Here is a 144179-nt window from a genome sequence, read left to right as displayed (position 1 = left end):
ATTCCTGTAAAGGTCTTAATTCTGATATGGCTAGATGAGTCCTCTGCCCAATGGATAATATCGTTTTTACAATATACAGAACACCACAAAGTAAAGCAAAGTATTTTTGCTGTTTTAGAGATCAAGGGGGAGGGGTGGATTCAGTATTTACTGAAAGTCTGAGATTTGAAAAGTGTGAATGAAGATTTCAGAGTCAGAGGTGAGTCACAAATAAGTAAAAGCAAATCAACCAGAGGAATAGACATATAGACACCAGTGAGATGTGTTTGATTTCAGTCATGTTGAACCACCTAAGCAAGTCCTAGGTGGGAAGTCAAAGCCTCAAAATCACCTAAGTAATCAGTATTCCTATTTAGTGGCACGCAGAGAGATTGTAATGCTGCCTGATTTTCATCCTGATTAAGCTCAACAAAGCAATCACTGTATCAGCTGATATACCGTCTTATTGACTAGAAATAGTTCTCCTTCAGAAACATTATAGAGTGACATCTGTCTTGAGGATACTCATTAGTATAGAATAGTGCTATGAACAAATTGAAAGTAGATTCTAACCAATATATGGGCATACAAATGCTTGAGAGACTTACTGTCTGCCAGGAATTTCACATATAAACAGTTCAAGAGCTTCAAGTATTGCATAGCTCACTCTTTTAGAATGAAAACACATAGAACAATCATTACAATATTTTCAAATGAGATTACAACATTTTTAAATGAGACCAATTCAGCTTCAGTTTTCCATTTATGTCCCTGGGAAATGGCAGGCTGAGGAAATGCACAAAGTAGATCTCCTATTCTAGACCCCATGCAAACTGGAATTCCAGCAACTCCCATTCCAAGCAGTCCCTATAAAGTTGGTTTGACACCACTCTTGGAACCATTGTGATTATGGGAAAGTATTGTTTTGAGGATCACAATGTCTGATAACTTCTGAGTTAAATCTTGCACCATTGCAAATATCTTCAGGAAGAAGAGGCAATATCTTAGGGTATGTCTACACTGCCACCCTAGTTCGAACGAGGGTGGCTAATGTAGGTATTCGAACGTGCAAATGAAGCCTGGGATTTAAATATGCCCGTAGTTCAAACTACCTGCCCGTGGTTACACACGGCACGGACTAGGTAGTTCGAATTAAAGCTCCTAATTCGAACTACCATTATTCCTCCTGCAAGTTCGAATGCCTACATTAGCCACCCTAGTTCAAACTAGGGGCCTAGTGTAGACATACCCTTAGACTTTAGTGAAAATAAATGAGATCATTTCAAGTGCAGTATCTACTCTATCCCCTTCAACCATATAGCTGCAACAACAAGTCATCCTAAAATGGATGGAACAGGAGATCCTTTACAAGCTACTTAAACATTGAATTTGCTACCTAAGCAACATAAAGACATTATATAGAAGAGAGGAAGCACTAGCCAGTTTAGTGACCTGGATTCAGCAAATAATTGCACTGCTGAACAGAGAAATGTGATGTGTTCAAATGAAAACCACTGCATCAGATCTGCCAGGTATATCGTGGGAGAAAGTTGGCACAAATCTTTTCCAGACAGAATGTGCATCCCATCATCTAGTAAACCTCTTCTTTGAGATTTACTAGTAGCAAGGCTGTTTTCTGTGGTTATGGAGGAGTTTAAATTCAAATTTCTTCACCACGGGATGTTAGTGCAGGTCCTCTCCAAAAATGGTCCACTATTTTAGTCATGAGAAATTTGCAGATAACTAGATTTGCAAATTCCCCTGTAACACATCAGTCCATAGATAATACAAATGTAATGATGGAACATGATGTTAAAACAATGATGCTGATGAAATCCTTCAGATTCCTGTTGACAAATGAAAATGTTTAGCTCTTACATTGCATAGCATATTTACAGCATGCACATCTCTTGCATATGGATTCAGTCCCTCTCAACTGCTGAGGCGGGGGGAGGGAGGAGGAGAACTGTAATCCACTGTGCCAACCTTAGCTTCAGTGTCCTGTTCTTCCAATCTTCTCAAGAGAAGGAAGACCAGTAAAATCTGAACATACAAAAATTTACAACTGGTACTACAAAGACACTTTGCATATTGGAGCTCCAAAAAGAAATCTGTGTAGTGGAAGATACCTCAAAATAAGATAACACAGATTAATACATATACAGTTTGCACAAAGAGGTCTTTTATTGGAGCAAGTGTCATGTTGGTATGATTGATCAGTGGAATGCTGGATCCCTACCAAGAGTCTGAAAGTGCAAAGGATATTTTACTTGTTAACTTGAAGTAATCTAGTGTGTCTTTCAGGGATGTCCTCAACAAGGATATGCAGAATGAGAGACATTCACTAGCATTCCTGAAGAGCGGCATAATAAATTCAATAGAATCCTGAAATAGGTTATTTAGTAGTGGTATTTTACTCTGGCTGAATAATTCTCTTACACATAGCTGAAGGTTTGGGCAGTAGAGCTCTAACAAAAAAAAACCTGGGTCTTTCTATGATTTTTTATAAATGGGCTGAAATTGCAGGAAATAAAATATGTACTTCCTTACCATTTCCCTGATATCTTGGGCCTCTATACATAACAACTACATCACATTTGATTCACCGTATATATTGCATTCACACAGCACAAGGCTTAATATTATTAAAACTTCAATTGTTTTACAAAATTGAGTAGAAAATAGAATGACATAGTAATCGCTCCAAATTCAGCATTAGTTCTATTGCAAGATGCAATATAGATTGTTTTGGTATACTGTACCTTCAGAAGGAGTGATTAAAATTATACCATACTTGTCAGATAAGTGAATAAAGTGTGCTTGGTGGTGTGTTACCCTTGTGTATCTGTTGCATTTCTTTACTTCAATTAAGTGCCAATTAATTAATCCCTTTGCTACCTGTGAGGCAGCACATGATACAATGCCATTCACTTATAAGAGAACAATTATGGTTGTAGGCACAATCCAGAGCAAAAGGCGGAGCATAAACTGCATCAACCCAGGGGAGACATTGTGACTCAGAAAGACAACTGTGAACACCATTCCTTCCCTGCTTCCTCCTCATTCCTCAGAGGTAATGATTTATTTCACCTAAGGGTATAAACTCTATTCCCTTCTCCCACTTTCATACTCTGTCCCCAAGCCAGTATGATACAGTAAAACTGCTAGAATAATAATTTAAAATACTTGGTAAGAGAAACACAGATTAAAACAGACATAGAACAAGCAGACTAATCAATTTAACAAAAAATACAGAAGAATTTTAATGGATTGTTTTGGAACGCTGGGATCAGAAGTTAAGTATTGTATAATGTTAAATGATATTAGTGATATAGACCATGCACTAATGCATACATATAAGGCATCATCTTCCTTTACTGGCTATTTAAGAACCATTCTCTCTTTTTTCCTTGTGTTATCAGTCCTGCTGAAGTTCCTAATGAGGAGACATAGAGTTGATGTCAAGTATTTATTTGTCATTCAGTCACAGCTCATACCTAGGATTAGCAGGACCCAAAACACTATTATCAAGAACCATGGACATTTGTTTTCCTCCATCAGAAAAGAAAAACAACACTCCTTTTGGTAAGGCTCAGATGTGGAAACGTTCCATATCAATCTGATGATTCAAATCCCATTAATAGCCATTCACCTTATCAGCCTCAGAGGTCAATGCACTAGAACACACTCATCTGCTATGCCATCTTCGGCATTTCAAACTATTTCCATGGTATAAGTATATATCGCCTTTCTCTGCTTCCTTCACTTGACTTGCCACTTGTTAGAGAATAAGGTTATCCAAAACACTGTCACAAGCAGTTTCTGCAAAGCACAAACTCTGAAATCTTCCAGCTTCATTTGCTGCAAAAAATAAATGTAATTGGCTGAATCTAGATACTGCTAATGACCATCAACACCTTAATAAAAAAAGCTTATAGCATGAATTTTCTAATCTGAGCTGTTTGTGTTAAGTGAAAAGCACAGTATGAATGAGACCCAAGGGAGCATCATCTTCATTTTATTTATTTTTCCACTTTAAAACACTATTATTTTGTGTGGTTTTGTCCTTCGATGGACACAATTCTAAAAGTAAACTGTTTCCTACTCAGTAACTGTATCTGCTGTACCAAAAAATGTCTTCCACAAACACGCAAAAATCAGAAATAGTAGCCTTCTTAAGTAGTGCTGAAATTTAGAAACCTATCATAATGCACAGTTATAAAAATGCAGATACACATATTAAAAAAAGTTAGGTGTAGTACAGAGAAGTGTTACTTCATTTATATCAGTTTTGAATATGGTGACCATTTCAGCTAATGGTCTTCCTCTGTCTTTATACAGGATTGTACAATATGGACAACGACTCGTGGGGTTGCCAAGTAGGCAGGTCATCTCCCTATTGAAAACAGATCCTGTCCTATCAGCACCCTCACTCAAAAGATTTTCTGTCCTCCAATTCAGCACAGGGATTTTGAGGCTTGGGCCTTTAAACAGTCAGGCTATGTCTACACTACCAGTTTTCTTGGCAAAAAATATGCTAATGAGGGACTCATTTGCATGAGTCGTGATCTGATTTGCAAATTTTCTGCCAATCTTTTTTTTTTTTTTGCTAGGGTTTTTGCACAAACACAAGCATTGTGGATGTTTTCTTTTTGCACAAAACCCTCTTTTCCCACAAGATCCTAATGCCCCAAAAGAGGAGGTTTACCGATCTTGCAGAAAAAGGAGTTTTTGCGCAAAAAGAAAATGTCCACACTGCTTATTTTTCTGCAAAAACCCTAGCGAAAAGACGGATTGGCAGAAAATATGCAAATAAGATCATGACTCATGTAAATGAGTCCGTCATTAGCATATCTTTTGCTGTGAAAACTCATAGTATAGACTTATCCTCAGAGTCTATTTCAGCTGCCTCCTCACCTAGATAAAGGCTCCTGATGTTGTAATAACCTCAGTGAGGCTATGTCTACACTACAGAGTTTTTCCAGGATACCAGAGGTATCCAAGAATATGTCTGATTTTTCAGATCAGTTTCCAAAAAAGCAGGCATGCTCCTTCGGAAGCCCTGTATTCCTCATTTTAGGAGAAATAAGGGCTCTTTTGAAAGAGGAGGTGTCACATGAAAGTTATATGTGGGTCCTGCAGCTTAGCAGGCCTAGAATGGAAGTTTCCATCCCTGCTGTACCCAGCTTAGCATAGTGTGGGATGCTGCAAGCCCAAACAGCTACAGCACTCTATCAGCTCTAATCCATGCCTTTAGCTGGGAAACTAGAACGTAAGAACATAAGAATGGCCATACTGGGTCAGACCAAAGGTCCATCCAGCCCAGTACCCTGTCTGCTGACAGTGGCCAATGCCAGGTGTCCCAGAGGGAGTGATTCAAACTACTGAGCAGTAAACAAGTTTGACCTCAGTTTGACATAAGAGTGATAAGAATGGTATTGAGCCAGGTACGTGCACACCTGGCAAACAACTGTAGTATAACTAGTGTAGGAAGTCCCATGCCCATTGAGTCTCAACAGGGACCTAGACCTCAAAGGGTGTCCTGAATCTCCCTAGCTGGAGCCACATCCACTGTGGCCGGGTGCGAGGTAACCATAATGGGACTCCTCGCAGACCTGAAAGGGTGTAAGCATTTCCTAGTGCCTGTTATTCTTTTATGTATTGCTTTGCCTGTGCAGATTTGTATTACTTTGCAGTAGCTGTGTAACCATCTGGCAGTATTAAGCCTGTAATAGTAGTGATGTAGTGAGATTAATAAAACCAACTATCTATCCATAATCGACTCTGTCTTGAAGTGAATCCACAACCCTGAATTCTGGGTTGGGTCCTGGACCTGTGAGTTGCCTCTTCCGAAAAAAGAATGGGAAAAAGGTATGCAAATTGTGGTTGGTAATTTGCGTACCTTTTTCTGAAAATAATCTGCAGTATAGATATAGCCTAAGAGGGCTCAGGCCTACCATCTCAACCAAGCTTCAGTACAGGGCTCGATGGTGGGCAGCTACACTCTTACTCCCCAGAGTACATCCTAACTCCAGTCTTCTTTAGCTTCACAGAATAAATAGCTTTAACCAAGTGTCAGACCTGCACACACAGTCACTAATCTCTCCTTTGTAGGTTTTCATAAATCTGGGTAACAAGGGGTCAGGCAAGGGTCACATTATCCCTTAGGTCTCATTCATACTGTGCTTTTCACTTAAAAAAAAAGCTTATAGCATGAATTTTCTAACCTTCCTGCTCATAATAGCTGTCTGATCCCTTCTGCTGCCATCCTTTGAGCTGTTCAGTTCCTCTTTCTAAAGCCTTGCCTCCATCTTACACTGGCTTTGCAGGTACACCGGGGCAGAGTTGCCTGGGCCCAGAGCTTTTCCTTAACCCTTTGCTCTCATTGTGGGGTTCATACATCCCAGCATAAGGACCTAGCACAATGGAGACACAATATGGATGATAGTAAGCTCTAGGTCCCAGTATGGTATAAAATATCAAGGATCTCCTTACTTGTGCAAGGTCTGGACAGGGATGCAGTCCTTAAGGTCAGAGTAGTACAGGCACTGCTTCCCCACTTCTCTCAAAAGGATGTACAGGACCCCAAACAAGGCTGAGGAGAGGTAAAGAATAGGTGGAGCCATAACTCTGCCTTCACTATACACTGGCCAGCCTCAATGGACATCTGCTCAGGGAAGAGGAAACTAACCTGCTGACAGCATATGCTGCTGCTGAGCACTGATGGCATTTCACATTCTTGAGCTAGAATGCCAAACATGAAGAACCCCCATGCAGGACTGTACCAAAATTAAGCCGTAAATTATAATCACATTGTAAAGAAAATAAACAAGCTCTTTTGCCTTGTATATTTGGGCAAGTCATTTCATGTATCCGTGCCTCAATTTTCTTCCTTTATAAAATGAGACTAATACTATTATTATTAATAATAATTACTACTACTACATATTATTGTCCCTTCCCAAACATAGAAATGGAGTAAGTGATCATTTGGAGGAGTAAGCTCCTGTGTTGCAAGAGGAAAGACTTTTCATCAGCAGCTCACATACCACCAGTACAACCATTTTGAGAAACTCAATAGTTCATAATGCCTGTACAGTTAGTAGTCTGCTAAATGGCTGGCCTAATACACATGACCTGTTCTGGGTAGGCTGATCCCTAAGCAAAGGTGAATGGGGCACATTTATACCCATTGCTTACTACTCCTTCCCCACACACATCTCTGAAATCACTTTGGCTGTGTCTAGACTGGCAAGTTTTTCCGCAAAATCATCTGCTTTTGCGGAAAAACTTGCCAGCTGTCTACACTGGCCACTTGAATTTCCGGAAAAGCACTGACGATCTAATGTAAGATCGTCAGTGCTTTTCCGGAAATACTATGCTGCTCCTGTTCGTGCAAAAGTCTTTTTCCAAAAGACTTTTGCGCAAAAGGGCCAGTGTAGACAGCATAGTAGTGTTTTCTGCAAAAAAGCCCCAATCGCGAAAATGGCGATCGGCGCTTTTTTGCGGAAAAGTGCGTCTAGATTGGCCACAGACGCTTTTCCGCAAAAAGTGCTTTTGTGGAAAAGCATCCTGCCAATTTAGACGTGCTTTTCCGAAAATGCTTTTAACGAAAAACTTTTCCGTTAAAAGCATTTTCGGAAAATCATGCCAGTGTAGACGTAGCCTTTATGTTTCTGTTCAAATGCCTGAAGTGTACACCTTCAGGGTATGTCTACACTAGCCCCCTAGTTCGAACTAGGGAGGCTAATGTAGGCATTCAAAGTTGCAAATCAAGCCCAGGATTTAAATATCCTGCGCTTGATTTGCATCTTCTCGGCCGGTCACATTTTTGAAATTTACAAGTCTGGATTAACTGCCCGTGTCTACACGTGGCAGGGTCGCAGTAGTTCGAACTACCTGTTAAACCTCATTTCAGGAGGAACGACAGGTAGTTCGAACTAGGGCTTTAATTCTACTACCGGGTCTCTTCCGCGTGTAGATGCGGGCAGTTAGTCCGGACTTGTAAATTTCAAAAATGGCGACCGGCCGGGAAGATGCAAATCAAGCGCGGGATATTTAAATCCCAGGCTTGATTTGCAACTTTGAATGCGTACATTAGCCTCCCTAGTTCGAACTAGGGGGCTAGTGTAGACATACCCACAGTTCCTAAACAGAGCTGGTCAGGAAGTTACTGTTTATTATTAATATCATTATTGTCTTTGTTCCTGCAAGCCCTAGTCATGAGCCTGGGCCCCACTGTGAAAGGTGTTGTACAGAGTTTACAATCTAAGTTTAAGACCAGATATAACAGCTGGATACAGACCAACACAGGAGTACAAGGTAACAAGGTGAGGCCATTCATTAACATGATTGGCAATGGTCTCGTGTTGTCCTTTGCACTGATTTCGCTCTGTAAGAATGGTATACTCATTCAACTTATAAAGAAAAAACATGAAGGTTGGCAGGCTTGCATTTCTGGTAACTAGATTCTTAATCTGGACCCATTTTCATATATGTACTCAACATATATCCTAAAAGGATCAACTTTATTTGACTAGTAGAGTTTCAAACATATTTGCTGTCTAAATGTCAAATAAAATAATGGTTTCAAATAATATCTTTTTATATGCAAGTGAAAAGTTAAACTCACAATTTCCTGATTTTAATTTTTTTAACCAGTGTCTGCTATCATTCAGTGAGAAATCTGCTGGTAGGCATATTTTTGGCTTCCACTTCTAAATCACATATTGTTTGTATTTACGTATTTTAAAAAAAGAATATTATAAATATTCTGAAGCTTCATTTGGTCTTTGTCTTATTCTTTTCCATTTCCTTCAAAAGTGAGAATCCACAGCAGGGGGGCTCTTATTTTTGTCCCCCTGAAATGCTTTACATATCTTATTTTTGCATAATGAAGAACCATGAAATTCAAATAAATTCAACCTTTTTTATCTGAAATTTCCTCTGCAGTATTCTATGCCTATGTTTTTCAGATTCTGTTCTTTCTTGCTAAGAGGGAACAGAAAAGTGTAAATGAAATTCACACCTTTTAATTGGAGTGATTAATAGTTTTCTGGGTTATTTTACAGAACAAGGTCTTGTGCTTCATAAGGAGCAACTATGATCTATGCTAGACATTTATACAGGACTGTACAAAGTGCACAGCTGTGATCTCTCCTAAACATTTTTGCTGGTATAGTAATGTTGGTTAGGCATGCAATATTTTTATTTTGATTCTGGCAAAAGTAATAGGGCTTGTCTATGTGAACACTTCAGACTGGTCTGAATCAGCAGTGCAAGTAGGGCAGACCAGTATGCGATACCAGCAAGATATTTCTAGCCAGTCTGGTGTACCGTAATGACCCAGGAGGAGCAGAGCAGCCCCATGTTCTGCTCCTCCTATGTCTTTCCAGTGCAGGTGTATTGCCCCAAGCCCTTCCACACAAGTCTTCATCTGTACAGCAGCCCTGTTGGAGGACAGGGTTTTCCTGGGAACTACAGTGAAGAAAAGAGCAGAATATCAGCAGTAGCTCTGACATGGTGGTACCTGCCCCCTACACATACACACCAAGCCTTGTCCTCTGGCAGGGCTGTTGTACAGAACCCCAGAAGCTGCAGCTGCATGGACGTACTGAGGCAGTAGAGACACACCAGAGGAACTGCCAATATGGGGTTGTCCAGCAGGCCTACATTCCGATTCTTTTGCCCCTGTTGTTTCAAAGACTCTGGTGCAGCAGGAAGAGGACAGAGCCCCCACTGCTCTCACTGCTCTCAGGGAGGTGAATAATGAAAAAGGGGCAGGGAGAGCACAGGAGCCTCAGGCCAGGGGATGGGTGAGGAGGAGTCACGTGAGGAAATCATGTAACTCTAGGGAGGCCAATAGCCTCCACAGGGCTCTTGTCAAGGTGGGGAGGCCTGGTTCTGTGCTCCTGAAAGTGGCAGGGTATCAGGTGGAAGAAGTGGGGCCAGAGCAACCAGACCTCCATGTCACCAACGGCATGGTGCAAACCCCCAACTCTCAGAACTATCTGGAGTGTGCAGTGCAGAACTCTGGCAGCAATTTAAAGGGAGCAGCTGAGAGACCCTTAGGCCCCTTTGAATTACTGGGCAACATGTTAACTGCTCCCTTTGCCCCCCCCCATTGGCGGGCCTGCTGGTCTCCCCATTAGCAGGTTACCCCTTCCCCCCATACTATAAGAAATTGATTCTACTTGTCCCTCTCACTTATACATAAATTTAGATCAACATAGCTATGTTACTGAGGGGGATGATGTAGGTAATCCATCTCCCTGAGCACCATAACTAAGCCAATCTAATCCCTTGTGTAGATGGAGGTGGATTGCCTACAGTTAAGGAAAAACTCCTTCTGTTGCTGTAGGAAATGTCTATGCTATGGTGTAACGGTGGTATGGCTACAAGTTCACAACACTTTGAGATGCACATCTATCCTATACAAAATGCCAAGTTCTAACTGACTATGCAAACCCTTCTGTCACACACTAAAATTTCCACTTTGATTTACTCCACTTTGAAATAGGAGTAGATCAAGTACAGTAGGGATCTTTTAGTGCACAGCAACAGAGTTCACACATAGTGAATGGCAAGTTAGTGTGGCACTTGCCCAAACTAAGTGCTTGTACGCACAACCCCTTTAGTACATATGTGGTTATGCCACCAAAAATTTGGTAATGTTATAGCTTATTTTGTTCTGGGAATCAGGTTAATATGTATCAGCAAGACAGAACTCTTTTGTTGCTAAATACTATGTCTATACAATTTATTGGTATAGCTAAACAAGATTTACTAGAGCATAGAGCTTTGATACAAATAAGTCTGAGAATATTTTAAATCTCCACTTCCATACAAATGAATATCTAAGTTAGTGGGGCCTTCTCTGAATGCAGAAAAGTTGTGGATTCTAAATGATCAACTTTCTTTCACTGAGTTTAGAAGAATGGGGAAGGAATTTAAGATTTCAGGAAACTGTAAAACAGAGAAAAGGAAATGAAAAGAAACCTTCCACACTCAAAGAACTTGTGCAGAGAGAGCAAGTGTGCCGCACTAGTTCCTGCAGATGGAGAAACTGACTAACAAAAGAATTTGGTGTGAAACTCTTCAAAGTAGAGATGAATTAGGCTGCCACCAAGTAATCCCTGTTTTGTTTGCGTAACTTCTCATGGTTAAGTGTGATGTCCTCTGATTCTTATATGATATTATTATAGCATTTTTCTAAGCAAGTAATAATAGAGTATTTCCTGCATTCTTTAAAACAGACCTATGCATGACCAAATGTACTAGGTGCTACAAACTGCCTCTGTAGCTAAGAGATCATAAAAATATAAGACCAACAAAGAAAGACAGAAAGACAGAATACTCACCCCAGTTTCACAAGTAGAGAACTGATATACAGAGGAATGAAGTGTCCTATCCAGGAATATACATGTTGTCTGTGTCATAGCTGAGAATTGTACCCATGTCTCACAGTTCAATGCCTTAAACACAAAGCCAACTTCCTCTAACTACTTCTTAAATTATTGTTCTTTATACAACCAGATGTAAGGTGAAGTCCAACAATAAAAGACTATTCTTCAATCAGACATAAAAATTACTTAAATCAAAATAATTTCTACAAAAGAATCAGTCTGTGTGGACCCTTCACTCATGAATTTCCATAGAACCCTGCTACAGCATTTTTACAAAGTCACCCTTCAAGATAAAACAGTATATCAAAATGTTGTATCGCCTGAGTGTGACCTTTCTACATCACAGTGGATACTACTATCAATTACTTGAATTGCTTTACTAGATTTCAAATAAAATTCATTCTGTACTGGGAAACTTTTATGTTCAATATAAACTGCAATCATTTTTTCCTTGCAAGTGCATGTAGAACAGGGCATGCAAAGAAGTGAAGTGTTTGAGGTAAAATAAGTTTAGGAAATCTGAATGCAATCAATGGAAGTTTTTAAATTTAACCTAACAATCTAGAGAAATCACTTTTTGAATGGTAAAGCATCACAAAATTGCATTGCAAACTGGAAAATCAGGAAGGAAAGGCAACAAAAAGGATTTTATTCCATTTAATATAGTATGTATCACAGGTTATGTTCCCCCTTGCTTCTGCCCCAATTGTTCTTTTTATTCATATTGTACTGGTTCAGCTTAAATGCTTAGCATATTTACCCTGCATTATCTCAGGGTTGCTGTATATGTGCTGTGTTTCCATCCAAGGTCAATTTTGGTTTTTTTTGTTATATACATAAAAATAAATAAAATGATGAAATAATATATTATTATACTTGGTTTTCAGAAGTCAAGTAATAGTCATCTCTCAAGATCTGGTTACCTGTATAAATACAAGGGGATTTTTTCCTACCAATTTTGTCATCTCCTATTACATTTTTAAATGTAATTTATTCATGAGCAAAAGTAAATAAAACCGTAAGTTTCTTGTTGGGGTCATGTTGTTAATATGAACAATATTGTTCCTGACCTTACATAGCATATTTTAAGGCGACATTTCGTAATTGGTTGAAATATAAATAAACCAGTGAATCATGAATGTTTCCTGAATCTTTTGAAATAATACTATTAGTTGGTTTTTATTTAGTACAGGCTCCAAATTTCAGCTGGCAAATACACACACCTGGACCTTTGGGAACTTCCATGCTTGAGTTTTCCTTCCTGATCTTTCTCTACACAAATTAAAGTGAGGTATTTTGATGAAGCCAAAACTATCTTCAAACATGCTCTGTCATGAAAGCTGAGTTTAATGTTAATGTTTTTTACTTATTTACAACAGCAGATTAAGTGCAAATCCAGAGCCCTGTTTCAGAGAGGCCCTCTCATTGCTGTAATTCCATCATGTATCATACACTCATGATGCAAACAGAATATCCATCTGGGCCCTTTATAGGCTTAATTTATCCCTGCTTATTTATCCTAATTAAGTGCACCATATGATTGGAATTCTTGTGGTATCTCTACTGCTCTGGAACGTAGAGAGATCACTAACCCTATGTATTAAATCCAGCAATTAAATTATATCACTCATCAAATCTTCACTAATGATATAAATGTGTTGGACTAACCAATTATGTTCTGGCACACATTAAAATAAGAGAAAAAAGAAATAAGAAAGCATTAAAGATGTGAACACAGAAGGCAGCACCTAATAAGTGTCCCAAAGCAATGGTGTCTGAATATATAGTATACTAAGAATTCCTCAGGTGTAAGCAGGTGTAAGCAGAGTCATAGTAGCTGGTGCTACTATGCAGCTTGCAGTCAAAACAGACTGCTAAAGCAAAATCTTTTTATTTTAGAGTAATTCCACTGAAATTGTCACCTTTTTTGTTTTTACTTCAGTGAAGTTACTTTGAATAACTGAAATAACAGAAATAAGGATCTACTGAACCCTCATTCCCCACTTTTCTCACACATGCAAACAAATGCAAACACAAAAAGAGAGACAGAGAGCTCTGCTTTTGTGCAATGTATCTGTTTCATGGGTATCTGAAATGAACCCTTAGAACCAAACTATTGAAAATATAGTGCGACCACAGGTAACATTTTTGGAAGAGCCTATGTAACTCAGAAGCCTATGCCCCATATTTAAAATTGACAGGGCACCTGTGTTATTTCCTAGAAGCCTCTTCTTTCGAAAAACAAACAAACAAAAAACCCCTCCTCCATGTCTACACACACCTTTTTTTGAAAGAGCTCTTTCAGAAAAAGGTTTCTTCCTTATAGCAAGAGGATTACCAACACCTGAAAAAAACCCCTCTGTTCTTTTGATTTACTTTCAGAAGAATGTGATTGCAGTGTGGAGATAATGCAGGTTTTGTTGGAAAAACAGCCATTTTTCCGACAAAACTCTGTAGTGTAGACCAGTGTTTCTCAAACTGTGCTCTGTGGAGCCCCAGGGCTCTGTAAGACATCTCCAGGGGCTCTGTGAGTTTGACAAACTGGAAACATCAATAGGTATAACACATACAATCAGTGGACCGCTGGGGCTCCGCATAAATTCTTACTCATGTAAAGGGCTCCGGAGCCCAAAAAGTTTGAGAACCACTGGTGTACACATACCCTGAGGGCCTATTTTAAAGGTTTTTAGGTGCCTCTACATGCACTACATACATATAAGTTCCTAAAGTGATTTTATAGAGCATCTAGATACCTAACTCCCACTGAAATCAACATAAAAGTATTTAGATACCTAAAGACACAGATGAGCGCTCAGTGTGAATTTCAAAAGCACCTAAGCAAGTGAAGTTCTTGGGTGCAATTCATCAGGGGACTTAATGCCTAATTGCCACATTAGGTGCCCATGTCAAAAATTTAAATCCTTAAAACTCCTGCTCAGCAATAGGCTCCTAAACTCTGTAGGTGCCTACATTTCTGGCATGTGTCCTGACACCACTAAAGAGAAAACTATGGTGACTGATCTCCTATATGTTCTATAGATGTGTCATTAGAGCACACATCTAGATTGTAGGAAACCTGGTTCAAACCTCCTCCTCTCCTTAGCTTTTCTCAAAAAAGAGTTGACTTGACTTAGGCACCAGGGTTCATGTGAATACCAAATGAATGGTAGTACCTCTCTCTAGCCTGGATTTACATGTCTACTTTAGCATGAGTGGTAGGAGTTAGGCCATGCCCCTTTCCACAGTATTTCCTTCTGGCTAGCATAGGTAGCTCCCCACACAGCTTGCTGACTTCTTTGAATCCCTTTCTAAGGTGCAAAATGCAGGACAATGTAGCACTTTAAAGACTAACAAGATGGTTTATTAGATGATGAGCTTTCGTGGGCCAGACCCACTTCCTCAGATCAAATAGTGGAAGAAAGTAGTCACAACCATATATACCAAAGGATACAATTTAAAAAAATGAACAAATATGAAAAGGACAAATCACATTGCAGAACAGAAGGGGGATGCGGGGGGGGGGGGGGAAGGGGGAGGAAGGAAGGTAAGTGTCTGTGAATTGCTGATATTAAAGGTAGGGAGAGTGGGATGTTTGTGAGTTAATGGTATTACAGGTGATAATTGGGGAAACTGTCTTGGTAATGGGTGAGAAAGTTCAAAGACTTGTTAAGTCCTTGTTGGTAAGTGTCGAATTTTAACATGAATGACAGTTCAGAGGATTCCCTTTCAAGTGCAGATGTAAAAGGTCTTTGTAGCAGAATGCAGGTGGCTAAGTCATTTAGAGAGTGTCCTTTCTGGTTAAAGTGGCAAGAAACTGTTTTCTCTTTGTGATCTTGTCTGATATCTGTTTTGTGGGCATTAATCCTTTGGCGAAGTGTCTGAGATGTTTGTCCAATGTACATAGCAGACGGACACTTTCGGCACATGATAGCGTAGATTATATTTCTGGATGCGCAGGAATATGTGTTCTTGATCTTATAACTCACTTGGTTAGGTCCAATAATGGTATCAGCAGAATGAATATGTGGACAAAGCTGGCAACGGGGTTTGTTGCAAGGGAAGGTACCAGGGTTGGTATTAGTGTGGTATGTCCTGTGGTGGTTGGTAAGAATCATCTTGAGGTTAGGTGGTTGTCTATAGGAGACTATGGGTCTGTCTCCCAGAGCCTCTTTGAGTATGGTATCCTGTTCCAATATAGGCTGTAGTTTATTGATAATGTGTTGGACAGGTTTAAGTTGGGGGTTGTAGGTGATGACAAGTGGTGTTCTATTGTTGGTTTTCTTGGGTCTGTCTAGAAGTAGATGGTTTCTAGGTATTCGTCTGGCTCTTTCAAATTGCTTTTTTGTTTCTCTGGGTGGGTAGTTGAGATTTATAAATGCTTGGTAGAGATCCTGAAGCTTCTGGTCTCTGTCAGTGGGGTTAGAGCAGATGCGGTTGTATCGAAGGGCTTGGCTATAGACGATGGATCGTGTGGTGTGTTCTGGATGGGAGCTGGATGCATGTAGGTAACTGTATGAGTCAGTGGGTTTTCTGTAGAGAGTGGTGTCTAATTTTCCATTGTTGATTTGTACGGTGGTGTCCAGGAAGTGGATCTCTCGTGTAGAATGGTCCAGGCTGAGGTTGATGGTGGGGTGTAGGTTGTTGAAATCTCTGTGGAATATCTCCAGTGTTTCTTGGCCATGTGTCCAGATCATAAAGATGTCATCGATGTACCGTAGGTAGAGGAGGGGTGAAAGGGGACGGGAGTTGAGGAAACGTTGTTCTAGGTCAGCCATAAAGATGTTAGCATACTGTGGGGCCATGCGTGTACCCATAGCTGTGCCGCTGATCTGGAGGTATAAGTTGTTCTCAAACCGGAAATAATTGTGGGTGAGAACAAAGTTACATAGGTCTGCTATCAGGTTGGCAGTAGTGTCCTCTGGGATAGTGTTTCTAATTGCTTGTAATCCGTCTTCATGTGGGATGTTGGTATATAGAGCTTCTACATCCATGGTGGCAAGGATGGTATTATTGGGGAGGTTATCGATGTTTTGTAGTTTCCTTAGGAAGTCAGTAGTGTCTCGGAGATAGCTGGGGGTATTGGTTACGAAGGGTTTGAGAAGAGTGTCTACATAGCTGGATAGACCAGTAGTGAGCGTGCCAATACCAGAGATGATGGGACGTCCGGGGTGCCCAGGTTTATGGATCTTGGGAAGTAGATAGAACAATCCTGGTCGGGGGTCAGAAGGTGATTCTGTGAGGATTTGTTCCCGAGTAGCTGTGGGGAGGCTTTTAAGGAGACAGTGTAGTTTCTTTTGGTAGTCCAAGGTGGGATCAGAGGGGAGAGGTTTGTAAAATGTGGTGTTCGAGAGTTGTCTGGTTGCCTCCTGGTTATAGTCGGCCTTATTCATAATGACCACAGCACCCCCTTTGTCAGCTGGTTTGATTACAATGTCCAGGTTGTTTTTGAGACTCTGGATGGCATGGTGTTCAGCGCGGCTAAGATTGTGTGTCGCTTGTTGTCGTTTGCGAATAATGTCAGTCTGTGCGTTGTTGCGGAAGCTGTGTATATAGAAATCCAGATTGTAATTCCGACCGTCAGGGGGAGTCCATATAGAATTATTTTTCCTTTGGTGTTGGTAGGGGGGATCTGGTAGGTCAGATTGATGTTCAGTGGTGGTTTGGAAATATTCTCGGAGACGGAGGCGGCGAAAAAAAGCCTCAAGGTCACCACAAAATTGTATCCAGTTTGTGGGGGACGTGGGGCAGAAAGAGAGACCCCGGGACAAGACAGACTCTTCTGCTGGATTGAGTTTGTAGCTGGAGAGGTTAACAATATTATCCGGTGGGTTGAGGCAGTTGCTGTTGTAGCCAGTGGTATGGAGCAGGTTAGAAAATTTATTGTCTTTTCTTTGTTGTAGGGAATAGAAGTGTGTATAGTAGATTTCTTGTCTGGTGGAACAAAAGTCTTGCAAGGTGTCAGTCGGTGTGGATGTTTGTCTTGAGATGAGACGATCTAAGTTAGAAATGTCATTCTTGATGGTTTTCTGTTTCTTGTATAAAATACTTATCAGGTGGTTTCTAAGGTGCCTAACTCTCCTATTCATTATGTAGAGAGCCTAAGGTTCTGCCTTCACTGGGAAGGTTTGGTCACAAAAGTGCTTTCGACATGCAAAATTGTCAAAAGTGAAAACCATTTTTTCTGCCTCCCATTGTCAACATTTCATAGCCATTTCATAGCACCGAGTCAACAGATAGAGCAAAGCATTGTGGGTAAGCATCCACAGTACAGTATTGTGAGAAGGCATAGCTGATTCCTGCACGTCTAGGCTACATCTACACTGCACCCATTTAGCACAACAAATATGCAAATGAGGCAAAGCGTGAAATATAGCTGTGCCTCATTTGCATAATTAATGATGCTCCATTTTTGCACAAGAGGTTTTTGTGCAAAAACCTCCTCTTGTGCAATCATTGTATAAATGGCTCCTTTTTGCACAAAAACCTCTTGCACAAAAATGAAGCCTCATTAATTATGTAAATGAGGTACAGAGATATTCCACGCTTTGCCTCATTTGCATATGTTTTTGCACACGAGATTATAGTGTAGACATAGCCCGAGGGTTTCTCTCATAGCTCTGTGTGAGCTCTCCATGCTAAGGAATGTCAAAGCAGCACAGTAGTCTCTCAAGCCCTTCCCCTGTAGCAACAGTCTGCCTGCCACCGTGGGTGTGTCTAAACTACACCCCTCTGCCGACAGAGGGATGTAGATTAGGCACATTGCTATTGCAAATGAAGTGGGGATTTAAATATCCCGCGCTTCATTTGAATAGAAATGGCCGCCGCTTTTTGCAGATGCAGCACTTTGCCGGCAAAAAGAGGCAGTCTAGATGGGGATCAGTCGACAAGGAAAGCCTTTTTTGACCAATCCTTTACGGATCCTTTACAGGATTGGTCAGAAAAGGCTTTCCTTGTCGATTGATCCCCATCTAGACTGCCACTTTTTGCCGGCAAAGTGCCGCATCTGCAAAAAGTGGCGGCCATTTGTATTCAAATGAAGTGTGGGATATTTAAATCCCCACTTCATTTGCAATAGCAATGTGCCTAATCTACATCCCTCTGTCGGCAGAGGGGTGTAGTTTAGACACACCCTGGGTTCCTAGTAGAGGGAAGAACAGAAGCATTCCAATGATTTGTTCTTCGTTTGTTCCCTAAATGGAACAGTTCACTCCGCTGTCAGATACTTCCTGAAGCTTTGAAAGGGGAGGGGTGCGTGCCTGCAAGGTAGCAGAGATCACAAAACACTGAGCAGTCATCAGGGCAGGCATTGTGAGATGCTGGTGAAAGCCAATTCTCTCAACAAAACATGCAGCATACTCCACATTGGCCCTTTGTTAACAGTATAGGGATGGATGGGAGATTTTTGTCACCAGAACTGGGTGTTTTTCCTGACAAAAGACATATTCCAGGGTGAACACTCTCACTGTTTTGTCACCAAAAGCCAGTTTTTGGTGACAAAATATGCCAGTGTAGACAAGGCCTAAGGTTCTATATTCTGCATGGAGGAAGGGTTCCTAATTGCTGCAAAACTCAGCCTAACTCCCCCTAGTGAATCTCACCCTTAATTCCCATTAGATGTGGCCTCCTTAACCCACTGAATTTCAAAGAGACTTTTGTCAATGCTACCCTATCACCAAAGAATTTGCATATGTTACCAACTAGTTATAAAATGTTGGAGTCTCCTTGTCTGGAAGCAAGGCTCGCCCAATATCATTGCGCTGCCAGCAGCAGATTCTGTTCCTTTCATTACAAAGAATGTTAGTAATTACCTATGTTGCAAAGCATAATAAGAATACGCATATTTTAATATTCAGGGTATTCATACAGCAACAGTTAGAAAGTTATCATATATTATGTAGAAGCAGTAATCTATATATAGTTAATCAGCTCCATTACAAACCCAATTTTAGCTCTACAGTTATTAATTTTGGCTTGGGAAACTGGCCTACAAATTGACACAGTTTTTCTAAAGACAGGGGAAAATGTTTCTTCAAAATCTGAAAAGGATTCCTTATATCATTGTTAAATTACAAGTTATTAAAATTTCTCTGATTTCAAATTTTAACCTTTGCCTAATGATTCTTTTCTCCCTTCAGCCGTATACCAACTTTTGCTACACCTCCAAAATGTCCACATAGATAAATCTTTTTGAAAATGAATACATTTGCTCTTTCTGAAGAAAGCAGATTGCAATTAAAGAAAGTTATGACTTTTATAAGGAGGAATTTTGAACTTAGACTTGTTGCCATTATTGTTGGGGGGAATTTTTTGTCATTGAATTGGTGACTTGAGAAGTCACCGAATGAGTCACTGTTACATTTCATTCCCTCCTTCCCCCGCCCCTTGCACCAAGAAAGAAGTAATGTCTTCTCAATCCATGTCAGCTAAGCTCTACTGGCCAATGAATTTTGGGAAAGGTACATAGACAAAGCACCACTAATTCTTTGCCATTTTCTACCTTTCCATGTTCCTGCACTTTTCACGCTCCAACAGATGGTGATCTACTCCACCCTGTGCCCTGACATCACCATTAGAGTTAGGCTTTATTAACGTGTTTTTGTGTCCCTCCTTGACCAGTAAAATCACATTATTTCACAATATTTGACACATAAGTAGATTTAATATTAGGTCTTGCAAGAAACTGGTTTCAAGGGCAGAAGCAGTAAAATAGTTGTGAAATTGCTCATATTAGAAAACCAGATACTAGTTTCTGTAAATTAAGCCAAGGGAGAAAAATTGCGATAATTTCTGCCATTAACCACTTTTAAAATTAAAGGGAAGTTCCAGTCACTGGTTAAATTACCCTATATTCTCCACCAAAATAACCCTTAATGGGTCCATTTCTCAGATGGCATAATGAGGAATCAGTAATTCACTTGCCAAAAATTACACTGGAAGCCTGAAGTGAACCTTTCACTTTTAGGAGATACTCAATGTTTCTCATGCATATTAGTTTCAATCTCTGGATTTCTGTACAACTGTCAAAGGGGGATAATAGTGCTTGTGCATTTCTGTACAGTGTTTTTAACGCCAGAGGTTTAAAAAGCATTGGATAAGTGAAAATTATAGTTGTTAGTTTTTCTGAAGAAGAAAAAAAAAAGGCTAACGAAAGCACTGAGAAGTTCAGCAAATAAACTGAACCACACCACAGACTAGTGCAGGGATAGAAAATAAATAGATTGCAGGCCAAATCTAGACCACACTTTTGAACAGACCCCAAAATGTCTTTATATATTTATTCTTATCATGAGTGTTATTTTTTATTATTTTCTCTGAATTCTGGACCTTCACTCAACTGTAACAAATTTAATTGACTAAATCTGGCCTAGTGGTATATCACTGGCTTTGAGACTAACAGACCCAACTGTTATCCTTGGATCTGACGCTTGATTTTTTCCCCCCACTTGGTACAGTTAACTGTGCTGTACTGTCATAGTTAAATTAGCCCAGTTTAGCAGGTGTCACTGACCCCTTCCATTGTATTTACTTATCATTTTAAGAATTGTGACCAGTATTATCTATAAACTGAGCTCTTCTGTGGCCATTCAGGAAAAATTTCAGTACCACACAGCTTAATAGCAAAGGGCCTACAACTAGGTTTGTGTTTCTACTGGTGGTGAGCATTCACACATGCCTCGATGAACATAAAATTATTCTGCACATCGATGGAAAAGATTAGAGGGAACATTGACTATGTCCCTGATCTCACAATTCCAGCTGGCTTGTGCTTGGCATGGAACTCAAGGGCACAGAGGGAAGGGGCTAGGGCACTGCAGGAAGGGGCTACCATTACATTCATCATTTATTGAAACAGCCAACAGCATGGTTCATTCTTTAATGTAACTAAAGGCAGCTACAGATCTCCTTCAATTTCACAAATGTGTAGTGCCTCTCTAGGAGCCTGTCAGCCCTTCAGGGCTCAGCAAATGTTACTTTTTGTCAGTGACACCTGAGCCAACTGTTGAGCCCAAAACTGACCAGATGGTAGAACTGTCCTGACTTTAACAGGGCTGATCTCTCAACCTGGAGCAGCCCCTCACTCTTCCAGAGGAGAAAGGCAGCCAGCAATGAGATTTTCTGACAACTCTCTAAACATCTTCAGCTGGCCAACTTCTCCCCACTACCCACTTCCTAAGTCATAAGCACTATGGGCTAGCCATGTGGGCTCCACAATAGAAAAATATAAACAACCCTTTGAGCCAGAATATTAGAAAGAAATTACAGAATATCTTTAAAAAAAGAAAGCTCCCTGAATTCAAAAGAAATACAAATATTTATCAGCTGCAGGGCCTTTATCATTTATCAGTGAAACTAGAAAAGTGTTTGTTCTCATTTAGCCTAGTAAGAACAGTATTGTGTTGCCAATAGCAGAATTTTCACTAAAGCACAAGCACCTGTCTTTAGGGGGTGGAGAGTAAAGGGAGCAATTACTCTGAAGCTTGGAAATTCAAAGGGGTTTGGAGCTCTGGGCCAATACTGTTGCTACTACGGCAGCAGCAGCAACAGCTGGAGCCCAAGACCAGTGTTCCCTCGAAGCTGCAGGGCAGCACAGCTTCACTGGTGATTAATAAGTCCCCCCCAGTCAGAGGCTCAGGGCTCCCAGTATGGAGCTGACTAACTGGGCAGGGCTGATTAATCACCTACGAAGCTGTGCTGCTACCCAGCTTAGAGGGAACACTGCCCAAAACCCCTTTTTGAATTGCTACCGGAACACCGCTCCAAGGAGCTCTGAGGACAGGGGAGGGGACGGGGGATGAGAATGTGGTATGGACAGCACTAAAGGGCTGGCTGCCCTTGGCTCTGCCCTTTCCAACTTTGGCACCACCCTTTCTGGGGGCACAGGGCCAGGGCCCCCCATACCTTGCCCTGGGACCCATGGAGCTGTCAGTCCTGCTGGCTATTCTGCTTCTCTGGAGATATCACTGAATTTGGATCCCTACTCTTGGGTAGTGTGAGATAGCAAAGAACTCTTCTAGTTCTCAACAATTGTGGCTTTCTAATGAAAAGCCAGGGCAGTCTCACTCGAATTACCTGAACCCTGGGACAACCAATTCCAGTACCTCGATGAGTGAGAAGCAGAGCGGTTCGCAAAGTAATAATAATAATAAATACCCAAAGAATGCTTATGTGCTAAAATGAGATAATGAGGGGGAAAACCTGTCATTTCCAATGTTACACCCCCAACCCTCTCACAGTAGTGCTTAGGTGAAGTGGGTGAGTGAGTAGGAGTAAGATCTCCAGAGAAGCAGAATTGCAGACGAGTTACCATGGTATCTCTAAAGACACCCATTGACAGGATTCTTGCTCTTGGAGACTAAAAAGCTCCAGAGAAAACACCACTGATGCATGAATTCACCAGTTATGAGGAAGTTACATAAACCCATGAGAATCCTGGAGATTCCCTGAGCCCTCATCCATAATAGTAATGAAAGACTTGGGGAAAGTACTAAACGAGTGGTGACCAGACACAGACAGGACCGTGTGAGCCGCATGATAAGGAAAATATAAAATTGGTTTTCTAAGGCATAACTGACTAGCTGGGGACTCCACTGGCACAAAGAAATCACTGGATGGCATAGTGAACGATTTCTATCCTGGAGCCCACTGTCAAGGACATTGCCAGAACACCATTGCACTTTAACAATCCCCTGGGGTGATGGTCAACTGGCTTAGTTTAGAGCAGGGCTATTCAACTTTGGAAGTTCCGGGAGCCACAATAATACTCACAGCACATGCCTAGGGCTGCAAGTGTGGTTGCATATACATGCAAATATATATGCAAATAGCTTCTTTCACACTGACAGACATGAATACAAAGCACTTCCCACAATGCCCCTGTGATCCCAGCACCTCCTCTCTGGGGGCCAAAAACACTGACACCCTGTACCTATCTGTTTCCAACAAATCCATCTGCTTGCGTCTTTCAGTGCACACCCTGCCTGGGAGATGCCTCGCTGTTGTGGAGCATGTTTCCAGTGGAGGTCATGGTCAAAGGATCCCTCCCGCGGGCCGCATGTTGAGCCCCACATAAATCCAAAGTGCACTGCAGGTGAAAACAAACAGGTTGCAGCCCCCATGTGGCCTGCAGGCTGCTTATTGAGTATCCCTGGTTTAGAGCATGTCTGAAGCTGCTCTAAACTACACTGGACAACAAGGTTCTCTCTAAGCTATGTGGCAGCACAGCCCCACCCAGTCAGACAGCTTCATGCACGGAGCCCGGAGCCCCTGACTAGGTGGAGCTGATTAAGCAACTGCAGGACTGTGCTGCTGTGCAGCTTAGAGGGGACCTTGCTGGTCACATTGTGGACCTTATTTCTGTATCAAGAGAGCTACAAGTAGCTTTTTTTGTGGTAACCGCTCCTCAGCTATATGGAATACATACTGGATAAAAGGGTTCAGCTTAAAAAAATGTAGCTAAAACACAAATGCCACTTATGTTTGTCTCATTCAATTGAATAGAATGTTAAAATATAAGTTTCAGACCTAGTTCACACCTTAATGTTCACTTATTGTAAGTCAGCCCAATTTAAATCAATAGGAACTGGTTACACTTGATTCTTCTCAGCGCCCTTTGAGGCCCGTGGGAAAAGGAGCAGGTTGATAGTCCTAATGCTATTGAATTAGGCCTGAACAAATATAACCTCTTTCTATTTTATGTTTTATGCTGCCATAACAACTGAAAACTTTGAAATGCTTCTGATGGGGAAAAAAATGGAATGAGGAACATCAAGTTGTTGTGAGAGGCAAGGGCATTAAGGCTCAGAATTCCTAACAGCAATCTTTCTTTAAAGGAATTTTGCTTACTTTAAAAATTAAAACAAATTCTTCCTTTCCAGATAATATAGGGTACGCATTTTCTACAAACTCAAAGTAAGACTGGGTAATTCAGAAGTAAATAAGAATAGTAAGTCAATCATCCTTTTTATGCATTTGGTTCTGTCTATTTCTTTTCGAAAAGAGCCATCTGAGCTTTCCAGAATAAGCAAAGACAGATGTTGTATAAAAGGGGGACCAATAAGGGTGTGTAGATTTTAATGGATAGGACAAGTGACTGATCTTTAGGAGTAAATTTTGGTTACAGAGGGCCTATAAATAGGTCTATTATAAACTCTATATAATCACTTTTTAAGACTTTTCACCTAATGTTCTGTCTGTCTGTCTTCCTTGAAAGCAGTTCTTAGCACCTGAGTACCGAGCAGCAAGCTTCCCTTCTTTCCACTTCTCTTCATATGGATCATCCTCTGGGATGCTCCTGAGGAATTCTGTCACTACATGTTCTGCAGCCTGGTGCCTCACAATGCTTTGCTGTTGTAGCTGTCAGCCTGAGCCTCTCATAAACAACTAAACAGCATGCAGATCATGCCCTGAGTGCCAGTGGATAGTTACAACCTGCCAGCAACACTTCAGTCACACTTAGGTTTCAACCAGTCTTGATTACTACTTGCAGGGTAATCCCAACAGACTTCCAGTTCCAGATTTCCCCAAAACACATATGTTATGCACTGTCCAGCTCTTTTCTGGACTGTTCAAATAGTAGAAGTTCATTGCCCCTTTACAGGGTCAAAGTGCACCAGTTTTCTACTTTAATTAGTGTTACCACATAGTTCAGTTTAAATGCAATGCTGGGTTGGTTTTAATTTAAGAATAAAACTAGTTTATTTAACCTCAAAGAGAGAAATTTTAAGTACAAGGACAAAGTATTAAAATCAGAAATGGCTGCAAGAGAAATGAAAACACTACAGACCATTTTAACTACCTAGACTTAGTTCAAAGTAAAATCCTCACCACATTTTCCCAGCAACATTGCTGACCTAATTCTTAGGTCAGGATGCTCACCTGCACACCAAAAAATGTCAAAGGCTGGTTATTTTTTCATTTTAGGTAAAAAAGAGAGATAAGAAGAGAGAATAAATAAGAAGGTTTTGCCCCTTTTTTTATATTCCAGTCACCCTTTCAAATACGTTTGGTAAATTTCTTTTCATCCACTCTGAGGATGAAAACATACAGTGAAAGAGATTCCATCTTGTTGTTTGCTAAAATGTAGATTGATTTGTTCCTGCCCCAATCTAGTGCAAAAGAATGGTCACTTGACCAGTGAATACAATACACTTTGGCTGTGTCTAGACTGGCATGATTTTGCAGAAATACTTTTAACTGAAAAGTTTTTCAGTTAAAAGTATTTCCGCAAAAGAGCATCTAGATTGGTACGGATGCTTTTGCGCAAAAGTGCTTTTGCACAAAAGCATCCATGCCCAGTATAGACGCGCTTTTGCGCAAGAAAGCCCCAATGGCCATTTTAGCCATCGAGCTTTCTTGCGCAAAAAATTAAGGTGCCTGTCTACACTGGTCCTCTTGCGCAAGTATTCTTGTGCAAGAGGGCTTATCCCTGAGTGGGAGCGTCAAGGTATTTGCGCAAGAAGCACTGAATTCTTACATTAGAACGTCAGTGCTCTTGTGCAAATTCAAGCGGCCAGTGTAGACAGCTAGCAAGTTTTTGCGCAAAAGCAGCCGCTTTTGTGGAAAATCTTGCCAGTCTAGACTCACCCTTTGATGACAGCTGACTATAGAATTAACTTTGCCTTTGTCTTTAAGAAACAGGTTTATTCCCTTGTTAGACTTATATTTACTAAACATTTCAGTCATAATTTAGTTTATGTTTGTAACTCTACATATAATGTTGCCACATACATTTTATCTGATATTGACCAGTGAGTTATCGTTTTTCAAATGATAACTCACAAGGCATATTGTGTACAAAGATTATTACAATAGTGTGTACAGCATGAATATAGGGTGCATTTGATCATACCCACGCTAAATGGAAAATCATATGGATGAACCAGGATAAAGGAAATTGGCTCCTCCAGGTTTGCTCTAATCATGTGAATTACCTGAGAATTTGAGATTTTTATCTGTGTGGCAGCTTTTGCTTTGGGGGTGCTGAAAGATTTTATCATATATCTGAGGAGGGTTTAAAATGAAAAGGCAAGGTACACAGGAACAATAGCATTAATCAGACCATGATCCCTTTCAAACAAATGAATGATCAAGAACTGAGTTTAATCCTTGAAACCTGCAATGTTCATAAATGTTTACAGCAAAGAGATTGAATGGAAGTAGTCTAACACTTTTTCAATCAATGCAATAAAAGATGGGAAAGGGTATATTCTATTTCAGTACTTCCATTTTCATTGTGTGTAAATGGACATAACTCCACTGAGAATCTGTATTGGTCTCCCTTATCAGTGTGCCTAATCATGCAGAAACCGAAGGGAGTGTCTTTCCATGGGATCAATCGGATCAAGGAGCAGTAAAGAAGATTATTATCCCCTGTTTAGAATGCTTTGGAATCTTTCTATGGGTAAATTTACTGGCATGAAGCTTGATTCTTTAAGGTAATCAATAACCAAGGGAACCCCCCTCCGCCATTAATGAATATCTCACAGTCTCACAAGATTAAACACATATTGTCTCATTGTTTCCTTACACTGCCTCATTTTTCTGTTTGTTTCCATCTGCCATTTTTCCTTACACTCCCTCATTTGTCTGTCTGTCTACCTTTTGTCTTATACTTAGATTGTAAGCTTTTTGTGACAGGGATTAACATTTTGTTCTGTGTTTGTACAGCACCAAGCACAACGGGGTCCTGATCCCTGATTAGGGCTCCTAAGCACTACAGTAATAAAAATAATGATTAAAGTAAAATTTTCCAAGTGACTTGGGAGCCTAATTCACATTTTCAGAATAATCCTTCAATTCAAAATTCTGAATACTAAGTATGTTTTTCAGATGCAGGCACCATTTGGGGGGGGGGGGCCCTCAGGGACAGTTGCCCCTGGACAGAGATGATGTGTATGTGGAGGGGGAGGATGGATCGAGTGGGTTCACCCGCCCAGGATGGGTTTGGCTTGTACTGAGTATGCTCAGTAACACTGCTGAAGCTTCTGTCTTCAGTCCACCTCCCTCACGCTCTCATTCTCCCCTCTGCCATCATGCCATGCACAGGTCTGCTCCCCACACCAAAATCTGAAATGGCACCCCTGTCTTTAGACCAGAAGTGCCACCACCTTCTGCAGAACTACCACAGCAGCAGCTCTTTGGGTTTATTGCCCTGCTTGTTGCTTTAGGTTGGAATAAAGGGGGTATCTGAAGAAAGGAAGGAGTATAACTTGAGAAGTGAAACTTCCAAATTCTACTTCACACCTACAAAACTTAAAAATTCTCTAAAATATTCTGAAAACAAAATCAGACTGACATGTCAGCTGCCTGTTTCAGACAGGTAGACAAACATCTATCATTTGGTGATACTTAACATTTGTATTTATGGTTTAATTTCAGTGGAATTCCTTGTGCATGCAATGATCCAGGCTAGTAGATTACAATGCAGAACTGGGGTCTAGATATGCTCATTCTTCAATATTTGGTGCTGATGTTACAATTGGAACCACTTATGTGGTGCCTCTCAGCAGTGGTGCAATGGCTCACATAAGCAGATCTGATTGCAGGGTCAAGACCTTCCTCTATCAGCTTATCACCTGTTATCTTTTTGTGGGTAGGTGTATTTTTGAGGGGGGCTGGGTGGATTGTGCTGTGTTAAGGAAATATGTATTGAAGAAAAATACTTAAATTAAACTTATAGGCCCCAAATAATGAAATTGGTAATTGGTATTAAAGTCAAATGTCCAATTTTATGTTAATTTCAAAACAAAACTAATATTAAATTAACACATAAAATCAGGGCTAATATACTTCTAACAGAAAATAGAAATTGAAGAGTGGGCAAAAGAAAAAGTAAAGGTACATGAATATTTAGAAATATTATAGGCTTGATTTGCGGTAGCACCAGACCCCTGCACTCATGGCCAAATTTTTACAGAAGAGCTAAGCATGTTGCATGCATATTGCATGCTGAATTGCTTTGAAAATCACAATCAAAGCTGCTGGGTTCTGAGTGCAGTAGACTTCCAATAATCTGGAACCTATGGGACTTAGGAGGTGCCGGATTATCAGATGTGCCGGACTATCAGGAAGTACTATAAACTGGTTAAATATATACACTGTATACATTATATACTGTATATAAAGTGTTCTTAACCCTTTTTATTGTATATACTGTATATAATGTACTGTAATGTTTTAGTTTTTTTAAGCCTTTTTTACCCTTTTTGCTCAGTTCAGCTACTGCCGTTGTCACCTTGTGACTCATTTTTTGCCGAAGCTCACTCACTAGGCTCTTGCCATTTTGATGCTGGACTATTGGATGCCGGACTATTGGAATTTTACTGTAGTTTTGAAAATCTGCCACTTAAGAGTATAAATGGGTACTGAGCTCTTTTGAAAAATCCAGTCCCAACTGTGAGTGTTAACTGCTTGAAAATCTGGTCCTGAGCTCTTCAGAAAATCTGCCTGTCGATTTACATAAAATGATCACACTTTAAAAATTTTTTATTGATTTGAGGAATCTTACTAGGTTGAACAGTAGGCCCCTCTTAATGATAAGAAAAACAGTATCTCTAAAATGTTTACAGTCTTTTAAAGTTGAAGAAACTTAAATCCAGATGCTGGAAGTGCTTGTATTATCATATGAGGGATTGAATTAGCCTGTAATAATGCTAGTTAATGGAGAAGTTGGAGAGAGTCCAGAGAAGAGCAACAAGAATGATTAAAGGTCTAGAGAACATGACCTATGAAGGAAGGCTGAAAGAATTGGGTTTGTTTAGTTTAGAAAACAGAAGACTGAGGGGAGACATGATAGTCATTTTCAGGTATCTAAAAGGGTGTCATAAGGAGGAGGGAGAAAACTTGTTCATCTTGGCCTCTGAGGATAGAACAAGAAGCAATGGGCTTAAACTGCAGCAAGGGATGTTTAGGTTGGACATTAGGAAAAAGTTCCTAACTGTCAGGGTAGATAAACACTGGAATAAATTGCTCAGGGAGGTTGTAGAATCCCCATCTCTGGAGATATTTAAGAGTAGGTTAGATAAATGTCTATCAGGGATGGTCTAGACAGTATTTGGTCCTGCCATGGGGCCAGGGGACTGGACTCGATGACCTCTCGAGGTCCCTTCCAGTCCTAATATTCTATGATTCTATAATAATAAATAATAATAATAATAATATATGGAGATATACCTAGCTCATAGAACTGGAAGGGACCTTTAGAGGTCATCAAGTTCAGTCCCCTCTCCTCGCGGTATGACCAAGTACCATCCCTTTGTTATAAATTATAACAAAGGAAAAATATGGTAAGCTTTATGTCTCTCACTATTTGGAAATTATTGTCTATTTGCAGGCACAATTCTATCTTGCCTAAAACCAGAACAAACTATATTCTTTCTACCAACTGTTTCAATAGGGGACAAAGCTCTTCTCCAAAAACTCTTGTGACTTTGGGCATATTGACTTTATGGGACCATTCATGTGCATGAAGTTATGCATGTGCTAACTTACCTTACTGAATTGGGACATGATCAGATGTGAATAATGGTCCTAACAATGACTCATCAGTAATACTACGTCTACACTGAAGCCTTTGTCAGCCAATCTGTTTTGCGGAAGAGGTTTTTGTACAAAAAACTGCAGTGTAGACGGGGCCATTTTGCACAAAAAAAACCTTTTGTGCAAGAACCCTTATTCCTCAAAAAAAGCAGATTTACAGGATCTTGCGCAAAAGGTTTTTTTTTTGCCCCGTCTACACTGCGCGGGGGGGGGGAGGGGGTTTGTATAAAAATTTATTTTGCAAAACAGATCGGAAGAGACTATGCAACTGAGAGTGAGAGAAATGTTAATCAGTGCTTCATTTGCATTGTCTCTGCTGACAAAGGCTGCAGTGTAGGTGTAGCCTAAGTCTGGAGGAATAATCCTAGTGAGAAGTAAAACAGAGGGACTTAACAGGCAAAATCAGTCAAGGACCTGAAAAATCATGTTTTTAATTACTTGTAATAACCAAAAATAGAAAGGCAAGACCACAAAATAACAGCTGTTTCTTTTGTTTTGTTTTTTTAATTAAATCTAAAAGAGAAAATTCTTCACTAGCTTCATAGGAAAGTAGGTTCTTGGGTCTAACTCTGTAGAGATTCAGTTGCACAAAAAGGGAGTCAGGGCAAGTTGCATTGGCTATGTCCCTTCTCAATAAAACAAAATGACAGGAAATGAGTCACAAGATAAAACATTCAGAAGATCAGATCTTTTTCCGAAAGACTTTTGCGCAAAAGGGCCAGTGCAACAGCACAGTAGTGTTTTCTGCAAAAAAGCCCCGATCGCGAAAATGGCGATCGGGGCTTTTTTGCGGAAAAGCGCGTCTAGATTGGCCATGGACGCTTTTCCACAAAAAGTGCTTTTGCGGAAAAGCATCCTGCCAATCTAGACATGCTTTTCCAAAAATGCTTTTAACGGAAAAGCTTTCTGTTAAAAGCATTTTCGGAAAATCATGCCAGTGTAGACATAGCCATCATGTACAGAATTCCATTGCCATGAATGGCAATTCTTCTCATGAGTCCATTCCAACAGCTACTGAAGTCAGTGAAAATCTTTCAATCAACTTCAATGGACATTAGTTTGGGCCTGGAGGAGAGACTTACAGGACTGCACTCTTGGTATTATTGTTACTATTAGCAATGCAACCTCACAAGATAAATGCTGTCTGACAGGCTCCCATGCTGCCATTCTCACAAATGAAATCACTTCAGCAGTATAGACACCTACTACATAAAACCAAGGCATTGTTGTTTTAATCAAAAACTTTCATTGCAAATGTTACCGACAGTGTTAGGAGATATGCTTCTTATCGCGTATGCTCTTGAAATAATGTGTTAGGCAACATGAGAGCAGATTTCTTAGAAAATAGGTCTGACTGCCTCTGAAAGGTGTTTAGGAAAGCAGATTTTCCTTGGGGGGGGGGGAGAGAGGAGAAATGCTTTCTTACCAAGATTCATAACACCAATAGAATTTTCATAAATTAGTAAACATGACAGGTCTTATGTAGCGAATTGTTTTCATCAAAAGAAAAAGGGAAACTTTTAGTCAAAGAATCTCAAGCATCACTTTCCTCTTTTTAGTAATTTCTTCTCACTAAACATATCCTCAGTAAAAAAGGATCTTCAAAGATCATCTTTAAAATCTGATTTTTCCATTTAAAAGTCTGAAGAAACAGGGTTTTTCTATTTTATATAAAAGTATGCTCATTCAAGTAATGTTGCTTGTTGCTGAAAAAGTGCCTTTTCCCAACTATTCCAAAATAACCCCCTGAAAATTCTCAAACCAAAACCAAACAGAACAAATTAAGCAACAGATTCCAAGCTAGTAAAGTCAGATTCCTTATTCCTTTGTCAATATCTCTACAGGTCTCATTGTTAATAATTTTACTTTATTATTAGTTCCATGTATATTTCCTTGAAGAGTTCGTAACATGATGAAAATCCTATTTCTTGATCCACAATCAAATCTCACCATGGCCAGTTTCTACATCTTCATAACTGCAAAAATATTACATCTCCTTCCAGGTTGACTTTAATACAAGGAAGGTTACTAAGCTAACCCAATTAAATTGAACAGATCTGCAAATTTAGAAGATTGTTGCTGCTGTGAATGAGAGCTAGAATCAAGAATGATGGATTGCAGTTCATACTACTGATAATCCCATCTAAGATGGGAAAGGATCCCATTCTGGATTAGCTTGAATTGGCCTACATAAAGGTTTTATGATGCAAATTGTAGATATTGGACATAGTAACAATGTACAGTATATATTACATTCTCCTATCTAGTAGTCACTGGAAGGCTTTTTTGACTATGATGTGCCATCCTCATTAATAAGCTCTGTGTTGTACATCTTCGTCTGATAGGAAGCTGCCATACCTTGTCACCAATTATAGATTCTGAGAAGACCCATCTCATTACAGTACTTATATTGCTTGTTACTGAAGGTGATGCTTGGTGTGGCTCTTCCTCCTCTTGCCATCAGGAAAATCACCCTTAGAATGAAGAGATGTCAGTCATGAGCCACAAAGAAAAAGCAAAATAGAATGAATAATAAACCATTGTCTAGAATATTAATCATGAACTTGCTGATGCAGAGGAGACTGAGGCATATAAAATGAAACAATGGAAGGGATATTTGTGAACTTTCAAAACCCTCCACTACAACAGAAAACCTTCTACTGCAACAGAGCTGGACAAACAGTTTGATTGCAGATCACATATTTGAATGCAAGTGTTGGTGTGAACACTTGTATCATTTGATGGGAAGAAACAGAACTACTATATCATCTGAACTATTTCCCAGATCCCCTCCCACATACACACATTCTTAGCTGGATATACACCTTTCGCCTAGAGATGGTGCACCAACAGCAAACATGTCAGTTAATACGTAATGGGTTTGAATGCATTCAAATTACTAATATTTTGTTACAAAATGGGACTTTGCTTCAATTATATTCAAAGTTTACTATGTACTCATTTAATCAAAAAAATTGACATAAGTAATACAGAGGTTTGATTTGTACAGTAAATACTGTGGCAGGGTCAGTCCCACTTCTGGGTCCCAGACTCCTGTTCTGCCCACTATCTTACAGTTTAGTGGCTGCGGTACAAGTTCCACTTGCCTTTTCTTGACATTTGTCCTTCAGTCCTTTGGCAAAACAAAGGGGCATTGGGGGCTAAAGTTTATGGCCACCTGGGAGGAAGGGAGCCTCCAAACACTCCCTATCAGAGCATTTCACCTCCCCCTGCAGCCTTTAGCAGTGCTGATGTTGTTCTGCTCAGCACCGCTGAGTCTCCTTATCAGTTGTTCGCTCATTTCTCTCCACCTCTAAACTTCTCCACTCTCCAAACTCCTTCTCCACTCTCTCCTACCCTCCCCAACAGGGAAGGTTTTTAAAGAGGTCTTGTGCCACCTGAAATCAACTCACCTGGCTCTTAATTGATTTACAGCATCCCTATCTCAGCTGCCCCTGATTAGCCAGAGCCCCTGCTGGGTTTTTTTTGTTTTTTGGGGTGGCGGGTGTTTTTTAGATCTGCCTCTCTCTCCTTCCATCATGCTGCCCTGTCACAATACATATGCAGTAAATTAATTATTCTTTAAACATTAGTGTTTTGTTTATTTAATCTCTTTATAATTATAGCTGTTGCTGTTCATCTTGGCTATGTGTACACTGCACAATTATTTCCGAATAAGCTATTCCGGAAGAAATACTCAGAAATAGCTTATTTGGAAATAGTGTGTCTACACTACAGGGAAGCCTAGAAATGAGTCCAATACAGGCTCCCCTAATGTGGATGCGCTACCTCGATTTAGAGCCTCGGCAAGCACTGGGGAGTAATTACTTTGAAGGGCCTGGGGGATGAGCGATTTTGAAATAGCAGTAGTGGAGCATCCACACTACTGCTATTCTGAAATAGCTATTTCAGAAAAGGCATTATTCCTTGTGAAATAATGTTTACAAATGCTGAAATAATTTGCCCATTATTTCCAAATTATTTCAAAATAACGGGCTTGCTGTGTAGACATCGCATAGTTATTTTGGAATAATGTCTGTTATCTTGAAATAACGCTGCTATGTAAATGTACTCCTATAGGCCTTAAATTTACAATCTGACATGCATGCACAGACTCCCAGGGTACATCTAGACTACTGAGTTTTGTCGACAAAGCTTCTGTCGATAAAAAGCGTCTACACTACATTCAGTTCTGTCAACAAAGCAGCTTGCTTTGTCAACAGAACTGAATGTAGTGTAGACGTTCTTTGTCGACAGAAGCTTTGTTGACAGTATCTGTCGACAAAACTGTATAGCAGTAGTGTGGACGCAAGGACAGTTTACATTCAATAACGCCTTCTGTCGACAGAGTTCTGTCAACAGAAGGCATTATGCCTCGTAAAATGAGGTTTACCAGCGTCGACAAAACTGCTGAGTTCTGTCGACGTTATGTCGACAGAACTCAGTGGTAGTGTAGACGCAGGTATAGTTTTGTCGACAAAAGTCCACTTTTGTCGAGAAAACTCTTTAGTCTAGACACACCCCCATTGATTTAAGTGGGTCTCTGCTGTTCACAAGGCTCAAGCTGTAAGACTGGGTCTGGAGTTTGGAAAGTTTACGAAAAGTATAAACTAAAAAAGTGCATTTCTATAGTTTCAGAAAAACTAAGACTGTAGAAATGAAAGGACTGTTAACATGATACAGAGAGACATTAAACAGCTTTTTTTAAGATGATGTGGTAAAATATTTAAACTCTTGGAAATGAAATTTAATGTTAGCTTCAGTAAGTCCTGATGGCAGAGTGTGGGGCATAATTAAAAATCCCAGTATATGGAAAGAATGTTTCTCCTACTGCCTTCCTTTCACCCTTCTGAAAGTTAGAGAATCCACTCTTAAAGAAAGAAAAGAACATGTTGCAATTTTTCTACACTTTAAATATTACAACAGATGAGAACTTGAAAGACACATCATCATAGATTCAAACAAACAAGACTTGAAAAAACTTTGAATTTCACGTAATTCAATATTTGTATATACAGTTCTGAAAACTGGAAAAGGAAAAAACAAAGTATCTTCCAAAAGATAAAACAAAAAATAACATCATTAGGGAATAAACATACCAAATAGCACTCTTAACCTGTCTATACATCTTGCAGTTTCTAAACCATCATGGTGCAAGAAAGAAAAATAAAGAAAAGCAAACGCATCTCCTTGAAACGAAGAAAATTCCATTGTGTGACAAATTTCAAACGTGGTCTTTCACCATAATATGTAAAGCCTATTGAATCTAATAAAATGTCAGCTTTCCTTTGTGATTCAAAATCTTCACAATTAAACCAAATTTTCATCTTCAGTTTATATGATAAATAAACAAGCTTCACAGTGTAAGCAGCGGAAGAAAGCACAAGCAATCATTATAAACTCAGTTAAAAGCTGGGAAGCTACCACTCAGAAAGGTGAATTGAATATCTTCAGGCATTCAAGTTAAAAGAAACAACAGACCTGTTCAACACATTCAAGGCCAGTCAACAAATTAGTGTGACAGAGCAAGAATTAAAACTGAAGAAATCCTTGTGTTCACTCTACTGCACAGTCTTGGTCATGGTATGGTCCCTTTGTACCAGGATGAGTGAAATCTCCAGGTGCTATTGGGCTGCACAGTGGCTCCTACCAACCTACTCTTCATTGGGGGTTGGGCAGGTACCAGATATTCTGTTTTGCAGGAAATTCTGTGATTTCTAATTTTCTTTCTTTCTGAAAATGTAATTTAAACAAAAGAAAATTCCAAAAAAAATGTCATTTTAGATAGATCAAAATTTTTGCTTCTATAAAATCAAAACCACTAGTCCTGATTTTGACCTTTTTAAAATGAAAAAAAGTTTTGTATCAATATCAAAATAATTTCATTTTAAAAAGTCAGTTTGAAATAAAGAATCAAAAGGTTCCATTCCCAAAATAGCACAATGGTTGAAATGTTTTGTTTCTGTTTTGTTAAACAAAATGCCATCAAAATTGACACCTAAAATTTATTTCTGTTTCAGCAATAACAGTGGGCTTTTTGGTCAGGAAACAGTTTGGTCAATGAAAAATTTTCAACTAGTTATATCACTAATTTTGGCTCAACTCCAGCATGGTAATTAATCAGTGGAACAATTAACCAAGCGACATGACAGAGTCTCCATCACTGAGAATTTTTAAAATTAAGACTGGAAGTTTTTCTAAAAGATCTGTTCTAGGAATTATTTGGGGGGGAGGAGGAGGAGTCCTGGGGGAGGTGTTATACAGGCGGTCTGATTGGATGATCACAATGGTCCCTTCTGGCCTTAGAATTTATGACTAAGGGGGCATGGCAAAGGAACTTCAATAATCACAGGCTCAAAGACTGGCCTCCCTTTGGGACATAGCTATTTTGGCATAATTTACAACAGCCATGAGATTGCTTTAAATTACTCAGGTGGCTAAATCCCAAACTGGTCCCAAAGTTCCACCAAAGCCACTTTTGCCTTTCCCATTCAACTCTGCTGCACTGAGTATACTTTGGCTGCAATTTAGCCTAAGCCAAATACTTTTCACCAGTACAACCTGTTCTGTCCTGATATACTTTGTTCCTGATATTACTGTCCCACTGATAATTCTAATTCCACCAAGTTTCTGGGATGCCTATAATATCAATATGAGACACTCTAGTTCACCCATCTTATTATTTAGGCGTCTATTATTTGTATATCAGCACTTTAAAAACGTGTCACTATTTAGCTATCTGTCATTACCTGATGTGACTGAATGAGACGCTTTTTCATTTGACTGTTTATCATCTGATCTTACCCATATTTTCTATCCTCTGGTCATTGCTAATCTATCTGTCCATGTTTCTAATGATTGAATCCTCCATTATAAACACCTGTCTTTTCCTAATAATTGGAATCCTCCCCTCCCACTCTCATCATCTGGAAGGAGGGTCCCAATTATGTGATTATTTCCCTCTGCTTCATTTGGATATTCTCCTTCCCTGAGCCTTTCACGCTCCTCAACAGCACATAGGCTGTCTTACTGGAGGTGGAACCATTCTACTTTCTCTTGGAAAGTGTCACCTATTCACGTCTCTGCCTCCCTTATATCTTCCAATTCAGCCACTCTGGTCTCCAAAATCTGTAGGCGGCCTCTGAGGGTCATATGTATGCCACCTGTCCATAGGGCAGATAGTAGTGCATGCTACATTGAGTGAAATAAACTGAATAACCCCCACTTGACTGCTGGGCTTCTGCCTGCATTCTCTTTTTATTCCTAGAGCTAATTAGTTTTTTGATTGTTTTTGTTTTGTTTTGGTGGTTTTGGTTTTAGTTTACTTTAAAGACGTTTAAAAAATGCCAAGTGTATCTAACCCCCTTCAAAACTCCCCCTCCAAATTATCTTTGACAATCTTTTGTGGCTTTGGTCATAATTGTTTGACTCTGCTTGTCTGCCACAAACATGGACAGATTCCAGAATGTGCCCACAGTTGGATTGCTTTAGTTTTAGTCAGTTGCCACTACGCCTGTAGAGAAAAGCAAAACAGAACCATAACCTGCATCTTCAGTAACTGCTGCATGCTCCTATCTACTGGGTCTGGAGCTTTTCCTTTGTCATAACAATGCCCATTTCCTGCCAGAAACTGTTCCAGTTTCCACAAATTATAGCCCTATAAGACATTACACTAGATAAAAAGAGGAGTGCTTTTTTTATAAGCTTCCACATTTCAGACCTTGGGCCCCACTAATCTCAGAGATACGGCCCTGGTCCAACAAACACTTAAGCATGTGTTCAGCTTTAAACATATGAGCCTAAGTGCTTTGCTGGATCAGGGCCCAAGTGCATTATGTGCACTTACAAACATGCACAGATATGCAAAACCCTCTATTAACTCCATGCCCAGGAATGCAGACCCTAGGTAAACTGTTACATTATAAACATCTCCAGAGAGAGACCATCTTCAAGCTTTGTCTTGTATACTGAGCATTTCACTGCTGTTTTACAAATAATAAGTAATAATCATTGTCACCATCATCCCAGGTAGTTGTGGTTGTTGGAGCTTGGAGCTGAGCTTTTCCGGCGACTATTCCTGTTTATCATCCTTGATTACTTGAACACATTTCAAGGGAAACCTTAAATTGTATAAAACACTCCAAATCTGGGCATATAACAGATAATGATTGCAGTCCCAGGTTATATTGCTTGACAATTTTAGGAGTTCTGAAACTAGACGAAAGAAACAAAGCTCATTTAGAAGAAGCAGAAAGTACTATGGATAATGAAAAAAAAAATGCTGGAGAAGTTCTCTCCATTACTGCCTCTTGTACAATGACTCTAAAAGAATGATTTACTCATTGCAGAATCTAAGAGCAATCTGGCTAGATTACTAAGGGTCTGTTTGCATTTCTGTTATTAAACCATGCTGTGAGGTGTATAACTTCAAGTGAAATGTTTCCTCCAGGTTAAATTGGCAAACCATGCCTCATCCTTGATGTTTTCCCCCTGAAATCTTAGACAGAATCAGCTGAGCCATTTTTGCTAAGAGATAAGCAAGATCATCTTTGTTTCCAGACTTCTTTTTAATTATTGTAATGTTTTTCTTGTTATGCTATTTAAAATCCTAAGGTCTATGAGCACATCATCAAATTTTAAATAAAAGATAAGCAATTCCAGATGGCAAGATGGCCAAATAACAATATGATCATGGATTAAAATTCCACCACGTCAATAACAATTAAAAGCATTCACTAAAAAAAAACCCCACAAGTTAAAATGAAACATACCCTTCCTAGAAAGGGTGGTACTGATGTATTTTGACACAGAAAGGGGAAACCAAGGTGAGGTTTTGGTCCATTGCTGATGCCTTGATATTACTGTATCTATTAAAGTGAGGTTTGCCCATCACTGTAATACACGCCCAATGTATTCCTCCATGATTGGCTCCACTTCATGAACTAATGTATGCCCCTGTTCGCTCCTCAAGTTTATCATTCCCACATGACAGCATGGAGATGTATTCTGGGGCCTTATATAGCATGTTCCTAAGGCCTTTGTGTAAATTGTTGAGTGGAAATCATGGGACACATCACTGACTACCACCTTATCTAGGGATTTCACAGTGGTGAACAGCATGATTTTCTATGACTTTAGGCTTCTCAGCAGTCTACCTGGCAGGGAGTTCAAGAACCCTGGCTCCCACGGTCACCAGCTACCTAGCAAGCCATCAGATTTGTTCCATAGGCTTTTAAAGTTCCATATGTGAGAGAATCATGAGTTTCAAATCCAAGTCCCCCAAACTGTCCTTAGACACAAACCATCATCAAGAACAGGAGTGGGGAACTTTTGGGGGTCAGAAGCTACTGGCAGCATAAAAATCAATGGGGGCTTCACACAAGAGAGAAGCAAAAAAAAACCCTCACTGATGTGGCTCCCAACTGAGGGGAAAGACACTCCTCACATTCCCCTTGCACCAGACCAGAGCCTGGGGAGGGTCAGCCTAGTAGATTTTGTGTGCTCAAGCCCCATGGAGGGTAGTGGGAGGGGGGGTTGGAGCACTAGTGATGAGGAGGAGATGATGAGGAGAGGGCCTTGAGCCTCGGGGGCCCAATAGAGGTAAGCCAGGGGCTGCATCCAGCCCCTAGGCCTGAGGTTCCCTTCCCCTGATTTAGATGCTCAGGGTATGTCTACACTAGCCCCTTAGATCAAACTAGGGAAGCTAATGTGGACATTCAAAGTTGCAAATCAAGCCGGGGATTTAAATATCCTACACTTGATTTGCATCTTCCCGGACAGTTGCCATTTTTGAAATTTACAAGTCCGGACTAACTGCCCGCGTCTACAACATCAGGGACCCAGTAGTTCGAATTAAAGCCCTAGTTCGAACTACCTGTTAAACCTCAATCCAGGAGGAATAACAGGTAGTTCAAACTAGGGCTTTAATTCGAACAACCGGGTCCCTGACACATGTAGATGCAGGCAGTTAGTCCGGACTTATAAATTTCAAAAAATGGCGACCGGCCGGGAAGATGCAAATCAAGTGTGGGATATTTAAATCCCGGGCTTGATTTGCAACTTTGAATGCCTACATTAGCCTCCAGGGGCAGATGACCGTTTTGCGGGGCCCCAGGCAGCATAACTCCGCGGGGCCCCCCTTTGCCACGGCGCATGCGCGGGGCTTTTTTAAGCACAGGGCCCAGGGCGGCCGCCCCGTTCGCCCTGCCCTAGTTCAAACTAGGGGGTTAGTGTAGACATGCCCTCAGTGATACTACTGTGGAGTGTAAGCTGATAGGTGCAGAGCTTGTAGTGAGCTAAGATCTATTTGGATGATATATATGGCCTCTCTGATTGTCTCTGAATCACTGTTTAAACTGGAAGACACAGAAGTTTTCTAAGGAAATCATTGAATCTCTGAGTGTCTGCTGTACTGAACCCTATCTTCCTGCTTGACTCCTTGAACCATACCTTGTTCCTGATTCCCACCTCATAGTCATATTCCAGATCCCTGTTACCGTGTTCAACTCCTGATTCTAACACTGACTCTGATCCTTGGCTTGACTCCTAAGCTCTGTTTCCTGGTTCCTGACTCTTGCTCTGACCACTAGGACTCATCACCACTACTATGACCTGTAGGTTCCAGTCCCCAACACCATCTTTAATTCTGGAAACATGGAAACTTTCCTGTAAGAGGAATACTTTGGTGTATTCCAAAAAGAAATATTGAGAAATTTCAGTTCCCTGAAAAAAATTGAAGTTTTACTTTTTTTTCTAAAATCTCAAAAAAATTCACAGAGCTGAAATTCACTATCTCTTTCAGCTCCAATTACAAAACAAAAAAGGATGGTTCCAGGTCCTCATTTTAAATTCACTGGGTTTGGTGAAGATAAAGACCTATGTTAAAATAAGGTTCTTTCATACAATCACAAAATCAGGTTTTCCCCAATGTTGAGAAGGAACAAAACAAAATGGTATAACTCCCTTAGAAGAGAATGGGCGTTCTTCTTCTTGTAGTATAACTCGGGACACTCAGGCAATTTAAAATTGCTTTAAGGTCTATTCAATTTTTCCCTCTTTTGTCCTGATCAGAACAAAACCTTTGTTTTGGTATTTTCTAAAGAAAAAATGTATTAAGAGATAAAAATTATGATGTTGATTGGGAAAAAGCAGCTATTTTAAGTTGAGGACAGGACAGGACACGACAATTACAGAGAGGCAAACAAAGAACAGAGGAATAATGATGCAAATAGCGAGGGCTTGAGCAGGATCCCCTGGCAACTTACAAGCCACAGCTTCATTTAAGATGCGCTTTTTGCTTGACTACAATTTCTGATGAACGAGTCAATGATGAATCTACGGTGTATGTGCATAATTGTGTGTGGTTACAGAATTAGCAGATTTAGTCAGTGTCGACACTAAATTTGGTTCATCAGGAAAAAGAATCCAAGAGATGCATTACATTTGATGTTTTAATGAATGTATATAGACTTCTTGCAAGTAGGGAAGTCTCTTGGGGACTGCTACTTGAGAAGCTCATTGCTGAGGAATATTTGCTAGACTGTGAGACAGAACCATACATTGGGGGAGGTGGTGGGGTTCTGCCGGTGCCTCTGAGGAGGAAAAGCCATTGAAGGGTATAGGAAATAAATCACTAGACATGTCTTTTCCTGTCCCATCAGAAGAATGGAATAATTACTTTTTAATTCCACAGAGGCCCATGTATCTTTTCAGAACACTTTGAATCACAGGGTTAGGCAAATCAAGTTAGAAAGGCTGAAATATGTTCTCTGTTTGAAAGAGAACTAAAGAATTCTATAAGCCTGCATACAGCAAACTCATCTAGTGTCACCACTATCACTTAGGGAAATTAATGCAATAGATCAGTGCTTTTTAAAATGTCTTTTCTACTGTTTCCAAGCTATGCAGTTTGCAGAATCCAAGTTTGCAGAATCAGAGTATCCAACTTTCTGCTAGGCATGCGTCTTTGTAGTTCCAAAATCAACAAATAGATAGCAAACAAAAGTTAGACAGACCTTGAACGAAGATGATAGCTGTTGGAACTGAGTGCAGGTACTCTAAGAAATTGTTGAGGGCAGATGCAAGCAGAATGACACAGGGTTCACTTGAGGGGAGTGAAGCCATTGTTTGGGCTAGAGACTCTCTCCCTCCCACTCTTTTATATAGACACACACACACGCACACATACACGCACAAACACAGACACACAGACACACACACACCTGCAAAAAAGTATAGTGAAGGCAGAAAGTAGACTCTAATAGCAAATATGTGCATACACCAGAAAGCAAGAGTGCTTTTTAAATGAAAAACAGTGAGGCTGAAACTGGTGTCTTGACATTTGAAAGGCTTTCTTTTCTTTTTCTTCAAACCACTGTTAGTAGGTTTGTACCACCTGTCATTGCTTCCTGAGATATCTCTACTGCTACATAATTTAATCATTCCAGCTGAAGTGTCAAGCAGCTAAATGTATTATTAGTTAAAAGTGGATAGTAGTTTACTTGGAAATAAAAGATTTGGGTCTCATTTTTAACTATTAACCACAGATAAAAAATAGAGTAAAGTGGTTGTACTGTTTTAAATAATCACATTTCCTTACCTGCTATTCTAGGCCTGTTCAGAGAGATTCCTGAAGCATCCATTACATCTTTACAGAAATGTAGCTGAAGAATGAAGAACAGATTCTTGGATACAGGTAAATAGAACAACACATAAATGTGGGACGTTAGAAATTTCTTATGTTCAGACTTAATTTTAAGCAGAGGTCTGTGGGGCTTAAATGATGCTTACTCAGACTAAAAGAAAGCTTCCAAACTTAAATTTCGGATAGTATTTTTAGGCAGGAGTAGCAAAAGACACAAAAACCAACTGCACAGGACTTGTAATGAATACAAATAATTATAGTACAAATAATAGATATGAGTGGGTTGAGTGAATCCTTTGCTTCTGTGGAACGAAAGGTGTTTACAGAATAGTGCTTTAAAACTTTCCTTAAATCACACAAAGGGAATATGTTCAAAGTGGGGTATAATGATTCAGTGATTCATAACAATGGGACTCGCGTGGCTAAATCACCATGCACAACTTTGAAAATGCACCCCTACAACCTTACTTGCTTGATCTCCTCTAGGACTGTGTTTGCCTTAATCCAGCTGTTTTCAATATAGTGCAGAAGATTAAAAACTATTCTAAGCCACAGTATGACTCCTGTTGTGCATATGAAATCACATCAGCCTATCCACTGATGCTAGTATTTAATTAAAAAGAAAAGAAAATATATTTAGAAAAAAGAAATACCTACACGCTGGGAAATCCTATGAATTACTCAATCAGTGGCAATGCCTCTAGCTTCTGTGAGTAGCATCAACTCCTGCCAAAAGAAATGATGGGAAAATGAGACAGAGGACTCAAACTTATAGGCTTTAATCAGGCAAAATTCCTATTATATGCATTGGGAATTTTGTCTGAACAGGACAAGCAGAAATGAGAGTTTTCCTCTCAAAATTTCAGAGCACATTCTGCTTCTTTCTCTGCCTTGTTCAGCCAACAGTGAAACGACTTAAAAGGAACTCATTTTACCATCCAATAAATGATTGGTACTTGTTTCACCCACCCTAAGGATTTGTCTACCCATCAAAGTTATATAGGTATAAGGGAGGGTGTTAAAGTGCTATAGCATATGCTAGTACATAGCGTCTCAGGTGGATAATCTTATTTCTGTATAAAAGTACCTTTTCCCAGGTTATCTTATGTCGCCTTAAAAGGAGGTTTATTTAAAACAGAAAAGAGCACTGTTAACCCAGAATAGGAATGTCCACACAGGAAAATATACAGGTATTACTACAGCAGCTTAACTGTACTAGTATAACTTCCTGTGTAGCCAAGTCTTACATCTGTTCCACTGTTTAGGAAGCCAGAGGGATATATCCATCAATCCCCATAGTCCATAGATGCCCTGTGTAAAATTTCCAAAAGCACCTAAGCTTTGACTTGCTATGGGAATTAAGTTTCTAAGGCTATGTCTACACTGGGAAGAGTTGGTGACAAAAGTCCTGTCGACATGCAAAAGTCAGCAAAAGTGAAAACCGGACAAACTGGTTTTTCTGCCTCCCATTGCCAACATTTCATGGCCACATTGCTAGCTGCCCTGTTCACAGATAGAGCAAATCAATGTGGGTAACCATCCCACAATGCAGTGTTGTAAGAAGGCAGAACTTCCTTGGGATTCCCTTATAGCTCTGTGAGCTTTCAGTGCTGAAGAATGTCAAAGTAGCACAATAGTCTCTCCAGACTTGCCCGTGCAGCAGCAGAACAGAAGCATTCAAATGATTTGGTTTTTTGTTTGTTCCCCTTACTCAGCTGTCTGATACTTCCTGCACCTTTGAAAGGGGAGAAGGTGCATGCATACAGGACAGCAGAGATCACAAAACACGGAGCACAGCCATCAGGACAGGCTCAGTGGCATATTTGCGGAAGTCAGTTCTCTTGACAAAACAAACAGCAGAGTCCACACAGGCTCTTTGTTGATAATAAAGGGAGGAGGAAAGATAGAAGTCTCTCCTTGGGGTAGATGTTTTTTGTCACTAAGCCTGGGTGTTTTTCCAGACAAAAGTTACATTGTAGTGTAAATGCTCTCACTGCTTTGTTGCCAAAAGGCAGTTTTGAGAGACAAAATACACCAGTGTAGACAAAGCCTAAGTCTTCAAAATGTTGATCTCATAGGGTATGTCTACACTACCCCGCTAGTTCGAACTAGCGGGGTAATGTAGGCATACCGCACTTGCAAATGAAGCCCGGGATTTGAATTTCCTGGGCTTCATTTGCATAAGCGGGGCGCCGCCATTTTTAAAACCCTGCTCGTTCGAACCCCATGCAGCGCGGCTACACGGGGCACGAACTAGGTAGTTCGAACTAGGCTTCCTAGTTCGAACTACCGTTACTCCTCGCGGGGTTTTAAAAATGGCGGCGCCCCGTTTATGCAAATGAAGCCTGGGAAATTCAAATCCCGGGCTTCATTTGCAAGTGCGGTATGCCTACATTACCCTCCTAGTTCAAACTAGGAGGGTAGTATAGATCACCTTGACCTAAGTTAAAGAGCTCTTTCGGAAAAAGGCTTCTTCCTCGTAAAAAGAGGTTTACCACTGTCGGAAAAAACCCTCTGTTCTTTCAATTTTTTTTGAAAGAGCGCAATAGCAGTGTGGGTGTAAGTGAAGGGTTTTTTTGAAAACCGGTCATTTTTCTGAAAAAACTCTGTAGTGTAGACATAGCCTAAGAGTGAAAGAGAGATTTTTCAAGCTAAAGCAGGTAAGAGCAAGAGACCCATAATCTGAGGTGGATGAGAGCAGAAAGGGGATAGGGTGTAGCTAGCACCATAATTGTGACAGTATAAACCAACTATAAAGTATTGACTGGTTTTAGATTATATTAACTTTGCGTATGATTTTAAAGAAAGAGAGAGAGTGTAAACAGTAACCAGTTTTATTGACCCCTACCACATAGAGTTTTAGCCTATTGTAACCATGATCAATATTATATGTTTATGGACAGGAATAGTCAGTCCCTTGGGAGCTTTTAAGGGATTATACCTTTATTACGCCTTCCCAGGAGCAAACCTATGGGTGAAAAGCACATTATCTATCCCCAAGTCATCCAGTCATACATAGATCTTCCAGTGTGGCCAAATGCTGTTGAGCACTAGAAGCTTGAAGGCACTCACCAGGAGCAGAATCAGTATCAAACTCTGCTGGTCTGGAATGCACAGATGCTGGATGTATCAATGCTGGAGGAGCTACAGCTATTCTGGCTTTAAGTGATTTCCATCATATGCAGGGTTTTTAGTGTGGTTCAACAGCTCTTAGCACCCCCACTGTAAAAATAGTTCCAGCCACCATTCTGGAATGTGGAGGTAAATGTTCAGTGAATAAAATATGGTTCATAATATTTTGTTTATATTCCTCATAGTGGGGTTGGTGGTTTTGTTATAAAACTAATTAGCATACATGTGGAAGTAGTTTATGGAAGGGGCTTAATCCCAAACAAATGTGAAAATAAGCCTGTATTGTTTTTGAAGACTGATTTACAATAATTATCTTCTACTTTAAAAAAAACTCACAAGCTTTTTTTTTTATTGTCATTTTTTCTTTGTGGAGAAATTGAGAACAAAGCATCGTCATACAGCTTTAGTATTTAAATTCTTGTATTTCTAACAAAGGGTGTCTTCTCCAAATTAAGACAAGTTTTTAAGGCAACAAGTTAGAGTTTATGTGCCTAAATTAGACAATTAATATCTAAGCATCTAAACTACTGGTCATATTCTCAAATGTGATCATACTCTGAAAAGCAGATTTCTTTTTTTAGGAGGCTAAATATGGATTTGGGTGACTAAATTTCATAATTATTGATTTTGGAGAGTTTTACTAATTTGTTACAGATGTCTGTAAGCACTTGGAACTAAAATAAAGTGCAGCTTTACACAAAAGCACAGTTGTATTGTACTGTTTGTGTCGGCCACTTATTAGTTCTATGGCCATTTCTCCACTGATTTATTTCTTGCCACCGCTTCATCTGAGTAATAGTTACCAAAAGCTTTGGGGTTAAGAACCATAGTAACACTGGGCCCAGCCCATGGAGTGGTTTGATGAGCCCTTGGAATTTGATTCAACTCAACATTCCATGGGAAGCCAGTGTTGAGAAAAGAATACAAGTTTGATGCAAGGTTTGAATACAAGGTAAACTTTGCTGCTGTGTTTGATGGTAGACCGAGTCTCCTAAGTGCGGAAGGCTTCATGTTGAGGTAAATCACATTGTTGTAGTCTAGCCCAGAAGTGACAAAAGTGTGAAAAACTGAGATCAGGCTCAGATAAATCAAATCTATGCTAAATAACCTATATACATGGAGCCCCTCATTCATTCTGATTCTTTTTTTTTCCGTGGTTTATGCATCCCTTATGCACGAACTCTCTATAGTATTTCGGGAGCTCAGGTAATGCACCATAGCTTGAATGGCATAGAGGAGTTCTATAAAAAAAATCAAGTTACATGCATCTAATTCTTTGTTAATGAATTAGACTCCAGCATTGTTATGAGAGATTAGCTTCAGAGTTGATGAATAAGTTTCCCTTTGAGAGTTCTATAAACTGAATTAAGGCTAAAATAAGTCATTTGTCTTTATTCAGATACCTTAGGGGAGCTCCCTACTATATGAAAACATCAGATTTCTGTAAGACAAACTTTACAATTTGAGTGAGGAACAGCTCAGACAGAATGTTCGTGACAGCTGTCCAGAATCTTTGATTTCACTGCACTAGACGGAGTCTGCATTCCATCCAGAGTTGGTGTTAGGTATGTGCTAAAACTACAGACAAAAAAGACACCCTGCACAAGAAGCACCCCCTTTCTTTTTGGAAAGGGGATTGATTGTGCAGAGTCTACTTCCCACTGATTAACATTACTCATAGTCTAAAATATTAAAACCTAGTCTTCTGTTTTATTTCCAGCTTAGCATGCAATATGAAAAAGGAATAAAAAAGGGCTTGGTTATTAGAGTATATGCTTGCACTGTTTGTAGTCTATTACTAAGCAAGGTCGTAGGGAAACAATTTAACCCACAAAAATGGAATGCTTTCCCCACCCATACTTTACTAATCCTGAAGAATGAGCCAGAATTCTTAAGCTTGCCCATTTCTAGCCATAACTTGCTCAATGAGTCTTACTTTTCATTTCATTTAAAGTACTATGGTGATCAAATATTTTATACAGAATGTAAAAATAGTTAGAAAAGTCAGAGGTGAGCTTCCTCTTTTAAACCAAACACCAAAATAATCCCATACTTTTTTTCTTTTGTTGTATATTAATGTATTTTATATAGCCCATAAAATATCACAACTGAGGTCTGTAACTCCTTACATGGAAAAGAAAAAATATAGCATAATATCTCAAGGCCCTTCCTCTAGCCAAACTTCCACTGATTTCTATTTGGTGTGTTGCACTTCAGGTATCTGTGTTTTACACCACAACACAAACGAAAATGACCAGAGAGTCAACAAAGAATTAAACCAACATTTTCCTTCTCAAAGAACAGCATATTTTTAAAATTCATGCACAGTTGCATTTGCTCCAGGAAAAATTGGGGGTTTTATATGATGCCCTTTTCTACTTCACTTAGCACAGTATGTTTCATTACATAGCCTCTTGCTTTACTTCAGAAAATATAGATCAAACACAAGAACTATTTTCCACTTGGATCTATGGACCATATTATGCGTTATTGACATGCCTGCGTTTAAGAATAGTTCCTACCAATTGTGCAGTTTTTCCATGACAAAAAATGTAGTGCTAATGCATGTGAGATTTTTTAAACTGATTTAGGCACTGCTTCAGCACAGCATATTAAGCATTTGTTTAAATTTAAGCACACAGGTTATCCTATCCCTGTTCAGCGAAGCACTTAAGCCTGTGCTTAGCATATGTGTAAGTCCTATTTACTTCAAATGTATTTAAGAACATGTTGAAGTACTGTAGCACTTGTTGAATCATAGAGTTAGAATTAGAGCTGGTCAGAAAACAGATTTTCCCTCCTGTGAGGAATTTTGAAAAATCTCTCTCTCTCTGTAATCAGGATGAAAAGCCAAAACTTAAAATAAAAATTCTGAAAAAAATTAATTTCAGATCAAAATGTTTAATTTATTTGAAACCCTTATTTTACTTTATATAAAGAATACTCTTCAAAATAAAGTCATTTTAAAACAAAAATCTATTTTTAAAGAAAGTTTTGAAGTTCTTCGAAAAGAATTGGAAAACACATTTTCATTAAAATTGATACTATTTCCCCTCCCCCCTCTCAAAAAAAAAAACTTTAATCAAATGGCCTTCTGTGATGGAAAACTGCTTTCATGAAACTGTTCTAACCAATTCTGACCTTCTCAGGACCAAATTCATAGTACAGAGCTGCCGCTGCCCAAATTCAAGTTACTACCCACTAACAGGATTTATATTAGGAATGTAAAGGATTAACCAGTTAACCATTTAACCGGTAAGCATGCCCCTTACTGGGTACTGCTTACATGGGTAAACAGTTAACTGATTGTAGGCTGCTGCAACCTGGCCAAGCCCTCTCTCCACCCCTGCCCATTGTGTGGTGCCGTGCAGCAGGCTTGGCCTGGCTTGCCAGAAGCATTCCCCCCCTCCCCCCCCACACACACAGGCAGGGGCTGTGGTTAATCACCTAAGTCAGATTTTACATCCCTAATTTATATACTAGATTGCAGTAAATTCATAAGTACTATTAAATTGCTATCATATAAATAAATTGGTTGTTATAAAAATCTCAAAATCCTACATATCAGTAGATCAAAACAACATCTGTGGGGCCATAAGAATCTAGTTAATAAATAATCTACATTTAATCTCTAAATGTTATGTGTCGGACTGCATAAATGACCTTTGTGGTCTGAAACATTGCTGTTATGTCATTAGATGTCTAAGTACTGAAGGTGTCTCCATTCCTTGTAAAAATGTTGCATACGACATGTGCCCATGATACTTAAATACTTTTGCATATTGGTTTTCAATTGTATACTGCTTTAATATTGCAACAAAATCTCTGTGTTTCATTCAAAGTTTGCATCAACTAAACATAACTGTTATCAATAAGTGCCTGTCTTGATCTTTTTTTTTCAGGATGGAACATATCAAATGAGCCAGTTAAGATAATTGCCAATCTTAAAATGAAACAAATATTTGCCATGTCTTGTTTCCTCTCTCAGTAATAAGAAGTTATTTAAAATAATCAACAAGTGTCTCCTTTACAACATTTTCATGCTATTTCTGTGTTTGCAACCTCTTAACATCACTTCATGGAATCAGACCATTGGACATTATTTTTAAAACTGCTTTCATTAAACTTTAAGCCCTCATGGATTTCAATGAAAAGTGCAGTGTTTTTATTGAGGAAACTTTTGATTCCAGAATAAGCCATAAGCTAGTAATACAGCATCAAATATATTTAATGTTTCTATGAAAAAATCTTGATAATTTACAAGCGCATGCATTTCCAAATTACCTCTCTTTCATTTTGACACATATATAGTCAAATGTAACAACAAACATCAAACTGTGTTTATAGAGCACCTATATACCAAACATCAAACTGTGTTTATAGAGCACCAAATACGCTTCCCATCCGCTACAAAACATGTTATATAGGTTCAAAACTCTTTCTGGGGCTTGCTTTAAATTAGGTTAACACAAACAAGTTCTAGCCCCTCCCCTCATGACTCTCCCTCCAGTGTTGGTTAACAAGAGGCATCTGCCATGGTGAGTCAGCATGGTTCATTTAGCACGTCCCTGCAGGGTTCCAACACCTGTTAACAGGATGGGTTGACAGAAGAGCCCAGCCACCTTATCACATGATGATACAGAGTTTGGTCTGTAACAAAAAAAAAAAAAAGTGCTAATGATTTAGTGATTTTTTCAAGGTATAGGTGAACTCTACTGATAAATGATGGTCCTGCCACCACACAGCTATCTAATATAGCATTTACACATACCAATATTGATTAATTATTCATTTACTTCTAAACATTCTTATTAGCTACTTGCTTGAAGGGACTATTTGTTCCCTACCCCCATTAATATAAGTGACCTAATTGAAAGCCACGCTTGTTACCCAGTGTTTTCTAGGTTTCTCAGGGATCCTCCCTTCCCCCACACTAACTCAAATATCACAATGCCAAATGTTCCTTAGACATTTCCCTTGGGAATCTGAAAGGCTAATTAGGGTGAGTTTCACCATAAAGAATACAGTTGTTAAAACAGCTTTTGTACACACTAGAGTAATGATCATTCTTTACACATCCTGTGATTTGTTGCTGCAATTTGCAGTCATATATCTCTTAGGAACTAATTCATGTGTTGTTATTTATTGCACGTATGATTATTAATGATATCTTAACAACTGTTAGAAGTAACTTATTTCACCTCAATAAGTCAAATGCTCCAACTCTGCATTTACAGATCTGAAGAGATTAGTTTCTCCAGACAAGCCATTTTGTCTTGTTTCCCCATCCTACAAAGGTAAGAACATAACATAAGAACAATATAAAAATGTCCATACTAGGTCAGACCAAGGTCCATCTACCCCAGTATCCTGTCTGCCAACAGTGGCCAATACCAAATGCCCCAGAGGGAGGGATCTCAACTGGTAATTCTCACGTGATCCATCCTCTGTCACTCATCTCCAGACAAACAGAGGCTAGGGACACCAGTCCTACCCTTCCTGGCTAATAGCCATTGATGTAAGATAAGGGAGTAATGTCTGAACTATTAACATTGATAGATATCTTTACATATATTACTGCCAAAGACTATTTCACTAATATTGTTTCTAAATAATGAAAATAATATTTTGCTATTCTATAGTATTGTCTGATTATTTAAATGAGGTTCACAAAAGTTAATAAATTATGATGCCCCAACAACTTGTGATGTAAGTAAATGTTCTTATCCCAGTTTTACATAGGAGCAACTGAAGCACACAAAGATTAAGCAATTTTCCCAATATCTTCCAAGAGGTCAGTCAAGAATCTGTTAATTTATCATACTCAAGAATGAAAAAGTAGTTTTAGTTTATCTAAAGAAAATAAGGAAACACAAAAGTAAACTCTCCATTAGAGAGCACAGTGTTTAATCCAATAAAAAAGAGACAATTTTGAGACAATAAAATGGTTTTAAACTCTGCACATGGTAGTTATTAGAAATTTAAAGGAAAAGGATGCAAAAGAGAAAAGCATTACAAACTTCACGCTACATATGCCACAAAACCCAGGTCCATTTTTTCCTGTCCTTGTGTTCTAAGAAAAGAAAGCATCACTAAATTCCTTAGTATCTGGAGGTACATCTACACAGCAACATTATTTAGTCCATGTCTACACAGCAGACAGTCATTTCCAAAAAATGTCAAAATACTGTCAAGCTGGAGGATTTCTTACTCCAACTCCTGTAACCCTCATTGTACAAGGAGTAAGAGCTCTCTATTTCAAAATAAGTGCTGTGTAGATGCTCCTTATTTCGAAATAAGCAATGCAATTGATGTAGCTCAATTTGCATAGCTTATTTCGAGTTAAACCTAAATAAGTGCTGTGTAAACACACCCTGACAGAATTGCTGAATTTATGTTAAATCCGACTGTGAAAAAAATGAAACCAAGAAGTGAAAAATTCTAACAACAAAACAAAAACAATGAGCCAGATTCCGGTGTCACCTTTCTGAAGTACGTAGTACCTTGATGTTAACTGAAGTGAGAGAAGAATCAGTTCGACCATCTAGATTTTGGGTAGTAATTATTCTTCTCTCCCTAAAACATAACAAAGGCTGCTTTTAAACTACTAAGGGGAAGATTGAACACAAATAACACTACTTTTGCAAGTCTCCAAAAATAGGCTTAGTTTTGCAAAACCTCAAGTGCCTCAAGGTTTATATATCCTGAGTAAGCAGAAATTGAGGCAACAGTGCAGTCACTAGCAAATTCTTGTTTAGTTGTATGTTTCTTTTATAGCATAATAAAGAGACAAAGTTAGTGAGATAATATCTTTAATGGGACCAACTTCAGTTGGTGAGTCAAGCTTTCAAATTTTCACAAAGCTCTTCTTCATAGAATATAATAACCATAATAGGAATTAGGACATCAGGTATGTATTTTACCATATCATTAAATTCCATAATCTCATTACATTTTGTAGAGTCTTTTCTTTGTTTTTGAATACTGTGAACTTTCTAATTAAAAATAACAAGTCCCATGTCCAAAAGCAGAATAGATCTTGAAAATATATTTGTCTGTTTTATATGATATAAAAATATTACTTTAGTAAAAAGCTGCAATATAAACAATGTTGATTAGTACTCTACTTTTACTGTAGCTTCATCCCAGTGTTCAAATACATTATGTTGGTTTGAGTACAGTGTTTGGGAAACCTGATTTTAGCTTCCCAACGGGGCTTGAATACCTAACGTCGCAAAATAACTTAAAACCAACTATTTGCTTATTTCATTTTCACTATAATTGTTAGTAGTCGGTTACATCAGATTAAATTAAAAGAAACTGGATTTACACCAATGTAAAGGAGACCTAAGTGTGAGACATTACACAACTGCTAGCATCTGTGAATACTTTCTGAGTTTAAAAAAAAAAACCTAAGAATTAGCAATGAGGTTATTTAGAGCCCTTTTGTTGCTTTGTGTAATTATGTGTTTGGAGGAAATTAATGGGAAGGGCAAATTCACTCCAATATGTGTTTACATGCTTAGGCATACTGGAAGTGTCAGAAATATATGTCCATGTATGTGTTCATATGACATTTTTGTGCCAGAGTTACTTACTCAAACCTTACTCCTGTTGTAAAAAGTTTTATGAGCAGTTTCACAATATGGTCCAACCAATTATATGGTGTAAAGAGTGAATTATGAAAAGAAAATACTCGAAGCAAGTTATAGCAAGCAATTTGTAAACAATCTATCAACATATTTTTTTGCATAACATGTTGAACAATTTTCAGTAACAAATAAATTAGTAAAATGCAAGATCTCTTCATGGATATATCTCAAATAGAAAAAGCAATGAAATTTGTCAGGTCATTTGCTATCAGTTGTGCACTCCGTTCTAATGCTTACTGGCTTGGCTCTTCATTGTATTTGAGAAATACAAAGGAAAAACTTAAAAAACAACAAATAGTATGGTAACACTTTAAAGACTAACAAAACATGTAGATGGCATCATGAGCTTTTGTGGGCACTGCTCCCCTCCCCCCCAAAAAATCTTAACACTACATAGCTTCAGAAATTAGAAAAACCAAAAAGAGGATAAATTTCTGTTTGGTACAGCTTTAAATAGATCACTTTTGACATCGGGTAGTGTCACGCTACATGTAAGCTCACCTTGTTACTAATTACTAATGTTACCAAATCATCTTTGACAAGTGCTCATACCTTGACAATTTACTTTGAGTTATGTAGTAAAACACCATGTGCCATCATAGACAGAAGACAAGATTGAGTTCAACTCTCATTTAAACTCTCATATTATTTAAAATTTTTATTTAAAAAAGGGAGTGTGTTATAGGGTTAAGATGCCGTTAAAATATATTGTTCCAAAATGATTGCATGGTGGCTTGGAGCTGAGAAACAACAAAATAGACTGCAGTGATGGGAATGTGCCTTGAGGACTGGCTGTCCCAGTATGACTGAGCAGACAAGACTTGAAGGAAAGCAATTAATCTGCATATCTAAAGGAGCATGGTAACAACATCAGATGAAACAAGTGAATATCTGGACTGAAAAGACTGCAGGAGTTAGCAAGCAGATGTCAAAAAGTATACAACAAGATGTCAAGAAAAGCATAACAAGCACTGGTTGCAAAGATTAGGGTGCTACATATCTGCATAATGAGTGCACCAAGCCATGGCTTGCAGACCTATGAGCTGTTCTGCAAACAAGTAGACCAGAAATCAACCAAACAAAAAATTCCATGAATAAATTCTGTAGGTGTACTTGGTCAGAATATAAACAGAAGAGCATGACAAATAGAGCAATAGCTAGAACTTGTCTCTGGAATAACTCCATCATGACTATTTTACTGGTTGTCAATAAGTTTCCTGTTATGTCAGGAAACTATACTAGGAACCTGAAAATTATCATTACAATGTCCTTTAGAAACTCTTTTTTTCCTACAAACACAAATAGGAAAGAAGATTGTAGTGGGATTGAGTGGGAATACATGATGGGCAAGAGCAATTGCGAGCAGAAGACAATGCAGGGAAGAGCATTTACCCGAGCTATTATTCTAAAATAGAACAAAAGCTCAGCCTGGCATTGTACATTCCTACTGGGAATTCCAGATTCATCATGATGCCATTAGAGGCATTTAGCCCACAGTGTAGGCACAAAAGTTAATGTCTGAAATCACTAGGGTTAGTATTAGTGAGGGACAGTGCTTACCAGTGATAAGACTAAGTGCTTTTATATCCTGAAAATGAGCCTATGGTCAACATACTATAAGATGCAGTGATCACTGACTTCTCTGGTATTTAGTATGACTGTGTAAGGGAATGGCTGCTTCCCTCAAAGGAGAAGTCTATTACATCAATCGCACCTCAATTACATGACTGCTATGATTTTATTTTCTTCATCCTGCACTTCAAAATGTCTGCATATCTGCTGTCTACACAGTTGGACATTGTATGATTTAAAGTTCGCAAAGAACCTTTACCAGAAGGCACACACTGTTCCCTCAGTGATAGAAATCCCCCCTCATCCCCCTTCTGTTCTGAAATTTGATTTGTCCTTTTCATATGTGTTCATTTTTTTGATTGTATCCTTTGGTATATATGGTTGTGACAATTTTCTTCCACTATTTGATCTGAGGAAGTGGGTCTGGCCCACGAAAGCTCATCACCTAATAAACCATCTTGTTAGTCTTTAAAGTGCTACATAGTCCTGTTTTTTGTTCCCTCGGTGACTTTATTTTTGTTCTTTGTTTTAATTATTTACCTTAATCTAAAAAATTTGCCCAGTCCAGTGTTGTACTTTGTATAGGGAGAATATAATACATTACTATTTTTACAGCTTTGGGAATGTTTATTCAGATCATCCAGACCCACTGAGTTCTTATCTTTCCACTTCTACATGTTTCTCTTCCTTTCTTCCATCTCTTTCCTTCAGATTCCTCAAATTTACCCATCGAATACTACTTTTCTCCCATTTTCCTCATTTCCCATTTTAAAGTTCTTTCCACCTCCCTCACTTCTCAAAGTTTCTTGCACTTTCAGCAATTTCCATTAGCTTTGCTGAAATGGTGGGGCCTTGCAAGTAGTCTCTCCTGAATTTCTGCCAGCTGTTATTTTCCACTCTCAGGAGTCCCCAGCAGTTCTGTCCTGGGCCAGAAGGATATGATCTAAGCCAGGCCGGAGACAAAATTTGAAGATACCAGTTCAATAGCTGTTTTATTTTATTTTTTCCAAATACCTGAACAGATTTCAAAAGTACACGAGAAGGGCTGGCTTGATGTTTGGGCCAATATTTTATTACTTCATCATGATCAATCACCCATCTCTTTTGATGGTTCAGAACTGATTTTCTCTTTTCCCGGAAAAGCTGGTCATTCAGTAGGCATATCACATTGGTGTCTTTCTTATTTGATTTAGAAACAGTCAGGATGTTCATTTGTCATCACTCTATAATTAGGGTGGTTACCAGACATATTTCCTCAGTTCTTTTAATGTGATTTCTCAGATTGTGTGTCACATTTCCTAACCAGGCCCAACTCTTCCACACCAACTTTTTTTACAAAAAGCCATATCACATCTGAAAGCCTTCCTTTCTCACTTCCAAATTTGTATCAGAAATATGACAATGTTGTCTTCCCTGTGATTTTCTCTCCCCCCACTGAACTTCGAGTTCATGCACAACACCAGGCTGACTTACCTACATTTTCATAGAAGAGATTTAACAATGACAGTGTTATTATGTTGCAATCCTAGAGGGACCATTTCCAGGGGGAAAGGATCATTCATTCTCTCAGGAGGCAGAATAGTCAAGAGAAGAGAGCATATGGCTGGAATACAGGAATTCCTGAGCTGGAATCCCACCGGAGACATAATAATGGAAATAAAATGAACAAGCATATATTGTGTGCACTGAACCCAATCTAATCATGATAGCTCTAGGAGAAAATAATTATTATCTTTCCTCCAATCATGGATATTCATGAACTTCATATTATTTGAAATATATGCTGTACTTACAGATCTAAAACTGAAAATGGGAATAGAAGGCATTTTCAGCTAATCTAGATTTTGCAAGATGAGGTCTTTAAAAGGTGTAAAATATTCATTTCCCTCCTTCCCCTCATGTGTTGGATTGCAGTGGTGGCTAGCCCAAGGGCATGGTATGCTAGGGTTTGGAAGAAAAAGAGTGTGTGTATCCTGCCCTTCCCTGTGTGCTAATGGTAGAGCTGAACACCATCTCAAGCTTAGAAAAGTAGCCTGATGTGGCTAGCTCTCAGTTTCAGATTTTCCATTTAATTTGTGGTGACTCATCTTTGTTTGTTTATGGCCACTGATGTGTGCTTGGCTAATAGAAAACTGATGCCTCATCTCCAAGCAAAAAACATATGCTTCATTTCAAATTGCCATGTAATGGTCAGCTGCAGCATACAATTTTTGTTTAAATAGTGTACTTGGCACTGCAAACACCACATGGAAACACTGATTCCCAGTCATCCATATAATGTAGTGCAACAACCTACAAGTCAACTATAAAAATATAGTCTTCAGAGTCAGCTGTACCAATTCTTTTGTTTAGGTGTTTGTGTAAAACACATAAGAATATGTGATTTAAAAAATATAAATAATGATAGTCTCTACTTAAGAAAAGTATTGCTGTTTAAGGCGGTGATGCATTAATATTGGTACAGGTATATAGTGAAGTTTTTCTAGCCTTTGCAAAAACTATGGTTCTAATCCTGCAAACCATTTACTAACACAATTAGCATAGATGTGAAACTAACTGATTTGTTATTTTTCAATTTGGCCATTGACCTGATTTTAAAAAATGGATTTTGGGTCAAATGTAATTTTTGATTAAACCCAAAAAGATATATGCTCTTTAGTTTGAGGATTTACTTTTAGAGGCAGTTGAAGTAAAATTTAAAATGCCATTTTAAATGGAAAAGTTGCAATGTTTCAGCTAAAAAATATTAAACTAATGTAAGATCTCTATTTCTTTTACAAAATGTTAAAGGGTTTTGACTTTTTTTTGGAATTTGCATTTGTTTTCGCAACTGAAACAACTTGGTGACCTTTGACATGAATTTACAAAAATGTTTTGGTTGAACTGAATTTGCACTTTTCAGCAAAAAAGAAGTTTAGTCTGAAAAAATGTTACTCAGCTCAATGAGTAGTGCTCTCTCCTGTGAGTATCTCCATTGACATAATCAGACTCAATTCAGAGGTAATTCTAAGGAGGTTTAAGACAGCCTAAATAAAATCTATGACAGAGTGTGTGAATAGAATGTATATGTGATATCAGTTTGACTCTAGTCTTAGGACATAATTGTGACTTGAACTATGTACACAAACCAGGGTGTAAAAAGGGGATTAAGAAGAATCCATCCTGAGAATGCTATTTTGGGCTCAGGAAGCCAAAGGAAAAAGCAGATCTTGTTCCTGCTGTTCCCTCACACTGAACAGAAGATTCAGGAGGGGCAAAGAGTGGGCAGAGACTTGTATATGACCCATCAGTGACTCAGCCAGAGCAACTGAGCAGCCACAAGAGTGTTCTCAGTTTTCTGCTCATATTGGTTAGCAACAAATGACTACAACCTCCCAAGCAAGAGCAGAGTGTGCCTCAGAAGAGTCTCTCCAAGAGTGCTTCTGCTGGGGTTTGAATACCACCTTAATTAGATTCACTGAGACTTACCCTGCATACCCAAGTGTAGCTTCCATTCCTCCCCCACAAGGACTCTTCTACACAGAGAAGGTACCAAGGAGGTGTAAACTCTCATGGCAAGGGGCCAGAAGAAGCGGTGTAACCAAAAAAAAAAAAAAAACCCACAAACAACTGGAGCTTGTAAGAAAGTGTAAATTACAGTAGTCTGTAACTTTAACACTCACTTTCTTTTGGCTCCTCAATGGTTAAGTTACACAAACTAAAATCCCTTATACATCAGTAAAGGGAGACTTTAAATGAATGTATAGGAATGCAAATGCTATAACTTTACACATCATCTCTGCAATGGATCCAGTGGCTTCAATGGCATCTTTCATAAGTAAAGGTTTGCATCACGGGGCCCTCTCTATGTGTTGTTCTAGCCAATTCTGATTTTCCTGGTCAATTAAACATTGTGAGGGAAATGCAAGTCAGTCTCTCGTGTGTAAGAAATGTGCTCCTCCTAATTTTCTTTCCTTGCAAGATCACACCAGTAGAAGATTGTAAGTATAACATCCTTCCAAACAATACAAGCAAATTAATAAAATATGAAAATAAACTTCTAAAAGAGACACAAAAGAACAAAATCAAAACAACTTTTATTAAAAAATGACATAAGTGTACAGGATTAATACAGGCTGACAAGGGGCAAGCCATGGCCAGTTAGTGACGTAATGCTTGGAATCAAAGAAAATGAAGGTCTAAGACAGAATTATACCCAAGAAAGATGGTTACAAAACTGAAGGGCTCTGAAACCAATTGAAAAGTCTGGAACTCCCTCTCTCTAGCCAGGGAATAGCTTGAGGTCTCCAAAGATCTAAAATAAATTCCAAAAAGTTATAAAAACAAGAGAATGGAAACCACATGGAATATAATGGAGTCTCAAAGCACTAAAGAACTCCCATCCAATATAGATAGATAACACAGATGTATATAGGTTACATTCAGCTTGGATGAATTTTAAACATTTCTATACAGAAAGATTTTTTTAAATGATTGAGGAAAAATGATGACATTTGGGATACCTATGACAAGAATTCATTTTTCCTCCCCATGACTGAAATTATCTTTGAATAAGGTACAATTCTTTTTTTAGCTCTCTCTTTCTTCTGTTCTTTTCTGTTCATGTGTTATATGAAGTGCATTGGTTTGTACCTGACAAGGGAAAGCATTGAACATTTTGCTGCTGCTGCTGCTGTTTTGGGAAAAGAGAGTGGAGAACAAGATTGGTTATTGTTTTGCCATTTCACAACTCGTTTATGAAACATTCACAGCAGTAATTAGTAACTACACCTGCATGGCATAGCATAGTATTATAGGTCTTGCAAGTTTTCCAAATTTTAATGAGCAGAATTCTTTAGCTATTACAAAAAGGGAGCAGGATTCAAGAGATGTTCCTACAATGGATTAGACTGTACTCTGAGTGTCCCATTACTTTTGCTTTCCTCTTTTTTAAAGCAAATTGACGGATACTTATAAAAGGTGCTAAATTGATAGTGTAACACTGACATGTGGAACCACACCTGAAACCCTGTATAGCTTAGTACATGAGCCTTTACAGCTTCAGCTAAAAGTCAGCTGGCACTCAGCTAAGGCTGTACATCAAACACATTATCTCTCTGTAAGTGCAACTACATGGGACAGTACCAGACACCCAGCAGGGGTGTGGGTTACATAAGCACTAGAGTTGAAGTCATGTATATACCCAGAAAACACATTTTAGAAGGACCCCACGCAATGCAGTGATCCTCAAAAGGCCCAATCAACATGCCTCAACCCTTATTCAGCAGTGTCACCTGTGAGGATAAGAGAGCAGTTCCCGTATTACCCAGGCCTCTTGCTGTGGCTCGCCAACAAGGATGTCACATTTGATGGTTGTGACTTTTTGATATTTACACTTGTCCACTAAGGAACAGAGTGACCCCTCAACACATTTCAACCGAATGGCATCTACGTTCAGTAACTATCAGCATAAACTGAATTTGAAGTGGCAACCTACAAATGAAAGGCCAATCCATGCATACTAAATCTAAATCTGCTCTATGCCTCTGTTTAAAATTTGTGTATATAAATTTAATGTTTGTAAAACAGGAAGTGGTGGTACATATACTACTATGGGAGCTTCTTTTAAGCAGCTGACTCATTTTACAGCAAGGCACATATACGGCCTTTCTGATTTTCAAAGCTTTCATTGCCCTGTCATTTCAGGCACGAGTGCTTATTCATTAGATATTGTATCTTTGTATTTTGGTCATTAGTATAATGGGTCATCGATCATGTCATGTTGTCTGTAACCTAGTTATAGTTCTGGCAGAAGAAAGTGTCTAAAATCATGGTTTCAGATTAGAAGCCTTTAAAAACTCATTAGCTTTTGACAATTATACTAATATCCAAAGCACTAAAAACTTTGGAGCTCATTTCTGCAAAAGATCAGACCGTGAAAATATTCAGAAGAAGTTTTGTCTTTTCATTTCCCCAGAAACAAAAAATGGAAAATTCCCCAGATGTGAAAATCTATTTCTGATCAGAAGAAGGCCACATTGCAATCATTTTTAACTTAGTTTATGTCATAGAATGGAAAAACATTACAACAAAATATGAAGACCTTGCTCTCCTTTGGGCACACTCCCTCTTCTATGCCACATGTATCTGGATCTTTATCATTCTCCATATCAAACTCAGAAGATAGGAGACCAGGGTGTTCAGACACCATTCTCAGCTGCTCTGTGCAGACAGGGTAAAAGTATCTGTGAATAATGGTTTTATAAACAACAAGTTTTGTAAATAAGTAGTATTCTGGTTGAGCTTTTCACTGCTGAGTTCATCAGCCAAATCTTTAGCTGGTTGGAAGTGAGAGACACTAAAGTCAGAGACGCTACATCACTTAGACCAGCTGAGCATCTGGTTCATAGATTTGATTTCTTCAAGCAACCATCACACTATTCATCACATTTGGCAGTTACTGTGCAGGAGAAGCCCTGTACTAGAATGACAGGCATGTGACAGTTCAAGATTGAGTGGCACTGCCAGTAATGCTGTACTCTGTGCAGTGCAATACTGCCTGCACATACGAGCTCCTGCTCTAGGTGAAATCTGTGACAAAACTTCCATTAACCTAACTGGAATCACGTTTTAGCTAACTATTCCTTGCTGCTCCTAGATTCGTTATTAAAATTGTTTAAAAAATGCCACGTTAAGAATGAAGATTAATCTGTGCCCTCCCCTTCATGTGCTGAGAAAATAAATTCTATTCAGTAATCATCACCACCCTAGGAAAAAATAGGAGATTAACAAAATTAGATTAACAAGATTAGAAAGGCAAAGGCACAAAATGAGATCAAACTAGCTACAGGCATAAAGGGAAACAAGAAGACCTTTTATAAATACATTAAAAGCAAGAGGAAGACCAAGGACAGGGTAGGCCCACTGGTTAGTGAGGAGGGAGAAGCAGTAACAGGAAACTTGGAAATGGCAGAGATGCTTAATGACTCCTTTGTTTTGGTCTTCACCGAGAAGTCTGGAGGTGTGCCTAACGTAGTGAATACAAGCAGAGAGAGGGTAAGTTTAGAAGATAGGATACACAAAGAACAAGTTAAAAATCACTTAGGAAAGTTAGATGTCAGCAAGTCACCAGGTCCTGATGAAATGCATCCCAGGATACTCAAGGAGCTGATAGAGGAGGTATCTGAGCCTTTAGCTATGATCTTTGAAAAATCATGGCAGACGGGAGATTCCAGAAGACTGGAAAAGGGCAAATATTGTGCCCATCTATAAAAAGGGGAATAAGAACAACCCAGGAAACTACAGACCGGTCAGTTTAACGTCTGTCCCAGGGAAGATAATGGAGCAGGTAATTAAGGAAATCATATGCAAACACTTGGAAGGTAATAAAGTGATAGGGAATAGCCAGCATGGGTTTGTGAAGAACAAGTCATGCCAAACTAATCTGATAGCTTTCTTTGATAGGATAACAAGCCTTGTGGATAAGGGAGAAGCGGTGGATGTCATATACCTAGACTTTAGTAAGGCATTTGATATGGTCTCACATGATATTCTTATTGATAAACTAGGCAAATATAACTTAGATAGGGCCACGATAAGGTGGGTGCATAATTGGCTGGATAACCGTAGTCAGAGAGTTGTTGTTAATGGTGCTAAATCCTGCTGGAAAGGGATAACAAGTGGAGTTCCGCAAGGGTCTGTTTTGGGACCCGTACTGTTCAATATCTTCATCAATTATGTAGATATTGGGATAGAGAGTATGCTTATTAAGTTTGCAGATGATACCAAACTGGGTGGGGTTGCAACTTCTTTGGAGGATAGGGACATAATTCAAAATGACCGTAGCAAGTTAGAGAAATGGTCAGAGGTAAACAGGATGAGGTTTAATAAAGAGAAATGCAAAGTGCTCCACTTAGGAAGGAACAATCAGTTCCATACATACAAGATGGGAAGCGACTGTCTAGGAAGGAGCATGGCGAAAAGGGATCTAGGGGTCATAGTGGACCACAAGTTGAATATGAGTCAACAGTGTGATGCTGTTGCAAAAAAAGCAAACATGATTCTAGGTTGTATCAACAGGTGTGTTGTAAGCAAAACTTGTGAAGTCATTCTGCCACTCTACTCTGCACTAGTTAGGCCTCAGCTGGAGTACTGTGTCCAGTTCTGGGCGCCACATTTCAAGAAAGATGTGGAGAAATTGGAAAGGGTACAGAGAAGAGTGACAAGAATGATTAAAGGTTTAGAGAACATGACCTATGAAGCCAGGCTTCATGAACTGGGCTTGTTTAGTTTGGAAAAAAGAAGATTAAGGGGGGACATGATAGTGGTTTTCAAATATCTAAAAGGGTGTCACAAGGAGGAAGGAGAAAATTTGTTCCTCTTGGTTACTGAGGACAGGACAAGGAGTAATGGACTTAAAGTACAGCAGGGGAGGTTTAGATTGGACATTAGGAAAAAATTCCTAACTGTCAGGGTGGTCAAATATTGGAATAAATTGCCAAGGGAGGTGGTGGAATCTCCCTCTCTGGAGATATTTAAGAACAGGTTAGATAGACATCTGTCAGGGATGGTGTAGACGGAGCTTGGTCCTGCCTTGAGGGCGGGGGGCTGGACTCGATGACCTCTCGAGGTCCCTTCCAGTCCTATGATTCTATGAAAATCCCATTAAAAAAAAGCAAAAACCATCACCATGACTCACCCTTCAACCATCACATTATTCATTCTGTTTCCATGTTATAGCCCTTCCCATCACCGTATTGCTTGTCTATTTAGTGTTGGGGTTCTCTAGAGCAGGATATTTTGTATTTACAGGTATAACACAATGGGGTCCCAATCCTGGTTAAAGTCTCTAGGTGCTACAGATAATAAAACATTAATAATACAAAATAATAAAACAAATAATAAAATTAATACTAAGGTCTTGCATAATCTTATGTGATGGCATGTTCTGTGTTGGAACACCAAAAACCTCCAGTGCTAAAACCAGGAATTTCTACAGCTTGAAATTATATACAGTATAGCAAACTGTTGCAGTCAGGGCTATTAAAAATCCAAATCTAGTGTGGACTGAGCACAAATGTGGACACATCCCCCTCGCACCTTCTCCTTCACACAAAACATTTGGTATAAAGGGATGAATCTAACAAGAATTAGTAACTGCCAGAGGTAGAGGGGAAATCACTTTTATTATAGAATTTACTAACATTTCATGCATGTTTTCTTTAGAAGCAATCAATAAATATATGTGTTGAATTATTTTAAAAGAATTTTTTTTCTAATTGCCAATTCTATAAACACCAGTGTGGCATCCACACATCAGGCTGTGTTTGCACTACCACTTAAATAGACTCATAGAATTGTAGGACTAGATCAGACCTCAAGAGGTCATGCAGTTCATTCTGCCCTGAGGAGTCAGCATTAAATGATTACTTATTAATAAAATTGTGGAATCAGAACATTATTGGTGATTTTGCAGATGTTGTATCAGGAAGAATGAAAGAACCACACTTTATCCTTAGACAGCAATATTAGCTCTGAGGAACTGATGAACATAAAGTAAGTATTCAACTTAGAAGATGCTAATAGCAGAAATGGGGCAAAGGGGTAGACATTTTTTATAGTCACTTTTCCTGCTTGAAGCATAATTCACTAAAGCTCTTCCTTCCATCACTTCTCGGAAATTCCTTCTAAATGGTTTGAGTGTTCTTAGTTGAGAGAAATCCAAGTATAACATCATGAATCCTTTATATTGCTAGCTTCTACTGTGCCTTCACCGTGCCACTGGCTGTGGTAGCATCTTAGGTGCCAACATCTTTAGTTGGCACTTCAACTATCTGAATGTTCAAAAGAGCCTAGTTATTGCCAAAACGAAGATTCTGGCGAGACACCCTGGTTTACAGAAGGCAAGTAATCAGACATCTCTGAACACTAAGACACTTTACAGTGTCTCATTTGGGCATCCAAACCTGGGGCACTCAAAAATCTCCAGTTACTTTTGAACAACTAGGCCAAAAAATGTATGGGACAGCACTGTAGGTGCTATTTCCCCCTCAAGTATTTTGTATATTGGCCAAGACTGAAGTGGTTAAAATCAATAACACTTGATTAAAAGTCTCATGGGCAGGCAGAAGGCCAGAAGAAAGAAGTCCAAAAGCCCAGAAACTGCATTCTTACTTGAAGTAAAACATACTATATCGCTCAGGCAACAAGTCAGGGGGAAAGAACAGTTAGCTGTCACTGACAGTGAAAATGCAATTACATTAGAAATGTCCGTTATCCGTGATTTTAGCAAATCCACTTCTTTCATTTTATCCATTAGTTCTATGAAATCTCCCATTTCATGTCATTTGTTGTGGGCTCAATAAAGCTTTTCGGGTGGTGCTGCCTCAGCATGAATTCTATTCCTTGCTGAGGGACCACCAATTATTTGAAGGGAAACAAAACCAGAAGAATAAATATTACATGCTGATGGATGCTTGTCAGGAAAACTAAGGGTACTTTCAACAGGCCTTGTCAGATACAATGCATTCAGCAAATCTACGTTTTTGATGGCAAAGTGGATAGAATGCTCCAGCTGCTCCCCTGGCAAACCTCAAGTTTTGTCTCTGAAATGTAAATTATAGATGACAGTGGTGGAATGGAAATGGATTGCATCTTTAAAGATAAATGTCATGGAAAAAAAAACACTGAAAAAAAAGAAGAGGGAAAAAAAGGTTCTGATTGTGCAACAGAAGTTCTTTAACTTATTGTGATATTTATTGTTCTCCAGCCTCAAACTTCGTAAAGTGCCCTTTTTCCCTCTTTTTTCACTCTCTTTTCAAAGCACTTCCATCTAGAGCTGTGCAAGTTTTTCTGAAGCTCACAGAGAGTGCTGGGTTGCAACTATAATAAAAAGCTTGCCAAGACTTGGAAGTCTGAACTGGCAATGGTTTCTGTTGTATCAGCATTTATGTATTATGGCGATGTTATCATACCATGAAATAAAAAAGAAACATGGGAGCAGTCATGGCAAATGCTCAAGAAATGGTTGACACAGTATCAATAGGTATATTTGGATTATTGGCCAGGGCATAGTTTTCATATAAGCCATTCAATTCACATTTAAGTCCATCATAGGAGATTATACTTTTTAATTTAGACCAGTAAGATCTAAAATGTTGGCATTTTTCCTGCATCTGATAGTAGTGAAGAACATTAAGGAATTTTTTTTTGAAAAACTCCAGTACCTTGGGATGGTTTGACTTCACAAGAATGCAGCCCCAGAACTGGCTCTGGAGTTAGGATCTATTTTCATTTCTGCAACATATTTTATTGCAAAACTGGGATTTTTGCAAAAATATATAGAATTGCACATAAACTTTGCTAACTGTGTGGTGCTCAAGTGAAGTGTTGCAGATTTACTGAGGAGGTGAGGTTGGGGGGTGTGTTTTTTCTGGGTTTTGGGCCTTGGAGAAATGAGGGAGATGGTAGAATGCCATACAGAGTAACTCAGTAAGTTGTCACTATATCATGCAGTAGGAATTTAAAAATATGTTAAAATGGATAAGGTAGCAAATTTACAGCCAGAAATGCATGAATGTATGAGCTATGGTAGAAGAACTAGGGGCAGTTAGAATCTGGGTGACTGTCCTATATTAAGATTTCCATAGGTGAGTGGATAATTCATAAACAACGTATTTATGTTAAAGAGAAGCTTAGTCTGTAAATAGTCCCATTTGGAATCAGTGGACTCCACTGTTCCAAGCTCATACCAGCTCAGCTCAGGAGGAAAGGCAAAGATGTTTTGAAGTCAACTTCCTTTCTCTTCCTACCCTGAGGGAAGCAGAGAAATTGAAGACGCCTAAGCACTGCTCGAAAGTATGCAGGTTTATAAAATGGCTTACTAATGGCATGTCTACACTACAGAAATCATTGAACTCCAGAGTGTCAATCTTCTAGCATGCGATTTTGCAGGGCTAATGTAGACCTCCACATTGGAGTAACGGTAGTTCGGAATAGGAAGCCTAATCCGAACTACCTACTCCGTGCCGCGTGTAGCCGCGGGCACGGAGTCCGAACTAGCGGGGCTTTAAAAATGGCGGCGCCCGGCAAGATGCAAATGAAGCCCGGGAAATTCAAATCCCGGGCTTCATTTGCAACTTCGGTTGCCTACATTAACCACCCTAGTTCGAACTAGGGTGGAAATGTAGACATACCCTTATTACTTTTGGAAATCTCACTAGATCCCTATCTACATCTTTAAGTGCCTAAATACTTTTAAAAATCTTTCACAAAAAGATTCAAGAGCAGTAGCAACTTGCCTTAGTAATGCAACACATCAGAAAAGAGAAGACATTTAAGAGAGGCCAGTTACTCATAGGATAAAAGAGACAAAATACTGACACATAGCTCTCATGAACAACTGAGAAGAACATTAACACTCGTTGCAGAGATATATGTTGCTGTTACCACAAAACATTGATAATTTTTTGAACCAAATAGATCCAAGACCACAGGTCACTACCTTCCTTTCCCTTTTCAATCCACCTCAAGTAGAGGCAGGCAAGTTCTCACTGTTCATCAACATCAAGAGGCAAGTGACTTGTCATGTATAGCTTAGGGGGGGAAACAGCAAATGAAATAGTGAATGTTTTGAAGAAGCAGTTTGACAAAACCAAGTATCTCACCCTTTGCTTCTGGGATTCAAGCTTTGTTAATGCAGTATAATGCTGTGAATTGCTCATCATTAAATAAGGGAGTTTCCTCTGAAGATAAAATACTATCTGAGCCCTCTCCTGAGGCAATGTACCTACTGTAGGTGATACTGTTCTGGTTTGATGCAATATAGTCATGACCTACTATAGAAATGGGCAAAAGAGGAGGAGTTCACACTGAAAACCTCCAAAGTTCAGATGCCTATTTTAAATTCCTTATAACAGTCTGAGCTGCATTGTAAACTGGAAACTTCTTATCAGTCTATCTCAACATATTTCCAGTGGCCCTGGTTTTGAGAAGTCTTTTATTTAGTCAGTATATAGCACTTTACTCTTCACTGAAAATGCCCTATATCCAGCCTTTCATGATTAAATTGGAGTGTGTTAGCATAGGGCCCTCCTTTTATCTCAGCTATTATAGTATCACACAGAAGGAAAGGTGGAGCTTAATTCAGAAAGAAAAGGTGGACTAGGAATTAGGATGGTCACATAAGGTTCTATTTCCTGCTCCACAGCAGATTTTCTGTATAACTTTGGGCATGTCACTTAACCTCAGTATGCTCCAGTGTCTGAAAAATGGGGACAATTCTAATTCTCCTCTTTTCCTCATGGGGTAATTCTGATGGGATGGGTGCCATATAAACAAAAAAAACTCAACATCTTATAGCAGGTGCATACTCCATTAGCAGAAAGCAAAGTAAATCGGGTATTGTTAAATGAGCAGGTCCAGATACATTTGCAAAAAATCCAAGAATTTTACAAGAGCTGGCCAAGAAGCTTGCTGGAGTGTCAATGTTGATTTTGAATAACTATTGGGATATTGAGGAAGTTCCAGAAGACTGAAAGAAAGATAAATGTTGTGCCAATATTAAAAAAAAAGGGTAAATGGGATGACCCAGGTAATTATAGGCCTGACAGTCTAATATCAAATCCAGGAAGATAATAGAGCAGCTGATGTGGGATTCTATTAATAAAGAATTCAAAAAGAATAATATAATTAATGCCAATCAACAAGGGCTTTATGGAAAATAGATCCTGTCAAACTAACTTTATATCTTTTTTATGAGATTACAAGTTTGGTTGTAAAAAGATAATAGCACTGATGTAATAGACTACTGTAACGCCTTTGACTTGGTTACTACATGACATTTTGATTAAAAGATTAGAAAATAATAAATGAACATGAAACACATTAAATGGATTAAAAGCTGTCTAACTGATAGGTGTCAAAATGTAATTGTAAATGGGGAATCATTACTAAATTGATGTATTTCTAGTGGGATCCCCAGGGACTGGTTCTTGGGCCGTATGTTATTTAACATTTTTATTAATGACCTGGAAGAAAACATGGATGGCTAGTTTTATACAGGAGGTCAGACTAGATGATCACAGTGATCCCTTTTGGCCTTGGACTCTGTTAATATATGAATCTGGCTTAAGTCTGAGGCTGGCCAGAGACCAGTTTAATCCCCAACACATTATAGTAACCACTAGGCTACCCCAATTTGTGCTTAGCTCTTTATAAGTCTAGGGGATCATTCTGGCAACTAACAGTTAACAGAAGATAGCAACGTTCTAGCCAGTCCCTTTTTCCTGACCAGAGTGTCTACTCTGACTAGTAGAGGACCTGGCTCAGAACTGCTATCCCAGCTCTGTGCCAGAAAGCATCCTCATCTGGGGGGAGAATCTGCAGGAAGGTAATTCAGGGGGGTGAAAGTCAAAGTAGCACTACCAGCATCGCAGACATGAACCATCATTAGAGAGCCAGATGATTTTTTTTTGCTGAGAGTGTCTGAAAGTGTAGCACATCAAGCAAAGCATTGCTCCTTACATTGAAAAGTAGGTTTAAAATGCAGATATTCATTTTGTGGAAGTGACAGCTGATCCTACTACATTTTAGTAGGAAAAATCAAGAAGAAGACTTATGGCAATATTGTCTTCCCCATCCAAAATGCAAGGAAATGGATGTTGCAAGGAGAAATCACTGACCCCTTCCCTGAAGCCTATTCATACAAATAGCCTTGTCACCATTCTGGCTACGTCTACACTACGAGTTTTGCTGGAATAGGCAATGCAAATGAAGTGTGGATTAGCATTTTCTCATTCTTCATTTGCATAATGTCTTTAGATCCGTTTTTGCGCGAAGGGGTTTTACGCAAAAACAAGCAGTGTGGACATTTCCTTTTGTGCAAAACCCCCTTTTTGTGAAAGAATCTTATGCTTCAAAAAAGGAGGTATTCTGATCTTGAGCAAAAAGGATTTTTTGCTCAAAAAGGAAACACTGCTTGTTTTTGTGCAAAAACCCCTAGCACAAAAACGGATCGGAAAAGATTATGCAAATGAAGCACAAGAAAATGCTAATCCGTGCTTCATTTTCATTGCCTTTTCCATCAAAACTCACAGTGTAGACATCTGTGTCCACTGTGTCAGCCTTGAGGCTGTAATAGTAGCCACAGACAATTTCAAAACCTCTCGGTTTTGGACAGTTACGAGTCCTCTCAACCTGATCTCAAGCCCTCCTCTATTCAAATGTTGAAGAGGCTATTCTAGTACAGTCCTCTGAGGTTTTCAGGAGGTATAGAATACCCCTCTTAACTTCTTTGGCCTGTTTCATTGTGCAATACAACCCTGGCACATCAGCTCACATATAAGAGGAGAAGGATTTGTACCTGAACATTTAAAATAATATGAACCACATGAATAACTGCCCCTGCATTAGAGAGATGAAAGAGTTTTGTATGGGAATAATATATATATATATATATATCCCAGATGAACATCACACCTGCCACAGAAAAATATTATTTAGCTGATCCAACAAAGCAGTTTGAAGACTCCTTTAAACAGAAATAAAATGCAGCAAGGTTTGAAATTTGCAAAGGTGTCTGTTACCTTTTTAAACTTCATCAATAAGCCAGACACTCTGATGTTCCACTAGCCCTGATGTTTATAATAGAAGTTATACTGCCATTGTGAAAGTGCCAACTCTGATTCCTACAGCAAAACTCTTGAAAATGATAAGCTACTCTCGCAGCAAGTGTAATGGAGTCTTGGAGCTCTAAGTCTAAGTGCCTGAGGTAGTGAAACACCAGATTCTGATTTTAAAAGGAAAGTCTTTTGTTGATTATATTTCCATCATGTGGCTTGTTCTTCAAATGAATTCCATAAAGTTCAAATGCAAACATCTGGTTTTTCCTCTCTTTTTTTAATTAGTGCTGGTAGTTTAAAATGCAGAGTTCAGACACATAGAAGAGGGAATATAGATGGAGTACCCTGCATTTACGACAGCCTGCAAATTCACCATGGAGGAAAGAGAAATCAGTGGTGATGGAGAGAGTGTATTTTCTCATTTATTCCGAAGTAACATGAAAACAACAAAGTTAACTTTTTAGAACATTAAAATAGATCTGAAGTACTCTGTCCAACAGAAACTTCATGGCAATCAAGAAAATACAGTATGTGCACTGAGAATGTGTGACATGATTGGTAATGTCAATAATTTCACATGACTTATTAAACAAAACTAGCTGAAATATAGAGACTTTTTCAGAGCAGTAGGAGAATGAAGAGATGAATGCAGAAAATTGTGCAGCACATCATCTTGTCTTATTACTGTTAACGCCAGCAGTCATAATCAAGAGTTTATTGTATAGGGCAATCTGGATGATTAGAAATTGGATTCAAGTTCATCAAAAACATCCTGACATGAAACTCATCTTTTTTTCACAAGTAACATCTGGGGCCAAATTCATCCCCCCGGAAGCCCCATTTAATTCAATGGGGTTACACCAGAGAGAGATTAGAAAAACTAATATAGGGTTGAATTTATCATCATATTTAATACCATTTTATATCTTTTGAAACATATTATGTCATAACTGAAGGTAGTGACATTGTAAATGTAGACAGTTCCTTGGTCTTGCATTTGTGCTAATCAGTACTTGGAAGCACTACAATGTAAACAAGCCAAATACAATTCTTTGTCCTGTGACCAGAGAGATTTTCTCTTCTAACCTCTCCTTTAATTGCAAAATAAATAAATAAATATGGAGGTCTCGTGATCACTTTTATTTGGCAAGCTGTGTCAAAAAGAATGTGTCAGCTTCTCCAAAGTGCGTAAAGTGAAAGTCATGCCTGGAAACTCAAAATGGCCCAAGCCCTATACAGTTCTTCATGGAGTATCAAAAATTACCTGTGGGACTTGTAAGTTCCTTGAACCCAGTCCTACACACTGATATTACCATGGTCAGTCTGATTTTCAGAGAAAGCCTGTACAAACTTTCACCAACCAAATATCCTCACCACCTTGAGTCTCTCCCTTCACCTGATTACATCTTTCTCCCACAGTTTATCTTCCCTACCATGGTCCATTCTATCCCTTCCAGAAGAGGCTGACTAACCCAGTCAAGCTTGCATCTTTCTGAACAATTTATTTTACTTTTTAAAAATATATAATACTGCCTTCATCTTTCTGTTGCTGTTTCTTATTGTCAGCCAACGGTCAGGGCAGTGTGTGTGTGTGTGTGTGTTTCCGAGAAAAAGTTTAACGTCCGTGTCTTTACTGCTAGGACCGGGGTCCCATCGCAGAGGGTAGCCAGCAGGCCAACAGACGCCCCTTTATAGGAAGCGCTTATTACACCTCAGATTTTAGCTGCTAGGATGCAAAAATCCCTTCGCAGCGGGCAGCCTGGGAAAGACTGAGAGGTGCCCCAACGGACCTGTCACCTGGGAGTGACATAGATCCAAACGACCAAGTTCTTCCTATACCTGTTCCTTATGACAGGCTGAAGTTCTTTTAAATTGTGCTTGGTTCTATTACAGCAACTGAAGGAGTCAGGTTAAAAACTTAAACAGTTACAGGTTTATTAAAAAGACTTATAAAAGCATATGGTTACAATGGCTATTGCTCTCTTTCTTAACTGTTAGCAAATACAGATTTTAAAAAAATAGTTACAAAGAAAATAAAGATAGAAAATAGAAATAATGGTACCAAGTGACAGCTTAATCTTTAAAGAGCTCTAAGTCTAGGTATACACTTAAGACAAAGGATCACATCCAGGTATAATTTTTACCCCTTTCTGTGGCTCTCGACTCCAGCGTGTCAAGGCCAAGGCCGGTCCCTCAATTCCTAGGAAAGACGAATACGAGGTGAGCGTCCCCTCTGGAACCTCGGGAGATCAAACACCTAACCCAACCAGCAGATAGATGGTAGATTGACGCTCAGAGTAAATGTGCTGCTGGACCCATCTTTATACCCCTGGGGGCCCATATCCTCTTTCTTATCTTAAGATGCCAAATTGTACTGGTCCGTTTTGTGGCGCCAGTTCTTACAAGCAAGTTTCAAGTTAATTTACACTTGCAAGAGAGATAACTAAATTGTGAGTACCAGACATTTTTTTTTACTGGGTGAGAGATTCCTCCTCCCCCTCCCCCCCTCTCCCCCCCCCCCCCCCCCCGTGGACGGCTGTGTGTTCGTATCAATATGGGTTAAGTCAAGGGCACTCCTTGGCAGCCTCTTGGTCAGCAATTGGCGTATCTCTGTTTACAGCCATTCACGGTCACACAGCCTGGGCCTTCTGCTCTGTGTGCCCTGTATGCTCCAGGCAAGCAAAAATGGATGTTACAGGGAGGTTCCTGTCTGGCTACACTTATTCCAAGCCCAGGATCATGGCCCCAGGTGACAGAACTCTTCTTAGAGCTCCCAGTGTTTCAGCCTACGGAGGTTGTCTTTGCACCAATCAACTTTTTGCTGCCATGGCTTCAGTGTTATATTATCAGCCAAGGCCAGCATATGAGTTATCAAATAAATTATCATTTTGTAGATTTGTGGGAGAACTACTACTGTTTAATATCCCTTAAAGGCCCAGGAATGAGGATGGGAGGGGAAAAAAATGTAACAGGCCATGGGTAATTACTACGTAATGACCCTAGTACAAGCAATGTGCTGTGGGGAGAGGGATTCAGAAGAAAACTCATATTTCTTGCTTCCTAGAATGGCACTCCTCAAGCATCCATGAAGCAATAACAATATTGATATCATATGTTTATATAATACCTTCTGTCCTGGAGGATTTCAAATATGCTGTATATACTGGAATCATTTCACTCTTTGAAATGCAGCCACATCCTGGGTGGAATGTACCTGCTCTTTAGCAGTGAATAGCAACAGTGCACATAACAAGCCCAGAACAGAACAGAACTGTCACTATTAAAGGAAAAACATGCAGTAGGGATGTTATAATATGATCATGTTGGAGGACTGTGGGTTGATGGCTGCACACACCTCAGAACTTCTGGATTATTAAATAACATTATCTGGGATTTGCTGATAAACAATATAGTTACTTTGAGCATAAAATTTCATTGTCTGAACAGTAGCTGCAGACACCACAGATGGAAATTTGAATGTGGTGTGATCCAGCACATCAGGAACTAGTTAAGGTAACTTGCAATCTGCAAGTTACTCTTGTGATAAGATCCCATGGCATTTTACGCAAGAGTAGGGGTGTTAACCCCACTGTGCTGGATAAATTCCAACTTCTTATACGTGCATCTGGAATGTCTCTGTAGTTTCAGTTGCATAAGCTATTTTTCATGTCCCCATCCTAAACACTTAAATGTGGTTGCTGAAAATGAAAAGTGTGCATGACTACCCAGACCAGAATTTCAATCGTTTGAGAGGTATCTATATTTATATTGATCAATAAGCTCCATATGTAACATTGGATCAAAAGGGGTAATAGACATTGATCATCTCACGTGCAGTTTTATGCACTCTTATACACCTCTTCAATATCCATGAATTAACTAAATAATAAATCATGTATTCTAAAACCATTGGCAGCATCATACAAACAGGTACCATTTATTTTAACAATCAACAACAAATATATTTTCTCTTCTCCCTCCTCCTCCTTGCCAGATATTAGGCTATATCCCACCAGTTAGTTATAACAGCAGCAATGTTAGGACTTGTTTTGGCTCAGACTTGAGCAGTTGGAGACATTCCATTTATTGAAGAGAAAAAGCCTGTGACACTCTAGCCAGGCCCTGGTCTACACTAGGCCATTATTTCGAAATAACTTCCCTTAGGTCGAATTTATAAGTGGAGCATCCACACTACCAAGCCCCTTATTTCAAAATAAGGGGAATCTTATTTTGAAATCTGAACTTCTGCCTTCCTCGAGAAATAATGCTAATTTCGAAATAGTTATTTCAAAATAATGTTAGTGTGGACATGCTGGTGCGACTATTTCAAAATAACTACTCTGCAGAGTAAATCAAACTAATTACTCCCCAGTGCTTCCTGGGGCTTTAAGCCAAGGTAGCACATCCATATTAATGGAACCTGCCTAGGTTTTGTCTTTGCAAGCTGGGGAAAGGACGAATTTCCAGGCTTCCCTGTAGTGGGGACATGGTATTTCAACTTTGTAAAATCTGGAGTTATTAGTCGAATTTAGTCATTTCAAAACAATTTCCTAGTGTAGACATGCCCCAGTAGAACTACATCAAAAGCAGGGAGTTCAATTGAACGGGAAGCTTTAGTCTGTGCCGCTGTTCTTGTTTAAAGGCAAATTCTGTAGCTGGCCAAGGATTTGAGATGTTATTTACATTGGATAACATCCCTCAGCTTACAAACTGGCCTCTTGACTGTATGTTTACCCTGCTGAGAAATATTTCACACAGTACTCCAGAACATTACCTCTAAGTGTCTGAGCAGCTCCAATCCCATCCAAACTCAGATCCAGATTACACAGGTGTTTACAAAGGAATGACAAGAAACTATGGTAAAATATCCTTAGCAATGACTTGAAGGGGGAGTGTCTAGTATTCATCCAAGATTTCATGCCATTCTATAGGATTAAGGGGATGAAACTCACTGAAATGTAGAGGGTTAAAGGCAGCCCTGGCAAAAATGAGCATAGCTCAATTAAGTTAAATGTTCTATGCACATTTGCTGTGCATAGAACTTAAAGAAATGGGGCAAAAATAATGAGAGAGCAGAGAGAAAGATGTTACCCTCTGCTTCAGGTTCCTCCCATTCCTTCCTTAAAAACTCTTGAAATGGCTAAGTCTGTGGAAGAAAGGGTGCAGTAAGGAAGGAAGGGGGTTTCTTTGATGCACTCATTATCACTAGTTTTATCAGTCTAGCAATCCAGCCAGGTGAATCAGGAGCATATGGTGGTGGATGCATTGCTTCTGAGCAGAGTCTCAGTGCAGATGTACACAGTAGGTATTCAGGGCTCACTGTTTTATTACACAGATGACTCAAGTCCTGGACATTTCCCCAGCTTGCAAAGACAAAACAAAACTAAGTTCCATACATCAGGCGTTAATGACTGTGAGGGTCTTCCTCTTCTGCCAGGTGCAAATTACTTTTCAGACAGGGCAGCCGCATACTTCCCTCTTTACACTGTGGTTTTGAAGTGGGTTTAAAATGTTTTTTCCCCTTTTTGAGGACTCAGCTACTTATTCCTCTTTTAGCAGCACCAACTCTGATATGGGGATTTGATCTGTGGATTTTCAGTTTAAACCTAGAGAATGCTACCACTATCCTGTGGAAATGCACATTTCAATTCTTCCCAGAAAATGTATTAGAAAAAGCAGAAATTCGTTCCTTGAGGGTGGAAAACTGAAAGTTAATGATGCTTTTCTAACTGTAACGGGAGCTATATGGCCCATGAGTTTACACAAGCAAGATATTATGGGCCATATCATCAGCTGGTGACAATCAGAATAGTTCCACTGAAGTCAATGTACACCAGCTAAATATATTCAGTGATTAAGTTAGGGTTTAGGTAGAGGAATGTTAGCTGAATTATTGTAAAGGGAACTGTACATTTAAAAAGTCACGTTTCTATCTGGGAATATTTAGCTTTCTATTGTTACAGGAAACACATTTTGTAAAGATATTATAACTGAACAAGATGAGAAAAAATCTAATTTTCTCCTGTTTCTTTATTTTAAGTATTTGATAGCCAGATTAACTAGCTTTCTAAATAGTAAATTAGGTCCCTATCTGGCCTTTATGCCTGGATAGCTTTGTATTCACAAGTACTCTCGATGGAACTCCACCATCATTGCCCCTAGCAAGGGACCTCCAACCAACAACTGAAGTTGTTATCATACTCTGTTGACCACAAGAACTGCTCTTGGGTCCCATTACTAGACAGCCCCAAAAGGGAAGGGTAGGAAAGAAGAATAGTAATGTCTACACAGACTAGCAGAATTGAATGACCAGGAAGAGGCTCATGCTATATTCTTTATGATGCTATATTCTTTACAACTGCACTGATCAGGAGCTATGGAAGGTAGTCTTCAATATCACCCAGAGCTGCTACTTAGCTGGTATAGCTATGCATCATGTCCTGTGCATGGTTGCAGTTTAATGGCAAATAAGGCATATTTTATGAGTGTGTAGTAACACACAAGCATATATAAAATATGTCTTTAAAATATATATAGGGCAAGTGTAGGGACCAACAACAGGGATTTTGGTTGGCCTCCTTGAGGACTTTTATTTGCCTGCATTGAGAAGCATGATAGAATACTCAGTAAAACCTATGACATGCTTTTAAAAATATAAAAGAAGCATTGTTTCAGATCCAGAAATGAAGAACTGCAACCTGAGAAATCCTAGAAGGAAAAGCGGGGGGAGTGTATTTCAAAGTCAGACTACTCACATGTTAACTGCAATTTGCTTCCCTCCCCGACTCCCACCAGAAGCATTATTAATGGATTGGAATTCCTCAGAAAAATAGAAGTGGATATAGGGCTAATTCAGACATTTCCAGTACATTGCTACAAAGTGGGTGAATGCCATGATTTCACCACTGAGCTGAAATCAGAAATCCTCAAAGTGCACTTCTAGGCTACTGGTTTTGACCTCCCACAGACCATTTAGGTCTCAGTAATCATTGTTGACATGACAACCTCAAGGAAAAACAATAGATTTCGCTTTTTCCAAGCGAAGCCACAAAGTTGTTCTTTGGAATACGAAATCAGCAATGATGGCTGCAAACTGAAGATTGTAAGCAAATACAGAGTAATGATTTTTTAAATGTCAGAGCACTAAAAGTGACAGTTATATGAAACGTCTAACTGTCAAACCACATGAACGGTTATAAAAACACAACAGTCTCTAAAAAGCACTCACACAATCTCCTTCTCTTCTGAGTTAAAGAAATTGTTCTGCACCTCACTCTCATGGTAACAAGGAAATGGCAACTATATTAAGGGGGTGTAAATTGTTATAATGTGAGAAAATCCTTTAATAAAGTGTTTTAAATTGGATTTCTAGTACACTCTGAACAGTCTTTGTCTTCCATCCTTTTGTATAACACCTGGAACCAAATCCCTGACATGTTAGTCACATTTGCACCTAAGCTAGTGTAAACTGGCTCTAATAGAGCTATGTAGAGTCACATTAGCTCATGATGTGGCCCAAAGTGTACACGATTTGATCACTTAGTGGGACACAGATTTAACTTGTTAAACTATAAAATTTCTATGAAAGACATTGTAGTGAATTTACTGCAGTTTGCCTGAAGTACTATGTCAAATACAATCTGATTTATGTCCAAGATACACTCTTTAACTATATTCTTTTTATAATGTCATTTATCTGAAGTGTGGTGTGGGGTCCTTGTGATGAAATGGAGGAGTCCTCAGCAAATCCACTGTGACTTGTTTGCAAAGCCCTTTGCAGAAAAGATTACTCCAGTCTGATTGGGACTCTGGCTGTCATGTAAGCGGGGTATGGAATGTGTTGAGTGCACCGCCCAGTCATTTTTCTTTGGATCAGTTTCAGCTTTTGCAGACCGAGGATGTGGACAAGGTGCTTGGAGGAGTGCGACTGACCACATGCTCGCTTGATCCCTGCCCTTCTTGGCATATTAAATCAAGCTGAAAAGGGATGAGTGGTTGGATCCAGGAGATTATTAATGCATCTTTTAGATCCGGGACAGTTCCTGCCACCTTGAAAGAGGCGGTGATAAAGTCGTTCTTTAAGAAGCTTTCCCTGGACCCACACGATGTCAGTAATATTCTTTCTTGGGCAAGGTATTCAAGCAGGCGGTGACATTGCAACTCCAAGCTTTCTTGGAAAAAGCAAATTATCTAGATCCATTTCAGTCTGGCTTCAGGCCTGGTTTTGGAATAGAAACCACTTTGGTTGCCCTTGCTGATGACCTATGCCGGGAAATAGGCATAGGAGTACATCCCTGTTGATTCTCTTGGACCTCTCGGCGGCTTTCGATACAATTAATCATGACATCCTTCTGGAGTGACTGGAGTATCAGAGGTACTGTCTTGCAGTGGTTCCAGTCCTACCTGTCAGAAGGTGGAGCTTGGGAGTTGCTGCTCGACCCCATGGCGATTGTGCTACTGGGTCCCACAAGTTTCCATCTTGTCCCCTATGCTGTTTAACATATACATGAAACTGCAGGGAGAGGTCATAAGGAGATTTAGAGGATGGTGCCATCAATATGTAGAGGACATCCAACTCTATTTCTCTATGACATCAGATCCAGGTGTAGTGGTGATCAATCTGAACCAGTGTCTGGATACAATGATGGACTGGATGAGGTCAAATAGGCTGAAGTTGAATCCAGATAAGACCAAGGTCCTGTGAATCAGGTAGCCATCTGTCTGGGAATGTGGTTTGTTGCCTGTTCTGGACAGGGTCACCCCCTCTGAAAGAACAGGTACGTAGCTTGGGAATCCTCCTGGTCCCTTTTTTAACATTTGAAAATCAGATTTCGTCGATGGCCAGGACTGCTTTTGGGCAACTTTGGTTGATCCGCCAGCTGTGACCTGTCCTGAATAAGAATGGCTACAGTGATTCATGCTCTTGTCACATCTCTATTCAATTATTGTAACGCGCTCTACATGGGGCTGCCTTTGAAGAGTCTTTGGAAGCTCAGAAGAATACAGCTGATCGAGTTTTAACTAATACTTGTTATACAGAGCACATTATCCCGCTGCTCCAGGAGCTGCACTAGCTTCCGGTATGTTTCCAGGCACAATACAAGGTCTTGGCTATGACTTATATGGGTTGGGACTAGGTGTGTGAAGGACCGAGGACCGTCTCTTCCTATACGAACTCACCCGGGGATTGAGGTCCGCTGGGGAGCCTCTGCTCCGTGTTCCTCCTTGTATAGAGTTAAGCTTGACATCTTTTCAGCCTTTGCCCCTAGGCTATGGAATTCTCTCCCCTGGAACATTTGCCTGGCGCCAACTTTGGCACTGTTTTGGTGCCAGGCCAAGGCCACCCTTTTTACCCGTGCTTTTATTGATATTTAGTTGTGTATGTGTGTGTCCCTCTTCTTGAGGTGTTTTAGCAGATTTTATGTCCTACCCCCCTTGGGATCCTGTACTTTACTTTTTATATATTTATTTTTATTTATTATGTTTTTAAAATTGTGTAAGCCGCCTCTAATATTTTAAAAAGAGAGGCAGGGTAAAAGTATTTTAAATAAATAAATAAATAAATAAATAAGTGACTCATCTGTTGCTGAGATTTTTGGGAAATATTGATAAATAATAATAATAATAATAATAATAATAATACGAAGAAGAAGAAGAAGAAGAAGAAGAAGAAGAAGAAGAAGAAAAGGTTTTAACTATTTGAGCTACTTCCTGTCATAGGGCTTTGTTGTTCAAATTAAGCCTGCTGCTTTCTCTCAAAGGCACAGTGCACATTAATGAAAAAACTCTTCTTTCATTGCAAATGTAATCTTAACCAGTGTGAATATGACCATTTGGAATGAGGCCAGAACAGTAACTTTATGGAGTAAAGTTTTGGGTTCTCAGTGCCTTCAGGGCTTTTCCATGCAGTCACAAACTGTCCCTTCCTGATAGGGTGGTATGTGAGTATTTCTGGAAATTTCCTCCCTCGGAATCTCCTGCTATGGATCTTCCTACAGGAGGGGATGATTCAATAGACAAATATAGCCATCCACTATTTCCACCCCTCCATTTCTTAGCATATAGCTTGGTGAGCATTTTGAGATTCCCAAGTGCCTAATTGCCATTGAAGATAAAGAGCAATATGAAGACAGTTTTGAAAATTTGCCTGACACCTGAAAAGATATATTAGGTTCCCATTTGGTGGAAGTGGGAAAAAAAGGATTTGGCTTTTCATGCTTTAATAGAATGTAGGGTAATACATACTGGAGAGGGAAAACTGCGGGTGGTCTTTTTAATGCTTCCTTGTTAATCACTCTTTATCATGCCACAGAAGATATCTGTGTTGTTATCATTTATATTTTCTCTCAGGACCAGCAAAAATAGTTCTGTTCTCCGATCATTGCTTTTCTTGTGGCTTTTATGGTAGATGTGTAGAAACAGGATGTTCACGAGCTGTTCCATATGGTGGTGTGCTGTCTATTGTTCAAATGATTGGCTTTAAGCATTTGCTGACTTTCCTTTTTTGTTTTATATTGGATGTAGCTGAGGTTTGCATCAGTTATTAAGAGCAAGTGGAGAAATGCAGATTCACACTACTCTGGGACTGCATGAGAGGGGCTTCTTTTCATTACATGGATTTAATACATCTGTTGGAGTTGGATTTCTTTTATATAATAAGGGTGTTATGTTTCAAATTACAGAGTTATTTTGAGATCATAAGACAGAATCTTTTTTAATGCAGTGGGTGTATATTTTTGGTTTCATTATCATTCTTATTTATTTTAACACATTTGTGACATGTCCAAAACTTGGATAATACATCTATTTTTGTACTTATTTTGGATGATTGTTTTATTTTGGTTGCATGACTCTGTTAACCACTAGACTTGATGGAGGGAATTAAGCCTCTTTCCTGGACTACTGAGCACATTCATATGTACCACTCAAATGAAAGAAAAAAACTGTCTGCCTTAACTGAAACACATTGATAAAGATCAAAGGTGGATAAGAGCAGATTGACTAGAGCAAGTCTGTTCAGCATCCTTCTCGTCTTGTAAGGATTTTTTTCTATATTTGTTCACAGACTCTTTCTAAATGTTACATTATTTAGAACTTGAAATTTCATAACAGAACAAAAATCCATCTAATCAAGAGTATTCCCTGTTCTGGACTAGTTTGACTCTCCCATCTGCAAAATGCATCAAATTGTGTATTGCTATTCCCTGATGGTGATGGCTGTTAGTTATTCACTGATCCCAGCTAGTGACCAGTTTCTGTCCTAAAACTTCAGGATTGATAGCCCCTGTGATTTTGTCCTTTCATTAAGAGAAAACCAGCCACTGTCAGAAGATCCTGGGCTAGGCATGACCAATACAATCATTCTTATATTCTTCCTTGTGGAATATAAGTGCCTCAAAGAAGATACTAAATGTCTTGTAGTACTGATTCCATAAATGTGAACACTCTGAATGGCTAGTTGAGAGTGTTTGACTGGAAGGCTAAAAAAAAAAAAATAGAGACTGACCTGCTTGAACCTGCCATCCTACTAGTTTTTCAAAGAGATAGGCATACCCAATCAAGAACACATTTTGTCAAGCTCCAAGCAAGATTCTATAGTCTAATGAAGAAACTACTTTCTAATCTAATTTATCTTTTCAGGCAATATTTTGTTTAATATATTGGAGCAATAGTATCCTTATGCTACATAGCTCTGGTTGCTACTCACTGACAAGGTCCCAAAAGATAGCACACAGGATTCTGGGAGCATTATAGGAACAAAATTATTTAGGACAAACTCTATTTGAGCAAGCATTCACTATGGATCTCTTTTCTCTAAACTCATTATTAATGGTGTGTGTGTAGGGATGGGGGAATGGCTTGAAATTTCAAGTGATCTAATTTCATCTTGCTGATGTACGTCAAAAAATGAGATGTTTCTAACACTTCTTTTGTCCCATATTGATCTATAGCCCGAGGAAGTATTTTTCCCTTCATTTCCATCTATTCCAATGTACGAATTCAACAGCGCTATGGAAGGAAATATTTTGCTAAACTAAAATGTGATGCCTGAAAGAGAGAATTATCCAAATCTAATTATTAGACACTGCAAGCATTTCTAAAGCCAGAAATCCTACTGAGATGGCAGCATGTCTCATAAGTACTGTAGCAGGCAAGTTTTATTTCATTTCTGTGAGGCTATTTGTCTGTGTATATAAGTTGTCTTTGATAAATATCTCAAAAATCCCATAACCTTTACTGACAAATTATTAGTTAGATAAATCCACTGGTGCATATGATATTGTACAACAGATGAAGTGTGCCAAACAAGTAACTGGTATAATCAGGGTATGAACAGCTCACTTCTTATGAACATGCCATCAAGCACATATATAGAATAGTATGATAAAGACAAGCCATTTTAGCTGAAATCTTCAGATAGTATGTTTTTTTCCTATAGTATTTTTTAAGAAAGGAGTAAAGAGAGATAGCACAATGCATGTGCCTGGCAAAGCCTGCCATTCACTTCATATCAGGCTCTATGGGTGTGTCTAGACTACAGGGTTTTGTCGACAAAAGTGTTGACAAAACTATGCCTGCGTCTACACTGCCGCTGAGTTCTGTCAACATAACGTCAACAGAACTCGGCAGTTTTGTCGACGGTGGTAAACCTCATTCTACGAGGAATAACACCTTTTGTCGACAGAGCTCTGTCGACAGAAGGCATTATTGCATCTACACTGTCCTTTGCGTCTACACTCTCATGTCAACAAAGCAGCTTGCTTTGTCGACAGAACTGGATGTAGTCTAGGCGCTCTTTGTCGACAGAAGTTTTGTCGACAGTATCTGTCGACAAAGCCTCTGTTAACAAAAGCCTATAGTCTAGACGTACCCTATGGGCCTAATCCTGCACTCTTGATCTGGTACAATATGCTAGAGTTTGGACATTTGTGAAAAGGCTAGTCATACCATACGTACATTCTGATCTATGAATTCAGCCATCCTCATCAAGGTGATATTCAAATTCCTTGATTTCAAATATTATACAACCCTATAATCTGACTAGCTCTGCTTTTCGTCTGCAAAAGTCTTGTCACACATACTGGAGGCAGGCTGGTCAGAGGTTTCATCTCTTATTCCTTTCACTCTCCCCATGATTTGGGGGCGAAAAATCTTCACTTCTGGATTACTAGGAAGTGGTTTGATAGTCTGCTCTGTTTCATGTGCCATATGCTGGGTGATAATACACAACAACTCCATGTGTATGGTAAGTAAATCGGCCATTTATTTACAGAGATACTGAAACTGCACCTTGCATTTCAGCCATATGCAGACTGACGTCCTAGTGATCCTCCAAACTCTTCCCTCTTACAACTTGTGCTCTTCCCAACAAGTTCCAGGCATATTGCTCCATGAACCTTCATCCAACATATTTTGGGAGTCACAAAAGATAGGTTTACTGCCACATACGGTCTCACAGAAGATCAAGAATTCTGTAACCTGTGTGGTTTCTGTATCCAGTGTACAGTAGAAAGACCTGAAGCATTTTTCTGTATATTGCTGCTGCTATTCCAAGCTCTGTAAGCTCTGTGGAGCTTGAGACATCCCAAGGAATGTCTACACCAAATAGAAGGTCAATCTTCTAGCATTCAATTTAGTGGGCCTAGTGTAGACCCCCAAATCAAATGCTGAGGGCAGCTCTGGCCAATATCCTGTACTCGTTCAGTGAGGAGTAAGGGAAGCCAATGGGAGCATGTGCTCACATTGGCTTCCCACAGTATAGACATTGCAGCAGCTCGGCTTAAGGTAAACCAAACACAGCTAGATATTTTGCATAGCCCGATAGCATACCTTAAGCCAGCCTGCCTGGTCTAGTGTAGACTAGGCCCACAGTACATGGGGTTGAGCCAATTTCTTTCTCATGAAAGTTCTTTTGGGGCTACTGATCACAGCACAACATACCTCAAAAAATATTCAAAGGATGCTTGGATGGCTAAAATAACGTGAATATTTAATAGAAATATCTAAACACTTTATTTCTACACTTTTAGTTGAAATTACATTTGGAAAAAGAAGTATGGTATTTAGTACAGCTTTGCAATAACACTGTGAGTTAATATGTTATCAATAATATTAAAATTACCAAAATTCAAGCCCAGAAACATGCACTGTTGGTAATTTTTCAGTCAATTAATGCTGGAAAGTTAAAGGAGAACAGATTGTTTTGTATATCAGTTCACTGAAAAGATTGTTTTAATTACAAGGCTCTCACGTCCTTTCATATTAAGTGTCTTGTTAGATGTTGAAAAGCCATTAATGTCTCAATGTCGCACAAAGCTCTCTCTGAAATTGTGTAAGAGTTATTTTGCCATTCTAAGCAAAACCATTTAAAAGAAATTAAAGTCCACAATTACTCTGGTAATAAAATGAAAATTTAAAAATATATGTAACTATTATGAAGAGGGAGCACTTAATTTTCACTTAGCTTCCCACAGAGTGAAGGGTTAATTTAGTAAGAGAGATAAGAAGGCTGCAGTAATTACTTTTATCTGCTGCTTCATGGCAGAGAATAACTTTTTAAGATTTTGAATTCTGAGGCCTAACTCAAATGTGCATATTACCAAGATATAACTCCCTTGGAACATTAGAAAGTACAATTAGCATAGAACTACCTGAAATCTGCAGTTATTGTTAATGCATGGGAATGGTATGCTTAATTTTACTGCTTTGAAAATATATCCCTAGGAGAATAAAAGAAAGACTTTGGTGTTTTCAATAATAATCAAAGGGGGAAGAGCTTAATTTATTTACTCTTTGCTTTATAATGATAGTTTTGCTATCTCTCTTCCCAATTCTATGAAGTGATCCAGCAGGTACAAAGCTGTCGCCAAGAGGCATGCTTTGCAGCACTGGGGCCTTTTTGTGAACAGCCAGAATGCACAAGTGCTTTTTTTGTGGTAAACAGGCAAACGGGATATTGCAGCTTTCTTTCTATAAAGTTATAGAAAGAAGTTATAGATGACAAGTTATTGATTGGCTTGTGTTCTGTGAACCTGCTGGACTGACGTCCCCAGAAGCAGCTGGTGGGAGAGGAGTTGGTCATAGGACAATCCCAGAGATGCACCATTCCAGTTCAGCAACTAGTCAGCAGGAGTCTCTATGATGCTTAATAAATTGAAAAAAGGTGACATCCAGTGAGACGCAAGGAATCAGGAGCAGGGCTATGTGTGAGAGTAAACAGCAGGTTGGAGACAGGAAATTGGGAACTGGATTTGATGGGAAGGACAGGAAGAGGGGCAGGGGGTGAGCATTTATTTCACTAGAAGGGTGGTGAAGCACTGGAGTGGGTTACCTAGGGAGATGGTAGAATCTCCATCCCTAGAGATTTTTAAGTCTCGGCTTGACAAAGCCTTGGCTGAGATGATTTAGTTGGGATTGGTCCTGCCTTGGGCAGGGGGCTAGACTCGATGCCCTCCTGAGCTCTCTTCCAGCTCTAGGAGTTTATGATTCTATGAAAAGGAGGGTAGGCATGGTAAGCAGGAAATCAGTCTGTGGTTTGGAAAGTCTCAGGAGAAACAGCACCAGGTTACCAGGAGCACTACCTGGAAAAAAAGGCCATGACTATGTTGTTACAATTGAACAGCAGGTGGATATATAGGAGGAGCCACCAAGGAAATTACAGATGACAGAACTGAACTCAGTTCCAGCATCCTGCTGGTTTTAACTATGCAAAATAGATTAAAGCTAACACAGGTAGGCAAAACGGCAATAAAATCTCCAACTGCAGTGTAGGCATAGCTTCCGGGGAAGTCTACACTATGCAATTTTTAGCAAGAAGGCTGTGTCCACACAGCCCTGTCACTGAAAGTTGGCATCTGTGAATACTTTATGTTGGCACCCTCAATGAGCAGATTTCTCTTTTGCCAACAAAGCAGCATTCACATGCACTTGCCACAGCACAACCTTGTTGTTCACGGGGGCATGGAGTCAAGCACCCAAGAACAACAAAAACTTCATCAAGCCCCTTCCCCTCCTTAGGGCAGAGTCTGGTCTCATTATCACTGATTTAACTGACCCAGTATTAAGTTAGTTAAGCCTTCAAATTATTATTCCTATTTTAAAGATGCAAAATCTGAGCCAGAGAAAGTTTAAGTAATTTGTCTGGGAGGCATTATAGTTGAGTGAATTAGTCATGGTCCGAGCAATCAGGAAACCTGTATTCTAATTCCAGTTCTGTTTCTTAATTGCTAAGTGACCTAAGACAAGTCACAATTGCTCTGAGCTTCATTGTCCCTATCAATAATGTGCAGATGCTACAAATATTTATCCACTTCACAAGGGTGTTGTGAAGACTAACCAAGTGATATTTATAAAGTACTGCGTACATGCAATATGTTAAGGCACAGGTGGGAACAGAACTCAGGATTTCCTGACTCCCTGCCTTAAGCTAATTCCTTTAGGTGTCCTGACTTCTATGAAAGTTTCTCCTTGTTATAATGTAATTGACTGAATTGCCACAGAAAGGGGCATTTCCAGTTATCAAGCAGCTCCCTGCACTCTACACACAGAAAAGTTCACTCTCCCAATTCCATATAGAGTTAAGAGAGGTGCTGCAATAGCATGCAGTGTCCACTAGAAAACATTTGCATGGGAATCTTTACCCAGAAAGGTTTCATTTATTAACCCCTGCTCTAGTATTTAGTCTCCTTTTGAAGCCCATCAAAATCTACAAATGAAAGTTGCCATATTTACATAAAATCTTATAATTTTTTAAAAAGCTGCATCAGAATAATTCAACAAAATTAATGTAGAAATGTGCTTTTTCATGTAATTTCCCATGTCCTGTGTATTATGGAAATTCACTCACAAAGAACTAGCCTTTGCTAGTTACTATGCACCACCAGAATATATATTGCAGAGCAAGCTCAACAGGGAGAAAGAGAGTGACTGAACACCGTATGTGGAAAAAAATAGAAACAGTAAAACAAAAAGTTTACTGCAGTAGCTGGTCTGCAGTAACTTACAAATTACTAACAACTTATGTAAGTTTTACATGCCTGTTCCATCTGCTATTCATTAAAAAAACAAGTTGCTATGGCAACTGCCACATGCCATGGTATTTATGCTGCTTCTGATGTACAAAGCATAGTTTGTGTAGGAGTGTGTGTATGTATATGATGTGGCAGCTGTCGTCTCTGCCATTTTGTTACTGCTCTAGAAAAAAATAAAGCAAGTAGTGGCTATGAATACTCATTTGAGTAATGATACTAGTGCTCATTTGACTAAAGTCCCACACAAAACTCCACATCATAATCATCTGACCAACCCACGCATAGGGTGTTCTCACACAGGGGTAGAACTGAATGTGTTACCTTTATAAATAACACTGATATCTGACACAGAATTAGCACAGTTAGAATGCTAAGAAAATGGATTTTCTGTGACAACAGCAGGGTTTTAGGAACGACCCTGAAGGATCCCTTTTTTGTGCTATATCTCCCTTTTAAAATATCTATGCCCTTTAGAGAGACAAGTAGGGTGAGGTAATATCTTTTATTGGACCAACTTTTGTTGGTGTTTGGCCAGACCTGAAGAGTTCTGTGTAAGCTCAAGAGCTTGTCTCTTTCACCTACAGAAGTTGGTTCAATAAAAGATATTACCTCACTCACGTCTAATTCCCTGGAATCAACATAACAACAACTCTGCAATTCCCTTTAGAAACACATTCTGAATTTTTATATAATTGAAATAAATACATCTCTTAAAATATCTCCTAATAGTTGCCTTTCTTTCCATTACAATGGAGAAGTCACTTAGGAAAAAGAAAGAATGGACATGAACCTTTGCCCCATGCCCAAAGCTAACCATTTCTTTTGAATTTCAAGAAAGGTTGGTGGGGGTTTTTTTTGGAGGGGGGAGGAGGAGGAGATTGTTTCTTTCTTTGTTTATGTTTTGTCATTTCATGGCAAAAATTCCATGTCAGATCCTATTCTCTAAATTCATTCAAACAGAAGTTGGAGATTGTTAGGAACCGCACACGAGAGATTGGTCTTGACTTTTGAGAGATGATTAGCTTTGTTTCGAGACCAAATTTAGATGAACTTCACATTAGTATCCAAAACTGCCAGCTAAATCTAAATATTTATCTGATTCAAACCAAACTTTCAGCTTCTTTGAGGATTGCTCACCCCCTATATTAAGTAAATAACATGATTTTTAGAAGAGTTAGTGAATATTTTGACACAGTACCAATAACTAGCTGTTTTTGGTGCCCCCAAACTACGAGGGGCTGTAATTCAAGGACTTTACTTTTTGGACCTTTCCTAAAGGTTAATGAGGGAAGAAGGAAACAAGGAGATTTGCCTCTCAATCTTTAGCTGTAGTTATATCAATGATTCAATGCCTAAAAGAGCAATTGCTAAGAAGGTGGGAAAAATCTTCTTAGGAAAAACAGAAATATGAGTAATATCTGTTCATATTGGTGTAGAACATCCTGTTTTCATGAATACTCTGTTGCAAGTTGATTAATAATATAGGGGTCAATTCTAAAGATACTTCAGATGATAAAGGTAATCAGACAGTATTTACTGTCCCTATTGCACAGTTACTGACAGTGACAAATCAACAAACCGTATCAGAGTCCTGTATCACAGGAAATGAACCAGAGCAGCTGGTGCAGAGCCATAGCCTACATATCTTTCAGCTGACTTTCAGGTGTCCCAGAGTCATCCATTTCAGAAGGGTTCTGTACATCAGAAAGCATGACATACAGCTGTGCAGAGATTGCAAGGATGCAAATAGATTGGTTTTCTTCAGCAAAAACTTGTTTGTTCCTTACTGAAAATATCTCAGCTTTGTATGTTGAGCAAAATAAAAAGCAAGAGTCTCTTATTCGTGTCAAAGAGTTTTAGGATAATTCTGAACTGCCTTAAGCACTAATCATACAACCTGGGGGTAAAAATTCTACCCTGTGAGATTCTCTACTTGTTTCCACCCATGGCATAAATGGGTGTACATGTCTTCGCTCATCGGCACAGATGTAAATGCCTTCAAAAGTTGCAATTCAGGGCTACATCTACACTGCACAGTTATTATGGAATAAGCTATTCCGGAATAGTTATTCTGAAATAGCTTAATTTCAAAATAGCACATCTACACTGCAGGGAAACCTCAAAATTAGTCCGAGGCAGGTTTCCCTAATGTAGACATGCTATCTAAATTTAAAGCCCAGGAGGAATAACTTAGAATGGCCCTGGTGAGGGGTTATTTCGAAATAGCAGAAGTGGAGCATCTACATATGCCTTATTTCAAAACAGCTATTTCAGAATAGGTGATATTCTTCATAGTTGGAATAAGCTGTCCATTATTTTGAAATTTCAAAATAGTGGAATTGCTGTGCTGATGCTCACATAGTTATTTCAAAATAATGGCTGTTATTCCAAAATAACTTTGCTGTGTAGACTCACCTTTATGTTGAGAATAAAGCCCTTAAGTTTTCCCTCTTTTCTATTTTCCATCTCTAACTACCTCCTCCCCATTTAAAGGCTGATAGCTAAGCTGTTCTCAGCCAGGCTAAATAGGAGAACCACCTTTTATTTCCCCACAATAACAGTTTCCAATGTCAATTAAAGCAGCCTCACGGTTGCTCTATTTTATATCAGCTGCATTGGCCCCAAAGGGCTAACCAGCAGCCAGAGATAACTGTGAAATAAACATGCTAATAGGAGGAGAGGGTTGTCGTATGAACATTTATGGCTGTAGAGAAGAAATCTGCAAGGCACTGGCTAGGAAAGATTTAGAGCAGCTTTGCTCTGGTAGAGCAATGCAAAGCAGTATTAAGGCACTGGAGAATCTGGCTGTTTATATTTTTGATACAAATAAGTGTATAACATTTCTCATGGTTCCGAGAATTTTCTAACTCGATAAAGGCCTGTTCCTGGGTGGTCCTGGATGTTCCTGGGGTGTTGGTAAGTACTTCAGTACCAAGCAGCAGGTAGCACCTCAAAGTAACAAGTCCAAGGACAACTTTTTCAGTTGGTACTACATTTCTGTATAACTAGTAAAGAATCTGCTCCCAGTCCCATTTACATTGCATTGGTTTAAGCAACATTTTCATTTAGATTCAAACTTCCAATTTAGGTAGGCTACCTTAACAATTGTGAAGTGGTAAAAAGAGTCTCTTTTATAAGAATTCTTTTCCAGACTTTGATTTGGCTTTATAAGTGTCTGAATAGTGAACAAACAATTGCCAGATAGTTCCAGAAAAATCCATGGTTTTCATTAAAAGTAATTGACTCCTTCCTATTCAATATAAACATAAAGAGTTATATTTCATCTACCACTGTCATCTTCTCTCTGCATATCTAGCTATTATTATACTATCTTGCATGATGGGACCTCAGGTAGTCATGAGTGTTGTATAACTGGGAGCTAGAGAAACATCTTGAGCTTTAAAAGCTGCTAAAGATTTTTTGCAGGTGTGTTTCAGAGTAGCACAGCACAAATTAAGTTATCCACTGCAAGTGTTAGACAATATGGACCATAGACACAGAGGGGCAATTAACATGACTGGGGGAATAATCTACCATAGTTGTAAAATAAACTAAGCTCATTCCTGTTGAACTTGAAATCCCAATTATATTGTAGAACACAGATGTTAGTTTCATAAAATAAATACAATTAGCATCTTTAGGGTATGATTAAATCCTACAGGCTCTAAGCAAAATATATACCTTTCCTTATAACTCATTTACTTTTAAACTCAAACTAAAAAGAAAAAGAAAACACTTTTCATGCCCAATTCCCATCATGCTTATTTATATAAAGATGATGATATTTAGCCTGAGCCCTTCTTTACACCATAACATATACCAGGCAGAATCTCCTCTTCCCCTTTCAAGAGAGAACAGCAAAACTAAGATCAATGATTTTGACAATACAATCATCCAAGTCAGAATCTCCCAGGAGTGCAATTAGTCTTCCCTGTATTATCCTCCTGTATAGACCTTATTCCCTTGTCCATGGCTCACAGCAGACTATTTCAACAAAATATAATTTGACACACGAGCCCTGGAACTGGACTAATTCCTCAAGATGCCTTTGAAGATATTAAGTGAGGACTCAAAACTTAGTCCTTGAAGGTACCTCCCTGACATCAGGGACTCATTTAACTGCACATCCACTAATGTGATCCATGCCATCAAATGTCAGTAATGTCCCACTGCCACGTGTATTGGCCAAACTGGACAGTCTCTATGGGAAAGAATTAATGGACACAAATCCGAAAAGGCAATACACAAAAACCTGTTGTAGAACACTTTAATCTACCTGGACACTCATTAATGGATCTCCAAGTCAAGTGTCAAGGAAGTGGATCTCTCGTGTGGACTGATCCACGCTGAGGTTGATGGTGGAGTGGAAGTTGTTGAAGTCCCTGTGATATTCTTCAAGGGTCTCTTTCCCATGGGTCCATATGATGAAGATGACATTGATGTAGTGTAAGTAGAGTAAAGGTAGTAGGGGGCAAGAGCTGAGGAAAATTGTTCAAGATCAGCCATACATATTGTGGTGCCTTGCAGGTGCCCCTGGCTATGCCACTGACTTGAAGATACAAATTGTCTCCAAATCAGAAGTAGTTGTGGGTGAGGACAAAGTCTCAGAGCTCTGTAACCAGGGGTATGTCTAGACAGCATCCCTCTGTCGGCAGAAGGATGCAGATTAGGCAGGTCGACATTGCAAATGAGTCAGGGATTTAAATATCCCGTGCCTACTTTTCATAAAAATGGATGCCGCGTTTTGCCGACTCAGCACTTTGTTGGCAAAAATGGCAGTCTGTAGGGGGATCTGTCGAGAAAGAAAGCCTTTTTTGACAGATCCCTTATGCCTCTTGCAAGGATGTTTACAGGATCTGTCAAAAAGGCTTTCTTTCTCGACAGATCCCCCTATAGACTGCCACTTTTTGCCAACAAAGTGCTGAGTCAGTAAAACGCGTCAGCCATTTTTATGCAAATTAGGCAGGGGATATTTAAATCCCTGACTCATTTGCAATGTCGACATGCCTAATCTGCACCACTCTTCCGACAGAGGGCTGCAGTCTAGACATACCCCAGGCGTGCAGTGCTGTCATCGGGGATATACAACAGATCTAGGAAAAATTACCAAGTGTGACTTTAAAAAACATTTTGTACTTGTATCCACATACATTTTGTAAACATTGAAGTTTGCAGTAATCCATAGCTGTGCTGATTTTTCTACAAATATCAACATCCTATTCTGTCACTAGAACAACATTAATTGCAATTTTGACGAATGAGAGCACAATTCTTCACAAAGAAAAAATTTAATTCTACCCCACAATTGATTATTTGATGAATGCACCATATTGTGCAGCACAAGAGAATTATAGTCAAGGAACACCTTTTTTCCATCTGTGAAGCAGTGACAATGTAAGAATGACTTGATGCAAGAGTGCCTCAAGAATTCTGTTCTCTGTGGTTTGATTTTGAGTTACTGTTTAGGTCAAGAATTGCAGCTGCTGTTGCAGGGATTCTCTCAGATCTTGGTATATCAGGTGTCAGTTGATGCTCTGAGACCTGTCATCATACTGACAGGGTGTGACATAAAAGAATGTTACATGAAGCAACAAAGCAGAAATGTAAAAGAAATCTGTTAGCACAGACACCAGCCAACATATTAGGTAGCAATTGTTTAGAGAGGTTTAGAGTTTCCTGAATAAGGAAGAACCTTTTTGTTCACAAGTAGTTCTCGAATATATTATTATTCTACTATATAAAACTCTTAAAAATAAACAAACTTTGGAAGAACTAAGCAGTCATTCACTATTAAAGCACCACATCAGTGGTGATTCTGCCAACAGGATACCTAGAATAATGTCCCAGGCTCAAAAATCAAACAAACAAACAAACAAAAACCCTGACTCCTAGTAAAACAGATGCATCTTCATCCCAATTGTATGTGCCAGTCTCAGTAATTAAATTAATAAGACTTTTCCCCCCAATGAAACATCCACGCAGAATTACCTAAATTCACACGGAACCAAATCCCAGATTTGTATTCAGCTAAATCCCTATAGACATATAGGACTTTGAGTAAAATCTGAGCAAGCACCGAGACTTTTCCCGTCTATTAAGCACCGCCATGCCTCATTCTGACCTACAGCAACCATCTCGCTTAGTAAATGCACCTTCTGAAAGGACTAGCAAAAGATGGCATTTTAGTAGCTCTTGTTCAGGAAGCTGTGACAAGTATTCCACACACACACACACACACACACACACACTGAGCTCCAAGAATCAAGAACTGGACAGTGATAGAGCCACACTTCATGAAGATAGACTTCAAAGTTATGATGCGTGTCTGGAGGTGTGTTAGCAGGATCTGTGCGCTGGATCAAGTGGAGTGTGATGTCCATGCCATAGCATTAGTTCATGTCCATATTGTTGCCTCTGACATACTTAGATGCTTACAAGATCTGCTGTAGCATCAGTCATCCTTCTCACTTCACAGATATAAAGGCATTAATCACTGTGAGGCATCCCAGAAATAAAGGTTATCTGTTGGCTACAGAATGTCAGTAAAACATATACTTTTTTGCACTTGTTTAGTTTTCCTACATGACAAAATACAGATATAAAAGTTCAACTCTGAGTTCAACTCAGCTAAGGTCAAGAGCATATTTTGTCAACAAAGAACACTCAGCAGCATATACCTTTTATTTATAATGATATTTCCTTTAAAATAGCTGTTTAACCCATAACACTGGACCTTTCAAGTCTGGGCAGGAGGAATTGAATGTGTGCATGGGTAATCATGTGTATTAAATCAAAAAGTTACATCAATTCAATACTAAGAGCTGTCTCAATGGAATGGGCTCACTCCCACTGCACCCTGGAAAGCATTGTGCCTCACAGTACTTACCAAATCTGACAGCTCTGTGCTGACTCCCTTGCTGGCCTATGGTTTCACCAGCAGAATTCACTCAGCCATCTTGTCCATCCTGTTTTTACAATAGAAACAGCAATGTATGAAGCTACATATTTAGCCATATGTTGAGAGAAACAAAATATTATGGGTCACATCTGGCTGGATAGCCCTTATCATCTGGTCTGCAGAAAGAGAGTGAGTTACTGTTTAAGTCAAGAATTGCAGTTGCTGTAGTAGCTACAGTTCTACTCCTCTAATCCTGGAGGTGTCTTATGACAGCTCTCCAGTCTATGGCTACGTCTAGACTGCAAGCCTCTTTCGAAAGAGGCTTTTTTGAAAAAGAGCGTCTAGACTACAATCAGCACTTTTGAAAAAGCAAGCCACTTTTTTGAAAGAGAGCACCCAGGCAGTTTGGATGCTCTCTTTCGAAAAAGCACAGTTTATATTACATAACGCCTTTTTTCGAAAGAGCATTTTCGAAAAAAGGTGTTCTGCCTCATAAAACGGTGTTTTCTGCGGTCAAAAAAACTGCCGCATTCTTTGGATTTACTTTCGAAAGAATGCAGCAGCAGTCTAGATGCAGGGGAAGTTTTTTTGAAAAAAGGACATTTTTTAAAAAAAAAACCCTGTAGTCTAGACACACCCTATGTGGACCACCAGAACAGCACAAATGGAATGGAGCTGAAGCCTGGGGTGGTTGGCATAAAATAGGGCCAACTTCGTGCTGCTATTGGAGCCTTAGGGTATGTCTACACTACCCCGCTAGTTCGAACTAGCGGGGTAATGTATGCATACCGCACTTGCTAATGAAGCCCGGGATTTGAATTTCCCGGGCTTCATTAGCATAAGCGGGGAGCCGCCATTTTTAAATCCCCGCTGCTTCGAACCCCGTGCAGCGCTGCTACACAGGGCTCGAACTAGGTAGTTCGGACTAGGGTGCCTATTCCGAACTACCGGTACACCTCGTTTCACGAGGAGTAACGGTAGTTCGGAATAGGCACCTAGTCCGAACTACCTAGTTCGAGCCCCATGTAGCAGCGCTGCACGGGGTTCGAAGCAGCGGGGATTTAAAAATGGCGGCTCCCCGCTTATGCTAATGAAGCCCGGGAAATTCAAATCCCGGGCTTCATTAGCAAGTGCGGTATGCATACATTACCCCGCTAGTTCGAACTAGCGGGGTAGTGTAGACATACCCTTAATGGTTTGTATTTCCTTAGTTCTTGTGATTTTTAAACAACCAGTAGTACATTGTTTACAAGATAAAATGAATCAGCACTGTCCATGATGGCAAAGAGCATGAACAAGTCTAAATTGGGTACATTTTCATCTTCTATGTACACTGAAAGGCAAGCCTATCACAATAGCATTTTTTGTATTCATAAACTGCACTGATTGAATCGCACTAAATATTTATGTTGTTTTGAAAAGCCTTTGAAGCCACTCATAACTGACTTCAGTACAGTAGTGGTGAGGATGTCTACTGATTCGTCAACATGGGGGGGGCTGTTTTGTTTTTTAAGAACAAATTTGATAGAAAATTAAGAAAAGATTTGTTCATCTAATTTGTTGTCAATATTTACCACATACTCTTACTAGAACTGTGGAGAGATTGTGTGCTGGCCTCTGTTGGGAAAAAGAATAGCTTTTTGGTTCTGCTAAGGATGAAACATGGAATTAATTAGAAGAATAATCCACAAATAATATGACATTGATTATCATGTGGATATGTATTAAATATTGGAGAAATAACTAAGAGTATTTATTATTGTTATGATTTCCTATTAGAATATTAAATGGATGAGATCTATACACCTCCTATGTGTGCTATGAAAAATGCATAAAGGTATTTACTCCTAGTTTGCCAGTTCAAATGCAGCCCAGTTAGTGACCAATGAAAGTAAACAGCTATCTGGTGCCTCGTGTGCGATGAATCTGTAGTCTCAGTTCACTTCTTAGCAGAAAGCTGTCTGCATCCTCACAGCTGATGCTCTGGCAGCTCTGGTACCTTTTTGAACAAATACCAAGGACTAAATAGATATGGGCAGTACACCATTGGGAATCTTGTGCTGCTGTCCATGTTTTATCTAGCCTAAGGATAAAGAGAACTTCAATCTCCAGAGCTATCTTAGTTACTTATCATGAGCAAAAACTAGACCAAAAAGCCCCAGGTAAAATAAAGTCATTTTAAAGTATACTGAACTGTCTCTTTGCTTTTCCAATAACGATCGTACCAATTTTAATCCTAAACAAGAGAATTACAATTTGGCATCACAATTCAAGTGTGATTACTTAAAATACTCTTTTCTTCTTTGGTTGCTATTTATAATAGTGAAGTATGGCTGTATCCAGAACTAGATTTTAAGAACAGCTGATATACTGTCTTCTGTCAGTTACACTGTACAACTTTCCTACATGGAAACAAAGAAAATAAACTAAAGAAAGGGAAAGAATATAATAAAATTTGAGACATGAATCACCGTGTTTAAAATCTTTTCTATCATTGGTCCCTATAAAAAAAGAAACATTGGACATATACAAGTGCTATACAAACAAATGTTCTTGCTGTAATTAGGCAAAGATCATATTTTGATAAAAGTAAGAGAGGCAACACCTAGTCACACCACTGAGCTTTACAGTACATAACTTTTCATGTAACTAGGAAACCAAATGCTACAATAGACAACTACAATAGTATCTCTAATACCATTTTATACCATCTATAGTTTCAAGGCATAATTAGATTTTTTTTCCCTAACTGTAAACAATGAGTGGCACAAATTTTAGGGTTCACTTCTGCTCTTTCAAGTTTATGAGCAGAGTTTTGTTTTGGTCATAGATCATTCCCTCTGCTTGTTGTGTAGAAAATGGTATCTATTATTCAGCATTCTGCCTACCCTGGATATGGAAAACACATTTCACTTCACAAAAAGCCCCAAATTGCCCTAACGGGGCACTTTTACAAAGCATACTGTGTCTACCCAGCAAGTGGCTGAGCCACGGTTGACAGATTAGGCTCATGCTACCACACTAAGAATAGTTGTGTAGATGTAATGACTCAGGCTGGAGCTGAGGCTGTGAAGTCGTTGGGGTAAGGGTATCTGAGTCCAAGCTCAATGCTAATCCACAACATCTACACAACTATTTTTAGCACAGCGTCATGCGCCCCATGAACTCTGGTTTATCAGGGTATGTCTACACTACAAAGTTAATTCGAACTAACAGCTGTTAGTTCGAATTAACTTTCATAGTCATACAAACAGCTACATATACAAACAGCTAGTTCAAATTTAATTTGAACTAGTGGAGTGCTTAATTTGAACTAGGTTAACCTCATTCTACGAGGACTAACACCTAGTTCGAATTAAGTAGTTCGAATTAAGGGCTGTGTAGCCATTTAATTCGAACTAGTGGGAGGCTAGCCCTTCCCAGGTTGCCCTGGTGGCCACTCTGGGCCAAACCAGGGAAACTCTTCTGCCTCCCTCCCGGCCCCGGAGCCCTTAAAGGGCCACGGTCTGGCTACGGTGCCCGTGCCAGGTGCAAGCCTGCCAGCACCCAGCCAGCAGACCCTGCACCTGACATGGCATGAGCCAGCCACCCGCTGCCACCCAGCCCTCCGCCTCTTCCTGGGACCAGGCTGGTGGCTCCCAGGAGCCTGCCCAGGGCCGCAAGAGGTGGGCGCCTGCCTGGTCTAGTGTGGAGATTGTGGACCTCATCCAGGTTTGGGGGGAGGCCTCCAACGTCCACGACCTCCTCACTAGGCACTGGAAAGTGGCCGTCTAGGGCAGGATAGCTGCCAGCCTGGCCACCAAAGGCCACATGCAAACCCAGGAGCAGGTTTGCATGAAAATCAAGGTGGTCCACTGAGACCCCCGACCCTGAGCTTTGAACATAAGAACATAAGAACATAAGAATGGCCATACTGGATAAGACCAAAGGTCCATATAGCCCAGTAGCCTGTCTGCCGACAGCAGCCAACACCAGCTATCCCAGAGGAGATGGACTGAAGACAATGACCAAGCCATTTGTCTCGTGCCATCCATCTCCAGCCCTGCACAAACAGAGTCCAGGGACACCGTTCCTACCCCCTGGCTAATAGCACTCCATGGACCCAACCTCCATGACTTTATCTATCTTCTCTTTAAACTATGTTATAATTCTAGCCTTCGCAGCCTCCTGTGGCAAGGAGTTCCACAGGTTGATTATTTGCTTTGTGAAGAAGAACTTTCTTTTATTAGTTTGAAGCCTGCTGCCCATTCATTTCATCTGGTGTCCTCTAGTCCTTCTATTATTGGAACTAATGAAGACATTTTCTTTATGCACCGTCTCCACACCACTCATGATTTTATAGACCTCTATCATATCCCTCCTCCCCCAGTCTCCTCTTTTCTAAGCTGAAAAGTCCCAGTCTTTTTAGCCTCTCTTCATATGGGACCTGTTCCAAACCTCTAATCATTTTAGTTACCCTTTTCTGAACCCTTTCCAAGGCCAAAACATCTCTTTTGAGGTAAGGAGACCACATCTGTACACAGTACTGAAGATATGGTGTACCATAGTTTTATACTTCCCCTCCTCCTTCTTCCCCTGGCTTCCCCCTTCCAGATCCCTCCTCCCAGGTTTCCCCCTCCCCTCTCCCACCTTCTTTTCCTAGTCTCCCCAAGGTTAATCCCCCCCCAGTTTTGTTAAATAAAGAGAGTTTCTATTTTTGAACACACGTGTCCTTTATTTTTTACATCAGGAAGGGGGGCTAGGAAGGGGTAAGTGGAAGGAGGTGAGGGAGGAATGGGGTACGAGCCCCCATTGGGGAGGACTGGGGTGGCTCTCCAGGCTCCTCGGGGTGGAAGTTCTCCTGCAGGGACTCCTGGATCCTGACAGCCCACCCGATTGACCCCCCCGGATGGCAGCCTGCGGCAAGTGCAGCTGGGCTGATGGCCGAGTGCTGTGATGTGCCGAGTGCAGGCACTCAGGGCACTCCAAGACAGGACTGCTTTGCTGTCCCTCATCAAGGTAGACAAGCAAGCAGGGAACCCTGAGAACTGTCTGTCCAGGGTGAGGGTCGGGTCCCTTTAAGCACAGCCCTCGGCTAGCCTAAGGCAGCAGCTCCACACTCTAAGTCCTAACCTGATGCCCTGCTGGCACCTGTTCCAGCCAGCCTTAACTTCGGTTCAGGGTCCACTCAATGGGGACATGCTAGTTCGAATTAGCAAAATGCTAATTCGAATTAGTTTTTAGGTCTAGATGCACTAGTTCGAATTAGCTTAGTTCGAATTAACTAATTCGAATTAAGTTAGTTCGAATTAGTTGAATTAGTGCTGCAGTGTAGACATACCCTCAGTCTGAGCTTGCAGACTCACTGCCATGGGCATTGTAGACATAACCTCTAGGGAGTTCTTCATTACTGGAGGAGTGAAAATAAGCTTCGGTAAAATAAAAATTAGGCCCACCATTTTCAGCAGGCAATGGAGCTAAAGACAGATGAATTTAAAAGTTAAAAATCTCTGATACCAATAGTGCCTAAAGTTTTCTTACATATGTGATGCATCCACACAAGTCTGAGTGAATGAAAGGAAAATGATAAAATCTACATCAGTGTCAACCAACCGCTGTAAAATGTATTATGAATAAGAAGAATTGTCGTGCTGTAACTACTTTTCTGCGGTTTGGTCTACAGAACTCATCTTCATCATCTAACTTTAGAAAAGTTAGTGGGAAACAAGTCAAGATTCATCAGACTCATTTAATGAAATTATAAATATTTACTACAATCAGATGAGAGTGGAAGTTGACCATATTGCCGCAAAAGATTTCATAGTGGGATTCTAAATAAATATGCAAGCTTTTTGCTTTGTTTTCTACTCAGAAAGAATATAATTTTTTCATTCGGTTTTAAAAAGAGAGAGTTCAAAAGAGGGACTGGAATGAAATAAAGCTAATTGAAACACAATGCTAGAATAAAAGCAGAAGACATGTTAGAACAAGCTATTGATAATATGAATTGGGTCAAAAGGTATCATGAGTTATTATGCTAATGAGTACTGTTGATGGCCATGTTTTCCAAAGCAATTGCTGAATCTGTCCATCTACCTTTGGTTCTACCTCTCCTCCATGAACTAGAGGTGTGACTCCCAAAGCTCATGTAGACATAGTTGCACTATTGGGATTGCATGCTAAAACTAGTAGTGAAGTCGCAGTAGCACAGATTAATAGTGAAGGTACAATGGCAACCTAAACTATGGGCTAGCTGGGCCCATGCTGTTCAGGTGGGTTTGTGTTTGGCACAGCTAACTGCTGTCACCACTCCTGCATGACTGCAGCCACACAACTACTTTTTAGTGTGCCTGCTTGGTGGGAGTTAGTGCATCTACCTCTACACAAGCTGGCAATCACATCCCCAGCTCATAGTGTAGACCTACCCAATATGGACCCTCTTCTTCTCCCTCTTGTATATATATGTTAAAGCTCAATGTCCAGGTTTCCTCGCCAGATGACAGCTGTATCAAGAGAGGCCAAGCACTGTAAACCACCTGCAGATATTGAACTGGGCTCTCTTCTACCATGAGTTATTGTGACCCTTCATCACAGTCACAGGATGGGAAGGAAACTAGGCCAAGACAGTGCATAGTTGCAGCAGTTCTAGATGAACCAGAAATTAGTCTGGTCCAGGATCTATGACCAAGCGGACAAGTAGGCAAGAACAGCAAAGGACTCCTGAGTTTACTTAGTGTGTTAGATTATCTTTACAACTGATGCTTCCATTCTGAGAATTTGCTTTTTAGCTCCTTTGCAGTTCTGATCATTCATGTGAGGTAAAGGGTTACCTTACATGGATGTTGGCTCTTGTTCTAACATGTCTTCTTTTTTCCAGGATAGTATATGCTGCCATAGCAAAGGAGCATTGAGAAATTATATGGCAGTCATGCCCCGGTCTGCAGGAGTAGGGTTCCTTCAAATTAATATGATGAGACCTTCATGTTGGTGCTTATCTGAAAATGGGGCATTACTCCACAGAATATATAACAGATCAAGCCATTACTATAATTGATGAGTTTTAAATGTATTTATCCTCCCAATTCCCTTGGAAGGTAAAAGAGCATTATCATTCCCCTAATACAGATGGAAAACTGAGATTCAGAGAAACCAAGGCCTAGTTTTATATAAGGACTTAGGCTTCTAACTCCCATTTTAAGTGCCTAAGCCCAAATTTAGGCAACACTGATCACCAAAGCCCCTTCTCAGCTGCCCCCTAACTCAAGAGATGCTTAAAGTCCATTGGCACTTAGAGACAGAAACTTAGGTCCTTTGTGCGCTTTTACAATGAGTATTTGAATATGCACACAAGCAGCATCCTCCCCCATAACCTGATGAGATCAGGTTTAAACATGGGTCTCCCACCTTCTTAGCTGAATGTCTAACCATAGGCTATAGGTCATTCTCACTTGCTCTTGGTCCGAATATATATTTAGTTATACCAGATGGAACCGCTGCCACATGAGACCTGCATCAAAATATCCCTTATCACAGTGATGATTTCTCTCATCACATCTGTCTGGTGGTGACTATATTACATGAATTCCTCAGAAAGAAAGGTTTAAGATAGAATAGCATTTCTTGGGAGAAATTAGGACACATAGGCCAACATTTTCACTCTTAAATACCTACAATTATTCCCCTGAATCCCATCGCATGCACCTAAATATGATTATCCCTATTTTCAGAGATGCTGACAATTCCCATATGTCAATGGGAGTTGAAAGTACTCATCATTCTGAATAAAGGTTGTCTATTTTCTTTAAGGTCCCAAAAGGTTTGGCCACAATCTATCCATGTATATGGAATCAATTTAAAAAATAGTCATAGAAAAATAAGAATAAAGAAATAATAAAATTGCCTGATCCACTTGTATTACTGGTCTTCAGGATGACAGTATTTTATCACAAGGTTTTTTGTAAATTAGATTTTAAAATGCCTTGGCAGCTAAAAGAATATACCATGGCCTATGAGGAAAGAAACTCAAATCTCTTCTCACCCAGCAAACTTGTCAAACCTGCACTATTTGATGGTGATGAACTCACCGTTGGGGCAGGGTGCTGTCAATATCATGAAAGAAGGGTTTATTGCAACATGGGATTAAAGTCAGCTACTGTCCAACTTACATATACACTGGCTGATCAGATCAGTTAGCCTTTGAGCATTACACCTGGTTTTTATGGTCTGATAGCTCTCTGAGGAAAAGCAGCTTGGCATACTGTTTTGAGTGGCATTATGCCTGACAGATCTGGACTGAGCAGGGTGCACAGGGAAGCCTAGTGTGCACAAAGTGGACTGCTGGAGGAAGAGCACAGGGAGACGTGGCAAGTTATGCCTAAGGAATGGAAAAAAGATCTGACCCTTGGAACCTTTATTTCTGGATGCTGATTGGCTTGAAGCTTCCCCTATCTGGTTTCCATTTCCATTTTAAAAAATCTGCACCTGGAGCTTTTCAGTGAGCGAACGGGATAATGGCTTCCAGTTATAGAAAACAGGAGATTGACATAGGGACAATAGGAATAGCCTTATTAAACTATCTGGGCATAGGTTAAGCAAAGTACAAGTATAAGGGAGACGTATCCTAACTTTGTCCCAGTTTAGAATCAGTTAAGATGAATGTCAATCATTTTCAAATGATTTTGTTGGCAGTAAATTCCTGGATCTAAAATTGGAAAAAAACCATTTTGAAAACTTGGAAAGGCAAATTGGTCTAAAGAGATCAATAATTTGGAGCAGAGAGCCCTCATATGAGGACTGAACAAGAGAAATAATTTTAATGACTGTCTTGGGAAAAAAAACTCGCCACAGCTGAGAGTAGGATAACATTTCGCTCTGTTTTAATATGTGAATTATTCAGCATAGGAACCAGAGCCCTTGGATTCATTTCTGTAGAGTAATTTTGAGGGAAATCTACTGCAAACATTTTAGGACAAGGACTCCACAGTAGAAGTCCATAGAATTCCAACCCAAATTCCCAGACCTAATGATACAGATAGATAATGACAGAGATTGTAGCTAGTGGGCTAGTTTGCCTTTGTTATATTTATTGTCACTCTATTCCTGCTTCATTATATTCTGCTTTGCATTAGACTCAGCAGTAATGCAAGAAACCTAGGGTATGTCTACACTACAAAGTTAATTCGAACCAACACCAGGGAAACTCATCTGCCCCCCTCCCGGCCCCGGACCCCTTAAAGGGGCACGGGCTGGCTACAGTGCCTGTGCCAGATGAAGGCACATCTTTCTTGAAATCTGGCGCCCAGAACTGGACACAGTACTCCAGCTGAGGCCTAATTAGTGCAGAGTAGAGCGGCAGAATGACTTCACAAGTTTTGCTTGCAACACACCTGTTCATACAACCTAGAATCATATTTGCTTTTTTTGCAACAGCATCACACTGTTGACTCATATTCAATTTGTGGTCCACTATGACCCCTAGATCCCTTTCCGCCATGCTCCTTCCTAGACAGTCGCCCACAGGTTTTGTGTGTGATTTAAAAATGGTGGCTCCCGGGAACATGCAAATGAAGCCCGGGATATTTAAATCCCGGGCTTCATTTGCAACTCCGGTTGCCTCCATTTGCCTACCTAGCTCGAACTAACGAGCTAGTGTAGACATACCCTTAAAGACAGGTAAACAGTAACTGGGATTAAATACAACACAGTTTTACAAAAGGTAGATTGGACCCGACCAACCTGATCTCTTTCTTTAAATAGTTGCGTTTTCTTAGACAAAGGAAATGCAATAGATCTAATCTACCTGGATTACAGTATTGCATTTGCTACAATTTTATCTTGGAAATTATTAGTTAAATTGGAGAATATGAGGGTTAATAAGAATATTGAATGATGGATAAGAAACTGGTTAAAGGAGAGACCACAGCTAGTCATATTTAAAAGTCAGCCTGATAGGAGATTACTAGTGGGATTACTCCCAGATCAGTCTGGGGACCAATATTATTTAACATTATCATTCATAACCTTCGCACAAAACATGGGAGTGTGCTGGTAAATTTTGTGGGTGATGCAAAGTTGGGAAGGCTGGCCAGTATAGAGGAGGACTGGATCTCATACAAAAAGGTCTGAAGGACCTTGAAAACTGGAGTAATAGAAATGAGATAAAATTTAGTCACATAAAGTCATGCATATATAGGAAAAATTCTTGGTGATAGTCTCTAAGGTGAGGATTTATCAGCTGAATGTGACAAAAGAGGAGAAAAACCTAGGGAGGCCCACCAATGGGAGAGGGGGAAGGGTGCAATTGTCCTGAGGCCTAGTGATTTAGATGGTTAGCTGCTGCCCTTTCAGGGACACACAGCCAACCCCAAACACATTGCCAAAGGATAAGCGAAGGCTATCAGCTATGCTGCACATGGGAGTATTGGTTGATCGCAGGAAGACTGAGAGTTGCCAATGTGATATCGCTATGAAAAAAGCTAATGCAATCCCCAGGGTACATCTAGCAAGGTATTTCCAGTACAGACAGGGAAGACTTAATTTCATTATACAAGGCACTGGTGAGACTTCTTCTAAAATACTGTGAGCAATTCTTGTTACACATGTTCTAAAAAGGTAAGTTCAAACTAGAACAGGTTTAAAGAAGGGCCACATCGATGATCAGAGGAATAAAAAACCTACTTCATTAGACAAGACTCAAGGAGCTTGGCTTATTTATTCTGACCAAACAAAAACCGAGGAGAGATATGATTTCATTCTATAAATACATCAGAGGGATAAATGTCAGGGAGGGAGAGGAGTTATTTAATTTAAGTTCCGATGCAGACACAAGAACAAACGGATATAAACTGGCATCAGCAAGTTTAGGCTTGCAATTATTTTCTAACCATCAGAGGAGTAAAATACTGGAATAGCCTTCCAAGGAGTGTAGTGAGGACAAAAAAACTAACTTGTTTCAAGACTGAGCTTGATGAGTTTATGGAGGGATGGTATGATGAGACTGCCTACAATGGCATGTGATTCATCTGTGACTGCTAGTAGCAAAATCTCCAAATAGCCAGAGATTCTGAGTTACTACAGAGAATTCTTTCACTGATGTCTGGCTGGTGGGTCTTGCCAGCATGTTCAGGATTCAGCAGATGACTATATTTGAGGTTTCTCACCTTCTTTTGCAGCCTGAGGCATAGGTCACTTGCTGGGTTAAATTAGAGTATATGATGGATTCTCTGTAACTTGAAGTCTTTAAATTCAGATTTAAAGACTTTGGGAACTCATCCAGAGGTTATGGGTCTATTACAGGTGTGGGTGAGTGAGTTTCTGTGGCCTTTGTGGACAGGAGGTCAGAGTAGAGGATCACGATGGTCCCTTTAGGCTTTAAAGTGAATGAGTTCACAAACTACATTCCAAGACCATTGCTTATTGCCTGATATAGCCTGACCTCCTTATTGCAGCCAGAGGCACACATGAAAGGTTCATTTGTGTCTTTCAGGCACAGTACTGCTCTGGTGGCCAGGGGAGGTGTACCATCACAAGGGCATAACTGGGGAACATTTTCTCATGGACACATTGTCTGCTTTCCTCTTCTTCCTTCCAGTAAACCTTGGAGAAATATGAATGGCATGGTCTCCATGCTCCCTGAAGTGCCTTAATTCTAGTTTTGCTTGGCCCTCAAAAGAGTCATGCAAAAAGAACCTGGTACTGGTTCTGGTCTTGGAACCGTTCTTTATATGGATACACAGAAGGAGATTGAGGATGGTGCAATCTGGCCTTATATTTGTAGAGAAGGAGTTGTCACCTATTGTACCTTAATACGTGATTAAATTAGGGATACACATTGGTGAGAAATATTTGAACAGTTTATGTGGCGATTGAGGGACCATCTTATGTAATATACCATTTGAAACAAATGATCCACCAGAAATGGCTGAGGAGTCTCTTTACATGCATTGCTGTGCACCAAGTGTCTTGAAAAGTAAAGGAGACTACTGTATAAAGAATGCTGCTAATGTGTCTACTTTCATTTCAACGTTCCAGTTAGATTAAAAACACTTGACTTTGAATAGTGAAAGATTAGTGTTTTGTATAGAATTATATAGTATAGGATGTATTCTATGTATTTTTCTCCCAAATCATTTCATTTGAATATCAGCTTGACCCACTGATATTAGCTGGGATATGTAATACAATCTGAATATAACCTGGAAAGAGATTCTGCCAAGTGATCCTGAAATATTTGTTAATAGATATCTATACTGGAATCACAGATTCATTAAAGTAAGAGGTGGAAATGACTTATATCAGGCATTCCATCTTCCTGATAATATGTGGTTGATCCCTTCAGTTCAATTCTTAATGTTTTGTCCAATTTAATTTTCAAAGGCCAGCTGGATGAATAAGTAATGTGCTTTTGAGCCAACATGTTCTTAAAATGTGTGATGCATTTTCTCTCAGTAGTTTCTACACAAAAAACTCCTTTTTTTCTTACTGAGTGAGAGTAAAAAAAACATCAATGTCTTTTGTTTACTCTTAGTCTGTCAGGGACTAACTGCTAACAAAGGACCCATTGCAAAAAGTCACCACTCCTCAGAAAAGTAGGATTTTACTTTACATGGCAGGCCAAATTCATCCCTTGTATATAACTCCATTGGTTTTAATAGCATTATACCTAGGATTAATTTAGATGATTGACTTGACCTATAGCTAACATGTTACAATTGACTTGACCTATAGCTAACATGTTTGAATATATATATCTGGTGGCACTTTAAAGATTAACAAATGTATTAGGGTATTAAAGCATAAGCTTTTGTGAGCTACAACTCACTTCCTCAAATGAGGCAGGAAGGAAGGAAGGGTTTGTTAGTCTTTAAAAGACTCACCTTACAAATTTAAAATGAAACCAAAGATAGGGGAAATTATCAGCAGGAAATGAATTAATCTGACCTATGGGATCTAGAAAACTAATCCTTGCATGTTTTCATATATCTATTGTTTTTTCCACCCTCGCCAAAGAATTGCATAAATACTAATGTTAGCTATTTATAGAACAATGAGCAGTCAGAATGTTCTCTAATGTACCACTTGCAAGTGCAAGCAATACATACAGATTGGCTCACACCATAATCTTGGCAAGGATTCACTCACCTGTTAGGATCTTAATTCATTGCAGTCAGACGTATATTTATATTTATTTGTCTTGAAGCCATATGATTGCTAAATAAAAAGGATGTTAAAATAACAGAAAGGGTCTGACAGCAGCCAGGAAACTCAGAGCTAAGGTTTCTTACTCTGTGCTTAACTCACCACCATGATATACTACTATGGCCTAAGTCTGCAAACAGTGCATGAGCTTAACCCTTGGGATGGGGTATCCACTCCACACAAGGCCTGAAAGGGTGAAGATGGCCAGGTGGACCAACTTACCACCAAGGCTGCACCTGAAGGAAGAGCCAGGGAGCCAGAACTAATTAGATATGAGGCTGAGCAAGATAGGAGGGGCCTGTATGAAGTCCAGAAGCTGAGAGCAGGAGGCTGCAGAGAAAGAAGCTGCAGTCACTCACAGAGTGAAAGAAGATAAGGTATGAATTAGTTCATGGATACAGCAGTAAAGTTCAGGACTGTGCATGCCTTGACTGCCTGTTGTAGGGCCCTGCTAGAACCCAGTTGGGTTCCCTTACCAGCAGGTTGGGTTCCCTTACCAGCCACTGGGCAGTGATGCTATTAAGGAGCAGTGAGAGGAAAGTCTCCCTGAAACAGCATGTCCCAAGAGACTTTGGTACCCTGGAAAGAGAGGACTATAGTGACCTGGCCAAAGGGACAAGCCATGAAGCAGGAAGAGTCATGTCCCAAGAGAACAAGACAGAAAGAGTGATGGAGTGAGAAAACCTTGGACTCATGGAGCTAATCCCCAGACATGGTTAGAAACAGGCAGTGAGTAGTATACCTTGTTACAATCCTGTATGTGAGGCAAGGATTGAGGGCCTGATCCAAAGCTCATTTAAGGCAATGGAAAGACTCTAACTGATTTCTGTGGGCTATAGATCACATCCTATTTGAGGAGTCATCTGATTTTGAGAGTTTTAAGAAGATCCTGAGTGGTACCGGCTATTCTCTAAAGTGTTCAGATTCAGTGTGTATGATTTCTACTTTTATTAATCAAGTAAAAATAAAGTGGATAGAGCCTGTTATTAAGACTGTTAATATTCTTCTAGTGTTATCATAAAGGCCCCCAAGGATCTTATTGAAAGTATTGTACACTCCCACTGAATCTGTAGCTTTATGTAGGCTCAAAGCAATTTAAATAGAATTGTTTCCTTCAAAGCCATTATAGACATAAGTGCAACACTCCCATTATCCTCAGATCATTGAAATGATAGATGGTAATGACTCCTTATGAGGCAGAGTGTGTATCAGCCTGCAATGGTGTATGTTTTATAGCCCAGTTATAAATGCCAAAAGAAATGCTGACAGATCCTTAACTAAAACAGTGCCTATAGCATCACCATGACACAATAAAATTGAAAGGTTAGATACTGTGCTGCCCTCAATCCACAGCAGAACTTTCACTGAGGTTAATGGGAGTTGCATACATGGATCAAGAGCAGTCTGAGATCCAAAGTTTCTAAATAAATCCTGTGAATTTTGACATTATACCCAAATGCACTGCCTGTGGAGTCATTAGTACAACTCTCATTTCACTGGGAAAAGGACCAGACCCAAAACGGAACAAATTCAGCCTTGGTGTAAGATACCAGAATCTAACAGGCTTACGTATCAGGGCAATTTTGGCAAAGTAAGTTATAAAACACATAATTTTGGATTATTCTCGACCATCTCTTCTTTTGGTTGCTATTATTGCCTCATCCCTCATTTCTCCAAGCTTTAAACATCTTTTGTTAGTATTAAATCATTTTATGAAATGTGTTCCCATCCCTGATCACTGCAGATAACTAGATATATTGGTTACACAACATGATTCTCTCAGCTAGCAAATCACATCTCTACTTTATCTCTTCAGCAAAGTTGCAGCTTTGAGAATGAGTGAATTTGTTTCTGCCCACTAGGGGACCCTGCCCACGAAAGTTCATGATTTTATTTATATGTGTGTGTGTGTGTGTGTGTGTGTGTTAGTCTTTAAGGTGCAGACTAATATGGCTACCTTTCTGAGACTTAGCCTACTCCTTAACGTGAAGAGAGGAACTTTAGGAAAAATGTTAATACTGCCTACCAAGAATTAATCAATTTTTTGACAGAATCCTCAAGGAGTTGATGGAGAGAACGTGTGCATTTCTTTGTTAGACTACCTCCATAACATATCCACCAGACATAGAGGATCCCAGATAGTGAAAGATGCTGGAGGAAGGGCAGAGACCTATAAACAGTCATTTATGTGATTGTAGGCAAGTTACTTACCATTTATTTACCTCTGTTGCCCATTTGTAAAATGAGCATAATATTTTACATAAGGAGTTTTGTGGGCAGTCTCTGTAATGCAAGAACAGGTTAAGGAAAAAAAGGAAAAAATAGGCATGCACAAGTCAATGTGGTTGGATCTAATGTATCCCAGGATGCTGGGAGAGTTGGATGATGTGATTTCAGAACCATTTCCCATTATCTTTGAAAACTCATGATGACTGGAGGAGGTCCTGGATGATTGGAAAAAGGCAAATATAATACCCATCTTTTTAAAAGGGAAGAAGGACAATCCAGAGAACTACAGAGTAGTCAGCCTTAACTTAGTCCGTGGAAAAATCATGGAGCAGGTCCTCAAAGAATCCATTTTGAAACACTTGGAGGAGAGGAAGGTGATCAAAAACAGTCAATATAGATTCACAAAAGGCAACTCATGCCTCACCAACCTAATTGCCTTCTATGATGAGGTAACTGGCTCTGTGGATATGGGGAAAGTGGTGGATATGATATACCTAGACTGTAGTAAAGTTTTTGATATGGTCTCCCACAATATTCTTGTCAGCTTGCATGAAAGGACTGTAACATGGATAGAAAGCTGGCTAGATCATCAGGCTCAGTAAGTAGTGATCTCATTGGCAGCCAGTATCAAGTGGAGTGCCCCAGGGGGTCAGTCCTGGGGCTGATTTTGTTCAACATCTTGATTAATGATCTGGGTGATGGGATGTATTGCATTCCCATGAAATTGACAGATGACTCTAAGATGAGGGAGCAGTAGGGTTAAGGTCCAGAGAGACCTAGACAAATTGGAAGATTGGGCTAAAAGAATTCTGATGAAGTTCATGAAGTACAAGTGCTGAGTTCTGCACTTAGGATGGAAGAATCACATTAATTGCTACAACAAAAAACAGGACTATGTAGCACTTTAAAGACTAACAAGATGATTTATTAAGTGATGAGCTTTCATGGGCCAGACCCACTTCCTCAGATCAAATAGTGGAAGAAAATTGTCTCAACCATATATACCAAAGGTTACAATAAAAAAATGAACACATATGAAATGGACAAATCAAATTTCAGAACAGAAGGGGGTTGGGGAACCTAGAAACCATCTACTTCAAGACAGACCCAAGAAAACCAACAATAGAACACCACTTGTCATCACCTACAGCCCCAACTTAAACCTGCAAAGGACATTGTCTCAATGACTTGATTACCTGCATCCTGCTTCAAAGGCCTTTTAAGACTACACTTGAAAGAGAATCCTCTGAACTGTCATTCATGCTTAAATTTGACACTTTATGCCTAAGTTTGAATAAAGACTTTAATTATCTTACCCATTACAAAGATAGCTTCCCCAATTATCACCTCTAATATCATTAGCTCACAGACATTTACCTCCCCCTCCCATTCCCCTTCTGTTCTGAAATTTGAGTTGTCCTTTTCATATGTGTTCATTTTTTTTAATTGTAACCTTTCATATATATGGTTGTGACAATTTTTTCCACTATTTGATCTGAGGAAGTGGGTCTGGCCCAGGAAAGCTCATCACCTAATAAACCATATTATTAGTCTTTAAAGTGCTACATAGTCCTGTTTTTTGTTTCAGCTACACCAGACTAACACGGCTACATTTCTATCACTATTAATTGCTACAGGCTGGGTACCAACTGGCTAAGTGGCAGTCTTGCAGAAAAGAACTTGGGGATTATAGTGAATGAGACGTTGGATACGAGTCAGCTAATGGCATACTGGGCTGCAATAATAGGAGTACAGCCAGCAGATTCAGGGTAGTGATTATTCCTCTTTATTCAATTCTGGTGAGGCTACATCTGGAGTATTGCATCCAGTTTGGGACCCCTACTACAGAAAGGATGTGCATAAATTAAAGAGGGGGCAACAAAAATTATGAGTGGGCTGGAGCACTTGACTTATGAAGAGAGTCTGAGGGAACTGGACTTATTTAGTCTCCAGAAGAAAAGAGTGAGGAGGGATTTTACAGCACCCTTCAACTACTTGAACCAAAGAGGGTGGAACCAGGCAATTTTCAGTGGTGATAGAATTGGGAGAAATGGTCTCAAGTTGCAATGGGGGAGGTCTAGGTTGGATATTAGGAAAAACTTCTTCACTAGGAGAGTGCAGAAGTACTAAAATGGGTCGCATAGGGACAGACAGAGGAAGGTGGAAAATGGGGCAACTACCCCAGGGCCCAATGATTCAAAAGGGCCTAGGGCTCCCAGCCACCACTGCTGTTACTGTGGCATACTGCATGGCTATTTCGAAATAAGCAAGCATATCTACACTGCAGGGAAGCCTCAATATTAGTCCAAGGCAGGCTTCCCTAATGTAGCTGCACTATCTCAATTTAGAATCCCAGGAGGTACTGGGGAGGAATAACTGAGACTGGCTCTGGTGAGGAGCTATTTCAAAATAGCAGCAGTGGAGCGTATATACACACCTTATTTTGAAATAGCTATTTTGGAATAGGTGTTATTCCTTGTAGAATGAGGTTTACAGATTTCAGAATAAGCCATCCATTATTTTGAAATTATTACTTGAAATTATAACGGAATGGCTGTGTAGATGCTCACATTGTTATTTCGAAATAACACTAGTTATCTCCAAATAACAATGCAGTATAGATGCATATCTAGTCCCAAGAAGTGTGCTCTGAGCCAAACTAAGGGCTGGCAGAAGAGGGCATAGCATGGCACATTCTTGGTGGTGCTGAGGGTTGACTGCCCCAAGATACCACCCTCTGATTCAAGCCTACGCTCACCTTACCCAGGGGAGCTGGCAATTCTGTTGGTCCCTGCCAAGGCAGGTGATGAAATCTTCATCCTCAGGTTTTTAAGATGAGACTTGATAAAGCTCTAGCTGAAATGATATAGTTGGGTTTGGTCCCACTTTGAGCAAGGAGTTAGACTAGATGACATCCTGACGTCTCTTCTAGCCCTAATTTTCTATGATTCTATGAAATATATTAAATATTGTGATGCACTCAGATAGTACAGTGATAGTGTCATGCTGTTCTCTACTCACCACTGGTGTGCCTTCTTGTGACTGCCTCTGAGGAACAGCTCTGCCTGGTCTGAAGCCCCCTTCACTCTCTGTCACACTCAGCTCCTCTCATACTCCAGAAGTTGTACTGCTTCCTCTGCCTGACTTGGCACTCTCACCGGGTCACCGTGCAATTTCCCCCTTCAGGGGTATCACAGTCTCATTGGACTAACAGTCTGGGTATTGTTTCTGACCATCTGCCAGTTCCACACTATGTCACTTCCTCCATGGATACTAGGGAATCCCCAGACTGCCCATTGCTCTGGGTTCCGTCCCAGGGAACCTGCAGTCAGCAGCCACTGTTTGTTCTCTTTTAAAACCCTGGTGCCATTTTCCTGGGATGTTTCCTATTCCACCTTTATCAGGCTCTCTCTCCACCACCCCTCTGGCTAAACCCTTCTTTCAGGGTCAGGTTCACTCTCCTGTTGGGTCTCCTCATTTCCCCTTCTAAGACCAGAGTGTGATAGCAGGCTTCCACACGGGCTTTATCCCAGCTCTACCTGCTCTTGCTCAGCTGGATTCATCCTCAGTCAGTGCTATGGTTGTCAACATCTAGCTTTTCGTTTTCCAGTATGGCCTGTGAGGTTATTTAACCCCTTCAGAGTCACCTTAACCATTTCTGGACTAGTGAAATAACACAGCACTTGGGCTATGTCTACACTGCCAGCTTTTGCACTTTTTGCACAAGAGGTTTTTGCGCAAAAACTAGCAGTGTAGACGGATCCATTTTGCACAAAAAAAACCTTTTTCAGAAGAACTGTATACCTCCTTTTTTGAGGCATAAGGATCTTGTGCAAAAGTGGTTTTTTGCGCAAAATGGATCTGTCTACACAGTTAATTTTTGCACAAAAACCTCTTGCGAAAAAAGCTTCGGGCAGAGATCATGCAAATGAAGTGTGAGAAGCTGCTAATGAACACTTCATTAGCATACTCTCTGACAGCAAAAGTCGGCAGTATGGACATAGCCAGACAGTGTGCTAAAATATGGATATATCTTTTACTTTTTAAATAAAAGGATTCAGTCCTTTATTAATTTATAAATTGATTTATTTCCTTATTATATCTGTTTAAAATCTGTACCAAAATCATTTTAGTGCAAGTTTGAATCATGCTCCTATTAAAACTATATCATGCTAATATCGATGGTGTTTTATCACCAGATATACAAGACAAAATACTGTCCCTGAAGACAAGTGAATGTATGTCATTCATTTTAATAGTCTTTAAATGTTTGCAACTTTTTAAAATATGGGATTATTTTAAATAATTAACTAACAAACCTTTATTTTCATATACAGAGTGTAGTGGGAGCAATAGGAAATGTGATAGTTAAAGCTACATAATCATTTCCACTTTGTCCAACTGTTGGCAGTTACTTATAACTTTCTGAAATTTTACCTAGAGTTGACATTTTATGAGAAAGTTTGGGGAAAAGCAGTTCAGCCATGTATGAGTAGGACAGTGAAAACAATACACATGCCCTATCTTAAAAATATTCTTGCAACATTTATTTGAAAAGTTCTACAATTCAAACAGCTCAGCTGAAATTTGGCAGGAAAATTGTCTGTGTTGTGACGTGCATAAGTGATATTATGAAAACTGGTTCTGAGATCATTCAGTTATGACCCATTGAAAATGTGCCTTTTCACTCATACAAAACACTTTGAACAGAACTTATAAATGTTCTGGCTAAGAGAGGCTGCTGTGGAAAATATGTTCATGGATAATTTAGCTATACTTTGAAAAGAGAAATGAAAGTGCACATGGGCCCAATTAATAGGAAACTGTTTTAAGAGAACAGTATAAACTCAACATGTGTTACTTCAGTGAATCACCTATGTGCATACAATATGGAAATTTTACACACACAACAGTCCCAAACATACTACTGCCATATAGTCTGTTGTATTAACACACAGAAAATTCCAGGAAAATTAAAAACAATGCCTCCTGAAAACATCAAAGTATAATTACCTTCAAAGGTGCTATTATGAGTATCTTTCTAAGTGAAACGAATGTGCTGCCATTTCTCTCAGACAGAAATGTTAAATGCTGTACATATCTGATTGTGAAATAAAATGCCTAACCTACTACTTGCACTGCCTCAGTCATTAATACATTGTCCCGCATATGATGGAAAAAGTCCTGGGTGATTCAGACATATTTTTGAAAATGTCTTTCTTGGTTGTTATATAGAAGTCCGTTTATACTACTAATTCAAAACTTCCAATCTAGACTACCGTGAAGAAAAAAAGTATATGTACATGCTATCTTGGGATTTGGAAGTTACTCTGAATGTCGCAATTAATATATCATAAGACTTCAGGCTAGACTCCACTGTATATAATCTCCATTGAAAAGCAAGGTTTGGCTGTGTCTAGATTACACACGCACCATCAACATGCACACACTAAAAGAAGAACGAACTATACATTTGAAATGTCTCTGCTATCTGAAAGTCTCAGGTCACCTCCCTCCTCCCCATTCCTTTGCTTTCATAAATACCTTGTCCTGGTTTAACTCATTGCCAAAGGACAAGTTTACTGAAACTTTAAAATGGTTTATATTGGCCTGGGGAAAAATTCTTCAATCAGGATTTAACCAAAAATGGTTTATTTGACATGATTCAGGCCTTCATTTTCTTCATTTTCCTTCATTTTCTTTTTAACTTACCATACATCTCAAACATGATGACATATTTCTGCCTGAAAGCAGAATTTTTCCACAGTGACTATAAACTTTCTACAGCTATACATCTGCTTTTACATTTTTTACAGGACCTAACTTTGACATGCTGTCATTGTAACACAAGGAAGCTACTATGAGAGTCCAAACGTGGGTTGTGCACCTAGTGTACTGTGCCATATGATACAAATGTCTATGCTTTTAACATTATTTTGTATTGAATTCTTTTTAAAAATATAGAGAATAAAAAGCAGTATTATCCCAAAAGCTCTTCCTCCCACCATTTTATTTTCATGTTTTGACTAGCACTTCCCCCATTTCTGCCTCCTATATGCTACAGTCTTAAAGGATGAATACCTAGCTCTTATGTCTACTGGTATAATACTTTCCTTTGGTGCTTGGGTTACATGGATAGATACCATTAGGCTGGTTCAAAAGCTTCATGGAGTTAGCTGAGTCTGTAACTGGAAAAACTTAAAAAACGAATAATCTAGCAGTACCTGGAAAAAGACTAACAAAACAGTTATCGTGGGTACAAAAAGGATATATTAGACTGAATAAGGAAAGAAAATAAAAGTATGCTTGTTTGATTGCATAACTCTATTTTGCATGTTTTATTTCCTCTCTGTGTGTAAGTCTTTATTAGTCCATACTATTTGCAGTCCTCATCTTCTAATGCTTCCAGGACAATTGTAGTTTAGTTTCTCCCTCCCATACATTTGTTTGTTGTTCCTCCTGTTTGGGACCAGATACTGGCCACTAGTATGGCATCTTTGAACAATTCTATGAACTCTATACCAGCCTTCCTGCTAGAAGGTAATTGTGAGGCTAACACCTGGCCCCTGGATTAAAGAGCCACAATTTTGGTAGACATAGTTAGGTCAGTAAAACACCACCACAATTACTGTATCACTCATGTGCATGCATATATAACTTTTTATGTTGGTGCTTCATATACTCACCAAAAATGGTTGTGTTGATGCAAAGTGCAATGAATGATGGGGAGGTATTTCAGTGTGCCATGTACCACTCCCCCCGGCACAATGCCTTTGAAGGAATTTTCATGACGCATTGTGGGGCACATATGAGTTGCACAGGGAATACTGGGAAGAAAGGGTCAAGTTCTGATCATGCAACTTTCTCCATCCCATAATGTCATTCCATCTTTTTCAATACTTTTTTTAAAAAATCCGGTAACCCTATGTGCCATTTGTCACTGTCCACCATTCCAAACAGAATCATGGAGCCCACAAACATTGCAAATCAGGATAAACAATTCTCCTGGATTTTCAGAGCCAAACGAAGTACTACAACAATCTGGGACATGACAGTTTCTTTGGGGATTGATTGCTAAGGGACCTAGCATAAAAGATTACAAGTTTGTTGGTGGCATTCACTGAGGAATCGCAGATTATGGAGTGCTGCTTTTTGGCCTGAGTAGCAAGTACTGGCTGGTGAGATGGCATCCTAATGTAAGTTCAGGATGCTGAGCTGTGGCTGTAGAACTTTCAGATGTGAAAGGCCACATTCCTGGACCTGTGTGCTCTGTTCATACCAACCCTCCAGCCCATGGACAGAATTAAAGAAGTTGAGAAGCAATATTATCCTAAAGGCTCCATCTGGCCAGGGGGAACCAGAGTGCCACAGCAGCAGTGGAACCCCAGCTCAGTCTGCCCTGTGCTGATCTTCCAGATCAACCTTGGTTAATGGTTAACCAGTTAAATGTTACCACTTCAATAGTTTAACAGGTTAACTGTTTTAACCAATATGTATATCCCTAAATTAAGTGGTTTTCACAAAACCTCTGAATTCCATGGTCCTGTTCTGTTACTAGACACATGTACTTTGAATTGAGCTAGGCAAGCCACAATGAAAGTTGTGAAGTAATAACAATGAATTTATTTATAAAAGATAAAAACACATATTGCATACCAAAAACAGTACATAAATAACGTGCAATTAAAAAACAATACAGTGAAAACATATAAAATAAATGAACCAGAACTTTAAAATTAGAATGGTAGAAAACATTCCTGTCCATTTCTGTCAAACATACATTGACCTGTGAGAGCCACAGTTGGTGTTTCTGAAGCTATGCTTTTCCTTGCTGTCCTCTGGCATGAGTTGGGATTCAGCCACAACAGCAGCCACATGGAATGTTAGGTATCGGTAGCTGCTGAAGTGGAGCTCACAATTGACTGCAAAGGGTGGTGAGCCTACTACCTTTCACAAGCCCTACTCGCATTAAAATAAAAGGCAAATTACTACATATTTTTGCTATACTTATATTTAGAATTTGGCCACAGTTTTCAATTAATATTTGCTTTGTGATAAAATAAATCCTTCTTGTTTTTACAATGTTTTGTCAATATTTCTCAAGCTCTAGAATTGGCTAAAAAAAATTGTCAAAACTTTGAAATTAAAAAAAAAAAATTATTACTAATGAAATTTAAAAAAATATTTACTAATTTTGTTGCTGTATTTTTATACCAGCTCCATTAATATTGGACTGTATAAACCGACATCCCTAATTCAGAGTATATTGTTCTGTAGTTCAGTGAAGAAATGTGCTGTTGTTGTTTTTGTAACTTTAGTTTCCACCTCTCAAGTTTGTTTATAATCAGTACCAGTGAATTTTAAGCATAAGATTGTGTCTTCTCTGTTTTCCTTTATTATAGGTATTTATCGGTAATTAGGATAAATTAAATCCATTACTCAAGTTTAATTTGATTGTGTTAATATCAAAAGGGACAAACAAAATGTATTGTACACAGTGACATGAAGAAAAACAATAACAAAATCTGGTTATAAAGTACAGTCATAGAAACATGTGATCATTAACATGATTAAATATATAGTGAACCATTCTTAGAGACATCTAGTTTTTTAATCACAGAACTCCTCACCTAAGAGTTATTAGAAGCATATTTCCTTGATACTTCATTCTTAGTTGCCTCTATAGTAGAAACACTCTTCTAACCCAGAAATGGCACATGTAGCCTACTGAAGGAGATGACACTGGGTTAAACTAAAGCTCATTGAAGGCAATGGAATAACTCCCATTGGCTTTAAGGGGCTTTGGATCAGGTTCATCATGCTGCCTTGCCTCGAGGTTAGAAGAGTACTAAGATAAGATGCCTTGTCTCCTGTGTGTGAAAATCTGAATCGCTTAAAATAAGATTTTCATGTTCATGAAAGTGCTTTTACCATATCATGGGATTCTTCAGGATTCAGCGCTTGAGCTGGATGGTAGACTGCCTGTGAGCACAAATAAAGGTCCTGATTTTGACCAGCCTAGTACCTGAATAATATCATGAACTGCTGAAAAACATAGCTGACTATAGATTCTTTTGAAGAAAGGGAAAATAAAAACTGAGCATTTTACTAAACAGAAAGATGGTCATTTTGAATTCACATAAAAGTAAAATCCTATTTATATCAACCGTGAAATCAAATAGTGCGAGATCACTCTGAGGTTTGCAACATTTGACAAATTGTAATTTTGTTCTTCACAAACTCTTAAACACTTCCCGCTAAGTGACAACAAGCCTCAGCAAGTTTCCACAAACCTTCTGCAGCTTCTTTATCTCACTATAAAGAACAGATGCTGTTTTGAGGCTGCTGTGAGCTTTTTTGTTCTCTGTACAATATGCACATGTATATGAAGGAACTCACATAACATGAAAATATGATAGCGGAGGCCTTCCAGAAAGCTTTTTCACTAGTGTGCAGCACACCAACAGCTGGCTCAAAACTAGAGCCAAGCGTCAATCATGCAATACATTAATGACATTTGATCACCATATGCAGGGTCAGGAAGAAATTCCCCCCCCTCCCCAGTCCAGATTGGCAGTGACCTTGGGAGGGGCTTTCACCTTCCTCTACAGCATGTGAGAACATGTCCCTTGACAGTATTGTCTGCATGTGTCTGATTTAATCATTTTCCTGCCATTTCAGAGGCCTCAAGCACTAATGCACCTCAGTCCCATCTATTCTCTGCTTGTGTCACATAACAGTCTAATTTCCTGTGGGTCTCATTTATTTTGGCCTCATTTGTGTTGATGGGTTCAGTGTGCAGGTGTTGGGTGTTTAGTTAGCCTATGGTATACTGACATTCAAGCTCAATGATCTCCTGATCCCTTCTAGTCTTCAATTTTATGATTTGATGGCAAAAGGGACAAAACATACATTTTGATACAATCACATCAATAACAATATTTGTGTTGTTAAAATATACAAAGATGCTAAACATTGTTTTCTGACTAACAAGTTTAAGGAAAATGAATCTTTTTCACATTTAATATTAGGGAAGTAGAACAAAACAGAGTTCATACTGATTCCTTTTACAGCCATCAAGGTATTTAAAATGCTCCAGCAAAGCTCTTCTCTTCTTACAAGGTAGTAAAGATGCATTTGGGGAAATTTGTAATACACACACACACATACACTTGAACATAGTCATAGTCAACCTTTTGAATGTTTTGAATTTCAAATTCCTTTATTTCCTCCAAGGACAGAAAGGAGTGTGAGTGAAAGTCCGCTGACTACCCAGTCAAAGATTTCAAATGTTGTTTTAAAGGGGAAAAGAGGGTCTTGGGCTTTGATGGTGACAGCATTCCAGAATGATGGGCAGCAACCAGGAAAGAGTATCCTCAACAGTCGAAAGTTGAAGGGAGACAAAACAGAAAGCAAAAACTGGATGAGAAAAGTCAGAGGGAAGAGGGTGCAGAAAGTTACTGTGAGGACAGAAAAAAAGACCGGACAGACTAAATTCACAGAAATTGTTTAAGAACAATACATTTAAACAGAGAGGTAGGAATGTTAATCAGTGGCTATTCACTCCACTGATTCCAGTTAAGAAGTTGCATGAGTCATGAAGATTAAAGCCCTTCACCTACCTTTACTAACACACTACCATGCCAGGAGGAAAGGGCTTTATGATATCCTTCCTGAAGTGACAACTTAGCATCTGACAACTGTATCCCACTCTGAGGGCCATATACTATAAAAATCATTTATATTTCAGTTACATTGAAGGTTAAATAAACACAGAAGGATAGTAAAAAGCCATTTTTAGCCCACAAATTGGATGGTTACTTTACCTTTGTATGATGTTTCTTTTTTAAGGAAGGAAATGATATTGAAGAAGGCTTCTATTAAAAAAAAAAAAAAGAAAGTCCGGGAGAAGAACAATTCCAATCAAGGCCTTAATTATGGAAAACTCTTAAAGGGACAAAATATTACTATCTTAAGAGTAAAATGATGTTAGGCAGGTGATACAATGTGAGTGAAGGACTATTTTTTATAGTGAGAGAAACACATTTTCAAGTTTACATAGAACTCTTCTTTAGTCCCAGTCTGGAGGATTTGGTTGCTACTACCTGCATCTATGAATGCCTATTAGTGCTCTCACACAAATGATACAGAGGAAATAACAATTGTAGCATTGTATATTTTTGTGTGGCAAGCTAAATAATTGCAATTAATTAAAAATGTGTGACAAATATAATAAAGAAAAACAGATAAAAAAGAAAAGCAAAAGTAATGTCTTGTTTGAGGTGAGTGATTGGACATCGACAAATCCTCCTTTCTTGGGAGACAGAATTAAGCAATAAATGGATCAGCAGGTTGGAACAGAAAAATCTTTGCAACCTAAAATAAAAGGAACACCCCAAGAACTATTTCCACTGGACAAGTTAACAATGGAATTTTAGATGAGATATTTCTGCACCAAATTATTATCTTTTTTGAGCCTCCCCAGAGCATAAGGGAATCAGGAAAGGGACTATGTCTCAGAAGGAGATGCATTGTCTCCATAGGCTACTCCTGGAGCATGGAGACTTATGCACCGCTTTTTGCTCAGAGCTGTGCCAAATAGCAAGAGCCAGGCCACAGTTTTTAAGTCACTTCTAATTCACATCCTCCCAGCATATGCCAGGAACCATCCTATCACCTAAATTGTAGTGAAAATACTATTCCTGCCCCCCGGCTCTGTTCATTTTCTATGGCTCCATTTTTATTTAACTTCTTACATTCTGAAAGGAGGAATTTCTTGCCCAACTCTATTTTGTTTCTAGAATGGAAAACCAGGACTAGAAAACAAGCACTGTATTCCATTTTCACAATGATCATGTATCTCCAAAGGCGCGTTCCCATGGACCTTATACATGCAAACCTCTCTTTGAATTTAATAGGAGTTTTGCATAAGTAAGGTCTGGAGGGTCTAACCATACATAGTAATGTTTGCATTAATTCCTACCTAAACAGTAAATAAGTAATTTTCCCCAAATATTTCTGAGACAATGTCATCAGTGATATATCCTCTTTTACATTCTTTGACCTAAATGACAAATTCTATCATAGCTGCCAAATAGCAAAGATGAGAATTCAAAAATATATGTGCTGTTAGGGTACTTTTGAATCATCTGGACCTCTATAAACTGGGACCAAACCTGGCATAGCCTCTCTTGTTAACAAATTTTTGACCTAGTTAAATTAGCATGATACCTAAAATGTGAAACCCAGCTTTTGTTCTTGCTATTATTCAGCAAATCTCCTTTAATTTTAATTTGCATTTCGAAAGGAATCAACATTTGTGACAGAAACATAATGACAGTAGTGCCTGTCTGGATGATTCTAACAGGTAAATGTGATCCTTGAGATGGTTGTGTCATCTCAGCAGTGAAGGTTATATGACTTTTCCAGAAGTTTTCTGTGCTTGCCAGATACTCATTTGTGCTCTTTGCATTCTGCGTTGACTCTCAGTTCTGAAATGTATGAACATAGCAAAATTCTAAGACACGTCATGTGAAATTATGAACATTTTATACTCATTTTAATTAATTGAAATTGACTGGTATAAGTGATTACTAAATTGCTGAGATTTTACACTGACCATTCTCATTATTAATGAAGAAAAGGGTTTTAACTGCAGTAAGTGGAGTGTGACAGAAATGTGAACTATGAAAACCAGGACTTTTTTTTTTAACTTGAACAAAGGGCAATTTTTTGAGCTGTATTTTTGCTTGAGTACACACATTAAAGAGAACCATATGATTTCCAAATCTGGTTTAGTTCATCTCTTTGAAAATCTCAAGGTTCAGGAATGTGCTTGTTCCCTCGTAATCACTTTATTCCTTCCCCAAATTTAACACATACCAAAACTATCTATCTTTAATAATCAATATGCATTTGGGATCAGAATTTCCTGCTAGTTCCACTGGTAGCTAAGAGATTTTTGTCTGTTGACATAAGAATGGCAGCCAAAAATGAATCTGGGAGATTTAAGAGGAGAAAAAGAAAAAATAAGATACAATATATTGGCTGCCCATCTGGTATGGATTTCACCAGATTTCTATCCAAACTTTTATTTGATTTTCTCTACTTGTCCTTTCATGGTGACACACCATCAGTACCATGAGGCCATGCTTTGAAAAAGTGCTCTTCTCTGCCAAGTCACAAGGATACCATATATAAAATTCTCTAAGGTAAAATTATATTTGTAAGTGGAACAGTAATTAGTCATTATGATTCCTTCCACAAATGGATAGTTGAAATTTTACATTATTATCCATGTATGGGGAAGTCCAGATAAAAGTGTTGTTGGGGCTCAGCATGAGGCGGTCTGGGTACAGGGGTAGTAATCCAAATGAGGGGGAGAGGAATTCACCAAGGGTCTGGATTCAGGGCAGGTGAGGATGGCAAGGGGGGGTATTTCTGGGTGGAGTTTTACGAGGGTATGGATACAGGAGAGCTCCAGATGCAGGGAGTGTGAGAGATAATGAGTACTATGGTGTGAGGCTTAGCTGGGAAGGGTCTGGATACACAAGGGTTGGGTGGATGGGTAAGCAGCAGTCTGTACAGTAATCCCTCCCCCATGGCTGAGGAGAGATGGAGCTAGGAAACTGGGGGTGGCGTGCAGAGCTTCTTGGAGCAGTGGAGGTTTCTGGAGGTGGGTCTGACTCAGCCCTACCTCCTTCTAGCAGGGAAAGAGGAAGTTCTGTCTTCTTCCTACCCAGCTGGGACTAGAGGACAGCGGCCACTATCTGAGGCATCCCAGGCTCCACACTGTAGTGATTTACCTCTGCACAAGCTGTTCATAGTGCTCAAAATGATGCACCCGCACTGCTGGGGAGCGGCATATGACCACACTTATAGCTTCCCTTTGCTTCCCCATTATTTTCTGTAGGGACATGAATGATGCAGAATTCCCCCAGAAGTAAAAGAAACAGTGTAACCCTCAGTACTTAGATTTGTTTAAACTCTTACAAGTTTGTTAAATAAAGTATAGAGATTCAAGTAAAAGCAGTTGAAGCACTGGAAATAAAAGGTCACAATTAAAATGAAATTATAAGATGCATTTTACAGCCTGGACTTCATTAACTAGATAATATCATGTCTTCTACAGTAATGTATCAGAGGGGTAGCCGTGTTAGTCTGGATCTGCAAAAGCGACAAGGAGTCCTGTGGCACCTTATAGAGTACAGATATGTCTACACTACAGTGCTATTTCGAATTAAGTTAATTCGAAATAGTTAATTCGAAATAGTACATCTACACACAAAAACTATTTTGAAATAGCATGTCCACACTGAGTGGACCCTGAACCAAAGTTAAGGCTAGCTTGAACCAGGGCCGGCAGAGCATCAGGTTAGGACTGCTTCCTGAGGCTAACTGAGCACCGTGCTTAAAGGGACCCTACCCCCACCACGGACAGACAGTTCTCAGGGTTTCCAGCTTGCTTGTCTACCTCGATGAGGGACACCAAAGCAATCCTGTCTTGGAGTGCCCTGAGTACCCACACTCGGGACACCACAGCACTCAGCCACATGGAGCCAGAGCTGACCCTAGGCACACTGATGCATCTCGTGGGGTCGTTGCCATCAGCCCGGCTGCACTTGCTGCAGGCTACCATCCGGGGGGGTCTATCGTGGGGCTGTCAGGATCCAGGAGACCCTGTGGGAGAGCGTCCACACTGAGGAGCCCTCAGAGCCACCCCGGTACTCCCCACCGGGGGCTCGTGCCCCATTCCTCCCTCACATCCTTCCACTTACCCCTTCCTAGCCCCCCTTCCTGATGTCAAATAAAAGACGCGTATGTTCAAAAATAGAAACTGGGTTTATTGAACAAAACTGGGGGGAGAGTGAATGAACCTCTGGGGAAACTGGGAAAAGGAGGTGAGAGAGGGGAAGGGAGAGGGTGGAAGAAGGGAGGGGGAAGCCTGGAAGAAGGGAGCTGGAAGGGAGAAGCAAGAGGAAGAAGGGGGAGGGGAGGCTCAGGGTTGGGGGAGTCTCGCCGGACCAACTTGATTTTCATGCAGACCTACTCCTGGGTTCGCATGTGACCTTTGGTGGCCAGGCCGGCAGCTATCCTGCAATAGATGGCCGCATTCCTCCATCTAGTGTGGAGATCATGGATGTTGGGAGCATCCTCCCCAAACCTGAATAAGGTCCATGATCTCCACCCTGGACCAGGAAGGCGCCCACCTTCTCCGGCCCCTGTCAGGTTCCTGGGAGCTGGCAGACTGCTCTTGGGGAGCGGTGGAGGGCTGGCTGCCAGTGGCTTGCTGGCTCATGTTTAGGGGCCACTGGGTCAGGGGCCCCAGTGGCCACTGCTGACTCTGGGCTGGCAGGCTTGGAGCTGGCACAGGCACTGTGGCTTTTAAAGGCCTTTTAATGTCTCTGGGTCTGGGGGAGAGGGGAGTAAGTTTTCCTGGTTTTGCCACCAGGGCTCCCTGGAAAGGGCTGGAAGCCCCCTATTTTGAATTAAGTGTCTACACAGCACTTAATTCGAAATAGCTATTTTGAATTTGGAATTACTCCTCGTAGAATGAGGTTTACCAAATTCAAAATAAGTGCTCCACTATTTCAAATTAAATTCAAAATAGCGGTTTGCATGTATAGATGCTATTGAAGGTAATTCGAAATAAGGGCTGTTATTTCTAATTAACGTTGCAGTGTAGACATACCCTAACAGATGTATTGGAGCTCCAAGCTTATGCTCCAACACATCTGTTAGTCTATAAGGTGCTGCAGGACTCCTTGTCACTTTTGGAGATCCAGACTAACACGGCTACCACTCTGATACTTGACACCAAGCAAGGCACTGCATTTAGCTGTATGGACTGGAAATGAAGAACCTTGAAGAAACTTGCACAAGTACAGACAGATATTGTCTTTCTCTCCAAATGCAAATGGATGGACATCATACCAAATGGACTGAAGGTGAAAATCCATTGCAATCAACATACTGCACAGACTATGGAGAGAGATTATGCCGAATACTATCAAAGAAACTGAGGAACCACCTTATCAGCATCCTGTACAGCAAACAGGAAAACATTAAAAAACAGTTCTCCAGACTGGAGACTTTCATAAAAAAACAACCTTCAACACAAACTTCCACACAGCTGTGCTGTGTCTAGACTGGCAAGTTTTTCCGCAAAATCAGATGATTTTGAGGAACAACTTGCCAGCTGTCTACACTGGCCACTTGAATTTCCGGAAAAGCACTGACGATATCGTGTAAGATCGTCAGTGCTTTTCCGGAAATACTATGCTGCTCCCATTCGGGCAAAAGTCTTTTTCCGAAAGACTTTTGCACAAAAGGGCCAGTGTAGACAGTGCAGTGCTGTTTTCCGCAAAAAAGCCCTGATCGCGAAAATGGCGATCGGGGCTTTTTTGCGGAAAACCACATCTAGATTGGCCACAGACACTTTTCCACAAAAAGTGCTTGGTGTTTACTAAAATAAGACAGGAGATCTACATTACACACTTCACTTCTCTACAGAGGAAAAAGGACTATAAGCTGTCTAAAATCCTACCTACCACATGGAGCCACCACAATGGTACCCCTAACTCACCCAACAATATCATCCATCTATCCAATAACATACACAGCCTGGCAGAAGAGTCTGTCCTATCTCTGGGACTCTCTTTTTGCCCCACCACCCCCACAAACATGCTACAGTTCTGCGGTAATCTGGAAGTCTACTTTCGCCGTCTCTGACTCAAAGAATATTTTCAACACAACACTGAACCGCGCACTGACACAGATACTCTCCCACCAAGAGCACAAGAAGAAGAAGTCCACATGGACTCCTCCTGAGGGTCGAAATGACAGTCTGGACCTATACATAGAATGCTTCCGCTGATGTGCACAGGCAGAAATTGTGGAAAAACTGCATCGCTTGCCCCATAACCACAGTCATGCAGATCGCAGTGCCATCCATAGCCTCAGAAACAACTCTGACATTATAATCAAAGAGGCTGATAAAGGAGGTGCTGTTGTCATCATGAACAGGTCTGACTACCAAAAGGAGGCTGCTGGACAACTCTCCAATACCAAATTCTACAGGCCACTTCCCTCAGATCCCACTAAGGAATACACTAAGAAACTGCACCATCTGCTCAGGACACTCCCTACACAAAGCACAGGAACAAATCAATACACCCCTTAGTGCCCTGACTGGGGTTATTCTATCTACTACCAAAGATCCACAAACCTAGAAATCCTGGACACCCCCATCATCTCGGGCATTGGCACTCTCACTGAAGGACTGTCTGGATATGTGGACTCTCTACTCAGACCCTATGCCACCAGCACTCCCAGCTATCTCTGTGACACCACTGATTTCCTGAGAAAACTACAATGCATTGGTGATCTTCCAGAAAACACCATCCTAGCCACCGCGGATGTAGAGGCTCTCTATACAAACATCCCACACATAAATGGAATACAAGCTGTCAGGAACAGTATCCCTGATGATGCTACAGTGCAACCGGTGGCTAAGCTCTGTGACTTTATCCACACACACACAACTATTTCAGATTCAGTGACAATATATACCTCCAAACCAGTGGCACCTCTATGGGCACCCACATGGCCCCACAATATGCCAACATTTTTATGACTGACCTGGAACAACACTTCCTCAGCTCTCGTCCACTAATGCCCCTTCTCTACCTACGCTACATTAATGACATCTTCATCATCTGGGCCCATGGGAAGGAGACTCTGGAAGAATTCCACCACAATTTCAACAGCTTCCACTCCACCATCAACTTCAGCCTGGATCAGTCTACACAAGAGATCCACTTCCTGGACATCACAGTGCAAATAAGCGACAGTCACATAAACACCACTCTATACTGAAAACCTACCGATTGCTATGCCTACCTTCATGCCTCCAGCTTCCATCCCAGACACACCACATGATTCATTGTCTATAGCCAAGCACTAAGGTACAATCACATCTTCTCCAACCCTTCAGACAGAGACCAACACCTACAAGATCTTCACCAAGCATTCTTGAAACTACGATACCAGCACTAGGAAGTGAGGAAACAGATTAACAGAGCCAGACATGTACCCAGAAGTCTCCTACTACAAGACAAGCCCAAGAAAGAAACCAACAGAACACCACTGGCCATCACCTACAGTCTTCAGATAAACATCTCCAATGCATCATCGGTGATCTACAAACCATCCTGGACAATGATCCCTCACTTTCATAGGCCTTGGGAGGCAGGCCAGTCCTCACTCACAGACAACCAACCAACCTGAAGCAAATTCTCACCAGCAACTATACACCGCACCATAGTTACTCTAACTCAGGAACCAATCCATGCAACAAACCTCGGTACCGACTCTGCCCTCATATCTACACCAGTAACACCATCACAGGACCTAACTAGATCAGCCACACCATCACTGGTTCATTCACCTGCATATCTACCAATATAATATATGCCATCATGTGCCAGCAATGCCCCTCTGCTATATACATAGGCCAAATTGGACAGTCCCTACGCAAAAGAATAAATGGACACAAATCAGATATTAGGAATGGAAATATACAAAAACCTGTAGGAGAACACTTCAATCTCTCTGGACACACAGTAGCAGATTTAAAGGTAGCCATCCTGCAGCAAAAAAATTCAAGACCAGACTTCAAAGAGAAACTGCTGAGCGACAGTTCATCTGCAAATTTGACACCATCAGGTTAGGATTAAACAAAGACTGTGAATGGCTAGCCAAGTACAAAAGCAGTTTCTCCTCTCTTGGTGTTCACACCTCCGCATCAGCTGCTAGAATTGGGCCTCAACCTCCCTGACTGAATTAACCTTGTTATCTCTAGCATTATTTTGGCCTGCATATTTATACCTGCCTCTGGAAATTTCCACTACATGCATCTGACGAAGTGGGTCTTTGCCCACGAAAGCTTATGCTTCAATACATCTGTTAGTCTATAAGGTGCCACAGGACTCCTTGTCACTTCTACAGTAATGTTCACCAAAATCTTTACACTTTTTGCAGCAAGGTTGACTGTGACCCTGCTAAGGGTATTTCCTTATATTTCAAGATATACCAGAACAATCTTTTTTCTTTATTCATGTCTGACCATAGATTATAGAGTCAACTCACATAGAATCCTAGAATTGAAGGAGACCTTAGGAGGTCATCTATCCAACCCTCTGCTAAAAGCAGGACAGGTCCCTACTAAATAATCTCAACTAAAAGATACCTCCTGCCTGAAAGGAACATATCTGAGGTATGTCATCTCCTAATGACCTGCTTTAATTCGAAGAACTTAAGAACATGCTTTCCATATAGCTGTATAACTCCTTAATTATTAGCTGTAAGCATATTTCACAATGATTATGTTGACTAGAGGGCTATTGGCTCTCAGTAGAGACTTTTACTTGCCATTCTTCAGGGAACTGTTATGCATATGTGAGATCCAGGGGATACTTTGAATAAACATGTGCCCTCTGCCAGTTAACATCGAGTGGTCTCCTCACACCCTCACTGCTAATAAAATTAAAAGGAAGACACAAAATAGTCACCATGGTTTCTGTCAAACCACTCTTGACCTCTGACATGCTGTTTTCATAGGGACATGTAGGCTTTTGCATGTTTTCTGTGCTATGTGTTATGACTATTACGTATTTTTGAGTGACTATTCTTGTTTCCTTGCAATGACAGAGCTGGAAATTGGAAGATGCTGAGACACCTCTACCTCATTAGAAATCCATGGAATGTTCACATGATGCTGCCCCTTGTAGTAATCTATACAGTAAGAGCAGGGCAAAAGAGAAAATAAAGAAAAAATCAATTTGTCAAGTGTAAGATTTCTAAAAGTTCATGTTAAAATTCCATGTGGTGTTCTATTATTCCCTGCAATGATTCATTACAGTGTTCCATCTCCACATTTCAGACAGGGCTGGCAGCATTGACTATACTAAGTTTGCCCACTATATTTCTTATTCTAAAACCCTATTTTCAGTTAATTATAACTTTACTAAACATACCATTAAGGTTGGGTGTCAGCCTTAAACTGATTTTTTGAGGGAAGGGGAGAAGGTAAAATGGGGCTTTTGCTTAAAATAGTATAGCCATTTTCAAGAACAAGGCTAGGGGAAAACAGGTCATTTTGCCATCTTAAAAACTTCTGGTGTCCTTTTATTTGAAAAGTTTCAGGCCAGCGCTCCCATGGTTTGGCATAGGGACTTGAAATTTGGCAGCAATATATATACATATATTGTCAGGGATGTGCCTTTTGAACTCACTGTGAAAATTCACTCCAAGTCAATCTAGTTATAAGCCTTTGAAAAATCACAGTGCATGTACAACTGTGGGCTGTGCTAGATCTGGCACTTGGACTGAGCAGAAACTCTATTTTTCCCATGCTCAAAACTCCCTTTTGGACCTGAGCAGCATAGAAAACAAAGCTACATGATTCAAATGCAACACAGAAAAGTGCTGTACCTGAATGGCTATACTAGGTCAGACCAAAGTCAATCTACACAGTATCCTTTCTTCAAGCACAGTGGCCAATGCCAGCTGCCCCAGAAGGTATTAAAAAAACAGATAGATGACCTATAGTTCTTGTGGTACGGAAAGGAGAAAATAACACTTCCTTATCTACTTTCTCCAAACTAGTCATGATTTCATAGACCTCTATCATATCCCACACTTGGTCATCTCTTTTCTAATCTGAAAATACCCGATTTTATTGATTTCTCCTCATATGGCAGCCCCCCCTAATTTTTGTTGTCCTTTTCTGAGCCTTTTCCAATTCCAATATATATTTTTGAGATGAGGCAATCATATCTGCACACACTATTCAAGATGTAGGCATGCCATGGATTTATATAGAAGCAATAAGATATTTTCTGTCTTATTATGTATCCCTTTCTTAAGGAGTCCCAATATTTTGTTTCCTTTTCTGACTGCAACTGCACATTGCGTGGATGTTTTCAGAGATTTATCCACAATGACTCCAAGATCTCTTCAGTGGTAACAGCTAATTTAGACCCCATTCTTTTATACGTATAATAGAGATTATATTTTCCAATGTGAACATTAAAAAGGACATACTGGGTCCAACCAACAGTCCATCTAGCCCAATATTCTGTCTTCTGATAGTGGCCATTACCAGATGCCCCAGAGGGAGGGAACACAACACATAATCCTCACATGATCCCTCTCCTGTCACCCATATCCAGACAAACGGAGGCTAGTCATCCAGTTTTGTGAGATCGTTTTGAAACTCTTCACAGTCTGCTGCAGACTCAACTATCTTGAGCAATTTTGTATTATCTACAAATTTTGCCGCCTCAGTGATTACCCCTTCTCCAGACCATTTATGAACATGTTGAATAGGCTTGGTCCCAGTACAGACCCCTGGGGGACACCACTAGTTACCATTCACGATTCTGAAAATTGACCATTTATTCCTACCCTCTGTTTCCTATCTTTTAACCAGTTATAAATCCATGAGAGGACCTTCTCTCTTGTCCCAAGACAGTTTACTTTGCTTAAGAGCCTGTGGTGACGGACCTTGTCAAAGGCCTTCTGGAAATTTATGTATATTATACCCACTGGATTCCCCCTTGCCCTTGTTGACTCCTCTCAGATCATTCTAATAGATTGGCATGATTTCCTTTTACAGAAAGGATGTTGCCCTTTTCCTAACAAATTATGGTCATCTGACAATTCTGTTCTTTACTGTAGTTTCAACCATTTGCCCATTTCTAAAGTTAGAATTACCGGCCTGTAATTCTCAGGATCAACTGCACAGCCCTTTCTAAATATTGGCATCATATTAACTATCCTCCAGTCATTTAGTCATAGGGTAAGTTACAAATCACAATTAGTAATTCTCTTTGTTACAGAAAATTATACTGCAGGAGTGAGTGAGTGAGATTCTAAGACCTGATGGCTACGTCTACACTGGCCCCTCTTCCGGAAGGGGCATGTAAATTTCACGAGTCGTCGTAGGGAAATCCGCGGGGGATTTAAATATCCCCCGCGGCATTTAAATAAAAATGTCCGCCGCTTTTTTCCGGCTTTTAAAAAAGCCGGAAAAGAGCGTCTAGACTGGCCCCGATCCTCCGGAAAAAGTGCCCTTTTCCGGAGGCTCTTATTCCTACTTCAAAGGCTTTGAAGTAGGAATAAGAGCCTCCGGAAAAGGGCACTTTTTCCGGAGGATCGGGGCCAGTCTAGACGCTCTTTTCCGGCTTTTTTAAAAGCCGGAAAAAAGCGGCGGACATTTTTATTTAAATGCCGCGGGGGATATTTAAATCCCCCGCGGATTTCCCTACGACGACTCGTGAAATTTACATGCCCCTTCCGGAAAAGGGGCCAGTGTAGACGTAGCCGATATGTTCAGGAAGTCAGAATAGATGATCATGATGGTCCCTTCTGACCTTAAAATCTATAGGTCTATAAGACATTTATTATGATAACAGACTGTTGGAGAGATGGGTGTGTCGGGCCTGATATGAGTTACAGTATGGAAGGACTAGTGGGTGGGGGTTAGGATGCTCTACAACCATTGGCATTGATGGACTCCCAGGGTCACACTTAGAAAAGCTAAATAAAAGGTGCATTACTAAGTGTGCAAAGTCAAGCACTCAAAAGTTAGCAAATGCCTAAATTAAGATTGCCTGAATCTTATCTAAAGGAGTTTTTTTAATGAAAAATTCAACAAAATCGACAAGAAATATTTCAGCGACAGTAACCCTTCATTCCTGCACACACAGCGAAAGCTCCAGTTTCACCCAGTTCCAATACATATATTTGACTACTTACCTCACCCAAAATTTCTTTAATTGGCTCTCAGTCTGAAAAAACCTATAGGTTCTCTGCAACTAGGGCTGTTACAGATTGAATGTTTAGGGCATTTTGCTAGAGGAAACATAATAAAATCCACCTGGGACACTAGTACTTTTCACCTCCACACCAAGCTTTAAGGCTCCCGCTCCAGCCTAGGCGCAGACATTTGCACTGCTATTTTCAGTCCCACAGTACAAGCTTCACTAACCCAAGTCAGTTGACCCAGCCTCTGAGATTTGCTATCTAGAGTCTTTTTTTCACAGTAGTACACATATCTCCAATTCCACATATGGCAGGATAGGTCCCAAGAACTGCTTTCTTTCCTCCTTTCCCTATTTCAGCCCAATGGCAAAAGGGAAATATACATTCAGTGAAAAGAATACACTCTCACCAATATTGTATAACTGAAGTGGAAAGTCATATGTTACAGTATAGCCATGTAGTTCTATATATTTTTTTTAATTTAGAGGGCCACATGCATGACAACCTTCCAAATTTCACCTTTTTGCAAAGAAATGCTGTCACAGTAGCAATGGCTTATTTAAACATTTATTAAATCACTTCACAAGAAATAGTAACACATCAAGTGTTATCCTCACATTTCACAGCAGTCTCACTTCTAAAACGGCAAATGCTAGCCAAACTGTGGGGGTTTTGAAAAAAAATCTTTATTAAGATAATATTTTAGTTAATGTTTAGAAGATGTTTTATTAGTGTAATTTTAATTTTTTGTGGATACAAACACCTGAGCACACTTTTGCACATGCAAAATTGTGATTTGCAACCATAAAGCCTAATGAGTGTTTCTATTATGTGAAACTGGCTATTTCTCCAGTGAGTCATTATGAGTGTGTAGGTCTTAATGAGACAGCAATTGAGAGCCCCATTAAAATTCTGGGGCTGAGTGGGATTTTTTTCCTAAATTTCTTAAAATGTAGACATTCTTGCTACTACCTGTGTTTGATATCTAACGTCTTACGCATGTCAGCGATGGTCTAGATAGCACTTTGTCCTGCCATTAGTGCAGAGGACTGGATTTTATGATCTCTTGAGGTCCCTTCCAGTCTTATGATTCCACTCCTGTTTAACTCAGAGAATGGGAAAGAAACAGGGTTTCCCCTTTACAAATATTAGATTATCATGACTGCTGAACTCAGATTTGATAGATAAAATCTCAGCCCAAAATTAAACATATTTGATTACCTTGGGCATAGGAGAATCAGTTCAATCCATTTTACATCATAAGAATACAAAAAGAAACTACTACTGACTCCATTATTTTTTCCTCCCATAAAAGTTAAAAGTAGTTTTTTTTAAAACTGAAAGTTTACATTTATCAGCAGTCAATATACAATTATTTTGTGGAGCTGCTTGAAAAAAGGTAAAAATATAAGAATATTTCCAAAAATGCAAAATAAACTTTCACTGTTATAATAAAATCTTGATATTTCACAAAAAAAATTCATTTTCTAGTGGGTAAAATATTTTGTCTTGCTTTTTTTATATAATCTTCCCCTCCCCAATTTTTTCCCCTTCAAACCAAAGAGAGACAGAAAAACGAGATATACTCTCACTTTTTATTACATGCCCAGTTTCCCATCTTTAATTCTGACTATTTTCTCTGACACCTAAATTTATTTTGAAACGTAAGGTCTTTAAGAAATCAGCATTGGAAGACTTCTTAAACGTCAAACATTCTAATGTTATCTTTTGTAGGTGGAGTAGCAAGAATGTTAACATCAGAACATTGTGTTTTGACTGATTTCCTACATTTATGTCTCCAATACTAAGTGTGATATTTCATCTCTGCAGTAACTTTTGCTTTCTATGTTCACTTTATAAGTTTATCTTGGCCAAAGAGGTTTGTATATAAAGATGAGCTAGCTCTCTGTTGTTCATGCCTGGTCTATGCTTAAAAATTAGATCAAATTTCACACCCTGACAGCCATAGTCAGGTTGACCTAATCACCAGCGCAGATGCAATTCAATCTACAGAATAGTTCTTCCAGGACCTACCTACCACTTACTGGAAAGATGTATCAACAAATATGGATGGGGAAAATCCTTCCATTGAAATAGGAAGCATCTACTTATGGCACTACAGTGACAGAGTTGCAGTGCTGTAAGGGTGCGTCTAGACTACATTCCTCTTTCGAAAAAGGAATGTAAATGAAGGAAATCAAAAATGCAAATGAAGTACAGATTTACAAATCTCGTACTTCATTTGCATAATCGTGTCCCATTGCTTTTTCTAAAAAGGTTTGGTTTTGTTTTTTTTAAAGCAATCTAGACATCTTTCTTTCGGGGAAAAAAAATCCTTTTTTGAAAGAATTCTTATTCCTAAAAAAATTAGGTGTACAGATTCTTTTGAAAAAGGGTTTGTTTGTTTTTTCAAAAGAACCACATCTAGACTGCTTTTTTCCAAAAAAAACTTTTTCAAAAAAGCGATTAGACACGATTATGCAGATGAAGCATGAGATTTGTAAATCTACGCTTAATTTACAATTTTTTTTCTATTTTCTTCATTTACATTCCTCTTTTGAAAAAGGAATGTAGTCTAGACACACCCGTATACTTGTACTGCTGTAGCACAGGCCATGTCTAGGCTGCAGGCTTCTTTTGGAAGAAGCTTTTTTGGAAGAGACCTTCTGGAAAATCTTCTTTCAAATGAGAGCATCCACACAGCAAAAGCCCATTGAAAAATCAATCTGCTCTTTTGAAAGATAGCGTCCACATTGATTGGATGCTATCTTGCATTTAAGTTGTGATTACTATGGATGGAGTGGCCACTAGGGCACCTGTGCTTTTTCCTCTTTTTCAAAAGAACTGCCTCTTCTGTGTCCACACATGCCTTTTTCCGAAAGAGCTCTTTCGGAAAAAGGCTTCTTCCTTATAGAAAGAGGTTTACCATGACTTTCTGTTGAAAGAACACAATAGCAGTGTGGATGTAAGTGTAGTTTTTCCAGAAAAACAGACATTTTTCCAGAAAAACTCTGCAGTGTAAACATACCCACCCACAGACATGCCCTAAGCCTGGAACCATATATACTCCCTTAATGAATCCAGAGCATATTAAAGGAAGTCGTTTTTTATATACCTCATAACTCAGTGATGGAACTCAATGCCGCAGAACATCACTGAGTTCAAGAATTCAAGGATGGACTGGACATTTACATGAAAATGAGATTATACATAGTTACAATAGGAAATATTAATGCAAAAGTTTTGGGAAAAGAAGGGATATACAGCTTTCTGTTCAGGACTTGAATATATGGATCACCTAAGTTTGCCCAGCATTTGTCATTATATAATGTTTTCAGTTACTGAAACCTTTGCCAACTTTCATCTGCGTGGGATTATATTTTCCATGCCAGATGTTTGTCTCGGGGCAAATAGTTTTGAACAATTTCAGCTCAAATATTTCAGACATTTATGAGAAAAAAAAAAAGCTTGGAAAAAATACTTTGTACCACACCTCTTCAAACATGCTGGTGACCATTTCTTTGAAAAACCTTTGTGTCCCTGTATTTTGAAGCAGGAGTTTGAAATTAGATATGGGATTGATTTTTGTGTCAGAATGTGCCTTTGCCATCCCTAGGAGAAACCCACTTGAATTTGACCAAGTGATAATCCTTTAAAAAATTGCAGTTTGTACATGCTTAGTATAGATTTCAGCAGCAAAATTATCTGATGAGTCCATTCTTATTGTGCATATTCAAACCTGGGACTGACCAGGAAATTAAGGGTGTGTCTACACTGCACCCTTAGCTCGAAATAAGCTACGTAATTTGAGCTACCCACATTGCATAGCTTATTTTGAGTTCATTTCAAAATAGCTTATTTTGTAATTTGGCACTTTCTACACAGTGCCAAATTTCAAAATAAACCACTATTCTGAAACATCCCTTAATCCTCATGGAATAAGGTTTACTGGGATGACGGAATAGCATGCCCATTATTTTGAAAGATATTTTGAAATAATGGGCATGCTGTCAAGAAGAATAGCTCTTTCGGGATACTGGAAGTATCCTGTAATAGTGCCATAGTAAAGACATACCCCTATGTTACCAAGGTGCAGCTGGAGCCCCTGAACTAAGGGCAGAGAGACTCCCTTCTGTACTGTTAGTAGTGAGCCAGACAGTGTGGAGGAGAAGGCTGACTGACTGAAATGTAGAGTGGCTAGTAGCTGAATCTGTGGAGACCATTGCAGTAGTAGGTTGGCTTGAGATAAGGAGCTGGTGGGGACAGTAACTGGTGATTTTAAGAATTTTGTTAAACTAACCAATAACAATTAACCAGCGCAGCTTGAATGTTGACTATTGACTCAGTATTGAATACTCTCAGCAAACTGTTCACACTCAGTTCACAAAGAAAAAAGTTGTCAAGTAAATGTAAATAACAAATGTGAGGAAATTGTGATTGGGTGAAAATCTTGGAATAAATTATTCATTGTGAAATAGTCAATCAGAATAGAGCATGAAGTATTTGTTGGCTGTTCTCTTTAGATTCTGATAGCAGAAAAGCAGCTTGTTACAACTTGGAAAAGGTATCTGGGAAATCAATTTGATGGCTTAACTGTTAGAGTGGGATAGCTGAAAATTATAACTTCTGGTAACAGCATTTCTTGCACTATTTTACAGTGTCGTGTTAAAGAGACTCTGGCTTCAGCACATTGTATATCCACATTGTTCTGTCACATCACAGACCTGATTCTCCTCCTGCTTAAACCCATTTTACAACCATGTGACTCTTTTGACTTCAGCAGTGCCATTTTGGATGTATTTTGATATGAGAGAAGAATCAGTCCCTAGGTTCTCACATGCAAAGCTTTAGTGCATATATGTTATTGTGAGAAAGAGCTCTCTGACAACAGATTCAACTGCTTGCAGATGGCCACTTTTGGAGTTTCAATAACATTAAGACACATAACTATATTTTGGCACCCTACACAGCAGTCTGACTCTCGGAGCACTTACAGTTCATACTAACTTCAGAAAAAATTGAAGACCTTCAGCATTTCTGAAAAATCAGGTCTCTGGCTGCCTAAATATGGATTTAGGGATGAGTTTTGAAAAGCACCCAAATGATTTACAAGCACAGGTCCCAACAAAAGTCAATGGGACTGTGATGAATTAGTGCATGTGAGGTATTGGACCAGGTCAGTCTACAATCTCCCTTTTGTTTGGTGAGTTCCATTTTAATGATAAAACTTATAATGTGCTATCGCTTTGCCTTTTAATCTCCATATTGGACTGGGATCTTAAGGAAGTGTTAGCAGAGACTACGTACCCACTAGCAGTGGGTTAACAGTGAACAGCAATCAAAAATCATTAATGGAAATAGTTTTAAACAGGCTACACCTCAGAGAAATCAGTTTTCACAGTGTGGACTGTAGGTAGGTTGTAACCGAGCAGCCAAGGGGGTGGCGGGGAGAGGGGGGAGTCATCAGTCACAGGAAGCTGGATCTTCATAAAGAAGAGTTTGCTCGCCAGCAATTTTAGGGATGACAACCAGAAATCAAGACTTGGTAGAAAAGGAGGAGGAACCTGGGACCTTGAAGGGACTGTCCAAAACTCAAAGTGCTCCTGGAATAAGACACTGGAGAGAGGGATTTGCATGCAGGTAGACCCTCATTTTTCCGTATGTCTGTATATATTTTCTGCTCTGTCTAGGGGTGTGTCTAGACTGCAGGGTTTTTTCAAAAACTTCCCCTGCATCTAGACTGCCGCCATGTTCTTTCAAAAGTAAATCGAAAGAATACGGCAGTTTTTTCAACTGCGGAAAACCTTGTTTTATAAGGAATAATGCCTTTTTTCAAAAGTGCTCTTTCAAAAAAAGCGCTATGTAATGCAAACTGTGCTTTTTCGAAAGAGAGCATCTAGACTGCCTCGGTGCGCTCTTTCGAAAAAGCAGCTTGTTTTTTGAAAGTACTGATTGTAGTCTAGATGCTCTTTTTCGAAAGAGGCTTGCAGTCAAGACATACCCTATGGCTATGTCTAGACTGCAAGCCTCTTTCGAAAGAGGCTCTTTCGAAAGATACTTTCGAAAGAGCCTCTTTCGAAAGAGAGCATCTAGACTGCACGTGGAACTTTCGAAAGAGCAAGCCGCTTTTTCGAAAGAAAGCACCTAGTGAGTCTGGATGCTCTCTTTTGAAGAAGCCCTATTTACATTCAAGAACGCCTTCTTTCGAAAGAAGGCGTTCTTCCTCGTGAAATGAGGTTTACCGCCGTCGAAAGAAAAGCCGCGTTCTTTCAATTTAATTTCAAAAGAACGCGGCTGCAGACTAGACGCAGGTGAAGTTTTTTCGGAAAAAGGCTACTTTTCCCGAAAAAAACCCTGAGTCTGGACACAGCCTAAGAGTAAAGAGTGACCAGTTTCAAAATTGCTTTGCAAGGTCTGTTTGTCCTTGGAATGGCCACGGGCTGTGTCTAGACTGGCAAGTTTTTCCACAAAAGCAGATGCTTTACACTGGCCGCTTCAATTTCCGCAAGAACACTGACGATCTCATGTAAGATTGTCAGTGTTCTTGTGGAAATACTATGCTGCTCCCGTTCAGGCAAAAGCCCTCTTGCACAAATGCTTTTGCCAAGAGGGCCAGTGTAGACCAGTAGGCTGTGTCTACACTGGCCTCTTCTTCGGAAGAGGCATGCTAATTTCTAACTTTGGAATAGGGAAATCCACGGGGATTTAAATATCCCCCGCGGGATTTAAATAAACATGGCTGCCACTTTTTTTCCGGCTTGGGGAAAAGCCGGAAAAGAGCGTCCAGACTGGCGCGATCCTCCGGAATAAGCCAGAGTGGCCACCAGGGAAACCTGGGGAGGGCTAGCCTCCCACTAGTTCGAATTAAGGGTCTACACAGCCCTTAATTCGAACTAGTAAATTCGAACTAGGCTTAATCCTCGTGGAATGAGGATTACCTAGTTCGAACTAAGCGCTCCGTTAGTTCGAATTAAGTTCGAACTAACGGAGTGCTAGTGTAGCGCCTATGAAAGTTAGTTCAAACTAACGTCTGTTAGTTCGAACTAACTTTGTAGTGTAGACATACCCTAACAGATTTATTTGGGCATAAGCTTTCATGGGTAAAAACCAATTTGACAGATGCATGAAAAAAGAGGAAAAAGGCAGTTTGCAATTTGCATATCTTTTTCCGACTTACCTTTGTAGTCTAGATGTAGCCTCAGATTAACACTGCTACCCCTCTGAGACTTTTCATTTCCACACAGTAGTCCACATATGACATGCAAGTTTGGTCAAGATGTATTATCCTTATTTATTGAATCTTTTCTAGTCATGTGGATTTGGGCTTGCTGTATCATTGAAATGGTAAGATCTTTCTGTGTCTGACCAAAACTCACACTTAAAATTTTTCTACATTTTTGGCAACAGAAGTTTCCATTTTGTTGTATGAAGATGGCTTTTTGAGGGTAATATAAGATTTATGTAATACATTAAGATAGATTTGTCTGTCTTTAATATTTATAAGATTAGCATTTATATTAGACCATAATGAGCTCCAATTAGTGTCATTTCAGTCTAAGGTAAGGTCTATAACCCAATTTTACTATATTTTAGACATCTTTTTGATGAGAAAGAATTGATTGATTCATGACAACATTTTTGAGGCTCTATTGTTAAGAAGAATTGTTTGAGTGACTGATCACCATTTTTTATCTTTCTCTCAAACTATACTTTATAAAAGACACAGTAGATTCATGAATGTACTGGTAACAGCAAGTATTTGGAAATTGCATATATTTTTGCTTGTTCAAAATGTAAACATTTTCCTGGCTTGTCAAATAAATCTTTAATTAAACTGATTTCCCTAGCCACATCCCTTTCCACAGATAGCTTAAGTCCTTAGGAATCTACAGACTGCCAAGCTAGCATATAAATAAATGTATTATATACAACCCCCTCTCCCTCCCCAATATCTGAACTTTACTCCACCTAGTAATGGTTTGAATCATCATAGAGCTGTTTATGTGGCCTTTTCAGATGCATATAGTGCAAAATATCTTGTGTCTCAATGTCCTGACCCAGCCAAGTTCACCTCAAGAGATGTCTGAGGGACAGGAAGCCTTCCATCTGGGATACACCTTGTCTGCTTTACATCTAGACAAAAAGCTTGTAATCTAATTAAAGAGAAAATGGGACTGCAATGGGATGTGTGACTCACCACCACAGTATTTCCTGCTAGTCTCTCTAGGAATTAGGTCTTGGCCCCTCCAGTCCACCTTTAGTGATGTCATGCCTGCCATCACTTCTGTCTCCACCATTTGTTGCTCCCTGGATTCCAGTATCCTCTTCTGGACACTGCACTTTGGCTGTGCAACATTCAGATCTTCCCCTTGCATCCCTTTCAGGAGGACTGACAGGGCTCAAAAGGACACATGTGAGTACTGTACTCACTCTCAAGACTCTTCAGAGCTCTGCCCTTCCATGCTTGTCTAGTCTTGTCTCTTACTGCATCACTGCTGGTCAATGATGCCAGCCTGGGCTACTTCTTTGTTCACTTTGCCTATAATAATTTCCATTAGTATGTATGTAAACTTAGTTTTACATACTGGATACATAATGTATCTCTTCTGTGACTTTAATCACCTTACCCCTCACATGATGCATTCCATTACAGGTGTGCATTATACCATTTACAGATATGTTAAGCTGCTGTACCTACTAATAGTGTTCATATTTACAAATGAATTTGAATTTAGGAACATAGAATGATACACAAATCATAGTCAAGTTTTTTTTCTTAAAAGTAATCTCTAATTTTAACAGGAGTTGATCATCCATAAACATTTTATCTAGAAAGGACAAATAATCAATATTTTGTGTAAATCCCTGGGGAACAAACTAAGATCATAAAAGATCATTCAAGAATCACTTGTTTTCATTCATTTTGGTCTACTTTGTCTTCTCTTGGCTTTATGTCTCACCAAGCCCACTACTCTCATACTAGACTGATTTTTATCCTTGAAATGTCAAACATTGGGAGTGCTACCATCTGCCCCTTAGCATTTCTATTTTCAGAAACTGTGGTCCTTAATGGTCTTAATGTTTTCCAAGTGCCACTAAAACTAAGTGATTTCTGAGGGCACGATCCAAAGCATGATGAAGGCAGTGGGATTCTTTTCATTGAGCTTTCCCTTAATCATATTCATGATGTACGCTACACAATTCCACAAGGCATTTTTCCTTTAGTTTCTTATTTGCCAGTGAAGAAATTACAAAATCACTCCCTTTGATCATGTTGCCAGGAAAGGAACAATTCTGACACAAAAAGAATTACTAGTATTGGTCAGGATAGCAAAGACTCTTTCTTTTCCATTTTCAGATCACTGTCTTATGGCCAACATTTGTATTTCTTCTACAGTCAAATTATGGTTCATCTTTTCATCCGTGTTGACTATGATCCAGCTTTTTTTTCTTGTCTCTGTGGAAGGCATTACATGTAAAAGTACTGAGGGAAATAAATAATCCTTAATTCTTTTATCTTGTGTTATGAGGTAACATATATCTCTTTCTAATCTCAATATTCTATCTCACTGAAGTATTTCCACTTAAAAATGGAATCTGATAACTTTCTAGTTGTTTCTGGCAATGAGTTGCTCTCCTTGCTGCTTTCTTATATGCCTGCAGAATTTAAGGTCAGCTTGAACCAGCACTCTGTGCAAAGAAGAATGACCAAACCAAATGATCCAGTGCAACAACTAGTGTACTCAGTTGTTCGTGGTTGTCAAAGTACAGAAACAGACAATATGACATTTAATGCAGTCATTCATTATACATCAGAGATATCTACATGGAATCTGAAAAGATGCCTTTTAGAGAAATTACATAATTAATGAATGCTGTTTCTGTAAGCTTCATTGCTACAGTGTTATGCATATGTTCAGCCATTCCAATCTTTCCTGGGATGATTTGGGTACTTCCAAGAAACGAGCTTCTTGAATATAGCCAAATGCCAACATATGCCTTTGCATTCTCACAATTAAAAATAACAAGTGGATGAGATAGAACTTTGCTGATATTGTTATTTTGTAACTATATTTGCTGTATTTTATCTTCTGAAATTTCAAATTCCATGTGTAAGGTGAAAGAAAAAACGAAGCTTTAAATGCCTCAAAGAATCAGAGTTCAGAACATTGCATATGTCAACTTGAAAAAAAGGTCAAATGGTAAACATGATTGTTAATAATCCAAGACTTGAATCTACTGTATGACAAATAAGTCTGTAGTCCTCAGATACATTAGGATGTCAGGAGCAATAAAAGAAAAGTTATCTATGGAATGTCAGTTAATTTGGCCCAGAAGCTGTGAATTACAAGGTAATTGTAAGGGGACTAGGATCACCTGACTTGGTTGGAGTTACAAAGTGAAATTGGGGAATTGAAGAAATCTGATGGTGCAAAGAGAGAATATCATAAGGTCATTCTCTGTTTCAGACCTGTAATGTCACAGTGACAGGTTTTGATGGTTCTCACAGTTTTAATAGATAATAATTAAGTTTTCTACCTTTGTACCTACATTTTCTGGGTTAGTAAAATCAGTTTGTTTCAGTAATGCATTTTCATATTTGATTTCCATGTTTCTTTTAATACGTGTTTTGGGCAATGTAAATAGTGCTAATAGATGAAATACCTACAAAAATGTTGACAGCACCATGCTACTTATGTGTAGGAAAGCCAACTTTTGCTCAGAATAAGACTTTTTGGCCAATCCTAACTCCATGCAATACACAAACGATATAAGTAGATAGAGAAGAAAGCATATAGAGGATATGATGCAGATGTGATACAGAATCTGGTCCCTCTACTGAAGTTCATCTATCCCCTTACCTGATCATCTATCCCCTTATGACTATTCTTATCAATACTGTATCTATGGTCTCTTTTGGATTCTCAGCAGCCTCAGGAGACCCAAGAAAGCAGTAGTAGCCAAGAACACTTTTATGAATCTTCATTTAGATAAATTATGATCTTCATTCTCTGATGCAGACCTCATCCAAGGTAGCTATGGATCTTGTGACCATCAGATAGGCTTACAAGCATTCTACAATGGCTAACATTGGAGAAGAAATCAGATTATTTAATAGTGTATTTTATATCTGAGCTCCAAAGAAACACTAACAGTTTGTTTCTGGGTACAGTCAGGGTGGTGACAGGTTTTCCTAAAATCTTCACACAATTTTTGCTGTTTCCTTTTGAGTACTTTTTCACCCTTCAGACATAGTGTTTCTATGACTTCCAGTGAAAAGCCTCTCTTTTTTTTGCCTGAAAATGTGTTACTAGCTTAAATTTCAACCTGCTCCTTATGTGTAGGAAAGCCAATTTTTGCTCAGAATAGGCCTATTTGACTTTCTGTGGAGTGAAAGAACTTTTAGAAAGATACATCCATGTCCCATTTTGTAATGAAAGGTGTTAGCAGAGAGATTTGTTGTAGGGTGTGGGGGAGAGAGTAGCAGCTGAGTCTTATT

General features: G+C 39.5%; 1 long non-coding RNA gene across 1 annotated transcript; it reads right to left on the bottom strand.

Moving 5' to 3' along the window:
- Nucleotides 1-49880: 49880 nt before the first annotated feature.
- LOC142829750 (uncharacterized) lies at nt 49881-108603 on the bottom strand. Its single transcript, XR_012904493.1, has 4 exons — nt 107567-108603; nt 94436-94514; nt 50898-50985; nt 49881-50346 (listed from the first exon to the last, which is right to left on the bottom strand). It is a non-coding gene; the product is annotated as an uncharacterized LOC142829750 (long non-coding RNA).
- Between the last annotated feature and the right edge of the window lie 35576 nt (nt 108604-144179).

Source organism: Pelodiscus sinensis, chromosome 6, assembly GCF_049634645.1.
Source record: "Pelodiscus sinensis isolate JC-2024 chromosome 6, ASM4963464v1, whole genome shotgun sequence".
NCBI lineage: Eukaryota > Metazoa > Chordata > Testudines > Trionychidae > Pelodiscus > Pelodiscus sinensis.
This window is presented reverse-complemented; position numbering and strand designations above follow the sequence as displayed.